Below are 124,416 nucleotides of genomic sequence, written 5' to 3' on the forward strand. Positions count from 1 at the left end.
TGATAAATTACAGTGTTTGTATGAGAATCTAATGTCGAATAATTTCCGTAAAACGGCTGTTCTGAACAAAATATCAATTGTAAACTAAAGCTACAAAGCAAAGGATTGTCCTAAAAAAAATTGGGGGGCGTACCTGTGGAAATTTTTCCAGAGACTTTCTTTAGATTTTACATATATTTATCTGTAATTTTCCCCGGACTTTCTTACAGACAAATGTATAGAAAATTTTAAAAAGTGGTTCTAGGTCTTCTAGTGCATGTAACGCCCTCAAATTTTTTCAGGAGAATCCTTAGGAGTGAAGCTTTAGTTTACAAATCATATTTTTTTCAAAACAGCCGTTATAAGGAAATTATTCGACATTAGATTCTCATACAATCACTGTAATTTCTCATGCGCCTGCCTACTCGTCAAGATGGCGTCGAAAACCGTGGCAAGGTCTATTATCGACACAATATATTCGAGTTGAATCATTCTTGTCTACAGTATGTTAAGGATGAATTATTTTTGCAGGTTTTTGTCGAATAACAAAATTGAAAGGCTTCCATCTGGCTTATTATCAAATCTCTCTAAGATGGAAATTTTGTAAGTATATTTTTTAGTTGTTTACGGGTCATGACCAAAACACTAGGCGAGTACTACGAAAAGTGTAGACATAGTACCATGTATACGGTAACTATAGCGAGCTTAAGCAACGAGAACATTGACGTCCCGACTGCAACGACTAGCAATCAAACGTTGCAGTTTTCGCTTGATGGGACGCTTCTTTATTAATACAACTAGTTTGAAAGCTCTTGATGTTTTGTGTGGGGTGATGTTATTGAGTCTGTCCATTTAAAGCGTACTGTACAGTACCGCAAATGATCCCGAGACCGCAAATAATCCCCAAAATGGACCGCAAATGATCCTCGACCGCAAGTGATCCCCAAAGTCGACCGCAAATGATCCCGAAAGAAAAATAGGAATGACTTGGACTTAAGTTGGCGGATCATCGTCTCGATCTTATTATTATTACAATAAGTCAGGTTAAAAGCTAAATTTTACTTCTCAAATAATTATATCAATAAAAACTAAATGAAAAAATAATTTAAGAGTAAAAACGAAGTCGGCAGGCAACAAACGACTTTTACCTCGTGCTAAAATGCTGCTTGTTCCAATGACTTTTTTCCGGCTCTGGCGGGTAGATTATACCTCTGTGGAAAACGTTTTGACTGAGCAATTGTGATTTTTGCCGCTCATTTCATACTGAGAGGTCATGACACGCATTTTCTGCGGTTATTGTTTTTCTTGGTCGGCATGATTTGCCCTTTGATGCAAGAGCATTTCGTTTGACCTCTTTTGAAATGCAGTGCTCTTCATTGCCGCTAAATAAGGGTTTTAGGTTGTTTAATTTTCTCCTAAGTGCCTCCTGGATCCGAATAATCATAAGCGATTTTCTTTTAGTCCGTGAATGTGACGGTTTCTTACGATGTTTTGTCACGCGATAACTACCGCTTACCTGGCTTTGCGTTTCTCATTACCAGGTTTTCTGATTCCTGGTCACTGTCTTCAGCAAAGCACAACAAATGAATATACATAAAAACGCTAATATAACCATTCACAACATGTTCATGAGATGTAAGAAAGTTGCTATTTCGAAATAAACCGAAACCTGTGGACATTGATAAGTTCGGGGGCATTTTGCCTTGTGTTTATGTTAAATCGTGTCTTGTTTCGTAACGGGCACCTAAGTTACGAACAAATGTCTTGCTGTTTATAACGTAAAATTAACACTTCAGAGAAAAATCAAAATGAAATATTCTGGCTGATTAATTTCACGCTTTCAAAAAGATCAGTAAAGTCAATAAAGCTCTTGTTAGGTAGAGGGTGCCCGGCTTTGTATTCCTCAATAGAAAGGTTGAGCTTCTAGGCGTTAAAATAATTTTTCTGCGTAACGTCCTGCCTGCCTTAAATTTTTCAAAAGACGAAACATTCTTGAAAGAAAATTGAAGCAATCGACAAAGGAAGAAGTATACGGTTAATACCACACCTTTTCAGATTTATTCAATTTTTTTTTCGCCTTGTATAAATTTACCTGAGATGTAGCGTCCTCCTTCCCTTTTTCTTTAAAAGGCGAGAGAAAAAACGTTTCCTTTTTATAATCAGTCCTTTTTTTTAATCAGTCCCATAAAATCCATTCCATTCCTCAAGTTTTCACGGGATCATTTGCGGTCGACTTTAGAGATCACTTGCGGTCGAGGATCATTTGCGGTCCATTTTGGGGATCATTTGTGGTCTCGGGATCATTTGCGGTTGGGGATCATTTGCGGTACTGTACAGTACGCGTGCGGAGACCAAATTCCGATTTTTATTTTTGGCGTGTGAGACGTTACAGTTTTCGATGGTCATGACAAATATAAATACTAAATGCACTCATAGTACGTGTAGTGATATGAGTTAACCAGGCGGGGCGGGGGGGGGGATGTTTGTGGTCAAGTCATGTTTTTTCAACTTCTTTCAACAAAATTAAAGCTTGTACAAATCAGGCACAAAAAAATCAATTCTCGCGGTTTTTACCTGACTGCTAAATCTTGCTTAAATCCAACATGGCGACCAAGATGGTGACCATGTTTGGTAGCGTTGCGGTTCTCCAGCAGCGCCACCACCCATAAACTTATACCTCATCTTGTAGAAAAGATCAAAGGCTTTCCACTGAAGGCAAAATCGTTTTGAAATACTGCAACATATCAAAACCTCTAGGGAGGGGTTCCATCTTCCTCCTTGGACAATGGTATGGCTTTGCGTGTACATGTACGTCCGAGTGTTTAACTTACAGTAGACTACAAAAGGGCGTTCATATATATGCATTAATATGCTATATATCACTACAGTTGAATGGACGGATCTACAAAATCAGGGACTACAATTAGTTATCATCTCTATTTATAGCCACAGAAGTTGTCACTGTCTTCCCACAATACATTGCCGTTCAAAGTAGAGTATCAAGATTTCCGTGAAGTCTATATGTCTATATCGGCTCAGACTCCTGATCAAGTCACATCAAGTCAATTGTTGACGGGCGAAAATATGCTTTCAGAAGTTTATTACATACATACTAAGGTATACTCACGGAAAAGCTCCGTCGTAAGTTTTCATACGCACATGAGTTCTGGCTAATCAGAATCGCGAATGAGGTTCTTTTTACGTACGAAAAAAAAAATTATCCATCCAATCAAATCCCACAGAGGTGTGTGAGTTTGGCGTCAAAATTCAACGCGAAAGTTGATACTGCGAGACTAAAGGAGAATGAATTTTTGCCTTAGAAAACTTGGAAAAAATTCTCGAAAATTCGGGTGCATTGATTTCGTATATTTCAAATTCAACGAGGAAAATTATATAGAGCCAACAAAATGTGGGGGTGTGTTCGAGCAACTCGCTCGCTAAACGACGAGGTACCAGGAATCTGATTTACTTCTTGGCCTTTATTCTTCTTATTCTTCTTACAACTTCTGCTTACTCTACTTCTCCTACATCTACCCCTCCAGTTCAAGTATAGTAGCGGTTTTAATAGCCAAAGCTGGACATGTTTGGGTTAGCTGACCGGAAGAGTTTCTATTGTATTTCTTATCGCTAACACTGCAACAGGTTTGCTATTGTCAGGGAATAGATCAGCCTACGCACAGCCGCAGCTGATAAGTACCAAAGAACGAAGGTCAGCTCTAACACTACAAACACGACCACCTGTAACATTCCTAATATGGCAATAAGTAAATTCGCGAGCTAAGCATAACTAAGTACAAGTAAAAACAAAAGATCAAAACAGGAAAACAGTACGTGGACAAAAACAAGACTTAATGAAACAAAAACTAAACTTAAAAAATAAGATAGATCCGTCTTAAAATAACTTTCAAAATACTTCACAACAAAAACAACAGCAGAAGTGGAAAACAAAACGAGACGTCAAGCTTAAGTTGTATTCTATATCGAAACTACGGTTTCTGTCTATGTTCCAAACAAATTACAATTTTTGAAAATCGTAAACAGACTGGGTAACAATCCTTAAGTCCCTTGAAAATATCTCAGGATCCCTTCTAACACATGCAACAGCCCAGACAGTAGCAAAAATCAAATAATTGCGTTTGGAGGAAGGAATCACATATACTGATGGTATTACAAAATCCAGGCACCATAGGCAAAAGGTTAAAGAAGGGAGGTGAAGTCGTGGCCTTTGCACGCTTTAATCTTCCGAACGAACAACTTTATTGAATCTAGCCGTTCTACAACTGAAACGAAGCGATTGTATGCGATTTGAAACAAACCAAAGCGGTACTGAAAAACAAAAATTAAAAAACTACAAGGTGAAGATAAAATAACTACGAAAACGAGCGATAGCAATACGGCAAACTGAAGAAAAAGCAAATAAAACAAGTAAAATAATTGCAAGACAATAGCAAGATTAGATGAATAAGTAGGACGAGCAAAGAGACCAAAAAGAATAAAACTCTAAAATGGACCAAAAGATTGAGAATCACAACGAACAATTGACGCAAAAATTACAAGCGAAGCTCAATTTATTATATGCAAAGAAAAAACCTAACACAAAGAACAATGATACACGAAGAATGAACGACTAATGAACTAAACAGCACTAAAGGGGCGAACATCAAAAAACTAAAATCGCGGCGAACACAAAAAAGCTATAGAAGAAACGCGTAGCATTCATGACGCGTACATCCTATGTAACCTATGAAAATGAGCTAGGAACTAACTACATTAAACATCAATGAACTGGTCATACCACTGTTAAAGAAAGCGGGACTTGAATATCTCTTCAAGAACTTGCGTCCTGTAAGAAACTTGGCTTATATTTCCAAGCTCACTGGGCGCTCAGTATTTAATCAGATATACGACCACCTTGTCCGGTCCGGTCTCTATGTCCGCTATTACAACCTGCATATCGCCGATATCACAGTACGGCGACAGCGTTGGTCAAACTTGCTAATGATATTCTATTGAATATGAGCTCGCAGCGTGTTACACTACTTGTCCTCTTAGATTTAAGCGCTGCTTTTGACACCGTGGACCACGCGATTTTGCTAAAACGCTTGACCACTGATTTTGGTATAGGCCGGAAGGCTTTAGAGTGGTTCTCGTCGTATTTGTCTGAACGCAGCCGGCATGTTTTGTTTGAGGGGACTACATCTGATAGCTATGATCTGCGTTTTGGTGTCCCACAAGGCAGCTTTCTCGGCCTGCTTCTGTTTGCGGTTTACGCTTCCAAGCTTTTTGAGATAGTACAAGACCACCTGCCGAATGTGCTTAGCTTCGCTGACGACACGCAACTTTACTTGTCCTTCGATCGTAACAGTCCTACGGATCAAATCGGTGGCATTGGAAGCCATGGAGCGATGCATTAGTGATTTGCGTAAATGGATGTACCGGGACAAGCTAAAGATCAACGATGATAAGACTGAATTTCTTGTTATCGGATCGAGACAACAGTTGCTGAAAATTCATCACTTTTCTGTCCGTGTTGGCACCATTCAATGATATTAAGCCTGTTAAAGTAGCGCGTAACCTCTGCGCCTGGTTCGACTCGCATTTTTCTATGTCGACCCATATTTCTACGTCTTGTAGTGCAGCATTTTTCTGGTTACATAATATCAAGAGAATAAGCCAATTTCTGCCTAGGGATAAATTAGAAATGGTGTTGCATATCTTCGTTACAAGTAGAATTGGATTATTGTAATGGACTTCTCTATGGATTACCGGACTATGAAATAGCTAAGTTGCAAAGAGTACAGAACGCTGCAGTTAGCCTGCTTATGTCATGTAAAAAGTATGACCATGCATATTACGCCCATTTTGTTAAATTTACACTGGTTACCAGTAAGATATAGAATTAATTTTAAAATTTTATTACTTACTTTCAAAGCCCTCTATGGCATGGCACCTAGTTACATCATTGATTTAATTCATACTAAGATTAATTCGCGCTATTTGCTGCTCTCCAATGAAGGTGTTTTATTAAAGCATCCGTCATGGAAAATGAAAAAGTCATTTGGTGACAGATCCTTCAGTGTGGCTGCGCCCACTTTATGGAACGCTCTTCCTGTTAGCCTCCGCAGCATCAAATATATTTCTACTTTTAAGTCTAATCTTAAAACTTATCTTTTTAAATTAGCTTTTAATATCTGTTAGATATTAAATATATTTGTATATTTCTGATATTTGTATAGTTTTTAGGTCATTTATTTTTGTAATGCGCTTTTGATCACCTAGTATGTTAAAAAGCGCACTATAAATGAATAAATTATTATTATTATTATTATTATTATTAATAAATGTCCAGTTCGATAGAACATCACAAAAGCTCAATGAAAGTCGCGAGAAGTCTCTTAAACAGTTCTGAGAAGTAAACGAATCACTTTCAATATCCAACTGATTCCAACAATCACAACTTGGTGATAGGTTGCTCTAAAGAGTTTAGGTCAGATTCCAAGAAGGTTCCCTCCGAAGAGTAGAGGTCTTTATTTTGACCTTAACGTGGCGTACAAAACCATTCCTATCTGAAAAAAAAGTCTGTGATTCGCCCAATCACCCATATACTCCTCGACGTTGATACATTTCTGCGAATTGCGTATTCTAGGGCACCGTCCTCCCACTGAGGCTCAAGTGATGATAGGAAATCCGGCCCCTCTACCCAAAGGCCATTGCGGATGAACGTCTTTTCTGTAATTCCTGGTGAAGCTTCATCAGCGGGATTGGACTTGCTGTCATTATGTACTTCCAATGAGATGGGTTAGATTCTTCTCTTACGGCAATACGGTTGGCAACATAGGTGTGAAAACACTTCGACTCATTCGCAATGTAGCGTATCACTGTCATACTGTCAGTTCAAAATGTGAATCTATCGATCGATAACCCCAACTTCTTCGTCAAGATGTTGTTTTGTCAAACTGACACAGTAGTAGCCTAGGGATGGTTGTTTTCTTTAAAGAAAGGAGCCAGGCAGGACTTGCCAATGAAAAATAAAAGGTAAACCTGACCTAGCTTATCCATCAAGGAAAGGTCCGATACAGCGCCAGGGTCACAGAAATGATGGATCTGACATGAAGAGTTACCTGAAGACTCGACAGGCTTAACACATCTTTCAATGACAACTTGGGATATCTTCAGTAAATCATAGAGCCACGCTCTCCAGCAGGTCAGGTGGAAATCTGGGATTTCATCCTCCAATCATAAGCCTTTTCTGCACAAGTCCTGTAGGATAAGTTGTTATGGAAGAATGAAAGGAGCTGTCATTCCAGGAAGATCATATAAGGAATGACTATCGAAAAGTAAGCGATGCCTTGTACATGGTACATCTTTAATAAACAACTTAAAACCAAACTTGTCAGTCTCCATGAACCATGATACACCTAAGTCCTCTCTTTTAGTTCTTTTCGGGTGTGGAGTCTAAAATCAGGCGATCGTTGCTGACCCCTTTCGTCAAGTTAACGTCTGCTGTACTCATTAAGTTACGAAGATCACAATAAATCGTACTTAACTGATTCATTACTGGAAGGCAGAGATTTCAAGCTGTCGTCTACAAAGAGATTCTTCAGAGCAGTAGAAACGACTTCAGGCGAAAACTCGTGCTGGTGATCTTCAGCATTTCCACGCATGGCAAGATTGACGCAACATGGGGACGACACTGCACTAAAAAGAGGTACAGTTATTCGGTACTCTTCCGAACCCTTATCGAGATCACAACAGGGCGGCACCAGAGAAACAGCATGAAGTCACGATCCTCCACAGGGACACGAACCTGGTGAAATATAGATTGCACATCTATCATTACAGCCACTGGGTCTTGTCAGAAATGACAACAACAACAACGAGCTTTATTTGCATGACCATACAAACACATACAGTATTGTAAAAGCTATGTTTAGGGATCAAAATTACAACACAGGGTAATTACGTTACTTTGATAATAATTTGCCACGAACATCAAAACAAGCTGAAATATATTTTATGAATTGTATATTGATAAAGTAATTGGAAGAGTTCATCAGTTCATTGTTCAAACCGTTTATAGGTAACTGGGTAATATTTGGAATCAGAGTCTTGACTTTATAGTAAAATTTATTCCTAATCATAGAGTATGTAGGATTGAAAAAGAAAGTTAACTTCGTCTTCTATTACATTGCATCCGCGAAAAGGGCAATGCCTATTATCCTTCGTAGTTTGATTGTATCTGCCTATTTCTATCATTAGTTTGTGACTGCTTATTCGTAGTTTTACTAAAGCCCTTTTCCCAGCTGTTCCTCTTGTTAAGTCTAAGTAACTAGAGGAGGTATGATCGGTTTTAAAAGATCTATAAAATTCAGGTTTTCAGAATGTTGAAGGGTGTTTTGCCAATATGAGATATATTCCTGTTTCATTGAACTTACATAGCTTTTTACCATAGCTATATCCAATAAATCAGGGTTAAAGTCAGGAAGCTTAAAGTATTCTGACATATTCATTAAATGAGAGTGAAGTTATTTTTGCCATTACAGTGTAAGTCAAATGACATTAAAACTTCTTGTTTGACGAGAGATTCCTTATCTTTAGACTGTATATACAAAATGTATTTATTTAAAGGAAAACGGCCAAGCTCTGCTCTACAAGTTATATTAGAAGCTTTGTTGTTGACCTCCAAGTATCGTTTACAAAATTGAAGGTGTGCCTTCTCGATTTGTGAGCCGTCCCAGGTCTTAAAGTTTAATTTGGCATACACACCCCAACCAAACTGTACGTTGGTCAAATTAGTGCTCTGGAGTAATTCGCTGTTCAAAGACACCCCTTGGAACTGGGCGGAACAGTAAACAACGACCTTTATCTTCTCAGTTTTCTTGGTGTGATACACGCAATGATGTAGACTTTCAAAAAAGTCCTTCGTCGGATTTCAAATGCCGCGGGACGAAGGTCGCTCGTAAGTGTAAAAGTTGACCCTCGCTCAACTTCTCGTTAAGCTCAGCACTTTTTATCTTGCCTGTATTTTATATTTACGTGATTAAAATTTACGTGCGTTAACGTGTGTAGCCAAAAACCCGTCAGTGGAAATAGTAAGTAAGTAAGTAAGTAAGTAAGTAATAACTTTATTTAACGAGGGTAAAGACATTGATTACTGGTCACCCAGTAGTTTTCATAATGGCCCTCCTTGAGAGAAAAAAGAATCCCAATTTTACGATTTTAAGGATAAACTACCAAAATTATCGATAAATCAGGGTAGGGCATATTTTCAGTGCACAATTATACACAGGTAGTGGCTTTCATGCTTAGATAAGCCTGAATACTGATATGTCTGCAAATTTATAGAAGAAACGGATCGAGCGGATGGTAGTCTTCAGTAGTTTTACACCCGGTTTTATAGAATATAGTCTTTGAAAGGTCGTAAACCGACTTTTCATATATTTTACGGTTTGGTTTTGTGGGAGTCTTATTTTTCGTAATTACGAAAAGTAAGCGGGGTCTTTGTTTTCGAAACTACGAAAACTAAGACTCATAAATTTACCGCTAAATTAGACAGAAAAACTCCGTGGAATGATAGGACAGAAGATAATTTGACAGATTAGACCTACATCGGTTATAATCTGACTTCATACTTCGACGAATTCGATTTTAGGGGATCTCAGTTTTCGTAATCTCGAAAATTAAGACGGGTCTTAGGTCTTAGGTCTAGTTTTCTAGGGTCCGTTTTCGTAACACCCCCACAGTAAAGAGATCAACTGGCGTCATTGGGTCGCTGAAAGTTCGGAACATTCTCTCGCTACTATTTTGCACGTTCATGTTTCCCTAATTGCATAAATATACTACTGATACCCACGGAAGTGAGTTGTGATGCAACGAAAATAGCTACTAATGCTATTCCAATTCAAAATCTTAACTGGCCTTCCGTCTACAGGTTTCGATGAGAACGATCACCAAAACGAAACATTGTGAAAGAGTGCCTTCTATACGCGGAAATTTTTTGAACGCAGGTTTCTTCTTGTCGCGTGGACAGAAACGTAGACGTAACACTTTTCAAACACTGTAAAAAAACATCTAATTTCCAGAAAGAGAGGGAGAATTTAAGAAACATTCAAGGCCAGACAGTTTAAAAAACATCCATTAAAAAAGAAACAAAACAAATCAAACAAATACGTGTGGACGAGCAAAAACAATTAAAAAGCGATTCGAGCGGACGCTATATGGATACGTAAGGACGAAGCTTTGAAGCTTAAACTATTTTAAGAGCGTCCTTTGATTCCTACTTATGCCCAGAAATGAACACAACGTACCTCAGAATAAGTAAAGTATTATTAACTTCCATAGGACTTCTCGTTTGACCAAATTTCTTGCGTTTAGGTAGGCCTTTAGGTGGATCGGGGTTGAGGGACACTTCATGACGTCTATCTTAAGGTGGCTGAATTCAGTTTCTCTAGAATTGTTTTATCCCTTTGCCGTTCATATTAACTTGCTTATCATGACGAGAATTTTTTCAGCCAATAAGCTTTTAAACAAAAACATGTGAGGGTAAGCTGAGAAAAATGGCCAGCAGTTGTCTGTAGAGATTTATTCTGTTTTCGTCCCTTGGCATATCACGCGATCTTAGCGCGTGCACAAGTGTTGAGCATGCGCACTTTGCACGAGCAATGTGATAAATGTGATAGTGCTTGTTCTGTTGTTTCATAGGAAATTTAAACAAACAACAATATCTCAAAATCGACTCATTAAAAGTTGACGACCTTTGCCAAAAATCTTGTTCATGTCGCCCTTCAGGCAATGGAAGCCTCAAAATAAATTTTTAAAAAGTAGTTTTGTGACACAATCAAGTTCCTCGTAAAATGTATTTTCCTAAAAAAATCAAAAACTGTTTGTTACAATTAATTTGGTTAAGCTCTTTAAAAAAATGAGGCTTCGTTATTGTAATCTGTGAGCAAATTCATTAGGAAATCTATTGACTGTATTTTGCATTAACCTAATAAATTTAAAATTTTAAGCTTGTTTTCAATCATCCGTCGAAAGACATCTCACCTTAAACCTAACAAATGTCATGCCTTATAAACATAATTATTTTTCCTGTGCCAGATTTGAGCTTTATACCTGCAGCAAGACGTAAATAACATCCCAATGAATAATGATCCACAACCTAATTTCAAACTGTGCCCAGCCACCTTAAGTTGATCTCATCACAGTGCATTTCTGGACATACGTCTCGATTCGAAGAAGAAACATTTCAAAATGTGCTTTAAGTGGCGAAGGATTTGATGCGGCTGGTCTTTTGGTGTGCAATCGTACTTAAGCCATTAAATCAAGTTAAATTTGATAAAATATTGAACAAATGACACACGTGTAAGTTCTATTATATTTTTGTTTCAGATTTCTTGGCAAAAACCGAATCAAGGAAATCGCTGAAATGGCCTTCGAGAATATGAAAAGTCTTAAAACAATGTATGTAAGAATTAGATCATGAGCATCAGTCATCTTGTTGGCGCCTTTCTAGTGTGCATATCTGTTTTTAATTTACTCATTACTTAACTTGTCATTAATCAAGTAAAAACTAACTTTTCCTTCTTTCTTAGTTTGCTTCAAAAAAACAACTTAACGAGAATCCCTGATGAAATATTCAAGAATCAAAACAAACTGAAATTTATGTATGTATTAACTGACCATTGTTAGTAACTAAAAAAAAAAGTTAATTAGTCGAGTTTTTAGAGTGCTGCTATCGCTTAAGGTAAGAACTACTTATATAGAGATATCCAAGGGCCTAAAAGCAAATCTTCCGTTTATATACTTATAATTAAGACAGTCGATGAACGTGCTTTAGACCAATAAACTTTAAAGCATTACAAATATCTCAGGATGAATGGATACACGTTATTCCAGAGTGGTGGCAATATCACTTTTCTTTTATACTCATGTTAACCCAGTAATGGCCATTTGACCAAAACCTGCCGTACGAGACTACATACACTGCTTTGAAACACATTGCAACTTTCTCAATCTCTTGAACATTGCCTTAACTGTCAGTTTCGAGCATTGAGTAGAATGTCCTTCGAATTGGAATATCCAATAAACACAAAAAAGTCAGCTTTCTTGCAAACTATCACCTTTTCAATTTGTACAAGAACAAAAATGACCGTTTTTAACCTGATAAAAAACGACAAAATTCGCGTTTTTTTTTGCCTTGAGGTAGTTTTACAGAAATTATCGTTGCAAACCCAAATTCGACATCCACAGTAAAATTCAGTCCTTGTTGTAGCTTAAACGTTACTTTTTTTGTTCTTATTCGTTTCCCGGGCCGAGCTGCAGCAGCCTGCCCTTGCCTCGATTTTCAAAATCACGACTGCATTCCATGCTGTATATACAGCCACTCTGACCTGCCATGTTACGATTTTAATCACATTTTACTTCCTTTTTAGGATAAGGTTCTTTTTCACGTATTAAAGCATTACATAAATTGTTTCGACTGATATCAAGAATTGTGTGACAACTATATGGGCGAATATTTTATTTATTTACTACGACATTTGTACAAAGACAGCTGAAAAAGACATGAGGACACTCCGTTTCTTACTAAGTATTCAGTGGCGGATCCAGACCTTCAGATGGGGGGGGGGGGGGGTTCATCCAGACCCTGAGATAAGGGGGGGGGCGGACTCAAAACTTTTTTCGGCAATTCGGGCTTCATTTTGGTCTAAAAATAAGGGGGTGGGGGCCGGGCCCCTCTGGGCCCCTCCCCTGGATCCGCAACTGGTATTAGTTACCAATCTGCCCCCTCCCAGATCCAGTACAAAAATTCTTGACATAGCGCTAGCGCGGGAACTTAGGACAAAAATTAAAAAAAAACCATATAGATTTAGCTTGAGATAAAGGCGACGCACCTGTTAATGCATTGATAACAATTTATTACTGCAAAGAAATATACCAAACTATACTCGCGGATCACTTTGGTAGGCTTGAAAAACATTCTTGATGGAACTAATTTTTCTAATTTACTATTGTCACTATTGGTCAGCCCCTAAATTTCATTTTATGTTATGAAAGTCGTTTTAAATACGCGACGCTTCTCATCGGAGGCTAATTTACGCGTTATATACGATTTATCGGTTAAGTGCCCGTCGGGGCCTACATAACACTTCTTTTTGCTATCCAAAATATAATCGTGTCGACAAATCGTAGCGTGTAATCCACTTTTTACTTTAATGTCACATCTGACAATAACCATTACTACCAGGCACGGTTTGTTTTGCGTCCAGGCCTTCATTTTTCTTTACTAATAACTGCAATCCTCTTATTTTCTCAAACATCACCTGATAACACAAATCCCAGGGTGCTGTGTCTTCACAGATAAACTACAAACTCAAACATGGCAACATCTTTAGATCAAACTTTTCGAAAAAGGCGCATTCAAGAAAAACAATAGACCATTTTACATTTGTGGACTTAGTACCCTAGCCTTCGAGTGGATGTGAGGCTGAGGTTGACCTTGTTTTGATACAAGCCTCATTTGCTTTGTTATGGAAATTGCCCTTGAAAAATACTAGTTAGCATAAGAACAGGCAGGTTTGTATCGAAACAAGGTCACCTCCAGCCTCGCTTCCATCCATAACTGTAAAATGGACTATTACAAAATGCACCCCGATTTGAGATGGATTTTCTGTTGAATTTTGCCATGTGCTCATTCGATTTTATTGCTTTTAAGGATTAACCTCTTAGTTTTTGAATAACTATTTTCATGAAAAAACTTCTCTGTCTATTGTTTTGAGCTTGTTCCTTCATAACAATAGCTCAAAACACGATCGCGAGACTGCAGTATCACTTCTGCGAAGACGTCGCAAATTGTAAAAGATTTTTACTTTCATCTTCAGTTTTTGGACACTTTTCGATACCAAGCTAAAGCAGTTTGTTTTCAAATTGTCATGTTAATGACGTCCATGTTTTCATTAGTCGCAATTCGGCCGGATTGAAAAAGCACTTTTTACCTTGAAAATGACTTTGGACGTAAAAAAGTAGATTTCTTCCGCATTCAATTTCACAGAACATTTCGCTTGTTTCACTTTGTGATAGCTCTGATACCTTGACAGCTTCGACAGCTTTTGTGTTATCCACCCAATTAAACCATTTGGCCCATTCTAAAAAGGATTCTGACTGGCTAGTTTAAGAGCGTTTTATGAAAATGAACACTTGTTCGCTTTGAAAATAAAGTTTGTTTCGGAAATTAGAAAGTAATGCGTTATCATAAAAAACAAAGAAACCTTGACTGTGCTCTGTTCTGTTAATCAAGAAGTAGGGGGAATCTCGACAACGTCTCGTGTTTCCACCTACACCTCTTTCGTGCTCTAGCCGCTTCCTGCGTGCTTTACAACACAACAGAGCACAGTCGAGGCTTTTTTATTTGTTAGATTGAAAAGTGCGTTTAGCTCGTTATTTCACGTATTACATTTACTTGTTTTCTTTTCCCTTACTAATAATTATGTCCGTTTAGTTACGTTGCTCACATTGTGGGTGGTTTCTCCCAAAAGGCTAGGGTGCACAGTCCGTATTGGAATTACTGAAACCAATTTCGGAAATGCACACACTTTAGGTATCCCAACGAAAACCAGTTAATAGACCCCTTCCAGTGGCTTTTATATCAGGAGATAATGCCTGTGGCTTATAGACTAAAAATAAATAATTGGCCAAGAAAGAAAGCTTTAAGGGCAAATGTGAAATATTGAGGATTATCTCTCAACCAAGGGTCAAGATCCTCCAAACAACCAGCAAGACAAGGTTTATCTATTTTATAAGCCTTCGATTTTTTACACCCATTTTGAGCATTTAAACATGTTGGAAGAAAAACAGAGTCGAAAGTCGCGGGTACGGGTTTCGATGTCGCGTTGGGAAAAATGATTTTCCACAAAACTCAAGTTAGAGTTCGAGGTAACCGAGTAAAAATGACTAAAAGGCGGGGTCATATCGAAGGGGAAAGGGACATAGTTTGAGTTATAGAGGGGGATTTCGTCGGATCTATCCGAGTTCGAGTTATACGTATAAATACGAGTTATTCGTACTTTGCACGTGAGGCACATTTTTTGGTACAATTCTTTGCCGTTTTTATGCATGACTACAACGTGAAACTTCCAGAAACTTTCTAATTACATGTTTTATGGAGGAAATGTCGCATGTGTTCCTTTTTGCTTTTTTTTTCACTGCTGCTTATTTTCACCTTGGTGGCCGCTAGCATTTCTCATTTTCTCACTGCCCCCAATAAAATTTTCATGTTTTTCTCCCAACAAAATTGGCTTCCTTCAGGTTTATCTCTCGCTCTAGCTCTTGCTCTGTTATCAGCATCAAGGTATACATTAAAATTTAATCGAAAGAAAGACTCAGGGGTGGGGGGGACTCAGATTCGTTGCTGTTTTTTTTTCTCTTCCTAAAAGTCAGGGTGGCCATTGGCCATGCAGTTTACCACAGAAACGCGCGAGTACTTGACGTGAAATTTTATCCCTTTCTTACATGAAGAGGTGAACGTACGTGCGGAAGATTTTCTCAGAAATAAAATTTCTTGGATGCATAGATAATAAAATTTTCTTACTGAAGGTGCTCCGCCTCGCGCACCTCAAGCGCGAGAGTGAAGCTGATGATAATAATAATATTAACAATAGTAATAATAATGGTAATTACAGCAATAATAATAATAACAAATAATTATAACAATAATAAATCAGAAGAAGACCTGTGTACAACTGTGTCTATTGTTTTAAGCGCAAATTCAGGCACCTTCTCGCTGGTATTTGTGAACAGTCTTCTTCTTACATCTGCCGTGATGGGATATACCCTTTGTAGATTAAACGATTGCGAGAGTTAGAGTTCCGTGCTTCTATTCAGGGACGGCCGTGGCGAATTCGAAACTGGACTATTCATCCAATGTGTGATGCTGCCGGTAATAACAGGATAAGGTTCTGAAATATTTCGCGTGTTGACAGCGATTAAGCAATGTAAATGATAGTTTCACTTAATTATTATCTTCATGTAATAAGTTAGGAACGAATAACGTTAAGCCTGAGAATGTTGCATATGGTGAAACACAACTTTCTGTGTAGTCAGTACTTGAAATAGAGATACTCAAACTAGCACTACTGAGGAGATGGTGGCTGAATAGTGAACATTTATTCGCCATAACAGTTGGAGTTTTTTGGTTGTAACTTCAAACTTATGGTAAACAGTCGAAAGTCTGTATACATTGTTGTAATTAATCACTCTTCCTTTCAAAATAAGTTATAGTTTCCCTTCTGACACCCTGACGGCTCCTGTCCATTGTCAATTACAAGAGGAGGTGTTTTTTTTTTACAAGGCAAACAATGAAACATTATTGAACAACTTTCTTTTTCTTACAATTTCTCCGATATTGATCAAATCACAGGATGTGAATATTTCCCCCCATTTGAATCAAGTTATGTTTAAAGATTCGCGGGGAATTTTGCTCGCCAAGTAAACATAAGTGTAAACCTAAGAAACGTAGTAATTTAGGTTAAGGGTTATTTTTGCTCGCCCGTGTCTTTCCTTTACATGATATCATTTTTTTTGTCGACTTGTTTCTTTCTTGTTTTTCAGAATGCTTTCAGATAATCCCGTGGAGACTATTGGATCACATGCATTCACAATTCCGCGTAACCTTGTAATGTAAGCAGTTGATACACTAAAGTAAAAGCAATGTCTTGCCTTTTTATATACTGGGAAAATGGGATTTACTACACTGGGGCTGGGATTTGACCATTGGGAAAGGCATAAATCATTTCTAAAAGGGAAGTGATGGGATTTCTATCCTTTCACGATCTTCGACTTTATGATATGACACAATTGCTCATGTGTGCCTATTTTTTCTAAGTAAAAGAAATAATATGTAAACGTACACCTCAGTAGACACCTAGGATTATGCCAGTTTTTTCGCATTCGCATCCAGTGCCTCACCGCCACCCAATTAGCTGTTGTGGCTTGTCCCCAGGGTCTTTTTGTTTTCTGAGGTCACCATATTGAAAAACGAGAAGACGCTGGGACGATGGGAATGACATAGGCACATTTGCGCATGACAGAAATCAAAATGGTGCCCGATATATATTTTGGAAGTGTTCCACCTGGCTTGTACGCATTATGGTTAAATAACACGCGTTCAAAGTCAGGTGGAGGAGGTGGAGATCCTTCCCTTCTTTCATGATAAACAGGGAAAAAATAATCCAATAAATAGGCAGCAAATAAGGAAAATAATCTAAGGAACAGGACTAAGGAAAAAATGCGGAGAGTGAATTAACAAAAGCGGGAAGCATTTCAGGAACGAGCAGGTGTCAAAGATAAAGTTTGGTAATAACAATGAAATCGCTCAAAACTAAAACTTTGTAGAATACAGTTGTAGGTCAGCAGTCCTGCTTTGATACTTTCTTTTTTTGTTTTGTGTTGTTATTTTTCATTTTTCCAGTTACTGTTGCTAATATTGCCGTCATTGGTGTAGACCAGGCTATAGTAAAAGATGTACTTAAGAAAAAACTAAAGTGTCTCTATGGGCTTTACACTTAGTAGCTAGACATTGCTCTATAATACTACTCTCTTGCCAAAAAGCGAGATGAAAATATCTCTATTCTTGTTGTAGGAAAATATAATACAAAGCTTGTAAACTCTGAGTCGCACTTTTTTGCCAGTTCTTCTTCTTTGTTTTTGACTTGAAAAAAAAAAAAGAATACATAACAGATACACATACGATGCTAAAAAATCAAAACCTTGAAAATTCGATGATGGACCATAATCATATATTGTTTCTTCCTTTTTTTGTTTAAGACATATGATACGAACAAAAATAAAGACTGTCAGTCTCCGATCTTTTTACGGCATTGACAACCTTACGATTGATATGTAAGTATGGTCTATAGTGTATGTAATGTTGTTGCATATTAAAATATATAATGTCTTTGACTGAAGCTAAAAAAAAAGGCGTCTGTTTTGTCGGCGTCTGATCTGTTGCGGCCGGGCTCTTTGTCATGCGAGTTTGAGTGCAAAGTTATTCTTGAAACAAGGATCTGCTGTTTTTATTCTTATTTGATTATGACTCCTATCATCTTTCTATCGCTTTTTTCAATAGAAGTTTTAATGAAGGAAAAATTTGGACTATGAAATTCAGGGATGATGAACGTAACTGCTCAATTTATCTGTGAGTGAATTCATCATTACAACAACAAAGATATTAGAAATGTGAATATGTGCAGTTATTTTTTCTCTATCATTAGCTCTTAGTTGGTGATTGATTTTTCTTTTCATAATTTTTGTTTTTACATTAGGGGATTAGCACATAATGATTCTGAATATAGCGCCATTTCTGATATCGTCACTTCTGAAAAAGTTGCTTGGCTTAGAGATGAAATAATAGCGGCTTTTAAACAATCTGGATTTGCCAGGGAAAGTGTAGGACGTTATAAATTACTTCCATGTGAATTTGGGACGTACGTTAATGCTTCTGCTGAAACCATCAACTGCATAGAGTGCCCAGCAGGTAAATTTATTCGCAGTTTATGAAAGCTGCACAATTATATCGTCGGGATAATATGTTTACATTGTTAGTCAGCCTTGTGCTCATTATGGTTTAAAGGTACTTACATGTAGTTTTAGATGGCGAGTGCTTATTCCTGGAATACGAAAGTATCTATCTAAAGACAACGATAAGACTCTGGTTGATACTTTTTTCAATGTAGAATTTAATAATGTAAAGAGAAAGGAACCAATAAGCTACACTGTTATTCGAGGTCACTGGTAGCATATCTTCATTGAGTCCAAACCTATATTTGTTTGATTTTGGAGTAAAACGGTGTCACTTCAGGCTGGAAATTTCAGATAGTGTGTAAGTTCCGGCAATCAGGAAAAATACACAAGTCAAACAAATATTCGACAGCAATCCTATGATTATTGAGTGGACAACGATGAGGAAAAATCGCTTTAGCTACAACATTTAGAAAGTCATGTTCGCCTTATATGCTAGAAATACGTATAGCTGTTTTTCACAAACCAAAACCGTTCAATAGATTAAGTCCAGAATCTTGGAAATGAAAGACGATTAATATACAAAGGCTCTCGATGAGCTTTAACTCGGTGCAATTTTTCAAATGCGAGATATGGGAGATATATTTAATCTAAATTTATGAAGCTTTTGTATGGAGACGCAAGGTTGTTAAACCTCTGAGCGGCACTAACATTAACAGCAACATAATTACCGAGTTTTGTATTTCCGTAACACTTTTCCTAATTAATAAAAGGACTGCTCAGATAGCAAAATTAGAAATTCAAATGTACTCTAACACAGAACGAAGAACTCTTTCGAAGTGGTAATTTGTAAATATAAAAGATTTTTGCTGCTGTAACACTTAATGAAAGTTAAAACTCAGAGGATCAATCATTCTTTATTCTTGAAATTTGGTGACGCTATGTGAAAACTGTTGAAGCCAAAAATGTATTAATTGACTAAAAATGTAATAAAGCCCTCAGATGTAATAAGAATTGATCACTAATGTACTTAATGCTATGAAAACCATTTATACTCGATTTTAAGTCGGGACACAAAGCACCACAGCGCTCTTTCGAAAAATACAATATAAGCGCCGCCCTCAAACAACCTTAGCAATACGCGCCACGGCACGGTTTCGAATTAACAGAGTTAATTGGGTTAAATGGGTTGAACGCAGTAGAAAATACCGCGAACCTTATTTGTTTTCCTTCTTTTATGTGCGACTGTCACTAACTGGGCAGTTCCATTTCGAAAAAAAATGAAATTTTTTATTTTTTTGAAAGAGCACCGTGGCGCTTATTTGTGTCCCACTTTTATTGAGGGTGGAGCTCTTTCGAGCAACACGATTTTGATAGCATTTTAAGGTTTTAATTTTTTCAATCAGTATATTTTTTTACCAATTTGTATTACATTTAAGGGCTTCATTACATTTTTGGTCAATTATTACGTTTGTGGCTTCAACACACATATATTAAACTTTATTATGATATTACATTTGGGCGATCAGAATAAATATCACGTGGCAATGACGACACTGTAGTTTTAGCTCTAAATCGAACTTCAGCCCTTGTAACGGTATTTCCTTTGAAAATGCTTTACGCTACGTATTACCTATCTATAAATTTGATAAACAGCAATTAAACCAAAACTCGTCAATATATTTTCTCTAAATTAATTTTTTTTCAGTGCTGCAATTGATCGGCGTACTATGAAATCCGCGAATTTCATGTCCATTGAAAACAAAACTTTTAAGTTGTTTAACGCAAACGCATGCCCAAAATTAAAGCAATGTCATAGATTTGGATAATTTCTTACTCTGGGATTTGCTATTTGTAGTGTTGTAACAGTTTAGGTCTTTAGTATGCGTTTTGTGAACTAATTTTAAGTGTTATGAGTATTTATGCAGCTGATGGTATTTAAAGAGTGGAAATTATTTATTAAGGGTCGTCGTTAGTTGTTTGCTTATAGCCGGCGTACTTAGGTACTTACTTAACACTTTAGGCTCGAGTTCACAACAACAACAACAAGTACTTCCCATGCAGCACAAGATAATTTTCCGTGCGTGGCTGCCCATGCCACCGAAATCTTTCCCGAACATGGTAATGTTGTAGAAAGGGATAAAATTGAGGAAAGGGAAAACAATTAGAGAACATACGTTTTATACGCGAGTTTATCAGACGTCCGCTATTTAAATCTATTTAGCAATTGATAACATTGCCAATTTCATTTAATTTGAGATAGCGTGACACCGTCACTACCTCTTTTCACCAGTTTTCTCCCTTTCACAACATTACCATATTTCAGAAAAATTTTGGAGAGCAACCAAGAGCGGTAAATTCAAGCCAATTTTCAGGTATAATTACTAGTGTTTTATAAAACTGGTCCAGATTCATCCAACTCATTCCTGCATTGGTTTATTTCTCATATTTCAAGAGATAATAAGCTAAGAGAGCGAATCCCCATACATGGTCCTGTTCTTATGAAATATATTTGAAATCTATTTTTGGTTCTGGAAATGCGTGGCTGTTTTAATGACGCCACCTTATCGATCGGTTAGAACTACGTCGTGTAATTCTATGCTTGACGGTTAATTCATTTCACTAACCATCACTTAGTAAGTAACTTAACGAGCGAACTTTTTGATAAAACTTAAATTGTCTATCGCCAATTCAATATATTTTTAGAGTTGAGGTATTTAATCCCAGCAAGTTTTCTGATGTATCACATCTACCTATTATTTTCTCTTGCTAGTGATCTTTTTTGATCCTTTTTCTTTCAGGAGGTTTCTATTCGGACACGAAGGCTTTTGTAAATGACGGCTGCCGAAAATGCACCATTGGAACTTTTGTACAGTACAATAAAGCACCCGGGAAAAGACCGTTTGACTGCGAGCCATGTCCAGAAGGTAATTCTCTTAAACTCCCACTCTTACCGCACTATGGAGCATAATATGTATTAGTTATCATTTGATCTAAATTCAGCTTCCTTCTCATTAGCCGAGACCCTATCACGTGACCTGCAATTAACTGCCTACAAATAATTGTCTGCTCATGCGCAATGTCGTCCAACTTTCTTTGCCTGCAAATAATATTCTCTTTATGGATCGCTCTTGCGAGAGTTATAGTTATATGTATGTGCATATTGTATTTAGCTGTAATTAAAACTAGAGGTTAAAAATATGTGTGTAATGCTGCACGCAGATACTGGGTGTCTGAGAAACGGTGAACTGATATACGCATGCAATTAACATATGTGGAATAAAGGATGATTTTAAGTGTTTACGCGCGCCACAATGAGTAAAAGGTAGCGCAAATTGGAATAACAAAAAATAAATAAATGAATAAATAATGCGAAGATTTGATTTCTATAGTCTCTACAAATTAGCATAATAACAAAGGATCACAAGTTCTTCAAGTGAATACCTTTGCGCGAATCGAGCTTAAAAATCAAGACCACTTTTCAGCCCGTGTTCATCAGCAGAAAACTCAACGAAGACCTTAAATCTCGAGAAGTCAAGCCAGCCATTGTTAACCAACAATGTGCGATGCAGGATATGTTGGTTATACTCGCGGCCACCTCCACGAACGCGTTGATGGACACAAACAGAAATCGTCGTCAATTTGTAAACATTATCTTAGCGAACATAACTCGGACGTACCACCTTTTCTTTCAGAACAATTTCACGTGCTCACTAAAGGTTCTAACAAATTTGATTGCCTAATTAAGGAGATGCTCTTTATAAGAAAACTCAAACCATCCCTAAACGTGCAGGCGGACTCGATTCGCGCAAAGGTATTCACTTGAAGAACTTGTGATCCTTTGTTATTATGCTAATTTGTAGAGACTTTAGAAATCAAATCTTCGCATTATTTATTCATTTTGCCTTGAGAATGGTGTCATGATGATACCGAAACGTCGGCTTTTAACGTTAATATTCGCTTGCAGATGTATTTAAAGTTAAAATAAAACAGCGTTTTTAAGGGTATTTTTGGAAAACTAAGTTTTAGATATTTGACATTGTAAATTTAGCTGAAGAGCCTTTTTGGGGAGATTAATAAAGTTATTATTATTGCCCCCGCAGGGATTTCGCCCAGAAGGCGAGATCCCGAGGAGGCACTCTAGTAACTCGCGCGTATATTAAGGAAAGTACTTACAGTTGAAACATACAGTCACAAAGTCAATATAGAAAAAATCTCGATTTGCTTGACCAGGGGCCGCGAGGAATCGGTAGGTAATGATGACGTTTCTATTGTTTGCGCCCGCAAGTAGGAAATGGTTAGGATGACGTAAAGAAAGAACATCCCCAAGGGACCGCTTAGGTAGATTTTGTGACATTTATTGTGCAGTCATACTTCGACACTCTTTTGCGTTACGCGGTTATCAGTGACATTCTGTGGAGCAGTTGTTTCAGTGAAAGTTATGGACCAAAATTTTAACGACACTCGTTAAGCGCAGAAGAAGTTATAAAGTGCGTATAAATGTGTATATATAAACACTTGGAGAGTTTGTTAGACACGAGTTCACAAATCTTTCATTGGAAACCTTGCCAGACACTCTTTCTCTCTCTTTTACCGGAATAAGACTCAGCTCCAAACAAGCAAGACGAGTGAGCAACAGCTAGCTTCTCACTAGCAAACGATGTACGATTACAGAAATTCGGCAACAATCAAATTCTGTGCTGACTTATTCCCTGCTCACAGATGTCCTTCCGCTATAAAGTTTAAAATAAGACTAGAATGCGCGAGTGTGAATTAATCAAACGCCCTTTTATTAAATTTCTAAGGCTTCCTTTCCGGCAAATAAAATGAACTGAATGTAAAAAGTGAAAGAAAAATAGCGAAAAATTCAACTTCTTATCAAATCTTTTCTTATGGTTTAGAATAAACTATTCTCGAAACTTCCAGTCCAGTCCAGTCACTGGCAATATTTTCAGGTCAGGTGCATGTTCTTTGCATAAGGAACTTTGTCACTTGGGCCTGATTAATACAAACGGGTAAGTGACGTTTACTGAAAATTCGAGGACTTCGAGAAGTGAGATTCTCTGATATATCAGGTCACCGGAGTATTCGGGTCTGTATCGTACGCCAGTGTTTGTTTACAATTGGTGATAACAGAGATTACGAGTAAATGAACTTTCCAACGTTTGGCTCAGAAAGTTTAGTCAAACTTATTTTCTTGTCAAGGGCTGCTGCAGTCTGAATTCGAATAATATGTCGCAATAGAAACCAAACGCTGAGTTTTCCTGGTTGAAAAAGTGTCAATCAACCAAGTAAGACAACAGCGAGCAAAAGGAGGTAAAATGGAGAAACCCCTCAAATCACACGTATACGTTTTCGTCTAGCGCGCTCGCTTTTGGTGGGCCAAAAAGGCTTTTAGTATGACATACAGGAAGAATGGTTTCTTCAAAAGGACCCTTTCACACCGGCTAAATATATATACCCTTGATGCTATAACATTCTGAAATATGGTAAAATTCACTGTATCAACAAAGCAGGAAACATTACTTACTTTGCGCGGGTGTTAAAAATAGAAAGAAAGCCTAGATCAAGATAAAGTATAGCTTGAAAGTAACTTTAAGAAATGTGCAACAAACTTTGTAAAGATGAACTATAGATTAGCTTTCGTTTTCTCGTACGAGCGTTTTGAAAATGCCGTAATTTGCATAATTTGCTTCGGGCCTTCGACCAGGTTTAGGCCGATTTTAAACATTCCTGTTTTTCGCAAAAACGGAGCTTCGCTGGATCTTTTAAATATTGTTTTTGCAAATAGTTTACCAAAAGGGTTTTTTTTGGTGAAATTAAAAAAATTCGAATTTTTTGATCTGGCGCCGGATACTCGATATTTACTGAGAACGGTTCTTAAATTTCTGCGTTCGCGTGTTAAAGTGAAAAGTGCTAACTGTTTCCGAGAAATTTAACCTTATTAATTTATGCAAGTATATCTCACAGATTACGACAATTCGTTTGAACAATTTTGTTTCATTTCTTTTGTTTGACAGGAACTGACACAACTGCATTTGCCGGATTTCGCGCCTGCAAATGTTTGAAAGATCATTACCGTACGAATTTGTTTGGGGCTTGTAAGCCATGCGAGCTAGGATTACAATGTCAAGATGATTGCGTAAATCTTAAAGATGGCTTTTGGTGGAAATGGAAGAATACGACACACCGTGAGCTGTACAGAAACTTCACCAAAACCGCAAAGGACTCCTCATTTACTCCTGAATTACACAACGCGAATGATTCCCGTATCGTATACCCGTACACCATTCCTCATCCGTACAGATGCCCCATGACAGACGCTTGTAAGGGAGGTTTGAATTCTTCATGTAATTCTGGTTATGAAGGACCATTATGTGCAGTTTGCAGTGATGGATATTATAAACAACTGAAGAAATGCAAACTGTGCCCAACTAAAGGAGAGATGATCAGACAGCTTGCAATTATGGGGGCAATAGTTATGTTACTGGTTATTATCGTGGTGTGGAGAAGCAAGAAAAAGAGCAAAAAGGATGCTGGACGATCTTTTCTTGACAAGGCCCTTGGAAGTATTAAAGTTACAATTGGCTTTTATCAAGTGACTTTTGGTATCATGGAAGCGTTTTCATACATTAAGTGGCCTGAAAGTCTCTCAGTTATTGGAGGATATTCCGAGATTGTTCAGGTTAACATTGTTCAGATAGCCCCCCTCCACTGCATCATTCCCAGCTTGAAATTTGACGCATTCGCAAGCCTTTTTGCAGTTATGGGATTGAATTTTGTAGCGGTGATTGTGGCCCTTGCAAGCTTCGCCTTTGCCACTTGGAAATCAACACGACATATTTTCAGTGAAGAAGAAAAAATAAGGAAAAAGGAACAAATTAAAACGGTCGTAAAGAGAAATCTCTTTTTCTTTCTTTACGTGACCTACCTGAACACTTGCCTAAAAACAGCTCAAGTTTTGCCCCTTACCTGCCGCAGGATCTGCGTTGACCAGGAGAAAGATGAAGGATGCGAGCAATATTTGAAAGCCGACTACAGCATTAACTGTAAAGGGGAGAGATACAACCGATTAGTCTTCGTGGGATACTGTTCCACTGTGTATGTGATTGTTCTGCCTGTTGCTGCTTTTATAGCAATTTGGAAACAGCAAAGAGCAGAAAGGAAAGCTAAGGAGGAAGCAACAAACGACACAAATGTTCTTGAAGACCAAAGCACGGTGCAAACGGCATTACGGTTCTTACACGAGAACTACCACTCTCGTTGTTGGTATTGGGAAGCGGTGGAGACAGGTCGAAAGGTTATTTTGACCTCTGGATTGATCCTTCTTGGTGGCGAGAGCAGAGCGTACATTGGATTGGCTTTGGTTTCGTCTGGACTGTTTAGTATGTATTTCGGGCTAAAAAATCCAATAAGTGATCCATTTGAAAACAAGCTTATGTTGTCTTCACTTGCCGTTACCTTCGTAAACCTTGCAATAGGAGCCGTCAGCTCAATCCCAGATGAAAGTTTTCCGTCATCAGTTGACCCAATCATGGATACCCTTCTGTTCAATGGCTTGATTTATGTTGCCAACTCCTTGCTGATTGGACTCCTTCTTGGTAAGTCAATAGCAAAAATTGTTTGTCTGTCGCAGTACTGCTCATACCTTAACTGATACCTTATTCATGTGATGTTTCTTATCCGGCTTGACGTATTTATTTTCTTTTTATAACTATTAGCACCGGCGTTTCTTATTTGTTTAAAAGGGAAATTGTTTTCTGTGGATGGCTTATAGAACGAGAAATATTCGGAGGAACTGGAGGTGAATCAGCGAATAGCACTGGATATTCACTGATTGAGTAGTCAATCAGAATGCGTGAAAAACGCTATCCACTGTTTTAGAATATACTAAAAAGTATGAAAGGCTGGTTTACACGCCACCAGATTTGTCGGCAAGATTTTGTAATGTAAACTTGTCGAACACAAATAATTCCAGCCTGATTTTGTTTTTATTTTGGCCTGCCTTTTGACAAAGAAATGCAACCTAGAAACTGCAACATGTAAATTGACTGTCACCGAGGACTATGGTGTCCTATAATCGGCCCTATCGCGTAAAATTATATTTCGGGCTGTCCAATTAACCTTACAAAATACCAAGGTGGTGTATAGGTGGGCAACTGAGTTTTTTTGTTTAGGAATAATTTGTTTTTTAGGCCTAATCTACTGTGATCGAAGATGATTGCTATTTTTTGGGTGCACGTTTAGACTATTAACTCGATGTCAAATTTGTTTAACCCTTCATTGTACTGTTTGCAAACTCTTTTTTTCACTAAAATCACTTAGCCTTCCCTTAAAATTCACATGAATGTGACCTAAAGTTAACCGATCTGTGGATTACAAGTTTATTGTTTGATTTAAATTATCAATTTATTAAAGGGAGCTTTGCTTTTAGCCTGCGAACTGGAAACGTATTTTCTGTCGTCGCTTCTCTCCCTCCGAAAAATAACGTCTGCGATCTCGAGCTGCAACACGATTTCCATGAGGTCAGTGTTTATTAACCAATCATCATTCGGCTCTTATATTTGTGGAGCTAACACGCGAGAAAAGATAGGCTCGGAGTTCACTAGAAGACGCGTTTGCTAAAGTATGCGATATTTTCGGGTCTGAGAAGCTTAAACAAGCACCAAGAAGAAGCAATTCGACAAGTAGTTGAATTAAAAAGTGATGTTTATGAACGTTGATGCGGATTGCCGACTGGTTATGGATGTCGCGTTCCAAGATTTGTTTCAATAGATAAATGTGAGAATAACATGTAATTGTTATTTTCCCGCTATTCAGTCTTATGGAAGTTCAAGCTAAGTGAGGCGTTTATCTTTGCTTGCAGTACAACGCGATATCGCTTAGTGATATCAGCTCGGCGGCGGACATAAAAAGATAAAAAGCTGGATAAAATTCTATCCTTTACGGATCACCAGAATCTTGGCTTGGTAACGTACGAAGGCGAAGAATGGCAAGCGAATCGTACAAATAGTTGATGAAGCTATATTTTAGGCTGCAATTCATTCTTCTAAATTTAAATCTGTTCATCGCTATCCGTGAGAATTAAACATCCTGAAACAAGACGAAAAGAGCTGGGCCCAGCGTGATTGAACATTGCAGGAAAACATCACACTCACGGACTAAAGAAAATCGCTCAGTTATTTAGATCCAGAAGGCACTCTGGAGAAAATTAAAGAACCTAAAACCCTTATTTAGCCGCAATAAAGAGCTTTTCCCCTCAAAAGCGGTCACAGAAAATGATCTTGCATCATAGGACAAATCATCCCGACCAGAAACAAAAACCACATAAAATCAATAAGCGGGTCATGACCTCCCAGTGTGAAACAAGCGGCTAAAATAACATTTGCTCAGTCGAAACGTAGAACCCTCCAGAATAATCTGCCCGTCAGAGGAAAAAACCCATTGGAACAAGCAGCTTTTGGCATGAGGTAAAAGTCGTCCCTCAGGGGCGATGAGCAAGGAGAAACATCTGCCGTTTGCAGGCTATTGTAACCGACCTAAACAGAAAAATGGACACTGAAAACGACTCCAACTGAGGCCGATAAATTAACGCACAAATCTCCAATTCACTCTCGCTAATGATCTTCACTTTATCCTTCAGACTGGAAATTTTACACTTAAGCGAAAAAGAAAAAAACAATATCCTTTGACCGAGGAAACTTTTTTCGGCGTTTCCCCTCTCATAGCTACATCAACAGTTGGCGGTCCTCGCGAATTTCGCGCGTGCAATCAACGGCATCTTTCTATCACTCAATTTAATTGGTCGACGACAAAAGAATAGAAACGACGTCCCGGAAAGAGTGCGTTCGATATGCATATGTTTGTTAGGCGTATAGGTAACAGTTCAGGGAGAAGGGTGGATGGTTCTTGCGATAAATAACTATGATTATACCAGGAGTAGTCAATCGATAAAAATCAGTATCGATAAAAATCGATAGCAATCAAGTGGTTTTTATCGACTGACAACGAAAATCGGTGAAAGTCGATAAATCAAATTGCTGTGTCAAATCGGTATTATCGATTTTTCATGATTTCAACGATTTATAACGGTAACTCCGACATTGTTGTCTTTTGGCATAAGTTAAATAGTACAGCTGAGAAAACACGTGACGAGCAACAACTGATCAACAAATAGGAAATAAGAAATGTGGAAACTATTACAGACAAAAAATTATCTCTAAAACCGTGATCCTTTGGTACATAATAACAGAAACGGTTCGGTTTAATTACACTTGCAGTTCTCGCAGTCAAGTACGTCGAGAAATACAACCTTAGATAAAAGATTTCCCAACCTGAATTTCAGACATCCTCTAGAGTCAAAGGAATGCCCGAAATTCAGACTAAAAGATTTCTCTGGATAGCTTTTCACCGTTTTCCGTTATCAATCGAAAAAATCACTTGATCGCTAACGACTTTATCGATTTCGATTTTTATCTATTGGCTACTCCGGGAAGTTACTACACGCGGAACTTTTTGAAAGGGCGGCAGATCTAAATCTTGAAAAACTAAGAAAAATATAAAACCTGGCCAACCTAGCAAACCTGACCAATATCGGTCATCCGAAGAAGACTTTATTTAGTTTAAAGCGGGTTTTAAAGAAAAGATAGTATTTGTTTTAACTTTTTTTTTAAAAAAAGTGATGGTAAATTGTTTGACCCCTTGACTCTCAATTGCGGCTCAGTTGTCAAAAAATTCACTGTTTTCATGAAATCAGTTTTCATTTTTGGATGAACAGAAGAACAGATGTATCTTCCGATAAAAATCGGTGGATTCGGTAAAATCTAGATAAATCGATAAACGAAACGAGTGTGTCATCGATTTCTACCGATTGGTCGATACAATCGATGTCAATTAAATCAGATTTCCCGATTTTTATCGATTTAATCGATACCGATTTTTATCGATTGACTACTCCGGGGATTATTATAGCATATTTTGAACTTAAGGGTTGCGTACAGCGAAGTTTCTATTTAAACTGTGTATCATTATGAAAAGGTTTTGAAGGCTAGTGATCAAATTGATATCGTATGGTTCGTCTCAAGTGGTTGTAATTTGAAAGAAACTGGCAAGAGTGCGTCGGGCGTGTAGAAAGAACGTGTTGTTTTGATTGGTGCAATAGATGTTCTGCAGGGCGCAGTTGTTCGAAGGCCGATTAGCACCTAACCCGGGTTTCTTTTTCTTTTGTTCAAAAACTCTCTGCTATTTTCAAGAGCATCCAATCATCAACTTTTTGACAAAATGAAGCTTTCACATCGGAGTTCAAATTTCGATGTAGTCATTAATTCTATTTACTGGGAATCCCACATGCAGACAATACTGAAATTTACTATGAAATGAAACCGTTACTAGCTGGCAAGTCTTCTTAACTTGTGATGATTTTAACGATCGACCCAAGGCGGACCACATTTTTTTTCTAGTGTATTGACTTCAGTGACTTGAGTGGCGCTACTGTGGGCTGGTCATGTTTTTCCGAATTAATAACATAGAGCTAAAATGTTCGTTTGTCCGGTGCCGAAAATATCACAAGTCATGATGAAATGGCGCCCCCGAACTTCACATCTCGGTTGATTTACTTTGTGGAACAACGGCCGCCAAGCTACACAACTTGGTAGATTTACTTTGCGGAACTACGGCCGTCAAGCTACACAACTCAGTACATTTACTTTGTGGCACAACGGCCGCCAAGCTAAACAGCCTGGTTTAACCAGGAGTCGCACGCATTTTCCAAAAGAAAAATATGAAGGCTTAATCCAAAGTAAAATTTTACTCAGGGTGTTAACTTTCAGCAAACTTTTAAAAGATGAACGCTTTGGAAGGTTCATTAAACACAGATCGATAGTAGACCTTCAGCAAACTCTTAAATATGTACGCTTTACGAAGATTCAGCAAACTTTTAAAAGATGAACGCTTTATTCAGGGAGCATATGTCGCTGAAAAAATTTCAGTGGGATTTTTGTGATGATTTCAAGCGACTAGTGTAAAAGTGTTGAGGGGGACCTAAGGAACATGTTGAATGTTGTCGGCACTTCTGTAATTAGTGCAGGATGTTTTTAAGGGGCACTGAAAAATTCCCTATTGAGATTTACATGAAAACGAGGCTAAGGTATAGAAATGCTTAAACCACTGTTGCATGTTCAATCACACTCTTTTCTGTAAATCTCCTAAAGTAATATTTCATAAGATATGTAGGAATGTTATATTACCTCGACATTGGTGAAAATCAAAAGTCAAAATCCACATTTTTGGTAATGAAAGAATTATGCCTTGGAATATCAATGGTGGAAAACAACTAATTTGTCCTGCAACAAATGTACATATTTACTCTTTTTCCCCAGCACTTAAAAAGTGAAGTTTAAACTAGATTCCCTTTATAATAAAATAAGAAATTCTATTTTAAACTATTATAGTTATATAGGCTATTTTTTCTTCATTGCACGCACTAATACATATTCCAGTTTTCTGGTTTCGAGTTGTGTGTTGACGCAAGAACATCTGGGATACGTATTGCCGTTTTACGTAACTTATCCAGTCTAAATGTCGAGTTCTAATACAGACTGGAGAGACCAAAGACCTCAATTTAAGTTTTTGCATTGTTTGTGGCCAAATGAACGACTTGTGGGGGAACCCAACTTCTCATGAGAGAGTTTTGAGATGCATACAAGAATGGGCGTCTTACGGCCATTTAGAATATTTCTAAAGTTGGTGAAAAATATAAACGTACTCAAAAGCTTAGGGATAAAGAGGTATCGTAGCACAGACGGTCCTCAAATGGTATAAGGACGCTATCCATACAAACATATCTCGCAATCGCTCACACATTGTCGAGCAAGAAAAGCTAGGGAGACTGTTTGCAGTCTATACGGGAATGTTCATGCAAGCAAGAGAACGGTACGAGAAAGAGTTGGTTGGACCTGTAGTGAAACAACACGAAATATTTCAAAAGTGGCACCAGAGGAGATGCCACTGCGGCTTACAAGGTCTAATACATTACCTTTTAATTAGCAGAGATAAGCGTTTCTTTTGTGACGTCAGTGAGTCTCGCAGGAAAGTCCTTCTACTGTTTTCAGTCCATTACCCAGTCCTTACGTACGGCAAATGAAATTCTGGAAACGACCGTCTCCGAGCAAAACTGGGTACATTTAACAATTATTCCTTCAGCCCGAATGGGCTCTGAGTCAATAGCCCATGAGGCTGAATGCCGAATGGGATAGTGACTCAGAGCCCATTCGGGCTCGAGGAATAATTGTTTTATTAAAATCCAACTAGCTGGTCAAACATATCGAGACAAAACAACTTTAACTAGTTAAAGCTGGACTTTAATCCTTTTTTGCCGCCGAAAAGCCGGCACTTTTCGCTACTAGTGGGCTATAACATATATAGCCTAGTAGTAGCTCAACCAATCAGAACGCAGCATTGATAATAGATCACTAGTTGGATTTACTAATATTAATTAGACATCAGTGATAAACAAGATTTCTTTAATTAGGTATCATAAGGTCTGTTGGGTGAATAATGTCACAAATTTACTACTCCGAACAATTATGCAACGACGCTCCAACAGAGATTTTAGCAATGACAGAGATTAACTTAAGAGAAGGCAAGATATAGACTATGTCCGATTTACAAGCAGCATATTCATGCGAGTATTTTTGAAGCAAAAAACTGTCCATGAAACGGTGTGCAAATGAAAAACACTTCAACAGGTAATTCAAATTATGATACCTGAAGTGGAAGTTCACCGAACAACAAATGCTAACGAATCAGACCGATTAAGCATTAAGAAGACAGGGGATGCCGCCAGTCAATTATTAGAAAAGAAAACTACTGACGATCCAAAACAAATAAAAGTACTGAAGCTGTACTCAACTTGTTACGGAAGGCAATCAATAGCTGCACGAAATGAGTGTTTTCAATGATTGGCCAGTACGAGTTTTTTGTCAGTTCCGAGATCGTTGTTTGCACCCAATGGTAAAACAGTGTAAAACGCTTCTTCTGCAAAGAACGCTTTGATTAAAATTCTTGGAAAGTTTAGCTCTTCGTGGCAAATCAGAGCAAAGAACGACCACTCGTCCACAGATTAGTGATATTGAAATAGTAAATATGGAGCCCTACTCTCATCCGCCTCAACTGCGAGTTGCTGTTGTTGACGTCAAAAGTTGGAAAAACGTTAATCTCTTGGCAAGCCGGAAACTATCAAAGACTGTTCGCAATTAGCTGAGCGCTTTACTGTCAGCATCAACAATATATAAGGACAAGTCTAATTATGAGGTTCGTCTGGTTTTCGATAGATATGACTTGCCGATGTCTCTAAAAACAGCTACCTGAGTAAACAGGCAGGTTGATCAAGATCCCGTATATTAACGTATTAGTAATGCCACGCACATCGACCAGGAATTCGACCAGGTACCAGTAAGAAGACTCCTTTCTCATAGTAAGACCAAGAACGAGCTATCTAGCTACCTAGATTATGCTATGGAGACAATTCTACGAGCTGTTGTGGCCTGGGGATGCCAGTGTCGTGCAACACATCAAAATGTGAACCATCTTCAAAGTGAGCAAGAAGAAGCACACACCAACATGTTGCTACATGCTCTGGACGCAACTGCCAATGGTGCAACGTAGCTTTATATCCATTCTCCAGACACAGCCACTTTACTTCTGCTTCTAAGGTGCTATCTGGAGTTGTGTGTGAATATATCGTTTGTCACTGGTACGGGGGATAACCATCGTGCGATTGGCCTTGGTCCAAAAGCTAGCGACCAATAACATCGCGACGTAATTGACCAATCAGATCAATAACCAGAGTATAATACCATCAACTGACGTGGTACAACTCACTTTGACGCTGAAGATGACTACCATACAGGTTGTCGAAACGCCAGTCACTGTCAACAACAACAGTCCTATTCAGGATTAAGTTCTCCTGGACGATCAAACTCAGCCTAGGTCTACTTTTAAAATGAATCCTGGGTTAAAACCTTTCACAGTATAACTATTAGAGCAACGTGCTGTGAGTTCATTTTCTGCAGTATATAATTCATTACTTTTAAAAAGGGCAGTTTCTGTGTTGTGCTGTTTTCTGTACGCAGACTGAAAATAGCCAATAGACAACGATAAATTGATGGTCTTGGTGATAATGGGCAGAAGTGAGTCAATGCAGTTGACAACTAACGGTGTTGGCATCGGATCAAGTTAGCAGGGCTTTTTCGAGGAGCTTTCGATCAAATTGCTCACATCATTTTCAGACGGCTGTGAAAACTGTCCATTATGCTGCATGGGCGTAAGCAGCTGTTGTTGGATGGTGGAAGAGAAGCCATGTTGTCAAGTTTAGCTTGAATGTTGACGGTCTTCTCTTTAAAGTAGCTACCCATCTCATCTGTAAATGTTAGCTTGTCTTTAAATGGCGGATAAGATACTTCATGGGTGCGACAGATTTCAAGTGATTTTAAACTCGTCCGATGAACAGCGATGAGATTCTTAGCATTTGACCCACGATTGCAGCGTTTGTTTACATTGTGATAATATGGTAATTTCTGATCAGAATAATAAAATTGGATCGTTCTCTCTCTTTCTCTGCCAAATAAAACTGGTATACGACGCAGTCGTTGTTTTGGTATTACCTCAGCGCGCACAAGTCGAGTCCTAAGAATGTAAAGGTCCTTCAAGGACAGAAAAAAATATCTTAAAACAGGAGTCCGTGCACGAAGTTCCAATAGTTGTTATCTTGAGAATCTATAATCATTGTGCTTGGCGGGGGAAATTAAATTCGCAGTCGATCTTATGGTTGCCTGTATCGGTTGACTTTTGCTGTAGACTTTGACTTAATCCAGTACATTTAGGAATCTGACTGCATGGACCAGGTTGAATCTGAATATCCATGGCGATTGTGATGTCTTGGTGGGAGAACGAAAGAAATAAACAGATCTCGCCATGTTTTTGCCAGACACAGATCGGGCGAGCTGGAACGGGCAAGCAATGTAATATAACTTTCCTCTGTTGACGATTACCAGAGTTCCACGCATTCAGAAGGGCTGGACGTCACCGGGTGTTTTCCTGGTAAAAGGAAACGAACTTCCATGCTGGAAAACGTTCATGTGGACGCTTTGGGGAACCTTGGAACCACAGTGCATCCCCCAGACGACGTATTGGCTTTTGTGGAGAAGTTTATATGCGAGCATTATCAGCCTGGAACCGACGGTCACTCACATGTCAAGGAACTAAGATGGTATATGTGCGGAAAAAAATCAGTGGAAATCGGATAGGCTTCCACCAATACGAGAGACAATTCTCTTAGCCCCTTATCAAATGAGGGTCTGGAACAATGATAAAGTGTGCTGTCCTAGCTGGCCACAGCCATATGGATTTGGGTGGGAGAATCCGGGAAGAAAAATGGATCCACGTTTCGACTAAAGAAGCACCACAGGGGGCCCACACAATCTGTTTGTGTAGCCGATTGTTATTTTATAGTAAATGTACTAGATTTACCGTTTGCTTCAGCTATAGCGATATATCGCTAACTATGTATATAAATCAATGATAAATAAACGTTGAATTACCTTACCTGTGGTGTATAGTCGTCCTTTTGCCTCAAAAGCGGTTTTTTGAGCGATTTTGAATGAATTTGAGTTCGCCGTTGACTGTTCCATATAATAGAAGGACAAGGGAGGAATCCTTGTTTTGAAAGGGTTCCAGCGCCGGAGCAATTTTTCCCCCCAAAATCTCATCGCTCCGCTTTCAAACTTCGCAGCATAAAGCTCAAAAGATTCACCATTCTTCTCGTACCTTCCAATCGAAAATCCATCCAAACGGCCCGGAGCTAGCCCTCGAAGAAAATCAAAATCCCACAGTATTCGAGCGACTGGAATGCGTACATTACGAGCCGCAAGGTCGATTTTCGTGCACGCACCAGGGATCCTTAATTTCCATGGAGATACCCACAAACTGGACTCAAGTAACTACAAGGCGTTAGTCTTGACACATTTCCTTGCGCACCTCAGGTGTGCACATTAATCGCTTTCTGTCAGTTCATCTGTCAATAAACTCATTTTAGGACAGGATACAAATTTGCGTCAAATATCAGAGCTTGTCTTCTGCGCGCCGAATTTATACCACCGGAGCGAGATATTTTAACTCAGCTATGGTTCTCGTCAAAATCACTTAATGAAAATACTTGAATTCATGGTTGGTGTTAAAAAAGGGTCTTGGTGCAAGTCTTGGAAAAAAAAGAAATATTTTTTTCGTTTCTTAAGCGAAAGGCAAAATCTAGCGCTTTATGAAGGTCGAATTCGAACCCTCCAAAGTAATAATTATTCGGTACGTTACCTGGTACGTTGCATATTGTCGCCGAAATGGTTTCAAAAGTTCAACGTTCAAATTCAGGTGTGCACATTAATCGCTTTCTGTCAGTTCATCTGTCAATAAACTCATTTTAGGACAGGATACAAATTTGCGTCAAATATCAGAGCTTGTCTTCTGCGCGCCGAATTTATACCACCGGAGCGAGATATTTTAACTCAGCTATGGTTCTCGTCAAAATCACTTAATGAAAATACTTGAATTCATGGTTGGTGTTAAAAAAGGGTCTTGGTGCAAGTCTTGGAAAAAAAAGAAATATTTTTTTCGTTTCTTAAGCGAAAGGCAAAATCTAGCGCTTTATGAAGGTCGAATTCGAACCCTCCAAAGTAATAATTATTCGGTACGTTACCTGGTACGTTGCATATTGTCGCCGAAATGGTTTCAAAAGTTCAACGTGAAGAGTTCTGGATGTTATTTCGCATTATGTCCGAAGGACAGAAACTGTGTTCGCCGATATAAGGTAAGAGAGACCTGGCAAGATTCGTACGTGCCAGACAGAAACCGTCCCGCCCATACACCACAGGCAAGGTTATTCAACGTTTATTTATCATTGATTTATATACATAGTTAGCGATGTATCGCTATAGGTGAAGCAAACGGTAAATCCAGTACATTTACTATAAAATAACAATCGGCTACACAAACAGATTGTGTGGGCCCCCTGTGGAAGCACTTGCTCCTAAAGCAATCGTTCAATTGGTCAAGTGCGGCTGTCATAAGAACCGATGCTCAAACAAAAGATGCCTGCTTGAAATCAGGGTTGAACCTGCACTTAACCCTGTTCTTGCTGTGACAGTGATGATCCCCGAGAAAATGCATGTGAAGATACTGATACACTAAAAGTTGAGTACGAGGACACTTCGGTTACAGCGAGGAATAATATATAGATTTAGCCATGGCTAAAAGCGAGGCTCCCATTAATAAATTTATAATTTAAATCAAACAATAAACTTGTATTCCACAATTAAGTTTACTTTAAGCCGTGTGCAAATGGATGCAACACTGTTGGTCAACAACTCCAACATTGTCGGGAGTTGTTGCGTCCGTTTGTGCGTAGCTACGAGTTTGAACGGTTTCAAACGTTGCGCAACAACATCCAACAACATGCAACAGGGTGCACAAACAGACGCAACATGTAACATCCAGCAAAGTTGGGAGTTGTTGGCCAACGATGTTTCGTCCGTTTGCACGGGGCTTTAGAACACATTCATGTGAGTTTTGAAGGAAAGGCTAAGTGATTTTAGAGAAAAATAATTTGCAAACAGCCCGAGAGTGAACCAAATCTAACACCGAGTTGATGGCCTCATATGTACACCTAAAAACTGGCGATCATGTTCGATCACATTTAAAAGCCATAATGGCTCTTGATCACCATAGATTAATTAGGTCTGGAAAAAAATCAGGCCGAATTTTTTTGTATTCTACAGGTTTACTTTACAAAATCTTGCTAACAAATCTAGGTGCGTGTAAACCAACCCTTTATACCATTTATACATCGCATCTGAGGTGAATCAGTACTACGAGGCACTGTTTTTAATATATAGATTTAGCCAGGTCTAAAAGCGAAGCTCCCGTTAATAAATTCATAATTTAAATCAAACAATAAACTTGTAATCCACAGATAGGGCACATTCATGTGACTTTTGAGGCAAATTAAGGCTAAGTGATTTTAGAGAGAAATAATTTGACAGTCCAAGAGTGAAACAAATTTTACATCCAGTTAATAGTCTTATTTGTACACCCAAAAATAGCAATCATGTTCGATCACACAGTAGATTAGGCCTGGAAAACAAGTAGACCTATTCGTGTATTGTATTTGCATCAGCTGTTGCATCATAATGTGGCATTCACCAGTCTCTCCAACAATGCTCTGTTAGAGAGACTATGGATAATTGGACAACCCCGAAATATAATTTTAAGAAACACATGAGCCACGATAGTCCTTGGTGGCAGCCAATTGACACGTTGCACTCCTCTGTCTAAAAGGGAGGCCAAAATAAAAAATGAGGCCGGATTTTTTGTGTTCAACAAGTTTAGTTTACAAGTAAATCTTGGCGACGAATCTGGTGGCGTGTAAACCAGCCTTTTAAACATACTTTTTCTCAACACGTCTCAGGTAAACAGTACTATGAGTTCCTTTTTTTATCATACAGACCTCGGACAGAATTTTTCTTTTTTTTGCCCTGTAATTCTGCAGTTTTTCACAATTTTGCAAGACAAGTTGCACCCATTCAATATCCACGACGTCAAAGCACGCGCTTCCTTTACACAACAAATTATAGCATTGAATTATAAAACGTTTTCATGAAAAGAATTCCATAATGCGGGACTTTTCCGTTAGAAAAATATGGTCCTATGTGATATGCAGGGTAATAATTATGGGCTTTTAGTGAAAACGATAAAAAAAATTCCCAAAATCACCTTTTCGGCCAGCCGGATAGCCTGCGAGCAAGCTCTCCTATTTGGGCAAGCGAAGCAAGCCTCGCGAGAACGCGCGAGCGAGGGGCCGAGGAAAGGAGTCCTCTGCCCCTCGCGGCTTCGCCGCTAGCTCGCGCGTTCTCGCGAGACTCGTTTAACTCGCCCAAATAGGAGAGCTTCACTTCGCAGGCTACCAGCCGGACGGATTCTCACTTTTGACAGGCAAATTTGCACTGCGATTAATACAGTTACCATTCACGCCTCAACATGATAGAGAAATTGTTATGTTTAGGTTTTATTTCCCTTTATTTATTAAACTGTGTATGGTTTTATTATGTGTAATCTTTAAAAGCGAGTGATATTTACGCGCGGCGTTTTGAGTATTCCTGCATGCAATGTTTATGTTCGACTGGAACAACCAGTGCAGTGATAAAAACTGCGGGAGGGACCACTAACAATCAATAAAATAAATATAATTCGGTGAAACATGTACAGAGACAATAATTTTCATTCACGAAGAGAAGCATTGAGAGTAAAGTGTCTCTGAAAACCATGATTCAGGTAAGCATAAACTTGTTTATGTTTTAAGCCGGCTTCCCGGTGTTTGCTCTTTTTCAAGATGAACTCGAGGCAAGAAAATCGCTCAGAGCTTTCTGTTTATAGCCAAAATCATAACTAAACAATCTTCGGAACCTTTTCTTTGAATTTGCGGTCAGAAACTGTCTAAAGGCTTTTTAAACCTGATATGTAGGTCAGATCATTGCTCGTGTATAAACTTAAGCCGCATAAACCATACGCTCGACTTCAGGAAACCGAAAAAAAAACACATCAAAGACAATAATTGCTCAGGCTTACCAGTCGAGATGCTGCTTCTGAGGGTCATCAAGTGTTTCAGAATCGCTGGAGACTTTTCAACCCTCTTACGCCTCAAGCAAGGGCGAGTGAGTAAGCTCATTTTTTTCATTTGTCATCAAAAAGCGCAATAAACAAACCAGCCATGAATTATAGAACAATCTTGATAGCAGCTGTATTTCATTTTGTACACCGAGAAGAAAAACAAAGTTTAAAACATCACAAGATAACACAAAACTCTGTCCGCTCCAGCCATCAGTAAGCAAGTTTCCGGACGCCGCACAAATTTTCCGCATGAACTCACCTGTCAAATTTTGACCAATCACAATATAAAAATTGTACGAAGAGCGTGATCAACGCGTGACAGTGAGAAAAGTCAAAAGCGGTCAGGAGATACTGGTCAGCAGAAACACTATTTTGACAACTGTCAATTAATCAAAACATGGATGTGCAATATCAGGTTGCAGGCTGCCAAACTAGCTGGAAAGTGTGAGATCAAACATTGTTATGCCCTGTGGTGCGGACGGCCGGAAGGTCGGGTGGTTGGTGTACGGTCACGTGATTGCCGAATTTTCTGGGATGGATAGATTTTCTAAGCTATGGGGCTTCGAATTGAGCCAGTGATCAAATAAAATATCAGCGCAAAACTTTAAACACTACGTGACCTCAATGGAAAGAAAAATAAGCACGTGATACACTCAAGTGATGATGGTCAGCGTATACTCTAGTTTGACAGCTGTCAATTAACCTTCATTAGAGTGGCGAATATCGAATTAACAGACTACGAGTGTGAGTAAGACATATCCGTCCGGCATGTAGTGGAAAATGTCAGTTCGTGTACCTGAGCGAACCTGAGCCCACGTTATTAGTTTTCTGATAGTGGTCTGCACACGTCCCAATTTGACAGCTGTCAATTGACCTTAATTGGGCTTGCCAATATAACTTTAAACGACTGCCAGGCGTAGTGTCGTTTTTTTGTTGAATTGGTAAGTGTGACATATTATATCAGCTTATATGTAGGGGCAAAGCAACTGGTCTTTCATCTGAGCCCGCGAGATGGCCATGTGATAATTGTCAGCGGATGTCTGATTTTGACTGCTGTCAATCTAATTGTACTCATACGGAACGCTTACATAACTGAAAGGCTAGTCAAGTTGTGCAAGATCTATTTGACATTTGACATCGGCTTACATGAAGTGTGTGTACGGGTGGGCGGGCGTACGCTACGTCATAACCAAATTTTCTCGGATGGATAGTTTACCAAATTTTCTTACCCATGGTGCTCCGCTGCGCGCGCGAGAGAGCTCCGCTATCATACAGACCTCGGAAAGAATGAACTATTTCACAATTTTGCAATACAAATTGCACTCATTCAATATTCAGGACGATCGACGCATGCGTGGGCTTTTAGCTAAACCGTTCAAAAAGTTTCCAAAATCACCTATACGGCCAGCCGGTTATCACTTTTGCAGTGCGAGATGTGGTCGGGTGTTTGAATGAATATTAATAGAGTTACGCTCCAACATAACAAGAATTTACTATGTTTTTTAAATTTAAAAATATACATTCGATTGTGATTGGCTAAGAGAAATGCAGTTTTTAGGTAACACGGTGCAGAAAAAAATGTAATTTAGTGCAAGAAAAGGGTAACAAACGTGACATTCTGATTGGTTAGTAAACAAAAGAACCCGCTGAGAGCCAATCAAATGCGCCATTTAAATGGCGCAATATTTGGATCCGCTCTGGACCAGTTTGGAGCAAAAACCGCAATGGTTTGCGTTTGTAGCACATTTGCTTTTGCAACCGAAACAACCATAGAGTAGCTGAAAAACTGCTCTAATACGAAAACATTGCGAAAAGCACTGGTTTTTGGCTCTCTGTTTGGAAGAATTGGTGCGTAGAGGAGAAAATTACTGATGAAATAGAATATTAGTTGGCTAGCCACAATTCTATACAAAAAAAGACTATAAAGTGAGCAAAAAACTGCTAATATAGAAGAAAGGCAAAGAAAAAAAGAGAGCAATAGAGAAAGATCAAAACAGATTCGCAAATAAAGTCAAAATTGTGGCTTGTGCGCATGCATGAAAAGCAAAAAAGCTGTTTAATTACGGGATTAGTCGGAAAATAGGCCTTTGTTTGATGAAAAATTAATTTTTAGCCATTCTTTTAGCCATGCTAATTGGTCGAAAACCAGTCCAAGAAGAGGAATTGGTGAAAAATGCGGTTATTTCTCTACTCGCCGGCCGTCACCAAAGGGTTGAAGAAAGTTACCAATTTGTTTCAAATTGGCCTTTTTCCTCATAAAAATTTGCCCATTTCAGCACAAAACAGGTTTGTAATGTGCAAAAGAAGAACTTCCAACGTTTAATTAATGTCAATAGCAATTTTCTTATTTAGATTATTGAGATTATATATATTAGCGTAAAGTTCCGATAATAACGACCCCCCCCCCCGAAAGTAACGATCCCCCGAAAAAAGCGACCCCTAAAGGCTGCGAATTCCGAAAGTAACGAGGGTCGCTACTATCGGAACTCTACGGTAGTTGAATAGGCTAATTTCAAAAGTAAAATGGCGGTCACTGTGACGTCATACATGACATCATCATATCTTGACTAACCTTAACAATGCTAAAATAATATCTCAGATACCTAGTAGTTCAAATCTTCTTTTAAAAAATCGTGTGTTTAAATTAAGAGGGAATCAAAGGTTTGTTTGTAAATCCAAGGTGGCTACCAAAATAAATGTTTAAGTGGCAAATTTAAAATTCGATTTACAAAGTGAAAGCTACCGTTCTATCCTTGCTATCATGCATTTTTGTGATGCTTTTTACTCGAAGATTTAGATTATACAAGTTTTGTTTGTTCCCCTTAAGTGAGCCATACAACCCCCCTAGCTGATGGACTATTAGCATCTACAGTTGACTCCCGATACCTTGAACCTTCAAGGGAAATCGAAAAAGGTTCGAGTTATCGGGAGGTCGAAAAAAATAGCCGGGAGTGAGGAAAAAAACAGTTTTTACTGTATAGTGAACATTTTAGTGGCAATTAATCGAAGAAATGTCAAGTGAAAATTAAAAGATACCTCTAGATTATAAATCAGAACGTAACATAACAAAACCTTGCTTAAATAGAGCATGCGTTTTACTGTTTTGAGAAGTAAAGCTGTTTCACGTTAGATTTGTGACAAACAACATCAGTCTCCAATAGTAAATTATAAGCCTACAACACGTCAATGAGAAATTCAAAATTCAATGTTTGGGACGCCAGTAGACTGTTTTTCCCGACTTTTAAGGGCTCAAAACATGTTTCGAGTTATTGAAGGTAACATTATATAGAAATGATCTGAGGGGAAACAAAAACTACTTTGGGTTAGTGGGAGGTTCGAGTTACCGAGGGTAAACTTACAGTAAATGTATGACGGAAATCCAGGGGAAATAGATTTTGGTTCGAGTCAGCGCGAGGTTCGAGTTATCGGGAGTCAACTGTATTGTGATTTAACCCCATACTCATCCTACTCTCCCGCTATCTTTGCTTCTTGTTTTTTGTGAAGAATCAGTTTATCATTACGGACAATCCGTTAAATCACAAGAATTTACGGGCGGCCATCCTGGTTACAAATGTACGCAGTCTTTAAACCTCAGGATGCCTCGAAGTTTCTTATGGACCTGGCAAAATTGAAACTAAATTTTAAACTAATTGCCGCACGCAACAGTAGCTTCAGGTTCCGTAATGAAAACTATGTGGTCTTTTCACTCAAACAAGCATATTCTCGACCAGCTACCGATTGTGGCTTAATGGAAGGAAAGCTTTCTACAGGCGATACCATTCGTTTGATTTAATGACTTTACCAATCGTAAGAATTCAAGTTTCTATTCTAAGAAATGCCACCTTTAATGTAAATCAAAGAAGCTCTCTAAGGATCTTCCGCCAACCATATGATAACTTTTCATTATAGAGACGTTCTAGAACAGTAGTCAAGTTTATCCTTTCTGATTGCAGCGTAACTGCACATTCAACAAACCAAAATTAGTATTACTGATCATTTTCACTCGTTTTAAGCTGCGAAAGTTTTTAATCTTGCAAACATAGATGCTGAGGACTTAATCACAACTTTAAAAGCTTTGAAAGTAAGGAAAGTTGTTCAATTTTTACGACAATTATTGTGATGATGATGATGAAAATGATCATGATGACGATGATAATGAGAATGGAAACAATCAGTGACGTTATTAACAAAAACAGGATAAAATAAAAGAGGTAATATGATAATGAAGTTAGAGTTGGACAAAGTCAAGGACAAAAAAATATCCTTCACTGAACTAGAAGTGGTTTATCAATAATGTTACAAATACTTATTCTTTCAATGGCATCTAAAAAATTGGCATGTGGCCTCTTCCTGTCTTCAGGAATTTTTACCATACCCCCTTTTTCGCTTTAAAAAATTCAACCTCCCAAAAAAATCTTCCCCCCTCTCCGTAGTATAATAATTAATGCAGCCTTACATCTCTAAAATATACTCTTAGGGAAGTAGAAAACGAAATATACAGCTTTTTTTATAAAAATTATTGATTTACGAGTAGTGTAGTGAACTATTCTTGCACTCCTCTTATACATGTACATGTGTTAAAATCCCCAATGAAAAACATCGCGACTGAGTACAAGACTGACTGCTTGTTGTTGGAACAAATCATTCGAATCTGAAGAGATAATACGGCAAAAATACTGCAATCCATAGTTTACGCTCCTTTGGCCTGTCCCTTACTGCGAACAGTAGTTACCACCTCGACGTATATAAGGCGCAAAGATTACTATAGATGTAAATTTGAATATATGAAGGTCAAGAAGTTTTAATTTGAATGAGTTTGTTACTTTTTTCAGTGCAATATCTGTCGTATATTTACCACTACGTAAAAGAATGGCGAAAGAATCCAGAGTGGTCATTATCCTGCTGCCTGGCGTTGCTACTACCACTTAGAAATTTACAAGGAGAGATAGGTGGACTAGCTGGGAGGGACATACCGAGGCAGCAACTGCAAACTGACCGAATAGACATCCCACCGACTGCTTATACGGAAAGGGACAATGCGGCAGTTATTATTATGCTTCAAGATTATTACGATGCGGAACGCAAGGAACAAGAAGAAGAAGAAGAAGAAGAAGAAGAAGAAAGAGAGGAAAAAGAAGAAGAAGACGAAGAAGACGAAGACGAAGACGAAGACGAAGACGAGGACACTGCAAACCAGATAACCGTTGAACAAGGTGTTGTTACCCTGGTAGAAGTCATTATCCATCACCCGCCAAGTGGGATACAAGACACTAAACTCTAGGTAAATAAATGGTTTTCAGTTTAAGTTTAAGAACCGTTTAGGCGATGTGGGGTGTACTACTACTAGCGTGTTCGTTAAAATGAAAAATGACAGTTTTTAATTTTCACTTCATGTATCTTTTTTTTTTTGCTCCGGTTAAGGATGATAAGAAATTAACTGACATTATGTTGAGTAAAGTAGGGTGCAGTGATTATGTATCTATGTTAAATAAAAGAGGTATTGGTAATTGCTCATATTAGCTCAGATTTGGCGTCATGCTTAGGGAATCAAGTGATCATCATCCACAGGAAAGCACTCTAAACACCTGAAAGACTTTCTAATTTCATGTTTGAAATTTTTAAGCACTTCTTAGGCTTGCACAGTGCCGCAGTGACAATGGTTGTCCGCATCACACCAGTTTGTAGCATTTTATCATCATGCAGCGGAATTTAAAGTTCAAGTTCAAGTTAGTTTCTGTTAATTCTCTCTTAACTTAACCTCACCAAGGTCAAATGTCCGAAGCGTTTCTCGTCTTTCTTGTGAAAACATGGGCAAAGATCCAAAGGTAAAAAAAAATATATAGTCAATACAACCATTTTTTTGTCGAAATCATGATTTTTCTTTTGATCAAAATGCTTTGCGTTCGCGCAAAGTCATGTTGCATAGCGACATTCTGCAGTCCAGTTTTCTCTGACAGAGACCCTTTCAAATAGTTAGAAGGTTAACAGCGAACAGAAGAGAAAACGACAACCTTATACCTTTGAAGTACTTCTCCTGTTTGACCTCGGGAATGGCTTAACAAGAATGTTAGACTTAGCTTTGGAAAAGTAAATATTGAGCCCGTTTTGTATTTATAATATAACTAACTCATCGGACTTTATTTACAATATTTCAATTAATTTAATACGCGCATTACAACTTAATACTACTGGCTAGCATGAAATCTAATGTGAGTTCCGTAGCACATACCACTGGATATAACAGGGATGTATTACATTATTTGCAATAATTAACGTTTTTACAACAGAGTCAGCGGTCTCAAATGCAATTATAACTCTTGCTTAAAGATATTTAATCGGGGCCTTTTGTTCAGGAGTTCTCAAACCAAATATAATTATTGTATCCAACGTTCTTTGGAACATCAATGTACTCCTGATGACTTCCGTCCATTTGCCATTTTTCTTTTCACTAGTAAGGACTGACATCATTTAAACTGGTATTTAACCCAAAGAATTTTCCTGATCTCAGAGGAAAACGAGAAAGCTTTTCATGACGTATCCACTGGAACGTGATTGGGACTAGCGAAAGTGTGATACAGTACGTATCACACTTTTTTTTTCGTTACAAACGTCTTGGGAACATTTCGGACAAAAAGGAAAGAGAATAGAAAACCCTCTCGGAGGAGGAGAAAGGTTACAAGACTGAACTAATGATGTACGTTAAAAGACGTATTTATGACCTAAAACTATGAATTGTGTATACATGTTAATCCCAAACACCCGTAATAGCGTTGTAGCCTTGAGTGCTGTAATTAAGTTTATGGTTCTCGAAGTTTTTAATGACGAAGGACCCCCAATTAATCGAGTTTGCAAGGAAACGCAGTTAAGTTAAAAAAACGAGTAAACCAAATGTTACTTATTCTTTTTCACGCCAGGACGGATTTAATAATTACTTAATCTGCAATATTATACATTTCATTGCATCATTAATTCAATTGCTTAGTTGGATTAGGATACGGTTATGATTTATAGAAACATTTAACTGGCTTTGCATGGGTCTGGGAAAAAACTGAAAATACTGTGGAACTGTTTCGAGGCATTTTACTACCAGCAGTTCTTCTTAAACAAGATACTGCTGCCTGTTGGGATCCTCAGGCCTCAGAAGAAAACATGGCCTTTAAGTTCATGGAAAAATAATTCAAACCTGATTCACACTGGTGAACAACTCAGGGCCTGAGTGGTGTCACAGTAAAGTCGGTTTAACCTGAGCCATTTTGCTCTTATATTTTATCTTTGCATATTTTCAGTTTTGGACTGGAAAAAAAAAACAAACAAAAAAGTTTTAAAAATATATAAAATGCTTTGGTCAAGAAACGTCATTTACATTAGAACAATATTGATTGCATAATTATTTTGTAGAGTTGTACCCTTGAGATAAACAATTTAATTTCATTGTAGTTTAAATGACGTTCAAATCTCAGGTAATCATGTTTGACAAGGAAGCTCAGTTCGGATTATAGAGAGAAAAATGCTTACAGGTTTGTCATTTGGGTTTAAACAAGTACTTTCGTTTGCTTTGACTACCTCAAGCCCAGACCAAAAGATTTCGGTTAGTCTCTTTTAAAAAGCAAGCAGGGTCATAAGACTTTGCCGAGGCCCATTCCAGATGATCAAAAGGACAGCCACCTGCACATGATTTATCACAAGTATTTTTTTTTGGTATCAAAAAGGTGAACGAAATCGGTTAACAACCATCTTTTCCGTTATTTGGTCCATCCACAACAAGAAATCGCAAAGTTACTTTATGTTCCCTTGCCACAGGAACACCAACATAAACGCTTCCTATCTGCCACAATCATGGTTACCAGAGAAGGCTGTTTCACAGGCAAAAAAGATTTTGGTTTTTAGCCGTTATAAAGATGGAACTATGCAACCAAAGGTTAGATACGGACAGCAGTGTTATAATATGTGAGCTGGTTTCTATTTGCTGTGGATATAAAATCAATAAAGCCTGCACTTGACCTTCACTTGATGTCTTCTAGTTGTACAGTATGCATGGATTCAACGAACGAGACAATCGTTATTATTATGATTATTATTATTATTACCATCATCATCGCTGTTATTAGCGAGAGGGACTAGCGGGAACGAGTTTGACTACGGAGGAACAGCGTACGAACATGAGATCAAAGGAATGTGTTTTGTTTAGACATTGAGAGCGTACATTATAGTCACAAATTTTGGGTCGCAATTTCTTTGTATGCTAATATATTGTGTACTACCTTATATTGAAAAATTATCCGTTTTAATGTCTTTTTAATTTGATAATATAGTAATTCGTACACTTTATGAACGGCGAGAGAAACATATCTTAAGATCTTATTATTATCTGCGGGTGGTACAAAGGCTTGCTTCAACAAAATATTATACGCAATTTCTGTGCAGATACGTTCTCCTGACTCACAGAGCATCGCGAAGGTGGCCGATTTTTTTTTGCAAGCCTTTAGTAGGATGGGCCTCTAAAGAAGGTTATCACTGCTCGTTACCCTGGGGGATTATCACCCCCCTATAGAGATGATTATCACCTTCCACTACCCTGGGGCTACCTTGAGAGGATTATCACCTTTCATTACCCTGGAGGATTATCACCCCCTATAGAGAGGATAAACACTTCTGACTACCCCGGGGGATCATCACCCTCTTAATAGGATTATTATCTCTCATTAACCTAAAGGATTATTATCCCCGAAAAAGGGTTATCACTTCTCATTACCCAGATGAAGTATCTCCCCAGGGAGGATTATCACCACTCCCCTTACGAATTTTGGATTATTTCACCCATACACAATCATGTATGTAGCAAAAATGATTTGCTGTCCATATTTTCAGTGGAAAACAAATGGAAAACAAATAAGAAGAATTTAAAAAACAAATGGCGCGTGGACATCTCCATTCTTATTAGTTCTACTTGTTGGGTGGGGAGGGGGGGGGGGACAGAACACGTTACTTGATAACAGGTTTCTCAACATGAGTGACTGCCTAAGAACGTCTTCTGCTCTGTTGTCGAGCCACCATATAGTAAGAAATGTCGTTAAAAAAAGTTTTAAAAACTGATTAAACTGATATATTACTGTCAAAATGAGCTTGGCTGCCTGTGGAAGCAGGAATTTACAAAATAACAAATAAAGGATATGCAGCTAAATTAGCTATAAAGGCTAGGAGCTAACCTAACCCTTCCAACTTTTCCCAGTTTTTGGCTAGGCGGACCGACCCATCTTCATGAGAGGGAGGCGATGAAAAGCGAAACATATTATTTTATTGAAAGTTAGCATAATCGTCTGCTTCGATCTGATCGCTGTTCGTGAATAAAAGCTCCCCTTTTCGTGGAAAATAGGAAATAATCGCTGAAGCCGTTGTGAAGAAAGTTTTTTGCGCAGAAACCTCTGATTTCTGTTTGAAATGCACACTAGGGATAAAGATTTGTACAAAATTCGTTTCGCCACACGACTTCCTATTATCCCACTGCCGCCATCAACTGCGCCGATAAGTGTTGGTTTTACATTCCTTTTGTGTTTCAGGGTGATTCAAATTTCTGCAGTGATGTACTTTTTAAGCTGCACAACATTGACGTTGGTAAATGAAGGAGTTTATTATTGCGGCGCGACTCGGGATATAGCATCAACCATCTAAATTATCACTCCAGCTACGTAGGTCACGATTTCCGGTGTCGGTGATTATCGATGACTTGTATTTTAAAATTTCATGGCGCTTTTCTACTTCATTGAAAGCACGACAATTCCGTCGCATACACAGGGATAGCTTAAAAAACAAGAATCGGTGAAATATCCATATTCAAAATACCCCACTGAACAGCCAAGCAAGGCAGAAAAGAGGCAGACGTGACTGAAATATAAGCCTAAGCAGAGGCACCCAAAGACGGTTTCCTCCTAAATGCTTTGAAAACACTTCTTCGCTTATCCAGAGTACTTTCAAATCTCTATAAATGCATTCTAAGCGGCGCTATACATAAAACTTGTATCTGTTCGGTCATCCTAGGGCAACTTGAATCTTTTCGAAATTACTCAAGGTCTCAGTATTATTTTCCCGAAAATTTTAGATGTAATTTTAGGTTCTACGAAAGTGAGAATTTTTCTGATTCCCCTCTCCATCGCATTTTCGAATCCGAAAATTTTAGGTTTCCTTTTTCTACGAAAAACAGGCTAACTTGGGGACTGAAATGAGAAAAACTAAACTTTAAAAATTCGTAGGGAATTTATAAGATAAGCTACGAAAACTGTACATGAATAGAGCGGCCATCTAGAAACTTTTAGCCTTCCTCAAGTAATAGAAAATTGTAGGCAATTTTTGCTTCTCCGAACAGATATTTTTCAGAAAACAGTCGTTGGGTGCCCCTGCCTAACCTATATGATATTTTTTTTAGGCACAACCTGTCTACCTTCACAGGAAGGGAGAAGGTTCTTTGCTTTTAAGCGAATTCGAATGTCCACGTACTATTTTAATTAAACAACAACAACAAAACGTTTTTTTAATTTAAAAAAATTGAAAAAATATTACCCTCGACCCTCGACCCTCGACAAAAAGATAGACTCCTTTGCTTTTAGAGTAAAGGATATGGGTCAGGGGAGTATCTCGTCCTTTACTGATCTGCAGTTTATGCCGCCGCGCCCTCAGAGGAGGATATGCGACCATCTGTTTATTCATTGTCATACCTATGTCCTCTTTACAAAGAAAAAATTAATTTCCACAAACATTTCCGCTTTTAAAAGTCCTTATTTGGTATGTTTCAGTTGCTGAAAAGTAGAATAAATGATACACATTTCTTGTAAGAAAAATGACGAGAAGCTTTTAGCGGTTTCTTCTTTATTTAAATGTGATGATTATATGTATTTCAATGCTCAAAATAATTCCACGTCTTAATTCCATAGCCTTAAAGGTTATACACTCGTTGAGAATTTCCTTAAGCTGTTGGCCCCAAAAATGTTAAATTAAACAAATTATGATAACAAAAGAAAAACTAATTAAAATTGACCTTAAGGCATTTTTTTTACAAAAGCACCAACCAAAGGCGTAGGTCGCATGACATGAAAGTGTTCTCGTGAGTGGAATCCTGAGGAAGAGCTCCCATAAATTTCGAATAATAGTGTGTGCCGCCCAGGGTCTTAAACCCCGATCCTGATTAAGGATGAAACCAACGAAAATCACCCATTTTAGTGTATAGGGAGCAAGCACGCATTCCCTACTGTTGGTGGAAGGTGAGAGGCCCTTTGGGGGCTAACTTGCCTTTATTAGAGAACGGTACCCAACGCGTATTCTTGTGGGAGAGGAAATTCTGTCCCCTTACGAACGTTTACGAGATTTTGCTTGCGAACCCACTTTTAAGTTGAAGAAAGTTCCTGGCATGTGGCATTGGAATATCTGTTTCTAATTATAAGCTTGAAAAGACGCGTGAGAATACGCAACGACAATGAAATTTGTCTAGCAATCCAAGATGGTAAGAGAATAACAGGTAAACGAGAGCGTCTACTTATTGAATTTTTGAACTAGCGGAACTGAAGGACTGACGTCATAAGAATGATGTCACCTTGGTGTTGGTATTGGGACGTTGTTTTTGGATAGAACAAAAAAAGAAGTCGATGGTAGGGCTCCAACCACTGAAGGGTCAGATTCATAGCGCAGGTGACTTAACCCCTTTCTTGTGTCTCACCTTGAAGCAACATTTTCCTTTAAGAGCAATTTACTTCGTAGCAAATTCCTTCCCAATCGTATTCATCATCAGGCCCAGGGTAGTCTTCCATACATTGCTTGTAACCATCTGGAAATGTACATCCTTCGGGAATGTCTAAGGATCTCTAGTTTTGAATTCTCTATAAGCGACGTCATCTATTTTGATGAAAGGACCAAAAGGAAGTTTGTCAAAGTACTGAAAACCGTACATTGATTTTGTGTTAACAAATGTAAAGAGGAAATTGTCGCAGTGAATTTCAAAATTAGAGAAAAAAACGTCCACAAATCTTTTACACCTGGAAAATTTTCCCTGGCCATGATTTGAGTTTTTTATTTGCCTGCTGCCATCGTTATAATTTATTCTATAGCGGAACTTGACAGCTTCTCCGCTCATTTTGGTAGGTTTGTTTCCTCTGGCAGCGGACCATTTATACCAACACTGCCGCGACATTCGTTTTCATTTATAGTCATCATGTTTTCATAATAATAATGCCAATCATTGATTTTCTTTAAAAGAGACAAGCATTAGAGCCAGAAAGCCATTAAGGGTTATAGGGTTGTTGTAATGACCTAAAAACAACCATGTGAAATGTATTGGACGCAAAGTTCTGTATCGATAGACTTTCCCTGTTTAGATATAAGAGAGTCCGTTTACTGGTTGATGCTGTTCCAAGTTCACATTTCTGTTGTTATAGAGACTAACTTTGAAATGACAAGACTCCCCAGATAAAAATGGTTGCATAAATACAGGTGCCCTGCCCTCATTTCATCACCGAGAAGATTCTCTCCTTATTTTTGTCTCGGCCTGCAACCCATCGCCAAAAAACGAACGGTCGATAATCTTCCTTAACCTCTAAATGAAGCACTGTTATTACACACCGCAAAGCACTTTTAGTCATAAAGTCAACCAAATTCTTACACTTGCCTTTTATGACAGAACACAAATTTCCTGGCAACAGCAAAATTAAGGCCACCAAAAAGCAAACAGAAGTCCTCATAATTCAAACAATGTGCAGGCAAAAAACGTCTTTGTAAAACAAACAATCAACAACAACAAATAAACGTCAGGGCAAACGAATTATTTCATACATCCTAATTAATCTTGTTTTTTTTCCTACGTGCTGTACATTACGTTTACCGTGATTTATTTTCCGCTCGTAGGATTAGGTGGAAGAAATTAAGTGGAGGTAGTTAGCGGAACAAGATCTTCGTGGGGAATTTTCCTGTCAGCGTTACATGTTTTTTTTTTTTTGTTGCCTTCCTTTTCGGCCTCCTTGACTGAATGGTGTTCATTCGTCACCCTGCACACGTTAGATGACAAGGTTTTCCCTGGCCGCAGGGTGAGAGGCAGCCAATAGTAAAAGTCAAACCTGCTGAGTTATTTTTAAACGCAAAACCCCTAAATTTTGCTTCCTGTACATGTCCGAACTACTGAAGCGGATATTTTGCACTGGAACAGCAAGGCCTCGAAGTGTCCAACCGACGGAAAAATGGGTCGATAAGCTTCAAAAAGCGTTTTTGCAATAAAGTCCCCAGAGGCAAATGGGCTAACTTTCTTTGTTATATGTGAAGCTTATTGACATTGTTTTAAAAAATGTTTGCCAGTGAAGAGGAAACTAGAAAGCGTAACCGTAAGTGGCGGTAGTGGCTCCTAAAAAAAGGTTGATTTAACTCAAACCTCCCATACTTGCAGTCTATCTGTTTTTCTTTCAGTCCTTTTGTCACTAACTTAAAAGTTTAAACGGCTAATCTGTTTGTGGAGTTTAGCCTGAATTTTGTTAATGGTTTCCTGAAAATCGCGCTTACATTCAGTCAACTTCAATGCAAAAAAATGCCTGTTCTTTTTTTTTGTTTTTTGGCAATTTCTTTTGTGTATATATTTCCAATGTTCCGTCCCTGGATTTATCATTTTGGAGTGAATGAAGTCGTGTGAATGAGTTTTATCAACGCTGGTGGGCCAAATGAGGCCTTTTGATCTCTTATTCGGAGCTTGTTCAAAGCGTGTGTCAAAGCGTAATGTGTTTAAATTTTCTGCTTCGGCGGTTATGAGGACTATTTGTCATAAAATGATGTCCAAATCATTCTGCAAGGTGTAACTCAAACCCTAAATATCTTAAACTCCCTAAAATTGAACCTTTTTCTAACGGGGGTCAACTGTATCTATCGTTAAGAAAAGTGACACTAAAAAGATAAGCTATATTGAAAAAAAAATTTTGTACGAACTTACCACTCTGCGGCTGGCCACCTTAGTTAGAGTTAGTCTTCTAGCTCTTCAAAGGCAACTTTGGCTTGTAAGGCCTTAATTATCTCACATGTCAGGCAATCTATTTTGGCCGGAAATTTATCCTTAAAGTTATGTTATAATGCAAGTCTAATGAAAAGAAAAAGCTAGGTAATATCAATTACTTGAATGCTAACACAGTGCAGTAAAATATGAATTTTACAATGAAAGTTTTAATTGATATATCAGCATCAGTTTCTTGACTTGAAAGGTTGCGTTATTGCTATGCCTGACATATTATTACATATATATCCTGGTAATCAATTTTTGTTGTTGGGCGTGAAGAAAACGTCTGTCTTTAATTCAGAACTTTTTCTGTAAGTTTGGTTCGGTAAGATTCACATGCACGTTAATCAATATACGGTTCAGGAATGTTGGAAATATTCAAGTGGAATAGTAACTCTCAGTTGGGCCTAAGATTACATACTTTCAGCGCAATAATACTAAAAACATATTGAGGAAATGAAAAGTCCCTTTTAAGTTACAGTAATAATTAACTGCATGCTTACCGAGGTGACTCTTTTAATAACAGTAATAACTTTCAAGAGGTACGTTTCCTACTTCATTTGTTTTCTTGTCTTTCTTGGACTTACAGTAGCGATCATGTGACATTAAATCTTTTTTTTTTTTCTAAATGTCTAAACGGTCTCGATTCCGCAATCTGCTTGGTTACGGGCGCGGTCTTTCAAACACTTTAGCAAATGACCTTCAGCTTTAATGCAACCTTAACATAGCTACGACCCAGAGGACCCACGATCCTAGAAAACCATCTCTCAATCATGTAACGTTTCACGAAATGTGTCTGTCCATCTTCGTTGCTGTTTTTAATCGTCACATCTACAATCCTGGACGAAAGTCCTTGGGACAGTACTGCAATTTTTAATTTTTTTTCTGTCATTTCTCGGTTTCCTCTTAAAACAGTGCATCCTTTTCGAAATTTTCCTGCAGTTCTCCCTTCCCCCACGCTATACAAAGTTGAAACTCGGAAAAAAAACTCTGGATACACGCGTCCAACATTGGGGTGAGGGGAGGGGTTGGACCTGTGTGAATTGGAAAACGCCCCAGAAACGCAAAAGTGTCCCAAGACTTTTCTCCATGATTGTAGCTTTACTGGTTTCTTTTTTTAAATTTTTTAAGCTCCGGGACCACTGTAATTGGCTTACCGCTGTCGTGGTATCCCTGCCTAATTAAGCATTTATTTTACTTTGTTTCAGTACAAATTTAATATCCTTTAATCTTTTTCCTTTTTCTCTGTTTCATGTAATAGGCGAAGCTAATGAATAAAATAAAATAGAAATAGACGGGTTTTAAGAGAAAAGGCCGACCGCAAGCAGTCAATAACAACACGGTCTAAGACAATACCAGACCACGTGCTCTAAACAAGTGAAATGAAAACAATTATTCACGTTTATCGAAAAAAACATGCTTTTTTATTATTTCAACCCCCCTTTCAGTGTTCAATAAGTGACATCGTAACCAGAAACTGTACACAATTTGTGGAGAGCCAATAATCTTTAACTGTCACTTATCTTCAATGTTTAATACGTGTAAGTAAAAGTTGCTATGATCTGACAATTTAATGAGTCGAACCCACTACAAAAGTATTATAAATTCTAAAAATTTATGTTCATTCTGAAAACAGAGAAGAAGTTGTGAAACATATACCTTGACGACAAGGCTTTGAGGAGCAAATAAAGAATTTTAATGTATTAGAGTATAGTGAGGAGGATTCAGTTACTCGTGCACGCAATTTGCCTCGTTGTAAAGTCTCAGTGCGATCCATTAAACGCATAATTTGGTTCGGAGGTTAAGGAACAAAATTAAAACATAAAAACAGAATATTCATCCTTGAACTAGAATATTATGCCTTTTGTTTTAGTTAAGAACCATCGGAGACAAGTATAAATTTTATTTATTTTAAAAAACGCTTCCTTTCTCTGCCTTACTTATTAGATGAAGCAGTTGTATGTTATTTTTTTTTGTTTGGTAAAGGGAACTTGGCTTTAAGTCTTATTGAATCTATCAATAGTTTCTTTGGCAAAATGGAAGAGAAAACTGTAAATAGAAGATGTGGCGCAGATGTTTTACTGTTGTCCCACTGATTTAACTGCTTGTATTGCAGGCAGGGTGGTCGAGTGGTTAGCGCGCTGGATTTGTACAGTACTGGACGTATGGGTTCGATCAATTCCCGCTCGCACCATTGTTTATAGCTTTGTTTTACGATAGTGACAAATTTAACCTCTGGGCCACACTTCTAAATACCGAACCTGACCGCCTCCAACTTTTAGTCGTTGCTAGTTTAAAAAATAGATAAATTGTCAATTTGCTTTTCAATTCATGACAACTCAAACGGGCAGATCCATGAGCGATATCAATAGTTATTTCTTTCAATCTGGCCCACTTCGCTTACACCCATTGTAAAAAAAATAAAATTATGAGGGCTATTTTCACCTTACCTTAATACTCCTTTCCTGAGGAGACAGCAGTAAAACCTGATAATCCTATCCAGGTGGGAAAAGGATAAGGCTTACAAAGCATGCTGGAATTATCTCTCAACTCAACCACTACGATTAACGTAGCCTGCGTAGTTGGCGGAATTGTTTTTGCACGAGTGGGACGTTTGGTGGCAAAGCCGCCATTCTGGAAGGGACCGCCGATTTGGGTTTTTAACGCGTCACCTGCCCTTTCTCCGCACGGATTGACAGCTTCTCTGCGAAAACTCTCCCGCATGAGTTTGGATCGTGAAAATTGCATTGTTAAGGAAACAATATGTGGTCAAGACAGTGCTATAGTTGCCTTTTAATTCAATATATTGCCGTGAGTTATTTCCCAGCTGAAATGCACAGCCAAATCATATCTAGTACAGTCAATACGTACAGAATAAACTAGAGTATTTTTTGTTAGGTTTTTATTCGATACAACCGTTTTACATCATTTTGAGGACCTCATGGAATTAACCCTTGTTTATTCTTTCGAGCAATCTCGAGGCGATAGTTTCTGAAAAGCCAAAAAAATGTTATAAATGCCACTGAATGTTCAATATCACAAACATCCTACTCTACATTTTGCAATGGAAAGGACCTGGTTTATTTTACTGGTTTCGGAATCACGAACTCGTCCAAGAATTTAGTTCTCTCACTTTCAACGAGCAGTGCGGATCACAGCTCCACGAAAAAAAACCCGAAAAGTGAACGAGCTGTGAGGAGGGAATGACGGTTTTGGTTCCTCTTTAGGGAAGACATTATCATTTGCAGATGTCAGAGAAACAGCCGAACATTCTCCGCAGCTATCGTAAGAGTTTGAGAGCTAATGCGGCCGGGGTTTGAACCGGCGTCACTTTCCTCTCCGTAGACGGGCCCTTATCAAATTTAACTTGGTGGCACCTGTACTCTGAAGAAGGGCTAGCAATGGAATGGTCATTAGTGCAAAAGGAATATCCTGAGGATAATAGTCAGTGTTTGACCTGTTGTTACTTACATGTACTTTACTTAGAGGTTTAGCCAAGTAATTGTAAAAAGTACTGTACGCTCTTGCATTTTTGAGGAAAAATGAGAAATAGTAATGAATTGTAAAGTGGGAGGATAAACAATAACACTGATAAAGACAGCTGCTGGTATTCGTATTGAAAAAAGTGTTTGATTTTGATTTCTCAATATTACAAGCCCATCAGGTTTTGGTCTCTGTGTACAGGCAAGTTCGTAAAAGATGCCTACAAGATCATAATAATCAGGTGATCTTTTTTTCTTCTCCTCCATCATACATTCAATATAATGAGAAGGCCAATGACATCCCTCTGGTACTTGTATATCTGCATTTCTTCTGACTTCAGCTTGGTCATCTATCGGCAAAACATACAGAAACAAAAGAACACAGTTGTCGATATTCTTTGTGGACACAAAATTTGTTCTTTGTAGGATAAACATGGCCCTTATCAGATTACTAAAAAAGTTATGTAGGTATATGATCTAGTACGATTTCTCATTGAAAACATAAACAAAACCCCCTATGGTCTCCCATTTGAAAATGACGTCTCCTCGCTTAGAACTGAAAGTTGCAGATTTTTTTGAGGAAACGGAGGGTCGAACGCCTATATTTTTGCCAGTGAAGGTATTTCTTAGGGTTATGCGTAAGTATACTGAAAGGAAACAAACGTCGTCATATTGTCTTCGAGTACGCTCTCCTTTATGCTCCGATTGGTCTCGTTCAGGGGATCGAAGGAGAATGAGAGATTTTTCACTCTCTTTCTAATTTTCTGTTAATCACCCCCGTCTCTTTCTAATGGGAGTTCTCCTAAGACGAGACCCATGACCCTGCAAAACCAAGTATTTAGAATAGTCAGCAAAGGAATACAATGTGTTAGAACCTTACCTCCAAAGGTCGAACTGACTGTAGCAAAAGTCGTCATGCTGAATATTAACATTAACTCTGAACATTAACCTGAGGTGGTATTCCCCGGGGATACTTCATACAATGGCCTTTACGGGGAGGCTTCGCCCGATAGAAGAACCTCTTTCTGGCTTCACGTGAGATGGAAGGGTAGCAGAATCTGTCATTCCGGTTTGTAAAAAGACTCAAAAGGGCTAATATCTACATTTTCTGGCTCTTAAAAGTAGAGAAAACATTTTGTAAGGTGATTGATATATATTTGAAAGACAACAAAGATGCAAACGTTCTAAGGTAGGTGTGTAAAAGGAGTACCAAGGGGTACTTTTTCTGTAAAAAAAGGAAAATTAAAATGGGGATTGGACCATGGGGCGGAGCGTACCCGTAAGACTTTGTTGAGTGCCCCTCCCCCTCCCGTACATTTTGCTCAGCTGTCAGGATAAACAGTTTGGCCCAGCATTTCTAAACAAATGGATTGGCGTTTTAGTTAGTTTATTTTACGACTTTTCCAAAAATTATGCAGAGGGAAGCTTAGAAGAAGTCACTTGAGCGTAGAGAATAAATCTAAATAAAGTTGAACGTTCTTAATGCGTATTAGTTAAACGAAATACCAGTGCCTCGGAAACAGAATAGTAAAATACTTACCGTTTTGGTTTTCTTTCCTGAAATAATTGCTAAGTACCCCTTTTCTTAACAGATCTAATTATATCACGGCCAAATGTCTAAATACCGGCCCTTTTCAATTTGCTGGGATTACGGCAATTCTCAAGAGTAACCGATGGTTGCTTAACTAACGTCAAATAAGGATGCATCATTGGAAACGAACATGATGACAAAGCCATTTTGTGTGTTCTCCGTGTGTTTTTTGTTATAGTCACCAAAATCAAAATACTGACATGCTTCTTACTTATTGATTTTTTGGTTTAAATATTGAAGTTACCTTAAAAATTTTTCTTTTCATGGAATTAGGGAAGTTCTCTTTTAGTTTTTGTTCCACTTCATTTGACATGTTAGCATCTAGAAACATCCTCCTTCAATAACTCAGAAAATGAGCTATTGATTGCAATGGATGGAATTAATAACTTTAGATGGAACCCGTGTTTACATAGGTAATCTTGAGCTTATTTTCAGCTTAGTTAAAGTGTGGGACTGTACCAGTTTGCGATTCACCTTTTTTTTATATCAACCCTTATTAATCCATTTTTTTTAGTAATTCACTTCAAAATTTTACTTTAAAGCTCAGTAATTTGTGTTTTTTTAATCTGCTTTAACGGTTAAGTAGCTCTGTGATTGAAAAAATCTCTTGAGCTATCATACCAAAATCTTCCGTCTCCAACTCATATTCAGATTAATTGGTTTCAAAAGTTCAGTTTTTAAGGTAAAATATTCTTCTTCAAATATAGCCACCCTCCTTCTCCAGAAAAAAACCTTTTCTTTATACGATAACGTTCCTGTCACCAACAATCATGTTAAAATTCAACCTATGAGAAAACGTTAGGAACAACAGCGCTGACAGGGTATAGTAAAGAATTGAATAAAGTTCATTTTCCAGGTATCCCTAGAACTGAACAAGAGCAAATTTTCTCCACAGTTTAACCGTGCCAATCAATTTCTTCTGATGGAAATTTAGGGAATGTCCACACTTGGTGCCCGAGAACTAGTGCCTGGGTAGTGACAAAAAGGGTGTTTTGTTCACACCTTGGGTATACCTAAAATGTAAACTGTGTACATTATTTACTCCTTTTTGCCCTCTGTGAGACGCCATTTTGAAACGCGAGCTTAGTAGCGAGTAGATAGCAGTAGATTATCCCAGAACAAACAAAAACGGTGTACACCCAGTAGGTGACCAAATCCCTTTTTAATGCCAAAGTATAAGGTCTCGACCTTGTCCCCGGGCACCGACCACACGCATTTATTCGGGGGTGGATACTTGATAAAAGCGTGTGTTCACATTAGTGTCCAACGAGTACCGCACTCGGGCGTTGTACCCATGCATCAAGTGTGAACACTGCCTTAGTCTCCCCAAAGGTTTCAAACCTCACCAGCCCGTCTATGTGTACGTCAACAGTTAGTATGCCTATGCGTTAGTATTCAAGAGCGAAATGTTAGTTGAGTTTGTTGTTGGGTCTCTTCTCTGCTCCAAGACTGATGGGGATTTTTCAAGGTACATTCAAACCTTGTTTTATGAACACCCACTTAATTGGGACACCCCGTTAATACAGACACTTTCTAAGGCCTCCTCCGTGTCCTTATTTGCGGGGTTTGAATTTCCTTTCATTTCAGTTTGCAGTGCTTATTTCAAAGAAAGAAAGACATTCAGCACACTATCTCCTGGTGATTTGAGCGAATAAAGCTGTAAATATGAGCAATTTTCGTGTATTCCGTGGGATTGTTTTAACTCCTTAAGATGGCTGGCATTTCGCTACCGGTACACTAAAGAAACGGTTACGAAGGTGTAGGGACTATACGACTACGGTTCAGCAATTTTTTTCAAATCAACCATTACAATTTTGTAGGCATTACAACACCCATAAAATCTCAGCTTTTTGTGCCAGTCACCTCACCCAGAAACAATTGCGGGCTCTATTTTGATCCTAGTTCCATTCGCATTTCTAAAGTAGCGAGTGGAAGTGATAACATTGTTGTGACACGTCTCGTTGGTAAACGTAGCATAATTATAACATTGGAGGAAAGTAACACTTTGCAACACGACTAGTTTTTCCAGTTTTAGTTTTATTTTTTTCGATATATTAACTTACTAGCTAATTAACTTAAGTTATCTTCAACAAGTTCTTGAAAGGCGACGTTTCTTTTTTTGTCAAACTTACACATATATGCCAAGAAAAAAAAGACGAAAAAAATATATGTACAAAAGGTGTAAATATAATAAACAATTGAGGGAAAATAAATTTTTGACAACAAAGAGCCAATATAAATATCAAAAGCGAAAATCCCTATTTGGATCATTATACGTTTCTCGGAAACTGCCCACCTACCCCTCCCCTAAGCCAGTGATAACCCTATTTTATCTCTGTACAGTCTAAAACAGAGCTCTAAAATGGCAGGTAATATTTTTTCGGCCTCGGTGTTTGGAGACAGACGTTATCTACCCTTCAATCATGAACTCACCAGACGTCCCTATAGATGAAATCAGTGAAAATTGTTAATAAATGCTACATGTACATGAGGGTGTGCTGAAGCAGAAACAGTTTCTATTTTTGTCCATAGACTCGATGAACTCTAAAAATGGAAGGTTTAAGCGCAGGTCCAGTATAACAAGATGTATTTTAGGACAACAGTATTTGATATCAAGAAACGCTTTTTAAACAGTCGAGGCCTAGAGGAAAACAATAGTAGGTGATTTCAACAGATTAGATGCAAAGCCAGACTGGTTATCTAATTGATTTCTTTTGGTAAAAAAGGACAATAACTGTCCAGGATATTCTTTACTTTAGTGGGCAGGAATAACTCCTTTTTAACTGACTCTTCTTCGTACAGTTCCACATTTCTCTTCTCTTTCTTTCCGTCAACAGTTGCTTAACTTTAATTTAAAGTGTAACCACGCAACAAAAATGTGCTAGTTATTAAGTATTCCAATGTGAAAGTACGATAAACGATTGTTTGCTTAAGAGCTGTGTGGTCTCTGGAGCTTAATTCTCATTTCTCACGGCAACTAGCCTATCTTGAATGTCTTTTCATGGCTCTTCCTCACCGCTGTCGCACGGTAGGACATTCCAGCCGCGAATAGCGTCACCCTGGAGGTCAATGCCTCTGTCCTTGAAAAATATATTCTTTATACAACCACTAAAACCAGTATTAAACTTCCCATGTGTCATTTTTGCGATATTTTCACCGCCTCCTATTGGAAATAAAAGGAAAAAACATAAAGATAATACAGGCTATAAATCGAATCTAGCTCATTCTCTCCTGTTCGAATGGAAAATAAAAACTTCTACATTATTAAACATCCTGAACACTGACAAGGGAGGTAGACTTTTAGATAATTTTCTAAAGGACTATCCACAACCCAGTTTGCGTGCTAAGTATCAGCACTGGTACCAGCACTGCACCACTGTCGCAGAGGTCAGGGGTCGAATACGGGAATTCAGTCTTTCTTTTTGCAACTGAGTTGTGTATTGATGATCTTGTCTGCATTTGTTTCCTCGTCCCGCAGTTTAAATATATGAAATCCATATATTTCCGACTGCCCACTCTGATCGTAGGGATGACTGATAAGATAAGGATATACAATGCACTTACCCATAAATATGTTATAACCTTGGTTAATATTCAGTCCTTTGCTTCCCTCAGCCGAGGTGCCATTTACGTGATCATAATTATCGACTTTAAGGGAACCCTCACTGAAACTCCTACAAAATTAAAACGACAAAAGTCACTAATCTAATAATTAAAATAACTTATAAATGACGTCACGCAGTCAGTGCTGCCTTATATTATATAGAAGCCGAAATCAATAATTGATTAAAATTTTATTCATGGTTGACGGTCGGGGGGTTATTCTCGGGCCCTTCCTTGTTCCTCAATGTAGCGCATGTAGAATACGGAGATCTAGGAACTATTATTTCAAGATGGTAGTTGAAAAAGTTTGTTACATAGTTGAAAAAGTTTGTTACTTGTAAACCTTGATGGAGTGCCATTGGCTATACAGCGGGCCCAGAACCGAGTTCAAATCTACGAAAGACATAACTGATTTGTTAACATGATTGTAAAGTATCCTTAGGGTAGGGGCCGATATATTTAGCTCCTGGTTATTTGCAGTGGCGGATCCGGGGAGGGGCCCGGGGGCCCGTCCCCTTATTTTTTTTATGTAGATCAGTGATCAAGGATTAATGTGTAATAAATTTAACAGAGGATGCGCTTCATTCAATTTCGTAGTTAACTACTTTTAAGCAGTGTTTTTGCCCAAATTCTCAGCAAAATCATCAATATGAGAAATAAGACGCGAAGACGCAAAGAAATACAATTTTTTTAGCCTCGGTTGACGTGCGTCACTCAAAAACGCTTTTGCTTAATCTCCCTATTATTTTATCGCCCCCGGATGTTAAGTGGGTTATGTGATCCATCAGTATTATCTATGCTTTTTTTAGTGCATTACATATTTCAGAGGCAATTCTAGTGACATTCAGACGCGTCAGAGTCTTATATGCGACCAGCTTCCATTAGCGACCCTTAACTTTTGGCATTTTTGGCGGTCACGCACATGTATGGGTGTTTTTACTCTGAAAGCAAAGAATACCAAATTTTAGAAAGAGACCAGTTGATGGGCCGTCAAGAGTTCTAAAATAATTACCTGAACTCCAGAAATCCGTCTCTTAATCCGATTGCAAAGTGGTCTCTTCTCTGGAAGGAACAAGCTTAAGAAGAAAATTTTTTTGTACGGACACCTAATTAATCCAGGTGAGAACATGAGGTATCTATTTATTTTGCTTGATCCCTTACAGATCAAGGGAACTGTTCGTAGTGCAAGGGGCCTGTGAGTGTGAAATAGGCAAAGAGATACGGAAGTGTTTTGGAAAAAGGTAACTAAGAAAAAGCTCAGAACTGAATGTGGCAAAGTAGATGGATATCTTTTCTGGTCATCTGATTATCAGGCATGAGTTATAAACAATCTCTGTTGGCTGAACTCATTACAACACTCTAATTTACCTCTCCTTGCCATAGGATTACACCATTTTGAGCTTCAGTTTTCATCTGAAGTGACATATAGTCAGGTGTTGTCGATCTGTAAAAAAAATGGACGCATGCATGCTCAAAGCCGTAAACATTGCACTGTGGATTATAAGGTATTTCGGCTATAAAATACAAGGATTGAAATAAATTGGGCGCTCATTTTCTATTATAGCAGTCGTAAAACTCTCCTGATGGTGAGAAATGTTCTCTCAGAAGGTTCACTGAACACCAAAGAAAAAAGCTCACCTCGGTCCTCGCATGGTCGATGATGGGAATTCCGAGAAACCGTCACCACTGAACAAGGCATTTTTTCCAAACTGGACAGCTACAACGAAACAGCCAATCAGCAAGAGTCACTGGAGTCGACTCAAATGTACGTTGCCTCATGCAAGCTATTTTAAAGACCTTTGCACCGAAAAAGTTAAAGTAAACCCAACTAAACTAAGGTTCCTTTAGTACTTAAAATCTATTGCCAGTGTGTGTGTGTGTGTGTGTGTGTTTTTTTTTTGCAGGGGTTGTCGTGAAAGAATTCTTCTGCAACTATGAAAACTTACAGTTATGTAGTTTAGAGAGTGTGACACCCGATAGAATTCACTGTTCTATACGTGTGGCCTCTTAAACGTCCCCAATTAATTAGAGACAACTTTTCAGCCCGAAGTAGACTCGAGAAGAGAACCAACAACAAAGTCAATCCACTGTATGGCGCTAGAATCGAACCCAGCCTATATCAGTGGAAGGCGTTTACTTTTACCATTTGCACCACCGGTAGTTCCCCTTCCGGTTTTAAAAGGCCACCAAGACTTCCCAAGTGTGGCCTCCGGGATATAGTAAGAAACACTCTACCCATGCTGATGGCTCCAGCATGGGGAGGTCACCTGTATCCGCACACACAGACTATGTGCCTTAAGATCCCTTACATTGAAAAGTTTATACTGCGACAACATCAGTTACTGACAAATTTGAAAATATATCCGACGCATTAGGAAGCTATTTCATAAGGCAAAACTTCTGAAAGTACTTACTTCCATTACACCTTCTGCCTCCATATCCGAGCGGGCAGTTGCATAACCTGTAACACAGTCAATCACGTTTTAGGCTCAGGATTTCTGAAGCTCTCTTTAGGTTTGCGAACTGCTTTTATCGCGTCATAAAATTAAGTATTGTTTGTATTCTAAGTATTCAAAGACTTTCTGTCCATTATAGTAAATATAGTCAACTCCCTTTATTTCGGACACCCTCCAACGAATTACTGTCCTTAATCGCGAGAGATCGTCATTTGAGGTCCGAGAAGAAATTTCTTTACAAATATATCACTATTTATATTTAGATTGACTATAGTACCAACGCTAACGCAGAAAATATTGGACTGACTAGCCGAACTTGTCAATAGCAGCGACACCGGAGGGAATTAATAGCTACACCTCATTAAAACAAGCTGCGGGTTGACTGTAGTGGAGTGCATTTTTCTTATGTTTGGAAAAATAAAAAAAATAAATAAATATATAAGTAACCTGTCAGATGACGATAATTCAACTCCGCCATTTACACATGTGTTACTCTTCAAAGGATCGGCCAGTGTAAACTCACACTTTTGTCCAGTATATCCAGGAGCACAGGAACAGAAAAAGCCCGTTTTTCCAACCGGGATGCAAGTGGCACTATTCAAACATGGTTTTAATTCACAAGGCAAAAGGCATTCTGTGCATTGTTTGATACCGCGCATGTCAAGATTGGACTTGAGCAGGTTTATTTCCCTACCGTCTACTGATAGTTCGGATATACAACCAAAGAGACCGGAGCTAACGCCAACTTTACTAGTGTGGAATGTCGTGAAGTTTTTCACTCCACCTATGAACAAGTCTAACAACAGATTTAATCCACGTGAACAACACGGGGAGGAGCCTTTCACTGGGGGATCGTCATCCAAAACCAACAAGCTATCTCTCAGTTGTCTTTCTATTATTACAGTGTGCCAGAATCCTACGGAAATGTTTCTGGCGCTGCGTAAAATACCAGTACCACTTCCCATATTGAACCTGAACTCAACTCGCCCTCCGTTAATGGCAAGGGAAATGAAGTCACCGCGACCAGGGAATATCGTCTGACCATTGTACAGTAGAAGCATATTGCCTGATGTAAGTGCGAGGAATCTGATGGAGAACTTTAGTTGCACAACTGCACCTTCGATTCCTGGTAACGACATGTATGAGTCGCCCTCGAACATGGGAGTGTCTATTGGCCTTCCTACAGAGATGAATACTGTCATCAGTTTCCTTTTTAGAACACCAAATGATATAAAAAACCAAAAAAACCACCATAAAAGTCCAAGAGACGTTTCTTTAACTAAGTACTCTTCACCTGATTTCTATCATACACCTCACCCTGGGGCTGCTAAAGTGACAGATGCGTTTTATAGCGACATTCTTCGGTCTGGTATTTCAAGTAGCAGCGACTATAACCAGACCTTCAGGTAACTGGGGGCGCTGCTTATTCAAACCCTTCAAATAGGGAGGGGGGGGGGGCACTATCGAAAATGACCTTAAAATGAGGCGCTGGCAAGCTATCATCCCCGAGCTCCCTCCTCCCTCGATCCGGCACTTTTAACATATAAATCACTGAACAAAAAAATGAATTTGCACCAACATGATCCTTGCAAATATATAGGAAATTTGTAAAAACTGGAGAAGTAAATATGGGGCAAGGATGGTAAATGTCATTTGCATACCAAAAACAGGGGGAGGGCGGCTGAAAATCCATGTTTTCGTCCAGTGAATCAAACCATAAAGTACGGTCTCTCGCCCATACCAACTGATGCAAACCAGTTAAAAAGTATTTCATGCATCCTATTCAAACAGGAAAAAAATTGGAATTATACCAAAGCTCATGTTTTGACATCAGATCGTAAAGGACTCAGGGCCTTTTGGTCAACAACAAACCTTCCTCACACCTCTCCCCAGAGTAACCAGCTGGACAGATGCATCTAAAACCATCATTGCCGATATTTTCACAACGCCCCTCATTGCAAACGCCAGGTGAACACTTGTTACCAGCGTCATCACAGGTCCTTCCTGAGTAACCAGGCCTGCAAGTACAAATAAATCCCCAGTCTCCAGCGACCTCTGTGCACGTGCCGCCGTTCTTGCAAGGCCTTGTTTGACAGACTTCACAATCATCCAAACCCACGCTTTTAATAGGGTCACCTGAAATTTTTTTCAAGAGGTATTTAAAGGGTTATGTCACGCTATTTTCTATTTTTTAAAAACCTATGAAGTGTCTGCGTATCAATTGAATTCCAAAAATCGTTTTCCCTTTTTTTTTCACAAATCATGTAACAAATCATCATGGTTATCGTTCCGTGGTGGAATTTCTTTGAAACCTTCTTCATTATTTTACAGAAGCATTTTGTGTATAGGTCAAGACCCTAAGTAATGACTTCAGCACAAAGTTGACATAAAACAATAATATCCTTGTGACAAAATCCATTTAAGTATTGTGTTTGGGCAAGAGAAGGAAGAAGATAAAATCTAATTATAAAATTTGGTAATTAAGCAACACCGAAAGGCTCCAAAAATAGCTTCCACGTGAAACAGGCCCTATTCTCATTCAAGTTCGTCAATACTGCCCTTGACAAGCGCATACACTTTCAATAAGAGCTGGCTCCTTTAGAAGTCGAAGAAACAGAAAGAAACATGCTCATGTTCTATAGACATGACTCAATCTACTAATGTCAATTAGACCATGGTGAATCATTTCCCCTTTGTAAAGGTTATGCATAAAAAAATTAGCTTATAGACAGTTCAAAGAGTTCAAATAAAAGGGTTAGTTTCCAGAACTTTAGTGTTGCGTCGGTAACAGAAAGAAAGGGTGGTTTTGGTCCAATCAGTTGCTAAAGACAATTTACCTTCAGAACAGAAACCAAAAGCAGACTTTCAAGGTAAAACCGAATTGAAGAATTTGTATGAATTGTGTTCCCCTTGTCAAAAAAGCACCCTTACTCTCCCCTTCGGACACTCTGTTTGTTTCTTCGACTCCTGTGCAAAATTCAAATCAGTCAAATCTCCTCGAAAACTAGTTTCCAGAAATTTTAAACTTTGAAAACCTTTATCCAACTACCATTCGTTTTGTCCGTACGAAAATTTCTCAAAATAATCAAAGGAGACAATACATGTACCTGTGTTCCTGTTTTTAAGGTCCCTATTTTTGATACCAACCATTTTTGTAATGGAATGTAAAAGAAACAATTATAGCGGAGCTCTGGCGCGCGAAGCGCGCCTGCAGAGCACCATGGGTAAGTAAATCTACCCATTCGAGAAAATTTGGTAATCACGTGACCGTACACCGCCCGCAGCCCGCCCGCACGTCCGTCCGCACCACAGGGAAACCAATGTTCAATGTTCAACACTTTCTAGCTAGTTTGGTAGCACAGGAAGACTGATATTGCATACATATTGTACATCAATGTTGTGATCAACAGCTGTCAAAACAGGCTATCCGCTGACCAGTATCACCTGACCGTATCGCGGGCTCAGGTGTCGACCCATCGAGGTCGAGTATCTTTTTGGAGTTATCCGCTGACAAGTTACTAGTTTTCAAATGATCGCAGGCTCAAGTTTGGTTTTTTTCAATTCATATGAAATATGTTTTGTTTTATATGTGTCGCACAATTAAAATTTTGATTTCAAACGGACCTCGGAAGCTAAAATTCAGCCAGTTTTTAAGGGCAGGGATGACGTGCCAGTTGCTTTGGACTTTTCTCACCAAGGTCACGCGTTGGTCACGCTCTACGTCCAATTTTTATGCTTTGATTGGTCAAAATTTGACAGGTGAGTTCATGCGGAAAATTTATGCAGCATCTTGAAACTTTTTTACTTTGACAGCTGAAACTGACAGAGTTTTGTGTCAACTTGTGATGTTTTTAACTGTCTTTCTCCGCTGAATCTACAAAATGAAATTCTTCTGCTACCAAGAGTCTTCTGTTATTCACAGCTAGTTTGTTTATTGGGTTTTTGGTTGAGAAATACGTCGCTTGTCAAAGTCGGAAATCCGATTTCGGATGGCATCGTTTTCGTTTTTCACCTTGCTTGATGCGTAAGAGGGTTGAAAAGTCTGAAGCGATTCTGGCCTTACTTGATAGTTTTCAGAGCATCTAGAATGGTAAGCCTGAGTAATTATTGTATTTGATGTTTGTTTTTTATGTCTAATTTAATGAAGTCAGGCGTAGTTTATGCGGCTATTTAGTTTATGCACGTTTGTAAGATTTGAGACAATGATCGATCTGACCGAGTATCAGGTTTGATTATAAGCTTATAGAACTTTAAAAAGCCTTTAGACATTTTCTCACTGCAAATAGAAAGAAAACGTTCCAAAGAATATTTAGTTATAATTCTGGCTGTAAAAGAAAGCTTTGAGCCATTTAAATTTTCCTGCCTCGAGTTCATCTTTGAAAAAAGCAAACGCCGGGAAGCAGGCTTAAAACATAAACAAGGATTTTAAGAGACTTTTTACTTGTCGTCGTGAATGAAAATTGTTGTCTCTGTATATGTTTCACCGAATTATTATCCTTTTATTGATTGTTAGTAGTCTCTTTGCAATTTTAATCGCTGTGCCGTTTGTTTTCAGTCGCTCACGAACATCGCTTGCAGGAGTAGTCAAAATGCCGCGTGTATCAAACGCTTTTGAAGATTACACATACTGTAGTTATAAAACCGTTAAATAAAGAAATAAAAATTATAAATTTTTTATCATGTTAAAGCGTATAACTCTATTAATCTTGATTTAAACAGTCGACTTTGGCGCTTGTCAAAAGTGAAAACCGGCAAGCCGTATAGGTGATTTTAGAAATTTTTTTAACGGTTTCGACCCACGTGTGCCTCGATCGACCTGAATGTTGAATGAGTACAATTTGTATTGCAAAATTGTGATCTGTCCGAGGTCTGTATGATAAAAACAGTGCCTCATGGTACTGCTTCACCTCAGATGATGTATAAAAAGTATAAAAGGTTGGTTTACACGTCCCCAGACTTGTTAGCAAGATTTTGTAAAATAAATTGTAAACTTGTCGAACGCAGAAAATTGGGCCTGATTTGTTCTCCGAGAATTTGTTTTCCAGGCCTTATACTACTACATCAGAAATTTCTGCAATTTGACTGGCTTAGAGCAGCGGTATTTCACCTTGATTTGAAATACCTACATGTGAAAATTACAAACCTTTTGTAGGTAGTAGTGTAAGCAAATAATAGCATATTTTGTACGTGATATTTGGTATAAATACCACTCGAGATATTTCAAAATTGTCTCAAATTTCACTCGCCTAAGGGCTCGTGAAATTACATATAACAGTTTTGAAATATCACTCGTGGTATTTATGCCAAATATCACTACAAATCATGCTATTACTTATACTAATCTACTGTGATCAAGAGACATTTTTATGGCTCTTGAATGTGATCAAAGATGATTGCTATTTTTTGGGTGTACATATAAGGCTATCAATTCGATGTAACATTAAGTTCACTCTTAGCTTGGACTGTTTGCAAATTATTTTTCTCTAAAATCACTTAGCTTTCCCTCAAAAGTCACATGAATGTGCTCTAAAGTTAACTGATTTGTAAAATACAATTGCAAGTTTATTGTTTAATTCGAGTTAATAGGAGCTTCGCTTTTAGCCCTGGCTAAATCTATATATTATTCTTACCAAAATTTACAACTTTCCCGTCGATAGCCAAGTAGCTTAAACAGCCAATAAATCCTGACTTGAATCCCGCCAAAGAGCTTATTGATAAGAAGTCAAGGACTCCTCCCACGTGCAAATCCTGATTCAAATTCAGACCTGTACTACTCCCCTTAGAAATTCCTGTTACAGGTGGCTCCTCATCTACGGTGAGATTTCCTTCCTTCCTGTTACGTGATAAGACGACTCTGTGCCACTCATACAGGCTCAATGGTTGCCGGCTTCGAATGATTGCAGGCTCAAAGCCAAGGTTGAATCTAAATACGGATTATTTAGTTTGTTTCAGACTCTTTTCTTACGTTACCATACCCCCCAAAAAGAAAAAATATATCAACCAAGGATAAAACTGGATTATAACATGTGCATCACAGTTAGATTAAGATCAAGACGACATGCACAGCCACTACAACGTGGATATAGCCGATTTTGAAAAAAAAAAACATCGTAAGATACTCTCTAATGTGCCGGCTCAGCTTCACCAGGGAGGAGATATTCAAGTATACTTTGTTAGACTGGGAGAACGGAGCCCAGAGTATATGTGAGAAGCTTGCGCTGAAGCGGAGTCCTTTTTCTTCAATCTGTACCCACGGAAAATGGCTACATGTTTATATTACACTTGTAAAAATTGACCATAGGATTATAAGTCCCCCTCACATACAATCTACAAGTAAACTACCCCATCTTATAATGGTGTGTTCGTGCTAAGTATGTTGATACATATGACATGATGCAGTTCTTGGAATAAGTCACTGGAACAGTCAGAGTGTATGATGCACCCCCCAACGAGAACTTAAAGTGTTGTATTAAATGGAAGCTCCGTTTTAAGGCTTGGCTAAATGTATGCAATACGACTGCAGCCAAGGTGGAATATGATAGACTTGGTTAGTAAAACGATAGTTTGGTTACCTTGCTGTTTCAGGGTTTTACAGAAACAAAATAAGTTCGGAACCTTTTTTTGCATTAGTTTTCAAACGACCTCGAAAAAAAGATTTGTGTGTAACCAAAGGCTTTATGGAAAAAATAGCTTGCGAGGGCAGACTCCTGCTAGAGCTAAGCCTCACAGGACTACGGGCGGGGATCAAGAAGGATGCTCTTCGTCCCTGTTTGTGAATACAACCCCATTACCTAAATTCAGCAAATCTGTCTGACATTCCAAATGAAATGAAGTCTCCAACAGAGCCATTTGTTAGCTGATCGTTGTACAGAATCAGCCCATCCGCCATCTCCGGTATGAACACAGTTTCAACCGTGAAATTAAGTGGCTCGTCTGTTAATGTCTGTACACTGAGGTAGGACAGAGGTTCCTGTGTAAATCGTGGAACGGTCAGTAAGAAGAGATATAGAAAAGGTAGTGATACAAATGGTTGGTGACCATTACGTTATGGTTAGAGTAAATATCATAACAGAGGTGTCTTCTTGTCATTGACGCGAAGTGTACTTAGCAGAAACTCCCCAAACTAACCCTCATCATGACCGCAAGAACATTCGTAGCTTTTCGCTTTGGAATTGCATCAGGTAAAATGTATAGGAGGAAAGGCACTGGAAAAGTTTTGCACCAAAACTCGTCAAAATCAAGACATGAAACAAGGAGAGAGGTTAAAGTAAAATTACTTCCAAAGAGCCTACCCTTCAATACCTTACCTTTAATTTCTAAAATTCCACTTCTATTAGCCGATCCTTCAACATTTTTGGCTTCACAATTGTAACTCCCAGCATCCTTTTGAGTCAGATTAGCAATCTTTAGAACTCCTCTTTGCACTGTACTGCTGACTGGAAGCGATCCGTTAACTTTCCGCCATGTTAGGTCTGGGGACGGGGAGCCGCTAGCGATGCAAGTGAATTGCACGGTCTCACCAGTTTTCACACGTGACTTCTGTGGAGTAACCATAACCTTGGGGGCCTCTAAGGGTCAATAGAGTACAGTCTTGCCATTCGAGTTAATAACAAAATGTTTAATAGTAACATCGTCAATAAAACTGCATGATCTTTGCAGATGGATATTAGTTGTAACCGTAGGGTTGGGGTGGTTGGGGGGTAGTGCCAAAAAATCCAATCGGATAAGGTCATTTTGGTTTACGCAGTAAGATTTAAAGCAGGCTTATGTTTTCACGCCTTCCTCACTTGGTCTGACACGAGGACACGCAATCGCCAGCTTTCGCTATTTTATCCTGTCTTATTATCGTGGCTTATCAACTCGGTTGACAAACCAGTGAACCATTCCTATTCCCCACAAATGTGAATGTCTTTGCAATTGACGGTCAAATATTTCAAGCGTTTTTTAGCTTTACTTGCATTAGCTTTAATTTCTTTTGCAGACCAGTAAACTTGAAAGGTAACAGCAGAAAAGAACAAACAATAAACTCCAACCTTGCACAAAGATGGCTACTTCAGATTGCACAGAGCCCACTCTGTTAGTGACTTCGCACCTATATACACCACCATAGGCAAGCCGTGCGTGCGGGAAAATCAGCTGTCCTCCTTTTGAAATGAGTCCCTCGGGCAACAGACCATCGACGCGGGTCCATTGTATTTCTGGTTGTGGAGTTCCATTCGCGATGCATTCTAGAGTCAAATTCTTTCCTACTGAAACTGTTTTGACGGAGGTTCCACCTGTTATAACCACACTGGGTAGATCTAAAAAGGATATGATTACATGGCTACTCATACGAATGATTTAATGATAGTGATAATGATAATGATTATGATACTGATACAATGACAAAAACGATAAAGATAACAATAGTAATAATTACAGCAGCAACAACAACAACAACAACAACAATAATAATAATGATAACAATAACAGTTGGATAAACTCAAGGGTATAGCATAATATAATTACAGTGCAATGAATTGGCTCGACATTTGAAAAAGATTTATGGACATTAATTTTTGGTTATGATATAATTAAGCACTGTACTTTGAGAATAGGGGGTCGTCAACCAGACAAAAGAACTTAGGTATGATAAGGGGAAATGCGCATAAAAAGGGGATCGAGATGAACAGAAAGTGACTTCTTTTTCTTCAACGCGAAGCTCTAACAAACCTTCGACAGTGAGTTCTATAGATGTTGTAGAAGTTCCAGCAGCATTTTTTGCTGTGCAGATGTATCGACCATTATCGTCACTGATAACTCCTGTAAGACTCAAGACACCAGCTGAGTGTCGTACGGGAATGTCGCTTCCCTCTTTTGACCAGGAGATCACCGGGTCGGGTATGCCAGTCGCGTTGCAGTGAAATGTAACATTGGATTTATGCGCGGCTTCAAAAGATCTAGGCCAGGTCATCACTTTTGGTGCAGCTGAGATATCAGAACGAAAGTCAATCAAAAAGCCAGGACAAATTGAACATGGGATGAAATTGAAAATTGACTAGCTTGTTGATCAGCACTGATTTCCCAAACATAAGTTGATAAATAATCAACATAATCGATATGCAAAGAGCAACAAGACTGGAACGTATATTTCAAAGACACTTTCACTGCCATCACAAAAAAAATCATTTGTAGTACAATATAGAATTTATAGTACAACATAGAATGCTTCTTTCTAAATAAAAGGGAAAAAATTCGATAAATGGGAGTCATTGAGAGAGAAGAAGAAGGGATGAAAGGCCTTTTTTTAATTTGTATTTTTACAATTAAAACTTTTATTACCTTAACTCTTGAGGCATAAACCTCTTATATACTGCGATATATATTTTTTTAATTAACGGCCCCTAAAGGTTCCTACCATACACGACGACGCTTGCAAAGCCTTCACTGGAGCCCGCTGAATTATTACCATAACAGCGGTATGTTCCTGCATGTTTCAGTTTCGCCTCACTGACTTTTAAGGTCCCCTTGTCCCTCACGATGCCGTTTGGGAAACTACCATTGAGTTTTGACCACGTGATTGCAAGTGATGGCTTAACAATGCAAAAGATGTTAAAGGAGGATCCTTGATTGACGGAGATCTTGGAGGGAGTCACGTCGATTAGAGGAGGCACTGGTTAAAAAAAGAAAGAAAAAAGGAACCGGTCGGGTTGTTTATCACTTAAATGTAGACATAGGTCGGTTCACTATTTGCGAGTTTTAAGGTAAAAAAAATCCAGAATTCTGTCCCGGTGAGAAGACATAGGGCGCGATCCATTCAACCAAAATTTCCGGAAATTTCGGTCCAAAACTCAATGGATCGGTTCGGTCCAACCCGAAAAGTTTCGAAAAAACGGCTCCACCTTTTGAGGTGAACCACTTTTCCCGGTCGAACCGGTTGGAATTTTGGTTGAATGGATCGCGCCCACAATAAAAGGGGTTCGAGGCTTGGTATGACAACTTAAAACAAATCACTATATTTTGTCTCCTTGATCCTTCAGTTGTTGCCTTAAAGTTAATGTAAAAGCAGGAATCTATTTCACAAACTCGTTCCATTCCCAAAACAGGCCTCGAAAGCTTGAAACTTGTCTCAAAGATAAATCAAGTTTGGGCAAGAAGGGAAACACAAATTTCAGTCTGGAATATTCAACTACATGGCTACCTTTTAAAATTTGTCGTTTCTCCTAAAAGTTCCTAAAGTTGGTGTTCCAGTTTTTCATTGTTTTCGAAACCTTTGGAAAATGTTAAAGAACCTCGAGTTCAAAAAACAGCATTACTTGGAATCGTTGATTGTAATAATTACGTTGAAAAGATATAATGGGAGAGGTGTCTAACAGGGTAGTAGCAGTCTAAGCTCTTTTATCTTTGACGGACATACGATATGCCTCAAGCGGACAGCTTCACTTACGGCCACCTTAACAAGTCTTCCCATTAGGAACTTCACTACAAAAGCATGATTTGTTACCGGCCAGCTCCCAATGAAATTACGTTTTTGCTTGCCGATGGTGTCTGCCTAAGGGAAATTTGACTGTATTTGACAGTTTGTAGTACAGACACGGGTAAGACATGTGCCATTTCTTATTTAAAGAGGGCTTTTTTGAAATATCGTATAGTTTGAACAGTTACCAAGTAAAAGTGAGGGAAAGTCCCTTAGTTATTAATCAAAGCGCTTCTTCACATTAAAGCATATGAAGAAGGAACCATTTTTATGGAAGGCTCAGAAACAGGATGCCTTATTGGTCAAAGTGGTACATAAAGAAATGGCCTTTACACCTCCAGTTGGCGGCGTCATTGAACTTCGCCAGGATAAAATGTGTAACTCAATTATATGCCTCTACAAAATGATAAAAGATCAATGGTAATTGACGTTAAAATTTGTTTTACGTTGAAATTTGTGGGAGATGTATCTTATTGTTGAGCTACAACAAATAAAACCTTTGAAACCTTTGAATGTCTCTAACTTGGATTCTGAATGTGATTTTTCTTAGTAATATTTTCGATTAGTCTGGATTCGAGAAACTTAATCCTCTCTTTTCTTGTGTTCAATTTTTTGCTTAATCCTACCTATCACTTCCAACTTGACACTAAAACTGTCCTGCCCTTCACTATTAACTGCTTTACAGGAGTACGTCCCAGCATCTTCTGCACCGACAGACGGGATCATCAGTATTCCATCTCTATCAAGGGCGTCATTGGGTAAATTAGAACCCAGTCTTTCCCAGACAATGGTCGGAGCTGGTAAGCCGGATGCATTGCACCGAAACTCCACGTCTTCTCCTTCGATGACAGTTTGTGAAACAGAATTTAAGACGATCTCTGGTGGTTCTAGTGGAACAGTTACTAGAAGGAATCAGAATAACCTTATGTCATATTTCGTCAATGGAGAAAAATAAAACATGAATTTAGTTCAACTTTTGTATCACTCATTAGTTTTGTTCTAAGCTGAATAAGTGTAAAAAAGTTTCCACACATACGCCACATGCTTAAAATATCACGTCATACAATCCTCTTTGAGAACAATTTCGGCCTAAAATTAAAGCTTCCTTTAATTAAAGTAAGGACAATATCAAAAGTTCCTCTAAATTAAATTAAAATGACAAACATCCTGAAACAGCCTAGCATGAAAAAACTGCCGACATCTCGCGACACCACTAATGGTTTTCCTGGAAATGACGTCTGATAAACGAGTGGAGAAATTTTATACTAATGACGTTTTACTACTCTGACCTTGGTAGTGATTTTGGTTGGCACTTTCCAGATCTGGGTAGCGACACATCATTAGCAAGGAATTTCTGCGCTCGTTCCTTAGAAGTATTTTCCGTTGATGGCGTCTCGAAATGTCGGCTGTTTTGTTAGGCTAGACACAGACACTCCTCGACCGACAATAAGGAATCTTCAAAGTGAACATTGGATGATTACATTAACAAATATGAGGAAACAGTCGTTGCAATTTCGCAAGAAAACCTAAGAAAAACAAAAAAAAAATTGTTATTCTATGATAACCAGTTCCAGGTTCATGATATGGTGGAAAGCAAAAGGAGAAATGATTTGTTTACGATTGTTTACTTTTCGGATGTCTGAGAAGGACATTTAGCGAGTCCTTAATTTCTCAGGACCTTGCTGCTATTACACTGCATAGGGAATATACCTGTTAACTGCACACTTTCCTGAGTCAATCCTACAATATTCTCTGCCTGGCAGGTAAAGTTCCCCTGGTCTTCCGGTCTGACATTTTCAATAATCAACTTCAACACTCCACGATTGGTTTCCCTTATTTGCAGATTAGACCGAGGATGCCCTTCAATAATCCATTGGACTACTGGAGGAGGGCTCCCTGCAGCTGCGCATTCCAGCGTGACCGAGTTTCCACCTTTCACGGAGACTGGACTGGAAGGGCTCACTATCAACTGGGGCTCACCTGTGTAATAATTAGGCAAGCCATACCGTTATTGTGTAGTCACTACCTTCAAGATGCCATAAAATAAGCTTTATCACTGGCAAAAGAATACAGGTTTCAAAAAGGAAGAAACGAGGTACTTTCTTGTTGAAAAGTCTCGCCATTTCAGCACTGGTCAAGATATTCGTTGTTTGTCCCCTTAAAACTCTTAATAATAAGTACTGTTTTAATTTCTATTTGGGTAATGTAGTCATTGCTTACTCGTGCTGTTGAAAGTGAAGTAAAGATAAGGATCTGGTTAAAAACGACAACTGGCCATTACTTTCCTCGAGAAGTTTGTCTTCAGGAATTCATAGTAATAAAAGACGGACAAGAAAAAGTGACTTAAAGAAACAAACACACAAGAGAAGAGTTTTATGTGTTTTAGGTGGTGGTTCTTGAAAAGGGTTGTCAGAAACAAGATAGGTATTTGTAGAGTTGTTGCCCTCTGCTTGTGTTAGATTAAAATTTACCTTGAACAATAAGCAAAGCCGCTGCTTCAGTTGACCCTAGGATATTTGTCGCCTTACAAATATATCTGCCTCCATTGTCACCGGACGCGCGAGAGATCACTAAGACGCCGTTGTCACTGCTGTTTAGCGGTTTATTTTGCTCCCTTTCCCAGACTACCGATGGAGGCGGGTTGCCCTCCTTCACCACGCATCTGAATGTTACACTCCCTCCACCTGTGACTGTCAGCTTTCTCGCTGGCATGATATTCTATTTTTGGCATCACCTTTACTAACAGATGAAAGTAAAAAGAGTGATTTCAGAGTTAACTGTTAGGACAGCTAAGATTAGTTTAAGGTGAGTGATTTTTCAGCCCTGAGGCTGGTAACCATATGCATGGTATCAGGGCTTATCGTACCCTCGTACACTTCATGGCTTCTCATCCGAGTGGGGCTAAAAATGAGCCAGTAAAGATTCAGTGGGGGGTAGAGGCGGTCAGGCTGCTGGACTGATAATTAAGAATAGCATAGGTATTTCATTCAGAACGGTAGAAAAAGGACATACCGGTATTACCCACCAGATCATCATTCTAGTCAGAAAAACCAGAAACGTTCTCAGGCAAATGACATGTTGAGTTAAGGTAACTTCGTCATTAAAACAGGCACATTGAGCTATGACAAAGTTTTCCACATAACTTTTTCGTTTTTTACGCGATGGCTGAGAAACTTTGCAAACAACAACAGATATCATTCAACAATAATACGAAATATTTAGATTTCATTGCTGATAAATATTTTTTCGAAATTAGCGCTTAAAAGAAAATCGCGTCCAGTAAAACATTTTGCTAATATTTTTTATTGAAATTTCTGGTATCCGCTTTTGTTGATATAGTAAATATACCAGGGAAATTTCGGAGAAATCGTTGGAACAGAAGTTGGCAATAGAAGTCGTTCGAAATTCAGCTTTGAAATTTTTTTAGAGTATCAAAAATAAATTCCTCTGAGGTAGAACGAGCTATCATCAACAAACGCAGATACCAGGAATTTCAGTCAAAAATATCAGCATGAAGATATCATAGCGCCTGTATTAATGACCAAGCCACCTTAATTTTCTTGTCCTCTAGTGGGCACTGCCATTTACTGTCCGATGCCCTTTTATTATATCCAGGTCTAAGTTGGCAAGGCAATTTACAAACTTCAACAATTACCTGTATTACAAGTGGTCTTACCAGGAACTTACCCATCAGCTGAACAGTTTCCTGGGTCTTCCCTACGATGTTTTGAGCCTGACAGGTGTAATTGCCCTCATCTTCTAGACCCACGGTCTCAATTACCAGTTTTGAGACACCACGGCCACGTTCCCCCAGCTGAAGGCTGGAGTGAGATTTAAGCTGAGTTTCCCATTGAACATCTGGGTTGGGTTTTCCCTCTGCTACACATTCTAGAGAGACAGAGCTGCCAGCTTTAACTGAAACGGGACTGGAAGGGCTCACTATTATCTTTGGCTCACCTGTGTATAAAAGAAATGCGCTTTATTGATTTGACGCAGAAACTTGGGCTATGGCCCATGAAAGTATAAGCCAGAAGTAGCGTTATGCACTGCTTTTCTACATTGTGTTTTTACTTCTGTGCAAGAGACACTAGCCTTTGAACGCTTAGCCACAACAATTCATCATAACTGAGATTGAAAGTTGCTACCAAGCGCGCCTTTAATTAGATTAAATGATTAATTTCATAGAATTGATAAGATTGTTTGCAGTCCCCCGTTTTACAGTAAGATCGTCTTGGTAGAACCGGCTTACCATGACAGGCGGTCATTGGGGGTAAACGTTACGGAAGAAGGCGCGAGACCCTTTAGTGAATCTTACCGAGCTGGTCGCTAGTTACGGTAAACGCTCTAGACAAATAGCGTATTGTATGGTCTATAAATGAATAAGTAAACAAATACATAACTTTATTAATTTTTCATTTGAGAGGTCTAAACTCTAATGACAAAATGATGTGCTTTCGGAAAGCATTGACGTTATATCTTAAAAATTTCCTATTTCGTGACGTACATTCTTTAACGCGTTGCCAGATAATTGTACCTTGAACAATAAGAAAGGCGACTGCCTCAGTGGACCCCAGAATATTCGTCGCTCTACAGATGTACTTTCCTTGACTGACACCACTGGCAGCAGCTATCACTAACACGCCATCACTACTGCTGTTCAGCGGTTTATTTCCTTCTCGTTCCCAGACCACAGTCGGAGTTGGATTACCCGCAATTACCGCACACGTTAGATTCACAGTATCTCCGCCGCTCACTGTCAGGTTTGGTGCTGGCCTGATTTCTATTCTTGGCATATCCTTTGCTGTAGATTCAAGATTTTGTTGTTATATAATTATTATTGTTACCATTATTACTCGTAACACTTTTAATTACTTAACTAGTGGCAATTGCAGATTTTAGACAGGGTTTGAGGTTAGAGTATCTTTGGTTTGAGAGTGATGGGAAATGCCCCACGGAGAAAATTCGATGATGCATTCGATGATATCCGAATGTCCAATCTTAGGTCAACAAACTGATGAGTATTCACTCATCAAAGGACTTCGTGTTTTGGTATCAGAAGATACTGAGAATAAAATGCAATGGCATGTGAAGCGAAAAACACAACGCCATTTTCTTTCTTCGGAATCTCCAAACTCAAGGTGACAAGCAGTTGACATTTGGGAAAAAGTGGAACCAAAATAATTACCATGGCGTGTGAAGTTATTTTAACGCTGTGTCCTATATTGTTTCTTCGTCCTGGCAAATCACAACAACAAAAGGGACAACTAAGTTAAGTGGAAACGACGTAAAGCGACGTAAATTGCTTGCGTTTGCTAAGGCTTTTGAGGATTTAGTGAAATCGTTTATTTCCTAAAAGGAAGCTGATTTATCATGATGTGTCTCGTTAGCAGTGGCAATTTAAGGCTCTGAGTGAAGAAATATTAAAACCGAAAACAATCGTCTTTCAGTCCCGGACACGCCTTACCCATGAGAACGCGATTCTTAACTTATATTCGGTTGCCGGCGGTCACAGTCTTTTCATCCACTGTTAACAGGCTAGTGATCAGAAGCCGAAAGTTCTAAAAAGCATTTTCAAGAGCTCTTTTGATAACCTGAGCAAGATTATATTTTAAAAGAGTGTATATATTTATTTCTGCCATAGCTTGCGCTTGGGTGGAAACATTCTACAGGTACTAATGGAGCTTAAATGTTAAGAAAGGAGCTTATTTTTCTAATTGAATTGATGGTACCTTATTAAATTCATTAGCGAGAACGGATGCAGCACCTTTATCACTTCAGCCGTAGCTCTTTCATTCGCCACTTCTTAAGTGGAGAATGGAGATAAATAACATAATCTGTACGATACCTTGAACAGTAAGAAAGGCAATGGCTTCAGATGTCCCTAGATTATTCGTAGCTCTACTAATGTATTTTCCCTGACTGTCGCCAGTGGCAGCAGAGATCACTAAGGCGCCGTCTTTACTGCTGTTTAGTGGTTTATTCCCTTCTCGTTCCCAGACCAATGACGGTGATGGATTACCAGCTCTCACCACGCATCTTAAAAAAACTGATTCTCCTGTGGCAATTGTGAGGTTCGTGGTTGGTGTAATTTCTATTTCTGGTGGAACCTTTACTAAGGAGCAAAGAAAAAGCAAAGGTCAACCATTGCTTATGGAAAATTACAAGGAGAGTTTTTGAATCACTGTATCACGTATTACTTGATCGCTAGGAATTGCTTTGCATGAAATAGTCTACACAAGCGTCATGAGATCTGCCGAAACAACTTTGGATACATATACAACGCAAATATCAGTTGCACTGATACATGTGGTTCAACCTATCCTTGCTTTCTGTTTAAAATTTTTCAATGCCATTCCCACACACTTCGAAAAGGAAAGCAAACCAGTTTAATTTTAAACCACGGGTGAGATAGTGGGAAGTTTACCGTGCATTGACAAAATTTAAAGCAAAAGACCAAAAGCAAATCTTACCGGAATAAACACCACTTTAGTTCCTGAGGAAAAGAGAGAAAGAAAATCGAAGCGCACTGCATAAAGACGTATAACACACCCGTTTAGCTGTATTAGAATACAGACGTCAAAAATAATGATTATAAAACGACCGCACACATACCCCCAAAAAACAACAACAATAACAAATTAAATAACGTTGTGTGGCACCAAGTTATTTTCACTTAAGTTGTGAACAGAGTGGAAGAATTGGAAACATACTCATACTGACACCCAACATACTCACCTATCAACTGAATCGTTTCCAGAGTTTTCCCTACAATGTTTTGAGCATGACAAGTGTAATTTCCCTGATGTTCCGCTGTCACATTTCTTATAACAAGTTTCAACATTCCGGGACCGTTCACCATCAGTTGAAAATTGGATTAGGAATTTCCCTGAGTTTTCCATTGAACCTCCGGAGGGGGATTCCCCACGACTGCGCATTCTAGAGTGACCGACCCCCCAGTTGTCACGGAAATGGAGTTGGGCGGGCTCAGCATTATCTTGGGTTCAGCTGCGTGATGAAATAAAAGTAGATTAAAACAAATTGAAAAGGTTTATAAGGGCTAAATGATTGCACACATCTTCCTTAAAGTTAATGCAGGATCTGATTTTCTGGGGCTAGACAAACATTAGGTAACTCAACAACATTATTTTTCACCACAAACAGGTTATGCAAAATGGCAGGGAAGTCGGAAAACAAGACATATATAGAAAGTAAGGAAAACATGCTCGCAGGAATTGAACACCACCGGGTTAAAATCTGGGTAATCCTTGTGGGTATTTGAATAAAGGGGAAATTTCTTGCTGCCTTTGCTCCCCACCCCCTTTCCCAAGAAGTCTAGGGTTACTTTTAGGGCCTGTTTACATGGAGGCGGAAGACCCCAGGTAGGTGAGGCAACGGTAAACCGCCTGTCCATATAATCTCATTTTAATTTGATCACGTTTACATCGGGCTACCTCACCTATCTAGAGTCCCCCACCTGCAGGGTAAACAGCCCCTTGATAACCTTATTGAGCGATACCTTTAGGCAACACACTAACATGTCTTTTGAGGAACATTTAAGCAGGAAGGAGGATTTAGTATGACTTATTTTATAAGCGACGAACGCTTGAAAGATAGTCGCTACCGAACAGGTTGCAGCAAATTCCATAAATGACAGAACCGGCAGGGATGCCGGTATCTTACAGTGTAGCTTTCAATAAGAGCTTTTCTCACTGTAACATTAAATTCCGACCCTGCTCGTCATTAGAGCTCCAGTAGCTCAGTGGTTAGAGCGTCCGAACTAGAACTCGGAGGGTCGTGAGTTCGATTCTCAACTGGAGCTCGGAAAATTGTTGTGAGCTTTCTGGTGTTTGAATTCTCCTTCTTAAATACCTTGTACAGTAAGCAAGGCCACGGCCTCAGTTGACCCAATGATATTCGACGCTTTGCAGATATACATTCCTTCATTGTCAAAAGTTACAGGGGAGATCACCAATATGCCGTCGCTACTGCTGTTAAGCAGTAGCTTTGTGTCTCTTTCCCAGACTACAGCTGGAGGTGGATGACCCGCTTTGACCACGCATCTCAAAACCACTGCCTCTCCTGTTGTAGCTGTGAGGTTGGGTGCAGGCATGATTTCTATCCCTGGTGGAACCTTCGCTGGGAGTCAAAGTGAGAGCTAGGCTTTATAGATGGGCTTAAAATATCTTTAATGTTATGGTAAAGACCTTTTGCATTGCCCAACCGAACATTTGGAGTCCATCGCTAAAGAGAGTACGAGGGGAGTACGCCACAAACTTGCACAGGGGGAACTTCCACTTATAGGCCATTATAGGAAATAGCCCTCCCCCCTCCCTTCCCCCGTGAACAACTGAGTGGTGCAAAAAGCAAGTTGGGTCTGTAAGTGTCCTTTTTGCATCACGAAAAAGCCGAATTAAAAAATCCAGAGCCAAGTTTTAAATCTGTGCTGCAGGAAATCACAATCAAAACTCGTAACACAGTTTGCCCGTTCGCCCCCACATAGCACGGACAATTCTTGGCGTGAAAGTCGATGAAGTGGCACAAAATTTCCAGCCTGGTTACGGTTTCAACTCAAACACAATTAGTCACTTCTGATGAAAACATAACAGAAAAGCGGCTTATGGCACCATCCAAAAACTGCTCAGTAGCTTCCAGCTCCATTTAAAAGGTCACAATACAGGACAAGCCTTGAGGTTTCAATCTAGAAAGTGGATCTACCAAGGACAACTGTGAAATTGAGTATTTAAAAACCTTAGACGCTCAAAAAATTCCAACACGGATTTTATGATTATCTTTTTTTAATGCGGTAAAGCCGTTAAGGCAACAAACCAACTATCAACGGTGAATCTAAAGCCTGCCACCGTAAGCAACGTGTTAAGGTATCTACACCTGAATGCAAAAGATAGGGTTTCACTTGATTTTTAGAGAGTTTATTTTTTAATTCTCTTTGTGCATGCATTTATAGTGTGGTTCTGATTTTCCTTGTAAAAAATCCCACCATTTGCGACTTTCACCTTTTCCATAATACGGTAGATTTTCTCACAAACGAAAATGCATGGGTATTGCGTCAATGTTTCAATAAGGGACGATTGACAGTCTCAATACTTATGCTAACATTTGTGGGAAAGAAAACCGCATTTTGGGGAATGGAAAGTTGCAAATAAACTAACTCCAGTATATCATATTCAAGTAGTCACGCATGTAAGACAATCATGCCAAGTTACGTGTCGGTCCGCCACCGGTATTAACTTCCCTCTCATTTGGATATATGATTCGTTTTAGTTAAGAGCACCGTGATGCTCAGTTCGGTCGACCGATGATGATGATCTCTTACATGCGCCTTTGGTAGAGAAAATGAATGCTAAGTTGGAAAGTATCTGGTTAAGTTGTATATTTCCTTTCAATTCAGAAGGATTCTACTTTCATTGCTAGTATTAACAGTTTCTTAGAACTTAATATACTTTGTTAGTTTAGAAGTTCAAGTGAACAAGTAACACTTTCAAAATGATTATTTTCTTTTGCCCTAATCGCAGATTAGAAATCTAAAGGGAAGATTACCATCGTTCATAGTATAAATAAGTTTTCTGGAGTAAACTTTTCGAGAAATGTTCCAGAATTTTATGGTTTTATGCCAGGGGTGCGGCGGATGTATAAATATATGAGTTATAAGCAACCCCTAAGTCAGGCTCAAAGAATGCACGCGTGTTCACCGTCTACAAAAAGCGATTCTTCAGATTCCATTAAAAGGGTGTACTTATCAATAGATATAGAATATAGATATAACAATAGCGAGTATGGAGAGTTTGTGCATGAAAGATGACCATGATGACCGCTTCAAATCTATAAATTAGGCGGTTGGATGCTGTAGGCAAATAACATTTTTAAAACACTTATTCTGAAAGTCATCAGTAAAAATTGCAGTTTTATCAAAAGGAATTATAGCCTACGCATCAAAGAACGAATGGTAAGAATGTAGTTTAGAGACTTTAATGGGGCAAAGGTCCAGCTAGTATCTTACCTTTTGGTACTTTTTTTCTTTAAATCATTTATTCAGAGAGTTTTAGAGTAATGAAGTGGTTTACAGAGAACAAAACGAAGAAAATTTTAATCTAGAAATGCGGGGTGCGTACTAACGAGACAATTTGTAATAATGCATTATTTTATTTGGATCCAGAAGTCAATTTGGCAGCATTGTGCTCATTTAACATGCCTCAAAATGTTTCAGGCATTTAAATTTCGTCAATGAGTTTGCACTAGCGGTTACTATGCTGACAAACTACTTTTAGTAACGAGGACGCTATGGCTTTATATGTATGGTAATATTTTTACGAGCACACCTCTAAGTCTCTTAGCGATCACACGCATGAGTTTTTTAACCCTTTCCTCCCAAAGTAACTCGTAAATTTCTCGTAATTTTCAAAACTCGTAAACTTTAAAAGTCAACCAGAATACTTCAATTACTGGCTTTAACTTTCGAGTTAAGAGAAAATATTACTGTGGTACAGTTGATGGGAAGCTACTGAGCAGTACGATACGGCAGTGTTGTCAGATTCTCTGGTTGTTTTCAACACTGCACTAAAAATCTAATCGGATTATGAACAAGAGCACTTCTGGGAGTGAAAGGGTTTAAGTAGCTGGCGATTGCTTGTTTATGGAATTAACAATAATGCAAAATAGAGTCGTTCGAGAATTCAAGAGCACACCAACTTTTGTTGATTCATTAGCCCTTTCACTCCACACCAGAGCCGAGTTGCTCGAAGCCCGATTGGAAGAAATTTAAGATAGCTAACCATAACAACAGATATGAGAAGAACTAACTGGGCCTCAAAAAACTCGGCCTAAGATGCCACATGCAAGATCGTTGTTATGCCACGTCATCCAGTTCTTAACAACGACAACAACAGCAACAACAAAAAACAATAACAATAATCACTGCGTAATCTAACAAATTCCAATCTAACAAATTCAATTCCGAGCGTATGGCAATTAAAAAGCAATTTTTGATCACAGTTATTTGGCAAAGATGGCTAGCGAGAGAGAGAGAGAGAGAAAAAAAAAAAAAAGAAACGTAGAAATATAGAAATAATGATAAGAACCGAGTTAATGCGGATATGGGAACTAAATAACCTAACTATAGCTTCGACGATATGAGATATTGCAATTTAGTATATACACACTCAGTGATCTTGGTGATTCAAGCAATCTGATTGGTTCGCTATCTCGGAGTGTTCAACAATATTCACCTCCTAGCGAGTGGATAATGTGTGAGCTCGGTGTTTTTCCCATTTTTTTTAGAGAACGATCTTTTAAAAGTCGACAAAATCCTAGGGCTGACTTTTTTTAAGGCAAGAAAAGAATTGGAAGGATTCAATCAGGCGTTTTTCAATTTAGTGTAGCTGAGTTTTGTGCTCAATGGATTGTTTACAACTCCCATGTATTCGCGTAGAACAAGCCGTTTCGTGAACTCAGCGTTTTCAAACAGAAAATTTTGGCTCAAAAATCGAAGTTTATTTATGACAAACAAATTTAAAAGGAAATGTTTGCAGAAATTCTACGTTTCAACTAATCAGGAAGAAGAATGATGCAGGAAGACGACGTCTTACCTTGAGCAACGGAGCCGCCATTTTTGTCAGCACTTCATGCAAGAACGACACAACAAACCCTTTTGGCTATAAACTTGGCGAGTCAAAAGAAAAAAAAAAGTTTTACTCTTCTACTCAGGTAAGGGAACAGTTCAAACTTTTAGGGGTTCCATTTAAGCCATTACGCTGTTGTTTGCGAAATGATAAACTTGTGAATTGCCGTGTTTGAAAATTCTGCAAAGATCTATTTTTAAACTTACGCGTGATTTGATCTGTCAATCAAATCGTACTTTTTAATGGTTTCCTCTCTGATTTTGTTGAGATCACTTCGTGTGTATATACTAAAACAATTATTCTTTTCAATCTCGGTGAATAGTGACTTTGGGAATATTAACCTCGCCGCTTTCGCGGCTCGGTAAATATTTAGCCACTATTCACCTCGATTTCAAAGAATAATTGTTAAATGGTCTTAGAACCTTTGCATCCTTAGCGTGAAAAACTTCATATGACTAAACCCTAATCTTGTCAATTGCTAATATACGCACAAGAAGAAAAAGCGCATCCTTTGTTCACTACTGATGCATCACATGCACTCATAATTGCGAAAATAATGTAATTTGGGAGTGTGTCTAAAACTCAAAACCCTGCAAGCAGCATAGCCCTAACCGTAAACTAAACTCTCCTCTCAAATCGTTATACGTAAAGTTGCGATATTTTGATTTCACTGAATAATGCCTTCGGGGTGGCAACGTAGACCCTGTTATGTAAAACTTTTGGATGGAGTGAAAGGGGTAATTATGGTATGTGTATTAATAGCATAACCTATCTCAGTATGGCCCAGGCTGACCCTCCATGCGTTCATGCAAACTTTTCCACAAGTTCACCGAGGAGTGCTTTGAGAATTACTCACTTCTAACATCAACTATCCCTGTTGCCTGCTGGACTCCTTTCTTGTTTTGCGCCATGCACACGTACCTTCCCCTCGTCCTCAATAGTCGCGTTTTGTATCCGCAGCAGGCCTTCTTCAATTACGTGATTCTCCGTTAAGCTGCCGCCAATTTTGTTCCACTGAATGGTGGGGTTAGGACGTCCTGTCACCTGACATGACAGGATTGCTGATGCACCTACGTCAACAGTTTGATTCAACGGTACCATGACTGCTGTTGGAGCGACAGAGTTGTCTGAAGAAATAAACGAGGTATATACTTTACCATCATACCTCTTGATAAGAAGAGTTTCAATAAATTTCCATCTTTTAAGTCTATGACGAAATACTATCATGTTAAAACTTTCATTTTTAAGACACCATACGTGGCTCTGAGGTAGAGGGAATTTAAACAAAATATTATGAATTATTCATACCTGGGCCGGAATCTTTTGTTTTATACCCCTCTATCTCAGACTCGAGCGTTAGTTTGACCAAAACTCGTTTTTACAAAACACGAAACTATTTGAATGACTCTGAGAAGTAAGTTTCACCTCACCCAGGCTACTAGCCTGATGTGTTCTGTTAGAAAATAAGAAAACCGAAAGAAAATTAAAGGCGCTGTGTCACGAAACTCAGCCAAATTAGGTAATTACAAAATGCCCGTTAAATTAAGAGAAACGTAAATAACCGCTTAAAACATTAAAGGAAAGTTAAAATAACACAACAAATACAACAGATGCCACGGATGGGCAAAACTGAAGAAGATTGAAACGGATTGAAATTAGGGTTTTTGAAAGCTGTTCAACCTAACAGTTTTTCAAAGTTGATCCCTGCTGTTTGCAGCTTCAAAAATAATGCTCAGGAGACATATTTGTTTGTCTCGAATCTTTGCTTGAGTCATTTACAAGTAATTTCTTTGCTTACTTTAAGTTCCGTAGCGACTGAGGGCGAGTAACTGGCAAAATTAAACAAAATGAACTGGGCTGCCGTGACACCCCTTTAAGTGCAATTTTATCCAGTGTCGAACAAGGTCCCGTCTACGTCTTCACGTATTCGGATATTTTCTAATGCGCGAAATTTTTAAATCCACTTGTATCCGTACTCAAATCTAATTTGCCCACGTCCACACGTATTGGGATTCACTCTCAGTTCGTCAGCTAATTTGTACAGGGATCTTCGGCTCATGCGAAAATTTTATTGCCAATCTTCTTCAATGACTGTTTCACTGACAAAATTGTCGCGAAACACTATTTCGCTCGTTTAACTTGTTTACGGAGTCCAAATTCGTCCGTCCGACCTGGAAAGAAGCTTCAAAATTTCGAGCCGCCGTTTGGCATAATTGAAGTGTCAAGTAATCATAGCTAAGTTTAACAGTACACAAGTTATGACTTGAAACTGAAGTCCAAGAAGTGTAGAAGCGATAACCCATTGCGCTCGGCATCGTCTTGAATATTCCTGGTAAAGAACTGAGCTCGATGTTGTGACATCACTGGATAAAAACATATCTGGAATTAGCGTCCACGCGATTCCGAATTCATAGCGTATTCAAAAATTTCCACTCTGGCGAACGGATTCGTATGCCGGATACACCGGATATGTCTGGACAGAAGCCGAATTCGCAAAGAAAAAGTTGCGGATTCAAAAATTTCCTAATACGTATGAACGGGGCCTAAATAATACCTTTTGCAACATTCAATGTTACAGGTTCAGCCTTAGCTCCGAATTTGTTCGCAGCTCTGCAAAAGTAGGTTCCTGCGTCTTCAAGCTTCGTTGAGGAAATGATTAGTACGCCATTCTCGGACGAAGATGACGAGGAAAGCCGACCTTTCTCACGTGACCAGCGAATTGTAGGAGTCGGGTCTCCACCAGCAAGGCATTCAAATAACGCCTTATCACCTTCTATGACATTGAGAGTGCTGGGAGTGACTGAGATTAGAGGGACGCTGCCACCGGCTGTTAAAAAGATGATAAATAATTGATGAAAGAAACAAACGTCGTTCCCAGGGATCATTATAAGTTTCTGGGAAACTGCCCACCTACCCCTTCCCTGAGCCAACATTTTGCCCTAAGTGAGAAGTAAGTGTTAATGCTGACGAGAGAGAAGGGGAGGGGGGGGAGGGTCAAGTAGGGGAGAACCCTGGGAACCATGTTGGCACCGAGTAGAAAACGTGTTCATATTTCTGCTTAAGGGGGTTACTTCACGATATTTATCAAAACCCAAATCGAGCGAAAGATGAAAGTAACTGCTCAAAACTTCAAAAGCAATTTCAGCGTTAGCCTAACAATTTTTCAAAGCTTAATTTATTGTTTGTAACCCCTGAGAAAGAATCAAGGAAATCAAAGAAAAAATGAAGAACAATTAAGGATCAATTTCTTACCGGAGACATTCAGAAACGCGGTCGTACCGGAAATGCCACCCAAGTTTTCAGCGGTGCAAAAGTACTTTCCTTCATGTATCTTTTCTACTTTAGGAATTTTAAGAAGGCCATTGTCATTAGACAATATTGCTTCTGATGGTAGTTTACTGTCAGGACCACCGTGCCACTGGAGGACTGGAGCGGGAAATCCAATGGCTGAGCAGCGAAATTGAGCCGAGTCTCCTTCGCGCACGCTCAGTAGTACGGGTGAAATCGACACTTTCGGACTTGTCACTACGAAAGAAAAAATAAGTACTTTTGCGGCCATTAGATTAACCATACTAACTGAATTATAGAGGAAGGTAAAAAACCAAATTGCATGACAGAACTCCACTAATCCATACACCTGGTAACCGTTACTAAACTTGACATATATATGCATAAATCTGTTACAACGAGAAACAAGATTAAATAGAGTATTTGGAATAGTGATTCGCCATGAATTAAGGCGAGAATCTGTTTACCCTAAACAGTTTGCACTTTCGTTTATTTTTCTTTAAAATGTTTCGGACGCCAGTAGACGGCTTTTTTCCTGATTTTAAGGGCTCAAACCATAGTTCGAGTAATCGAGGGTAAAATTATATAGAAAATGACCTGAGGGGAAACGAAAATTGGTTCGAGTTATCGGGAGTTCGAGTTATCGAGGGTTCGAGTTACCGAGGGTAAAATTGCAGTGAATGTATGACGAAAATCTAGGGGAAATCGATTTTGTTTCGAGTTAGCGTGGGTTCGAGTTATCAGGAGTTGACTGTATTATTTTTATGTTTAGTCAAATGAAGTAAAAGTATTAATTATGACAAGTTAATGTAACAGCCGAGGCTTGAGGCTTGCAGCAAATCAGGTTGTTAACACGTTTGAACGTGGGTGGTAAAACGCGTAAGATCGCTATTCAAATCGTTTTGCAGCAATGTTGCAAGACAAGTTGTACGCTTTTTGTTGACCGTTTTTCCGTACCTTTAGCTATCTAGAAGCTAGTATTTTCTTACCTCCCACACGCAGCTGAACGCTGGCCATGTCATTAGTAAATGAGTTTTCACCAGTACATGTGTAGGTCCCTTCGTGAATACCTTGTGTATTATCAAACTTAAGGACACCATTTTCGTTTACAGCCCCTTCAGGAGAGTGCACCATACATTCCAAGCGTCCATTTTAGACTGTAATCAGCGTCACTTTTGGCTGTGCAAGTGAACTGTGCACTTTTATTTAATGGAACGTAGAGGACCTTTGGAGAGACAGTTACTGCAATAGGGTCTACAAGAACGTCTAAAAAAAGACAGTAGTTCACAGTTTAGAGCGATTTTCGTATGACCTTGAATTGAAAACAAGTGATCAAAACAGAAACAACGAACGAATGGAAATAGACCGATTTCATTGGTTATCAAACGCTCAGGTAAAAAACTTCATGCCTGAGAACTTTCTAGAAATCAATCGATATTTTGACGTCATACTGAAAACCTACACGATTGGCCAATCAAACAATTCCTCACTTCTGTTTGTACTCTGTCATACTAGTCTGACTTTTGTCATCAAAATGACATAAATGGCGACATGTATTGAAATTATTCATTTGTGCGCTGTGCTATTCACCAGACCTTACGTAATTCAGCTGTAGCAAAAGAACATCAATGAGAAGCTGCGATGAAGCAGTGTTCATATGTCTATCTTATTTGAAACTGACATAAATTCTGTTAAATGCAGTAGAGGTGTTGTCAATAAGGGAACATTTACCTTTCACTGTCAGCTTTGCCGAAGCTGTTTCGGACCCGTAAACATTTCTAGCGGTACAAACGTACGTTCCTTCGTCTTCTTTCTGCACTCCCCTGATCTTTAATCTTTTTCCTTTCACTAAAACGCGCCGCGACATCGGTTGTCCGTCTTCCCGAGTCCAAGCGAATCTTGGTCTTTGCTGTCCGCCAGCAAAGCAATAAAACACGGCGTTTTTACCTTCCTCCTTGATGCGCTTCATAGGCCTGACTCTGACAGTTGGTAGATATCCCACTATAAACTAAGAAATAACTCACCTCTTTTATTTGTTTGGCCATGGTATGAAGTAAGGTAAATACGCACCATTTAGCCTGGTGGAATATGACCAGCGTCAGAACTGTCTTAATCGCGCAAGTCGTCTTAATATATATGCAGGCAATAGGCGGACGATTAGACAGAAACACGTCTGGTGCAATGCAGGGGCATATGAGGCGATCGCAATCATAGGGGTAGAACTGACGTCTTCAGATGATCGTAACAATCATATCATACAAGTCAAGAAAAGTACTTAAAGGTGACTTAAAATATGCCCCTCTGTAACAAACCCAGTGGAATCTATATCTTCCCCTTTTTCTCGTTGAAAACGTCACCGGGTTGGCTTATTTTTTACTGGGTTTTTTCTTATTTGTGTAACTTCCAAAAAAGCTACACGGGGTGACAATTCTTACAACTTTATCATTATGAAACCCTTAAAAACCTTTTACATATTGCTCTGGCGAGAAGAACTAAAAGGTTTAGACTTTTTGTGCGAGATCGTTTACATGTACCCTGTACCTCAATGGTAATAATAATGTTTTCTACTGATTTTCGCTTCTTTTGACGAAACACACTGGTTTGCCAACAGAAAGTAAACGGAAAAAGCAAAACATTTGCCGGGTAGAAACAACTATTCGCAAAGTATCGGGGAGGCCAGGTTTTTATTGGGTAGACTGATTAAGCCACTGGGCAGGGTTTCAATGGTTAGATAGTTACCTTTATTAAGAAGAAAAATCGTTGCAGCCCCCGGGCCGGCCGAAATGTGACTTACTTTACAATGGAACCAAAAATTATCTATAAATATATGATAACTACTATAAAAACCGTAAAATATAACCTACAATAAAATGAAAAAGGAGAAGTATCAACACCAAAATACTAATAATTAAGATTACTAATAAAAGTGTTTTTAAACCTAGCTATTTGTCTTACAAATCGGTAGTTTGAAATATCTCTGGCTACGGGTGCAATAAGTGGACCCGTTGCGTGCGATCCTCAACGCGCGCTTTTGCAACCTTTTCATTTCATTAGACAGATATTGCGGCAAAGAATGATGAAAAAACTGGGCACGCATATTCTAATATAAGGCGTATACTTGTTGTATAGAAAAGTACCATATCCTTGGGTGGAACCTTAGCGCGCTTTAGCTGTTTTACGAAGTACAGGCGCGTCGCAGCCTTTTTGCATATAGATTCTACATGCGCGTTCCACCTGAGGTTGTCCGAAACTACCACTCGTAACAGCTTTGCGGACGAGACAACTTCGATTTGCTTATCATTGGTAGTGATATAATCTACAGAACTTCCTGATCTAGAGAATGATATTCTCAGTTCTTTACATTTAGACTCGTTGAGTTGGAAGCCATCAGCTTCTGACTGTCGTACAAGTTCATCTACGCGTAACTGCATGTAGCTAGTCCCGTTCTTCGATACTGATTCGACAAGAGTGGTGTCATCAACGTATTTCCAAAGAGTTTTGTCTGCTACAGAAGGATCATTTATCATGATAAGGAACAGCCACGGTCCCAGTTTCGTCCCCTGTGGGACCCCTGCAGGAACAGCTTCCCACTCCGAGAAGCAATCGCGGCTCAGTTTTATCCTTTGCTTACGGCCCATTAAAAAGTCTGTGATCCAGCGCGAAATCGACCTTGGAATATCATAGGAGGAGAGCTTCCGCGCCAGAACATGATGGTCAATCAAATCAAATGCTTTCCGGAAGTCAAAGAGTACAACTCTCGTAGTCGATCTATTTCCATCCGTTGAATTCGCACAAGAGTGAATCATACTGATTAATGCACGCGTAGTGCTGGATTTGGGCACCGTTCGGAATTGCTGTGGGTCGATCTTTGAGAGGACAGCAGGCTTGACATAAGTGTCGAAAACGTACTCTTCCGCTATCTTTGACAGGATTGGTGTTTGGGAGATGGGTCGAAGGTGTTTGTTTATGTCCTGCACGGGTCTTTGCTTGGTCACCGGCACAACATCTGCTTCTTTCCATGAGGGTGGGAGACGACCTTCGCGATTAGATGAATTGAGAATATCTGCTATCGGCGCTGCCAGTAAATCTGCATTTTCTTTCAATACCCACCCCGGGATGCCACCAGGACCATGCGCTTTGTTTCTGTTCAGTTTCATCACTTTCTTATAAACCGACTCGTTTGATACAACAAGCGCAGCTAGGTTGTTGAGTTGCGTTGTTAGTGGGAAGTATGACGTAATCAGAAGGGAGCGGTATGGAACTACGCATGGGCGAGAGAACGGCCTTATTGATGATTATGGCAAGAGTGATGTCATCTGAAGGCCCATACAGGTGTTGTAGGGACTTCGTGACGTAAGATCTCTCCGTGGAAGCCGGGGAACAGCGGCTAAGCTTTTTGATTTCATTCCACCACGCGGACGGCTTACACTCCCTCAAGTGCTCTACCTTTGCTTGAAAGTACTTAGCCCGACACGCTTTCCGTTCGCGATTCACACGATTCCTTATCTCCCGAAACTATTGATTATCCCCGCGGGAAAGGGCGCGCTGACGTCCTTGAATCAGTTTTTTGAGTGTGGTAGAGTACACCCTTCGGGATTGAATGCGAAGAATATGATCAAGTCCTGTTGTTATAATCTGTTCCAGGAGCGAGACCTTTTCCCGCACGTTTCTAGGGCGCAAGTCATGGTGCACACATCCACAGCTTCCAAATCGGTACCCATTTTTTTGGCGCTTACTGGGGCGCAAATACCTCGCTTTAATGGTGATAGTAGGTTGCTTCACATGTGCTCTTTCTTTCGGTTGGAGCTCAATTGAGGCGTGATCAGATAAACCGAAAGGCGGGCGTTCAATGGGATCCTGATAGTATTCAGAAATATTTGTAAGGATTAAATCGAGTGTCCTTCTACCTCGTGTTGGAAAGTGGACGATTTGCTTTAGCTGGAAATTGTTTCGGAGGCGTGTTATTTGCAATCTGTTAAAATTCCCAGCAATCAGAATACCACAGTTGGGATAGCACGATGCAGTGGTTGATAAGCACTTGATTAAATGTTCCATTATCGGGTCACTGGCGCTTGGCAGATGATAAAGGGTCCCAACTACAATAGAATTGCATCCCCTTGGGAGACGAGCCGGTCTAAGTTTTGCGCAAAGCATTTCGAAGGATTGGTATTGTAAGTCATCCAGAACTGTAAAATTGATCGTATCCTTACAGAGGGGTGTTAAAATCTTCGTATTTCTGCTTGTGTCTTGTAAGCAAGTTAGTCTCTAGTTTTACTGGTTCGATAATTACATACCTGGTAGCTTGATACACTTCTCTCCGACTTTTGAAGAATTACCGAAGTATCCCTTTTCGCACCTAAAACGCCGTGTAAAACGATCAACAAAAACAAACAAGCAAACAAACAAAATTTAACCCGGTGAGGGTAACAGGCGGAATGAGTTTGTGGAATGGCATGTGGCATGGCTTGCGGAATGACATAGTTATGTGGAATGTACTATATGCAGAATGACCCAAATAAATAAATTAAACTGAAAAGTGCGCCCTTTTTTGCGCCAATCAATTTGCAAACGCAGCAGCTGTTTTAATGTTGCACGATAACAATCAAAAATCCACGAAGGCTAATTGTCGACTAGCATTTTCCGCACAGCTTCAAAGATTCTTCTTGCCTTTATTAGTCGGGCTGCATGGCAGCACCGATACTACAGCACGAAAGTCGGCCATTGAAGAAAAGGTGTTTTGGAAGGTCACGCTCCCTTCTGCTTTAATTTTTTGTGCAAAAGATGTTCGCACGATTAACTTTACGGTTTCCTTGTACCTATATTTGTATTTGCAACCGCGTGAGAAGTGTTTCTTTCTCAGACGGTGGTGTTGGGGTAAATTTTTTCTTTTGTTTTTTCGTTTTCTCGCTTACTTGTTATCGTGTATTCTTTTTCTTTTCGCTCTCCGGTATTTTGTTAATTACGCTCCTTTGTTACGTGCTGTATGTAAATTTCGTTATAGTTTGTTATCTCGCCCCTATTTATTACCAGTTTTTTACGTGTCTATTAGTGTAATATCATTCGTCGAAGTAGATTATCTCTTTCCTCGGTGGCCCTGACCACCGACTCTGTTATCCTCAGCATTTGGTAAGCAGCTTCGTTTTCATCGTTTTTTCATTAATTTCATTTTGCAGTCGCTTTAAAGTAGTTTTTCTGTATTGTAACTATTATTTTTCGCTCTTTGTAGGAATTTACTGTTTTTTGGGTTTGGTAATAGTAAAACATTTGCTGATTGTGAGTTCACGTGTTGTGTTTTGGAATTGGCCCTTGCCCGTTCAGGTGGGTTAAGTGATCATGATATTCAAAGATGAAACAGATCCTGCAGATTGTCTCCTTAGCTGCTTGGTTAAGTTTCCTGCAAGCGAAGCTGACAGCTGGAGGAGAAGAGCGAGTTCGAATCCTGGCAATTGAGTGTTTGTCTGTTTTTCTTTTTTTTCCCTTCCTACCGTTTTAGTATTTTTTCACGATCAAACTCACAGACTCACACAAACAAGGAAGGTGCGAAGACACACGGAAGGGCCGAAAGGAGACAAGAGCGGTTCACTTCACTCGATTTCTGGAGTACAGATTAATGTTTGACTCGGGGCGTTCATTTAGTCTCCAATATTTTCTGATTCGTCCACCGTATTAATTAATAATCCCTAGAATTGTAGCTAGCCCGACTTCACGTTCGACGAGCGTTCTTTTCCCTCTAGCGTTTTGACATTTGACTTTATTATAATGGTGGGCAGAAAGAGGAAAAGTATTGTCTAAAGCAACAAAAATAAATTAAGTATTACAAATACACGAATGCAGTAAAGCTTATCGCTACTTTCTGCTCTGCCTTTTTGGTTTAAGCCAGCAGTAATAAATGAACCAGCAAAAAAGTTGCTCACTCAAATTGGCGCCAAAAAAGGCGCGGCAAAGACGCGCACATGTTTTTCAATTTAATTTATTTCTTTGCGCCATTTTCTATATTTTACATTCCGCATAATTATGTCATTCCGCAAGCCATGCCACATGCCATTCCGCAAACTCATTCCGCCTTTTACCCTCACCGAAATTAACCTGGTATTGACCGAATCAGTGAACCGGAATTTTAACAATTGTCGGATAATGAAAGCGTGCAGGAGATAGAACGTGCATAGTTACGAAAATAGACTTTGGCATTATCGCAATCCTGCCAAACCGGTTACACCACTAAAAAGGAGCACTTGACCTTATCTACAATGACGATAACGCAATGCATTGATGGGTGGACCAAAGAATTATCTCCTGGGCCCAGTTATTCGAAGGCCGATTAGCGCTTAACCCAGCGTTAAATTTAACCTGGTTTTCTGTTTCTTTTGTTTCAAAAGCATTTTCTCGGACAGTTTTCTCTGTTATTTTTAAGAGCATCCAATCAACAACTTGTTGACAAAAAGAATTAAACTGAATGTACTTTTTAAGCTTTCATATCTGAATTTAAATTTCGCACTAACCCTGGGTTATCTTAACCCAACTTCGAACACCCCGGTCCTGGATAAACAAATAAAAGCTCTTCTAGACTAAGTTGAAAACTAAGAAAAACAAACAACGAATACGTGAAGAAAAAAACAAACAAACAACGGCAGCAACAGCAAAAAAACAACAACAACAACAAACAAGCCAAAAAATACATTACAAAGGAAAGAAAGAAATATCTCTCAGGAACGGGACTCAGAAGAATTATCCACATACCTTTCACAGTTCCTCCCAGTATAACCAGGTTGACATGAGGTACACGTTGGTCTGCCGTCCGTGTCTAGCTTGCAAATTCGGCTGAACCTGTTAAACAGTTACATCAGCACCATTGATCAGAATCAGGTCACACTCTCCAATTAAGAGTAAATAAGGTGAGACAAGAGTGGTTTACATTGTGTGAGTTTCCATAATGACTTCACAGCGTAGCTTGATGATATGTTCGATGCAATAGCCAACATAGTCGGAACCCAAGGCTTAGAAAAAACGGGACATCTGAGGCCGGAATCTTGATAGGCAACGTTTAGATTGTGCTTTGGTTTTATCCTTGGGTTAATTTTTTCCTTTGATTTAAAATCATTTTCATAAATTACCGTATTAAAAAGGATTGCAAAGATAAAATTGAAGCTGGACAAGAAAGAGCTCCCATGGGCCTCTCATGGGTGGGCAGGAGTTAACCGGATCTCTGAGGTACTTACTGATTGGATGGGGTCATCAGAGGACACGGACACGGTTCACAGTCTTTAGACGTTCCTTTGGTGGCGTCGCCATAGTAAGCAACAGCACACTTCTCGCATTTGACGCCTGCGGTATTGTGATCACAAGCCTGGAATTCGCAACCAAGGAAATAGTAATAAATACATAATTATCAAAAAGAATGTAGATAACCAATATTATTACATATAAAACAAGCGAGTGCAAGGTTTTTATAAACACGATAGACATTTCTACAAGTGCGATTTTAAGAATGAAATTTAAAAGAATTAATATGACCATACTGTCGTCTGGGTCAAAAACTGTCGCTCAAAAAAAGGCATTAAACAGTGCCTAGGAGGTCTGAAATGTATTCAGAACACAAAGAAAAACAAGAAAAGGCTAAAGGTGAGCTTCAGGGCGATATTCAATGCACATTTTATTAATTTAGTGAGCAAAGAATATTTCTCATACAACGTCCTATAATTTATGTTTACTTCAGATGGAGGCTACGCCTGTAAAAAATAAATGCTCCTTCACTTATTTCATTCAACAGGCGACAGCCAACTCGAAACTGGATTATTTTACTGAGTAGGGGCGTCATAGAGTTAGATCCATTTTTTGTTATTGTTTCAAAATGGCTTGTGAGAAATACAATACCTTTGAACATTCATTTAAAAAGATCAGCAAAACAATAATATTGGATTTTTCTCCACGTCGATTAGGATGAGTTTACACGTTTTGGTGAGGTTTCAACATTATTTCTTTTTTTGCCTGCGTCGCAGACGCTCTAAACTTTTTTAATGCGATTTGCGGATTGTTAACAAAGAGAGCAAATATAAAACTCACCAAGCACTGGCCATTTTCAGGGTGACATTCCTTTGAATGCCCATTACAGAAACACAGTACGCAAGGAGAGAACTCTGGACCCGGGTCCAAGCGCGTATACCCACTAGCAAATTGCTGCAGAATGAACACACTGGTGATTAGATCAATACACTGTCGTGGTAGACTCAATGTGACTTTTTCTTTACAGGTTTTTGTCATTGTGGACGTTAGGCTAGAGAGTACACAACTATGGAAAAAGTGTTTCAAAAATATCTTTTATTCAGACAGAAGAGTTTCAAACCCTCCACCCGTTCTACCAGGTGATAGTTAAGTTCTCAAGGAATATATTTCTTTGCCTTTTTGTTCACACTCTTGTGAATCAGGCACTTAAACAGAAAATGTCTATCAGATTTACAACATGCAGTCTGAAACTGGTAAACAAACACTATCGATAGGTGGAAGAGGAAATTGTTTATTAAAGTTGACAAACACCAAAATCAAAACAACGGTGCCTCCATTTATGTTGGGAACTGTCTGACCCTGCATAATCCTTTCTCTTTGTTCACAAATTGCGACTCCATAAATTTAAAATGTCCCTTTTTTCTGTTGGTTCAGTCACTTGATAAAGATAGGAATGTCGTTCAAAGTTGTGCAAGGTCAAGACAAAAATAGCTAACCAGAAAAAAAGAAATAATAATAACAATAAATAAATAAAGATGAATGAATCCATAAATAGATAAAAATGCCAAAGTAGGCTAAAGGCCTTCTTATCCATTGCATTGCACTTTATTAACACTGACCAAACCAAAAAAGGGATTTTCACCAAAGAAGTTAATATGGCATGAAATGAGAGATAGGTGATACATAAGTGTGGCGAACGAATGAAAGCCGATGTGTAATAGTCCAGTTTCGAATTATAAATTACCGCTGAATATAAACATTAACGACACATTCATACAGGGTTAGCCTTGACGTAAAGTAAAATATTCAGAAATTCTGGCAAGTAAGTGTTTGAAATTTGAATATACACAATAGACAGAGTAATAAACAGGTCTTTTTCTCGTTGGAATTTGTGAACTTATTACTTCAGATTGAGACTAAGGCTGTAAAAATGCGTCTTGAGTTCTTTAATTCAGCGGTCATAGCGAACTCGAAAGTGGACTATTGACCTTTTTTTTACATTATGATAAACACACCTGACAAGATGTACCAGTGTATTCCGGAGGACATGCACACTCCTCGATGTTTTTGGCTTTTTCGTATCTTGTTCCTTGCTTCACTGCGGTTTCCAGCTTAACGTCATATAGACTACAGAATATATCAGGGAAGGGGAACGTATAGCCTTAGATATTGGCGGGGCATGCGCAGATGGCAAATTCAAAGCTCGGTAAATGAAATTTGGAGATTCTTGAGACCAAAATATTAACTTAGCACTTAGAGTTTCTCCGTTGCTCACTGAATAGAGAGATTTGGGTGGCCATGGGTTCGAATCTTGCCGGGGCTCTAGAATTTTTATCTCCCTTGCTCGTGGCACGGTGATAATAATTAAGGAATCAATTTTTTCACTCCATTAAGGAAGATGGCAGACCAGAAAAATGTTTTTCTACTTGGAACAACCTATTGAAAAAGAGATCTTGAATGTTTTAATAAAAATTCGATTTAAAAAAACCGGCCCCAACTCCAAATAACGGAACTAATAAATAATGGAAATAATACGCTTTTTAGCAAAAAGGTGCAAAATTGATAGAATTGATAGACACGGTGAAAAAGAGTGGTTCTTATTAGAATTTGAACAAGCCTCCAACCAATCTTGAAAATTTTATTGTTCGTTACTTCCAAAAATTGGATGCCTGCCGTCCTTGTATGCCACTATGCAAATTTCATTCCGTAAGGCAATGGTGTTTTTTTTTTTTTAAGAAAAATAATACCATTAATATACAGTATATAATTATAGTAAATGAATAAGTAAATAACAAAGCTCATTATAGCCTTTACACGAACGGTATAAGAACGTTCAATAAGTTAGTTTTAATCTAACCTGGCTTGTGTTGTGGTGGTGCTATAAGTTGCTCGAACTATTAGAAGCTCTCCACAGCAGAGAGCGCAGTCATTACGTCCTCTCTTGTTACACTGCTACGATTTGGGAACCGCAGGTAGTCCTGGTGTAATAAAAGTCGTTGTTAGAGAAAACTTACGCACGTTTCAAACATTCACAAACAAATGAACCATTTTAATAAGATTTAAGAAGGTGTGTAGTCAGTATCACCCTTGTTAACAAGTGAACCATTAACTAAAAATAACATTTTAAACATGCTAATTTCATTATAACAGAGAGCAGTTTCATAAATACACATGTATGTCATGTGTCTGGGCATTAAATATTGTAAAAAAATACAGTATGTTCACTCTTGTTTTCTCAAGAGAAGGAATATCAGTAATTTTTATTTGACATTACGTAATAGTTATGTTTGTTTGTAGACTGCTTTTAGCATATGTCATGATCCCAAAAGTTCATAGAGAAGTTGAGAGGTTCAAATGGAATAGCCACAGGATACGAAGACAAAGATACCTTTTTACCAGATGGTGTTCTAAAACATATATGCAGTTTTCTAGAGAAATACGGACTGGAAGAATGTAGTAGGCAAACACTATTTTTCCCCTGTGCAATCTAAGAATCTAAGACAAAACAAGTAATATAAGGAACATATTAGTTTTTTGGCTGCCCTTTTGCAGAGCTTGAAACTTTACGAAAATAGACTAGAAAATGCATAAAATCAAGCCTATTTACATTTGGAATCCCATGACTTTCAGATTAATGCTGTAAACAGTGATTTACTTCAACAGTATGGCATTTCTGTCATTCTGGCATGGACATCTCTCTTGTTAAAAAAAACCCTTACAGCAAGGGCAAGGAGCATACAGAAAACAGGTATATTTGCAGGCTACAGTTTTCCTTGCAAGCACAAAGATAAACTAGACGGACTATATATTTTCCAAAACCGAATCGACAGTAATTTTGAAACTGTCAGGTGAGACAAACAATCAGTCTGAGTTTTCCCCAAAATATGACCAATATTCAAAGTACATTTGCACAGTTCACGGCGAGAGATCACTGTGCATTACTTCACAGATTCCAGCCAAAGATAAAAGTTGTCAAATGTGTGCAGTCCAAGTGTACAATTTTACAAGCAGTTTCCGAAAACTTGCGTGCATTTTCTCATGTATTTTTTACACCCAGATTTGACACATGTAGTTTGCATTGTGACAAGTTTCCACACCAAAAACATGTGTGTAATGCTGTGAAATGGTTAATTACAAGAAACAGATAACCAAACTCAAGCATATATGTGGTCTCAGACTAACACAACGCTATATATTAACATAAACTGTTTCTGTCCCTGCTTTTTTGACCCTTTTTTTTTTCAGACTAAAAAGTACTTAAGTTTACGCTAGGTAGAGTTGGGAAACTGACCAAGTCAATTGAAATGTCCATACCACACACTGATTTTTATGATTTCATAGTTCTTTGAGTAATGGAACTGAGGTGGAAGGTGTCAAGTAACTATGACCTGCCTGAAAGAAGCATCCTTTTCAGTTTTGATAAAGATATAATTTCCATTAATAGTTCTTTCATATTCAGTACCCAATGTAAGAAAAAGACCCTTAAACTTTTCCTAATCTCTAATGTGTTTTTCAGTGACAGGACATGTATTCTTGATTAGCAAACCAACATTGACAGGACTTAAAGCCACAACATTGAAACAGTCAAATACAGTGTACCTCCGAGGGGAAAGTCCATAAAAGAGAAATAGTCCGTGGCCTATCCTTTGATCAGGTGGTCCTTCTCCCCTTTTGTTTGGGAGTCTTTTTTTCCCCTTTCCCCCCGAAAAGCTCCTGATCGCAGGTTATCCATGGCCGAAAGCTTATGTTTATCGCTTCATTTGCTCACATTGTCCAGTGCCAATAACCCACACTCCTTGCCAACATCCTCATACGTTGAGCTAAATGAAATTTAAAAGTTCTTTCACTGATGAAGGTGTGCTTTTTGCACAAAACCGATCTAAACAATGTAAGAACCTTGCTGCCAATTTCTGTTGCTAGAGACCGATTTTCAGCAGAATTCATGTAATCATTTACTGTTTCATGCACTTTGACCAATGGCGCTGTCATTTTTATAAAAAAAAAAAAAAAATTTTTGTTTTGATTGCTCACCACTTTTAAGCCCCCTCACTATCACTAAAATGGCACGATATGACTTGCTGTTGGCCTGGCGTGGCTGAGCTATTTTTCACATACTCATATCTTGTGCATGAGCAAAAGACTGAATGCAAAAGAATGCACCAGAAGAAAAATTTAACCAAGCCAGCCCATTTTATAGCGCGGAAGTTCCAATGGAAGCCCAAGCAATAACAAAATTATTTCTTGTATAGTTTGTCGTACCTAGTTTGGAAGTGATTTGTTGAAAACTAACAAAGATTTGGCTCCTCAAAGTTGCTTAAATTTTACAGACGTTTGTATGCTGGTGGGCACAAACTCCCCACCCCCACCATACAAATGTCTGTGAATTGTCACAACTTTGTAGAGCCATATCTTCCCTGGCTCAAGCAGGGGATCGGAGTAGCATCCTTTACACAAATACGCACGTGCGTATTTGAGAAATTTGTCGGACTTTTTAAAAAATTTTCTGTAAAAGTAAAAGCCATTGACCTTGTACTGTGTAGAATTATTCCTGTCTGTCTCGCTGTTACTCCTCATTGTCTTTACAAAAACAAAACAACCTCTTGAGTAGTGGAACGTGATAAATTCTAAACATTCTTGTAGTGTTTGCCTTCAGGTGATCCCACGATAACGGCATTGCATATTCATGAAAAACAGACGGGGACTGGGGAAATTGATACAAACACTATTGTCACCACAAAAAATCTACCCTGACTGATTAACCTTGCTTTCTAGGTTTATCTGAAAGTTTTCCCATTGAAAAGCAAGTCATTTTTTCAGTTTTTTCTGTTTATAAACGTCGAAAAAATCTATCAAAGACTATTTTAATGTCACTCAACTGGGAAATCATGGACCCGACCATGCTGGCAATAATCTGGTATATAAAGCTGAAGCAAACTATTAGGTGCACGTGTGGCGCAGTATAAACAAGAATTTTGCAGGAAATATACTCCTAGTGAACATATGTAGTATTGCTTTCAATGAAAAACATTAAAGATATTCGGAACAACTGAAAACAAATAAATGTTGACTATAATTATACGTTCCTTTTCCGTGCTCGTGATCAAAATAAGGGAAAAACTCAAAGTCAGCAAAGGACTAAACATGCAGAAAATTTACACACACTCGCACATACCGCAATTTTTCCAACCGATGCTTTTAAACTCCAAATTTCTGCACAAAAAAGTACGCTTTAAGTGGTCACTTGTCTTCAGCGACAAGCAAAAAAAAAATAAAGTGACAATAGAGCTGCATGTGTAATCTATTACTCCCAACATAATGTTTTGCTAAATTTATGTTCAGCATTTGAACGAAACATCTTATTTGAATTTCACCTCAGTTATTCAGCGCTTTGGAAGTTTATTTGGTGCAGTCATTTGGCTTTTAGACAACTTTCATCCTTGGCGATCTTACAAATACATATATTCATGTTGATAACATCATCACTAGGTTTGCATAACAAAAGGAAGGGCGCCTCACCTTGTGCTTGTAAACATTCTAGTACTAGCTCAAAGAAAAACATCTTAACGGACCGATCACTATTTATGTAGAGGGGGATGAAAAAAACATGTTGGAAAGATCAAAATTTCTGTAAGGCCCCCCTGCAGACCAGGTAAATAGCAAGTGACCCCTCCTTCTTTATTTAACACTTACGTGATGACACCCCCCCCCCCCCCCCCCCCACCACCACATATCTCCTCTTTTATGCTCTCCAAAGCAATCATTAAAATGCATATACTGTAACGTGCTGATCATAAGATGATTAGTTACTATACATAACAATGAAACTAACCTACTCTATTACAAAAATCTGTGTATTGCGTGGACCAGTGTCCAGTTGTTACCTGGGTTGTTTGAGGCAAGATGTCTTCTAAACTTCTTTATCATAAAGTTTAGCCCCCTCTCTACCCAATCGGAAATAGCCTAGACCCCCCTTCTTCCCCCCCGCCTCCTCTACATAAATAATGACCGATCCCTGAAAGCTTTTTTTAACATCACGTTCTGATGTGAACAAGCCCGGAAACTGTTTAAATATGTATTAAAGGAAAGCAAAAACGTTATTTTGTAGGAAGATTTTGAGACCATATGGACCCGTGTGCGTATTTGCCAAAATGGTCCATATGTCTCTATTAAGACGTATCACGTGGTATCACTTTCATATTTGGTAATTTTACTAATATTAAGGCACTTTTTCCAGTAGCATTGACAGATTTTCCCCAACCTTTTTCCATGTCAAAAGTTGAAAAAACTGTGAAAATGTCCATAAAACTATAAAAGAGCTTTAGTAACATTGGGTTTCGCCAATAGTCGAGTTCGCTTTGTTCCATTTCTCTACCTATTCGATACATACCATGGTAGATGTTACTTCATACAAACCATTTTAAAAACAATTATTTCCTTAATCCCACTATAAAAGAATATTACACTGAATTTCTTGTTCTTTAACGCTGGCCCCTCCGAAGGTGCAAGTGTTGGACTTTGCCAATTGGCAGCGAGCCCAGTGAGCTAATGTAGGAGCGAACTTGAACGTACAAGTAGCGAAACCAATACAGTACGAGTTACGCCGACGATAAAGACGCCTTATTTCTTATTTTAAGAAAACTGAACTTTTTTTAGAGGGTTGTTTTGGATTTAAGTTTCTTCCATCTTAATTTAGGAGCACGTATCATCGTTCTTAAATCAAAATTTTAAAACAAGAAATGGATTCTCATTTCAAGATAAACGCAAGTTCTAATTTTTTTTAAAAATTTTGAATCAAATTTAAAATTGTCGCTTCACAGTAGCCGAAATGACCAAAATTGTACACTTTTGGAACTTAGTTTAGTGGTTAAGAAGTCTTACTGCGATTTAGGATTAAAATCCTCATCACAGCAGTATTTCAATATGATAACACCTCGTCGTTTCACTGCGTGTCATAAACCACTCGCTCATGGTACTCATTGTCGGTCTTTTCCTCGCCTGCAACAACAATGGCAAGTTTTCCTCCTGCCACTAGTACCCTGCAAAGAGCGTCAAACGATTGTACTATTCTTTCGAAGCGACCATTTTATCGATTCGACGATTCTTCGGCCATATTTTTTGGTTGTTGTTGGCTGCGATCAGGGGGGGGCCCACGACTTAGCGAAATTTCGTGTACCTATGATCCACCGATTTATGACATCACATCCGGTTTCAGAGTTGCTCCTCTGTTTTCGCGCGAGGCACAAAGATGGACGCCCAGTGCTATTTGGTTTCTTCGTTATTTTAACCCAAAGGCTAACGGAATTATGTATCTTGAATACCGAGAATGTTGAAAAGGTATCTAGCCGGCCTTTCAAGCAAATGTCATGACCAAACAAAGAAGTTTTAGTATTATTTTAACGATAAATATCATGCAGCTGCGAGGAATGTCATGGCGAGTCTTGCGATGTTTCAAAACGAGTGTCGTTAACGTTTTGCGGCTTTTGCGGCCTCTGATTTAGAGAATTCATCAATCAAAATATAATTTCCTGAGCGGAATAGAATGGAAAAAACGCCGATGGCCACAGTTTAAAGTGTTCACCGCTGGAAGGTTGTTATCACGCCCCGTAAAGTTGCAGAAACTTCCACTCAACTGCACGGTTTTGAGGAATGTCATGGCGAGTCTTTTGCTGTTTGTAATCGTGCGTCACTCAAGAGTTTGGCTTTTGCGGCTTCCGATTCATCGAAGTCGTCAATCAAAATTGCCTATCCTGAGCTAAATACCGTGGGGAAAAAGCTTGTGGTCACAGTTTAAAGTGTTAACAGCTGGAAGGCTTTGCCACTCGACGTAAAGTTTTTGCAGGGGCTCGGTCTTCTACTGTTCGAACACCCTCTGGCATGGTGTCGCATAGTTAAGGTTAGTAGGTTTGCTGATCCAGGATTTTTCTTTTAGTGCACGTGAGAGAATTACAAGGAACGTAGAGTAAAGAAATATTAGAGTTATTCAATGTTAGAGCGTGAGCTTTTGTTAAGAGAATTAGATATCAAATTTTTTAAATGGTTGATGAAAGAGGAATTCTCAAAGAACAGGTGGTACTATTAGGAAAGGGCAGTAAAACATCCTAAAGAACTACCCTTTTTCTCACAGCACTTTCTACCGGATCTCTAAAACTGTATTTTATTGAGTAAGAAACACATAAAATAGAAAAAATGTGACAGAGAATAGGTCGTTTGCTTTGGGAGGTGGTGCCCCAAGAGAGGTGGAGATATTAAGAGGGGCTACAGCCAAGAAGAACAATATCATAACCAAAACAATAATCTTGCTGATCAATTATTATTACTAGTAGTCTCTTTTGAGTACGATAGTATACCAGAAAGATACCACATGCCTGCAACTGCTGTGATCATAATTTATTGTTTTAGAGGGAGGCATGCAAGGGTTTTGCTAAGGGGATTTCAGGGGTGGTAACAGCACACCTCCAGACAGACTGCATGGTTGCTTATGGGGGATTGTGAAACTTAATGACAGCAAACTTAATTTGCACAGATAAGCAAAATTACATTGCCAGTTATTTCTCTCTGTGTAGTAGGGGATAGACAGTTCAATTATGTGTGAAGGACTGGAAGTATACTTTTTTGCCAATTTTCCCTTGCTGAGCATAAAAATCTATATTGTAAGACAGTTGTGCATAAGGGATATTTGCATTGTTTGATTCTAGGATCCTTAAAAGTTGTAAGGAGAGAGGGTCTTCATGGCCAAAACAAACAAAAAGTATGTAATATGAAACTTGAATGAAATTTCTACCTGGTAGGGAGTTGTTGGGAGAAAACGGCCTCCCTGGAAAAAGAAAGGATAGTTTTTGTTCTGTAACGTGAAACTTTCATCTAAAGACTTGCACTTTTTGTTACTAGAAACAATACATGTAAGCAATGGAACCAAAATTTGAAGGATACTGCAATAATTCACTTCAGTAGAATGGTTTTTCTTTTTCCTAGTAACAATGTTTTTACTCGGTAACTTTTCAATAAGGTTGACAGTGGTCTTCTTTTAGTACAGTATCTATGTTGAATGGCATGCCTGAGGGGGGAGGGGGGAGGGGTATGTACCTGTAGCTGGTGGGGCAAAAGGGAGTATCCAACAGAGAGTTCAAACCTTTTTAGGAGAAACAGTCACCCAGTGCAGCTTTGAGTGAACCAGTGATCATTTTTTTTTTCTTTTGGCCATACATGGACGGTATATTTATTTTTTTCTTTATACTTCAATTTAAATTTTTCCTGTTTTCTGGGTTATGAAAATGTATGATAATGAGTATGACACAAAGGAAAGTAAAATTATCCAGGGATAAAATTGAACCACAATAATAACGATATACAGCTGTGTATAAATTATTAGTATGTATACAACAGTTTTTCTTCTAGTGTTAAAGGAAATACTGAACTTTTATTCACCTACTTTATTTGATTGATCAATGATATTATTGTTCTAAAAAAAGAAACATCAAAATATTATCAATAAATTACATGTATGGATTTTAGAAACATGCAAACCAGCCCTGAGACATTCAAGCTGTATTGATTTCCTTTTTCCCAAAAAATATCCACATTCCTTTTTATTGACTAATGTCTTTTGACCCTGTATTTGGCTCAAAATCTTAATGCTTGGATTCACAATGCATTCTTGATTCTTTTCCAGTATCTACTGAAAAATACAGTCTAGGTATGTTGTAAATACCATCTCTTCTTAGTTGTATCCTTGACAACAGGCTTTCAACGCAATGTTCCGAGTTGTTTGAACACACAATCCCCCAACAAGTGAAGGTCTAGGAAATATTGGGTAAATGTAGATAATTATAAACATCGTTTTTGTGTCAAAAAGTGTTTACACTCCTATTTCAATCTTCAAACAGCTTGATTTGCATAAAAAGAGTATTTTTTATTGTTCAGTAGCTCTAGGCTCAAGTTCATATCTTGATCCCATCAATGTATCTTCAGTTTTAAACAGAGGTTTCAGTGGTTTCAAAACAAGCTGGTGACCACTGGAGTTCCATCAGCTACTTGATTGTATGTTGCCAGCAATTCTGTAGTCCCCCCCCCCCCCCCCACCCCCAGCCTCCAGATACTTTAAAACATTTTGAAATCCCTGAAGTTTATGTACTGACGATGAGCTAGTATAATTTTACAAAGGAACCCTACCAAAGGATCAGAAAGCCAAGCCAAGTAGTGTACCATAAAGACTGATCATCTCAAAACCCACCTCCTATTCCATGGCACATACCTGTATAGAAGTACTACAACCTTCTTCCTTTGGTGTTAAAGTAACAGTAAAGAGGGGTTTCAGGTGTAGCCTCTTGTCTTTTTTTTATTTTTCTGATATTTGCTACAACCTTTGCTCCTCTGTAGGGAAAGATGGTTTGGCAAGAGGAAAGCAGAAGACAGTTTGATGAAATGATTTATTAATTCACATTTTACTATTCCATCTGTTAAGAGGATTTTCTAAACAGATCATTTAAATAGTCTGGAATTCATTAAAGCTGACAAAAAGCACATGCTGTTCTTGTTGTTCCTTTATAAGACAGCCTTAAATAAATTGCAGGTCTGAAAGATGGAGTTGTAAATAAGCTCATCTCGCTATGTTAATTTTTGATAATCCTTTTCCCATCAAATTTAGTTACTAGTAAAAACCTGCAACTAAGAATCTGTATTTTTCCAAGTTAGCCTAAACAAGTCAGGTTTTTACATAAAAACCAATTAGCACAGATTTAGGCTATTTAGGTTCAGTCTCAAATAGGTCCTTATTTTCTGAAAAAAAAAAAAAACTTTGTAACTTTGAGCTAAAAGTATTTAGTGGCATTCAGCTCTTTCCTTAGTATATGTAAAACCTGTATACCATTGCATTGCAGTCGGAGTATTAAATGATAAATATTATTGGACACCTATGTCTCAAAAGAGGACCCTGTATGTTGACTTATCTTACTTTCCCAAGTGTACACTGTGCAGAAGTTTTTTCTTAGAGATTTTATAAATAATGGTAATAGGGCTGAGTGGAGTCCAATTCGGTCTGTAATCATACACGTTACAAAATTGGACAACCACGAAGCAGGAGTCGGATTTGTTTAATCATGAGTATGATTACAGATTGAATTTGACAAAACAAAGTCCTGTAACCGTTACAATTTCCAAGGAAATATATGCATTCCTTTTTGGAGAAATAGCATTTGTTCATACTAAATGTCCAAAATAAGGGAAAATATTACTGGGGGAGACACTGCCTATATGTTGCATATTCATCCATTTTGGATTAATCCCCAGTTTGTTTGGGTAAGTGATTGTTGCTATGGTTATTGTAATAACTTCTGTGATTGGTGGATTTAGCTCAGTGCACTTAAAATGATTGGCTAATGTAATTGTCTGATTACAGGCAACTGTCTGACTACAGCCAACTGTCTGATTACAACCATACACAATGATTAAAGAAAAATAAAGCAGTTAATGCACCAATCAAATTTGAGGAAATTGTAATGGTTATGATTAATAACCTGTTTCAAATTTGAGTGCTCTTTTATAAAGACAGCCTAGCTGGAAAATTAGCCTAACAGGTTCTTAAAAACCAGTTTCTTAGTTGTGGATTTTTCCTGTATCCTTGTTGAGCTTAATACTGCACATCACTATGCTGGGTGTCAGCCCATCCCTTTTTTGTTTCTCCATGTCAGTGAGGTCAGATAGGGAATTTACATTTAGTCCTCTAGACCATGGTGCCTTTAATAGAAAGCTTTCTGCTCCTAATCAGGATCATATTAACAATCCTTTACTCTAACTGATTAATTGAAGGATGAAGAACACTAAGGGATGAAATTGTCATAACACTACCACCAACTCCTTTCCACAAGAGGAACAGAATGCTTAGGGATGGAAACTAAACATGTGAAACTGATTAAAGTATAGAGAGTATGCACATGACGTCACGGCAGCCATGTTGGTGTCCCAAACTAATCCTGTGGGAGTTGAACTCTTTTCTTATGCAAATGATTTCTTTTGTTCCAAGAAATTTGCATAGATGCAAGCCACGTGATTGAATACTCTCTATGAAATTCAAGCTTAGTTTGGTTTCCTATAGTTGCATCTAGGGTGTTTGCCTTCTTATCTCCGAGGGAAATATGTGCAGCAGACAGTGCTGCACACCCCCTTCCCCCTTAGAAACCTTGATTTCTTCAAAGCTTCCTAGTGCAAGATCATTAGTTTCAGTCTTTCCAGTGAAGTTTTTTAAGTCTTACCAAAAAAACTACAGTTAACACAGTTGTCTAGTTAAATACTGCTGATCCCTGACAAGAAAGTGAATGTCAGGGAAACAGACACTTATCCTTGAGGTCCTTGAAAGAGAGTTGGCATGTAAAGTCAGGAAATGTCTTACCAAGGACCAGCTTCGAAGCACACTACTGTACACTGGCCTAGACACTGTCAGAGGATTCCATCGAAACAGAATTGACATCCTGAACCAGCTCAACATGATTTCAGTGTCTTCTGTTGCTGCAGATTTTCTGTAAACCAGAAAAGTGTACCCCTTGAAATGTCAGCATTCTTCCTTCCTTTCAACTTTAATATTTGACAGTGAGTTGTACTCACCATTTATTAACATCTTTGTCCTCATTGACTTTTATCTCTCTTTACGAGTTGTGTGGTAGATATACTTTTTAATACTTCTTGATATTTTCTTGTTTGTGCTCTTCTGTCATCTATTTTTGTCTTCCCAGCTAAGCAAAATAAAATACATAATTTAAACAGTAATGCCCAGGGGACTAGCCTGTGCAACAGACAGAACTAAACTTGTGGTTAAGTCCCCCTGTGAGACAGCACTGAAATCCTGGTTGTGGGCACCCCCTGGCCCACCTGTAAACTAGCACTTGCATATGTGCTATGATTGGCCTGTTAAAAATACCATTATTGAAGGGAATATCGAAACACATTGGGATTGGGAGCCCAGAATATTGGCACGGCTTTGCAGATGTTACTAACTGGCAATAGATTATGTCTGCAACAGGCTACACTGACAACCAGACTTACAGTGTAGGTTTTAAATATATATTGTTTATAAATTCAAAAGTAAGTTTATATTCAAGTCTTTAAAAATACACAAAATTCATTTTTTATACCTTAGATAATCGTCAAATAAAATAAGGTGCAGTACAGCATTATGAATGACCCTAACTGAAACTTATTAATAATTCATAAAATGCAATTTACATCAAGAAATACAAGTAATAATTACCAAGCCAAAATATGTGTTTTGCTGCAGGAAAAACTTACACATTTCTTCTAACGTGTTCTAAAGTAACTAGACCTCTTATTGAGTCTCATATTACACCTCTAGTGATCCCTCCAGAACTTCAAACCTCTAATAAAACAGTTAAACCAGCAGTTTGTTTTTTCACTTTATAAATTTCACTCTTTTTTACTTTACTAATTAATTTTATAACTATAATCACTGTAAGTCGTAGTATGTTTTTTTTTTTTGCTTTAAAGGTCAAGAACCAATCAACACATGTTCGGGAGCGATTCATTGTTAAATAAGTGTTGTAGTTATCAGTTAAGATAAGGAGTAATTTCAAACTAGTCATTTTCACAATATGACTAGTAGTGCATAAGGGTTTCTTTTCATGTATGTTACACTTGCAAGCTTAGAAAAAAAGGAAGGGCACAAACTTTCTTGATTTCTCTCAGATAATGACAAATTGGACTACTTTTGGGCTTAACTCTTGTTCTAAACATAAATCTTCAAAGGCTAAAAAATCTTTAAATGCTAAAAATCCAACACTAACCTTCCAGAAGCTCGCAACATGTGACCGTTTCGAAATCAGTTGAGTAGAGCTTTCAGCAACTTTACGTCAACTGGCAAAGCCTTCCAGCTGTTAACACTGTAACTGTGACCATAGGCTTTTTCTCCACGGTACTTCGCTCAGGATAGGGTATTTTGATTGATGACTTCGGTGAATCAGAAGATGCAAAAGCTAAAATCTTGAGTGACAGAAAGACTCACCATTACATTGCTCAAACCGTACAGTGAAGAGCTTTGAGCAACTTTACGACGAGTGATAAAGCCTTCCAGCAATCAACACTTTAAACTGTGACTATCAGCTTTTTCTCCAATCTATTCCACTCAGGACAGGCTATTTTGTTTGACAATCTCGGTAAATCAGAAGCTACAACAGCCAACCCTTTGAGCGGACACTCGTTTTGAAACAGCGAAAGACTCGCCATGACAGGACAGTTGCGTAGAGCTTTCAGCAACTTTACGTCCAGTGATAACGCCTTCAAGCAGTTGACACTTTAAACTATGACCACCGGCGTTTTGCCCTTTCCATTCCGCTCAGGATAGGCAATTTTGATTGATGACTTCGATGAATCAGAAGCCGCAAAAGCCAAACTCTTGAGTGACGCTCGATTACAAAGAGCGAAAGACTCGCCATGACATCCCTCAAAACCATGCAGTTGAGTAGAAGTTTTTGCAACTTTACGGGGCGTGATAACAACCTTCCAGCGGTAAACACTTTAAACTGTGGCCATCGGCGTTTTTTCCATTCTATTCCGCTCAGGAAATTATATTTTGTTTGATGACTTCTCTAAATCAGACGCCGCAAAAGCCGCAAAACGTTAACGACACTCGTTTTAAAACATCTCAAGACTCGCCATGACATTCCCCGCAGTTGCATGTTATTTATCGTTAAAATAATACTAAAACTTCTTTGTTTGGTCATGAAATTTGCTTGAAAGGCCGGCTAGATACCTTCTCAACATTCTCGGCATTCAAGATACATAATTCCGTTAGCCTGTGGGTAAAAATAACGAGAAAACCAAATGGCATCGGGCGTCCATCTTGGTGCTTCGCGCGAAAACAGAGCAGCAACTCTGCAACCGGATGTGATGTCATAAATCGGTGGATCATAGGTACACGAAACAAGTACCGAACGCTATTGGAGTCGTGGGCCCCCCCCTGGCTGCGATTCAGGAGAACATGTCACGTGGTACGCCTTTGAACCAATCAGAGAGTGCAAATCCGTTGCTTTTCAAATATTCAGGTGCGCAGTCGACATGAGCGCTCGAGGACTTGACCGGTGTGATTTCTAATGGCAAAAAAAAAAAAACCTTTTGGCTTTGGTGCATGTGAAATCTTCTCTTCACTAATGTGGCCTGTATTTTTTCCAAGAAACGGACTGGAGAACAACAGTAAATTGAAATCACTTATGTGAGAAAAAGGTGAGGCCTAGGAAAGTGTAGCTTGTATGAGAATTGTTTCTCACAGGATGATCCTGATTGATCTTTGTTTCCTTTCACAGCTTCTTAATAAGCTTAAGTTATGTCTTTTAAATTAACATGCGTACTGTTTTATACATTTACTACTTATCATGGAATAAGCCAAAGGCGATATTTTGCTTTGAGCAGTGAGGCTGTGAGTTTGAGAGGTTGCGAGGCTGTAAAGTTGTGACATGAGGTAGCGAGGCCTCGAGATTGTGAGGCTGTATGGCTGCGAGGCTGTGATATTGTGAGGTTGTCAGGCTGTAAGGATGCCAGACGTAGTCAATCGATAAACCGATAATCGATAGTAATCGATATCAGTCATCTCTAAATATCGATTTCCGATATCAATCAATAGAAATCGATAAAGAATAAAAGTTGTGACTTTGATTAATATCGATTAGAAACCAATAGTGATTTTTTTAATCGATATATTTTAAACTGTTATCAATTACTGTCAATTTCTATCGATTGTTCTCGATTTTGTTAATTGATAATAATCGGTAAATTATTTTTTCTGTGACTTCGATTTCTATCGGTTTCAGGTATCAATTGATAATAATCGGTGGATTTAATCGATTAATATCGATCATATTGATTGATCTCTGATATTGATTTTTATTGATTAACTACATATGGAAGGATGTGAGGTTGTGAGGCTGTGGGGTTGCGAGGCTGTAAGGATGTGAGGTTGTGAGGCTGCAAGCTGTGAGGCTGTGAAGTTGTGAGGCTGAGAGGTTTTCAGGCTGTGCGACTGACAGGCTGTGAGTTTGCATCGTGAGGCTGTGATGTGTGAAGCTGTGAGGTTGGGAGGTTGTCAGGCTGTGAGACTATGAGACTATGAGACTGTGAGACTATGATATGAGACTATGAGACTATGATATGATACTATTGAGGCTATGAGGCTTTGAATCTTTAGGGGGGGGGGTTGTGCTTTCTCTTATTCCATCTTTTACCTTCCCCTCCTTTAAGAAGTCTCAAATAACCCTTTATAACCTAGCATGGTCAGCAATTGGAAGGGATTTGACTTCACAGAGGGAGAAATGGGTGGAGGTTAAAGGAAAGATGTTTATGAGCAGGGAAAGGACTAGTGTAAAATAACCATCACATAGTTGGTTACCAAGACAACAAGGAGGATCTGGAGCATTAGCTTCTACATCACCAAGGGCCATTACAGTATGTAAGCTTGATGAAAGTTGTTGAGACTTGGTAAGGGTGTCAGGCCTGACAAAAAACCCATCTTTCATGTAAAGGTGTATTGTAAATCATGCCTGGTATGATCTCTTAAAACAATGTTGTTAAGACAAAGAAACATACTTAATTAAATCTTCATGTGAATTGATTAACATCAAACTAAAAAGTCAAAATAATGTTTAAAAAGTTAAATAATAAACTAAAAGCAAGTTTTTTAGATGATTTTTTTAAAAAAGATTTAAAAGAGGAATTAATGTCCCATGAACGTTCAGATTTGAATTTCAAAGTTCTCTTTAACTGCTTTACCCTGCTTTGAACAACCTGCTCATCTATTGAAGACTTCAAGGGAGAGGAAAACAGTCACAGCCTTGTGTGATGCACATCGTTTGACAAAGCAAAAAATAATATAACTTTATGTTTATCAGTTAGGTGAAATTTGAGTTCAAAATTTAGCAAAAACTAAGCCAAAAGGAAAGTGAAAATAAACATTATTAATTTTTGAGTTTAGTGGGGGTTTTCTAGCCAAGTAGATGTTCTATAAAATAGATAATTCAATGTTTGAACTCAGGTGTCAGTGGTTTTGCAATTATTACAACATTCATACATGTATTATTCATAACATTGCAATAGATTTCAAGCATTCAATTACATTTAAACAAAGTCAAGTGGGACCCTATAGATTCCAAAAACATGGGCGGACCTGCATCTATTCCAAACAAGGTTTGTGATTTGCTGGGAAAAAAAAAGGGATGGTGATCGACATAACAATGCCCATATCCTTGAAAACAATAGGTAGTACAGGTTATAGGGACCAATGAAATAAGAGGTTTGGAAGGGTGCTGGTCAATCAAAAAACATAGTCACTGATGATCCGATGCACTGTATATAATTCACTTCTACAAGCTTAATCAACAGTTAATTTGTCTGACATGAGGTATACATGACTTGTACATGTAGTTATGAAATTCTGTCTGTTTTTTTAGAAATTCATGTAAATGTCTCCATAGGAATGTTAGCAAGCCAGTCTAAAAGATTAAATTCCATCTGATGGAATAATATTCAAGAACCTTTTTCCTGCTGATGGCTTTAGGAGTGCTGATTTGAAATAAGCATCATTTATAGCTGTACACGCTTACAATACAATAATACTCTTTGTTTTCCCTATATTTTCATGATTTGGTCTGAGTTTTATACTAGTGCCTGATTTGTATTTGATGGTGTACATGTGCCACCTCGCATTCAGAAGAGCATGTTTTTACGGTATAGGCATTAGCCAAGAATTTAATAGTGATTTTTAGTAATAAGAGTAGGTGAGGTAGAATCTCAGGTGTAAGTGGCACATCATGCCGAAGTTGATACCGGTTTCCATAGCTTGAAGTGACTAGGAAAATTTCCCTCCCTGTCAGTGGGCAGACAGGGTTAGTTGGTGTCTACCTGCCATTTTTGACATTCAAGGGTCACTTGGGTGAAGGCAAGGCAGCTGTAAGAAGTCTGTGCCCATTTCCTCAATACTGTTCTTCATTTTTGTGTGGCTAGGAGACTATTTAGATGATATACTATTCCATACAATAATTGTATGGAACAGTACATCATCTAAATAGACGATAATAACTTGAAACTGAGTTTTCAAGCACATTTTTTGTAGTAGAAACCAGTAGCACTGATTAACAACGTTGATCATCATAAGTCACAAATAAACAACCACATTTCTACATGAACTAATGAAGTAACAAAATGTTTAGAGAGACCACTCTTGTAACCGAGCAGCTCTAGTTACAACCACCTTTGTGAAACACTGTTTAAAAAGCTCTCGTAAGCCACCGAAAGCGACTGTGACCACTTTTGGGCCATTACCCAACTGGACTTTTCCTTTGTTTTTAGGCTCTCGTAAGCTACCACTCAGAGTTTTATTTATATAAATAAACACTTAAATGAAACTGCACGCTGTGCTTATGGTTCAGTGCAGTATTGTATTTGTCAAAGTACTAGGTCATTTCCTTAGTGATCACTTTGACATAAAGTTTAGCCGTGGCTATATCAGATGTAAAGACACTACTTAAACATTGATTTCTTTATTTTTCTTTATGAATTATAAATAAATTTTTGAAGCTCTTGTATAAGCGACCACCCTCTATTGTTTTAACATGCAGTCTCTTACGATCTGGTAAGCAACCAGCTCTATAGTCACAACCACTTTTTCAAATTTCCAAGGTGCATGGTCACTTATGAGAGCATCGACTGTAATCAGTAAAAATAGCTAGGATAAGTTTATTTAGTTCAGATGTTCTATTCCGAGTGCAATCTTTATTGTAATAAGTGTTAGTTTTGTGGTAATATTACTTATCCTGTGGCAGGTGGTTTTTTTTTTGTGAAAAAATATATTTATTTTGTTTTACCATGCCCAAAATGGGATTACCTTTCTTCCCTTTTTACTCCTACTTTTTTTTTCCCAAAAATAAAACAAACAGAATCAAAGATGGTGTGATATGCCTATCGATCATGAGCAACCACAATATAAGGTTTTAGATATCTTGTAATTATTTCAAACTTCAAGTGTGGAGAAATAAAAGAGAACATTGATTTGGTGCATAACAATGTTGTCACAAGTTTAGTAGGTTGATGTTTGAACAGGGCCTTTGATCGGCTCTGAGCTTTCAGAATCCTTTTTCTTGAAACAAGGACTGGTCTTCTTGAAAAAAGAATTTTTTTTTCTTAAAAGCAGAAATTCAACTTAAGAAAATTAAATTCTTAAACAGTTTTTTAATTTAAGAAATTACCTGCTCATAATAAGAATTATTTTTCTTAAATTAAGATTTAGAATGCTTTTACTTAAAATAAGGCCTGTTTCTTATTTTAATTATTTTTAATTATTTTATTTTTAATTTCATTTTAGAAAAAAAAACTCTTCATCTGTAGTTTAATTTGAGAAATTTTGATCTTAAAATAAGATTTTCAGGTTTTAGGGTGTTAGCATAAAAAACAAACTCTGACTTACCGAGTTCTGAATTCTTCGAAAGAAAAAACAAGGAGCCGATGTTACGTACTAAACACACTGCAAACCTCCTAACACTGCAAATTCAAGCGGTAACTCGCCATCTTTGATCTCGCTGTGCAGACAAAATAAAGCTAAAATTAATCAAAGTGGTTAACTTCGGTAATCCCAACTTTTACCTAACTTTAGGTAAACCGTCTCCAAAACTATATCTAACAAAACTATTATTTACTAGCTCTAAGTGTATATAAAAACATAACTTGAATGATTTTATTTCAAACAAGGTCGGTTTCAACGAAAACACATATGTTGAAAATAGGATTTTCAGCAAAATTAAGTCTTAGTCGTATCTCAAAAAAAAAACCCATGCACCGACTAGAGACTGACACATTACGATCACGAGTTGTTTGTTGATTTCTTTACTCTCAAGAAGCATTTTTAATTGTTTAATCTGACTGGATTTCCTCAGCAATTGATCTTGTTGTTTCCATAATCTAATTCCCTCGAAAAAGACAGATTTAAACCAAGAAAACTCACCCTTTACTTTGCCATTCCGCTCACTTCTTTCAGCTCGCTGCCGTCAGCTGTGGTTGTGTTTTTGGTTGTGCTTAATGGTTGTGCACAGGTCGTGTTCTGCGCATGTGTTGCCCGCACAAGGTTTCCACCTCAACCACAGGCCAACCATCCGGATCTAAATGAAGGTAAACGTACGATCGGGTACTTTCTGAACGATTATAAAAAGGGATTTTCAGAAATTCTAGAAAATTTTCTGACTGTTTCCGGCTTCCGGGCATATAGCCACAGCGTTTCTTGTTTAATTAGTTACAATTTCTTTGACCGCTTTCAAAGCGTGGGACTAAATAACCATTTATAAAGGTTTCAGTTTCATTAGATTTCTCCGAAATGCCTGAATGGGAATAACTACATAATTTTTTAGTCCTTGTATGGATGTAAATCCCTGTTAAGTTTTTTCACGCTGGGCCCACAGTAAATCTTCACATGGCCTCGCTGCGACGGAAATCCTCACTGAAGGATATCAAAATTATATTCTTCTTTCAGCAAAAAGTTTATCCCCACCAGTAAAGAATATGATTAAACTTCTGTCTTCACAAAGTTCACTTTCCTAAACTGAACCATGATATCCTTCATGACTACTGAGGCCAGGGTGAAATAACTTCGTGTAGATAGTACGCATAGAAGCTCCGGAGATCGGCCCGCCCTATCCCTATTTAGTCCATACAAGCCAGGGTGATAAACCTTTATCTGCCCTGATCCATCACTTCTAATAATAGGCCATTTCCGTGTTCCAAAAACTCGCACTTTCAACACCAAGCCCCGGTCAACACTTACCCGGATGTTTTTAATCCACACCTTTCCCCACGTCCACGCGTGTCTGCATTCAAACCGTATTAAATTGCCTTTTTTTATTTTTTAACTATATTTTTTCAATACAAGGTAGTTTGCATAATATCTTACGTTCACATATTCGTGGCACTCATGTAAATTTTAAAAAAGAAAAACGTTCACGAAAAGAAATTTTAAAGAAATTTCATCCTTGATGTTAATGTTTCCTTTTAGTGTGTGATAGCTCATGCATTTTCTATTCAACATATAAATTATAGCAGCCTGATTAAAGTTTAAGCGGCTGGGTACTGGTTTTATTCCCACAAAACCTGGGTAATTAAGAAGTCAAAAAGCTTCCGTTGTGCTCTATTTACATAGTCTCCAAAACGATACGTGTATTAAAATATATTTTTTTGTCATTTTGTGCCAGTTCCATTAGCTAAACTAAGTGGGTGGAGCAAGTTGTATCACAATTTGTTGTAAGCAAGAACTTTGTGCAGAATTTTCTTCACGTATTTTCTGTACAACATTTTTATCCTCGCTGACAAATTCGTTTTGTAAAGGATCCCCCCGCTAATTATATGTTGTGCCATTAACGGAAAGTCAGCAGAATGCAACTCCGTAAAAATTAGAAGGCCGCACTTAGTAGTAGGGGAAAAAATTGCGAGAGGTTTAATAAAAAATGGTTTGATAATTATTTCGGTTTTTAGCGTTTCTGACAAAAAAAAATCATGTCAGTAAGTAAAATCTTCCTTAACTTTCACTGAGATACAGCAGTGTGTGATACTGTTAATGTTTGATATATTTTTTGGAAAGCTAGTATACTGACAAATTGCAAAGATAGTAGGATTCCAAACACTCTCGATGGTTTTCACTCGCCACCTTTGAATTTTCATTTTGAATTAATCGATTTTTGGCTATGTCGGAGAAACATCGTTTTCATTGTCAGCGATAAGTTTACATGTCCTATAAAATTATTTTTCTCTGAGGCCTGAAGGTCTCAAAAAGGATAGAAAAAAAGTTCGTCTAAACGGTGATCACTACATTTGAAGATACGTGTTCTTTGGTGCTTACTACTGGGGCACATTATATTTCACTGGAGTCATGAAAAGATCGTTTTATTTGGAAGCAATTTCTTGATGCTTTATTCTTCTTGGACTATAGGAGCTAATTTTCTCGTCTAAATTTTGTGATGATCATGAATACTAATAAAAGATGCCACTTTGCTGTAGCAAATGTCACACATTGTGTCATATCAATGCAAATGTTTAAAGATTGCAAACACACAAATTGTTCCAGAGGATCTTTCTTTGTCTTACCAGACTGCGATATTTAGGAGAAAATATATTTTGCTTCTAACAAAAGCATTTAGGTTTCCTTGGGTGAACGAGCAAAACCTCAATAAAATAAAAAAAATGTGTAATTTCGTATTTAGCTGTTCGGAAAGTAGCTGAGCAAAATTTGAATAATCCAAAAATTTACTGATAAAGGGTGAGTTAAAATAGCAACCGCCATCTAACTTGCGATGAATTAAAGTTAAACTGTCAGTCAAATCAGTTTCTGTCAAACTGATTAAAATCAGTCAGCAGGACTTCACTGTCGTTTTTTAGCAACCGACTTCCTTGAAAAAAAAGGAAGGACTATAAAGCAATTCTCACGATCTCTTATTAAAAGACTCATTGCGAGTTTTGTGCAATAATATTGGCAATATAGAAGAAAACTAATATCTACCTTCGCTTGAATTCAAACGTTCAAGCCTCACCTGCTCAGCAATTAGATGGAGGCAATTTGCAGGTGACACTGTGACCGAGTGGTTAGAACGCTGGACTTGTAATCCGGAGGTTCCGCGTTTAAGTCTTGCCCTTACCGCTTCCTTGATTTGTTCCAACATTCCCGTGTTTAAATATTGGGCCATGTTTCCATCATTTTGGGTTCTTATCTTTGTTTTCTTCCATTTGAATTATTTGTTTCATTATCCTTGACAAGCCCCTATGGAGAGAAGATAATTATGTATTTAAATTTCGTTCACCATTAAAAAAACTTTCGTTGAGCTTATTTAATCTTTATTGCAGTCAGAGCCATTTGAGCTCAGTTTTAGTGTTTGCCTGCAGATGTTTTATAAAACAGTGTTAATTTAGACTTGGGTTATGGTCATGAAAGTTCCTCCTACAAGCAATGCTATAATCAGGCTTTGTACAAGGTTAGTTACTTGATATCAACAATTAAATACCTTCACCAAGCAAAAAAGTCGTGGATAAATTACTGTAAACGTTGAGATACTTTTAAAAAAAGTATTTCAATCTGTATAAAAGAATCAAAGTAGAATTTATCTCCTCCTCCTGCCAATTCGATACTCATAACATAACAGTAAATAATTTTTATTTTAGTAGAACGGTCAGTCTGTTTAATAGTGTATTTTTCTTTAGAAAAAATATTTGTACTTGATAACATTCATACTTCGTGAAAAATTCTGCGCCTTGTGTGTGAACCATGTTGTTTAAAATTAACTGTTGATCGAACAGCGGAAGTTCAGTAGATGAAAACAAATATCAAGGCACAGTTAAAAAACAAAATAAAAATAAAAATGTTGAAGATGGCTAGAGATCCCTTTGATATCCCTAGATGGAACAGAAATTTCTATTTGAGAATTAACCACGAGGTCAAAAAAGGCTTCCGTTTTACAGGGTTTTTACGTCAGGTTTTCTGGTTCTTTACCATGTTACAAATTTGCTGAGTATAACAGAAACCTGTTTATATTAAACGAACTATTGACAAAACATCTTTAGACATAATAACTATGTATTTTTCCACCATAGTATTGACTTCTATTCATTGATGGGTTTTAACTTAAGAATAACGTTCGGAATAAATTGACCTCATTTTGAGCATCTTTACCCCCAAAATACTCGTTTGCTGGGAGCAGGATTCCTTGTTGGTTTACTTTTCGTCAGGAAATCGCGATTCTTTTACTAGATTTTTTGAGAGAAATACATTTATAAATTCTTTATAAATTCTCATTTGAACATGTCTTTTTACGGACAGTTCTTTCCGTGCAAAGATTTCTTACCGCAATTCCAATCTCCATAATACGTAAAACTCTCTAATGTAGACACCTGGATATGTCCCTGTAGAGTCCACAAATAGACAGTTTTACTCCACTGAACTTGTGTGTCTTTTTTATTTTCTTTTTTCTTTTTCACGGATAAATCAATAAGGTGAGTCCTGACTCATAGAACATTCTTAAAACAAACAAACGGACGTTGAAGAAATCGGCTGATGGAGACCCCCTTAATATTTCAGTTCCGAATTGTCTTATTTTGCAATTTAACTGCAAGGTCATAAAAAGTTTCGAGTTTGTGCGGTTTCTATCCTAGAGTTTCGTACTTTAACTCTAGAAATTTGCTGAGCGTTTCGAACCTACCAAAAATGTAAAGTAAAGGATCGGACTTAATATTTACCGAACCGGTCGAAGAGACTACAAGTTTCCACGATATTCTCAGCCGTTTTGGTTGAGGAATATTCATAAATAAGGTTCAATTAACAGAAAAAGGGATTGGCTTTTAAGAATTAGCCGGGGTATTGAAGCCAATCATGATATATTCCTCTCTAAAAGAGAAAGGTATTCCGAGCTTGTAAAAAAATATGTCCGCATAGGATGACAACATTTTACTTTGTAAGGTTATGAATTTAATATCTAACTGCTCCAAATAAATCTAAGAGTATAAAATAATAGCGGAGCTCCGCGCGCGAAGCGCGCCTGCGGAGCACCATGGGTAAATAAATCTACATATCCCAGAAAATTTGGTAATCACGTGACCGACCGACCGAGCGACCGACCGTCCGTCCGCACCACAGGCATACCAATGTTGACTCTCACACTTTCCAGCTACGTTGGGAGCCCAGGAGAAAGCTGATTGCACATCAATTTTGTCATCAATTGACAGCTGTCAAAACAGGGTATCCGCTGACCAGTATCACCTGGCCGTATCGCGGGCTCAGGTATCGACCCATCAAGATCGAGTATTTTTTAAAGTTTTCCGCTGACAATTTACTCCTTTTTTAAATGATCGCAGGCTCACGTTTACTTTTTTTAAATTCATATCAAATATGTTGTGTTTATGTCAGTATCGTCCCACAATATTACGATTTTGATTTCAAACTGACCTCAGACGGAAAAATTCAGCCAGTTTTTTTAAAATACAGGCGGGGAAGACCTTTCCTTACCATGATCACGTGTTGGTCACGATCCACGTCCAATTTTTATGCTCTGATTAGTTAAAATTCGACAGGTGAGTTCATGTGTAAAAGTTATGCAGCATCTTGAAAGTTGTTTACTTTGACAGCTGAAGCTGAAAGACTTTGAGTCAACTTGTGATGTTTTTAACTGTCTTTTTCCACTGGATGTACAAAATGAAATACAGCTGCTTTCAAGAGTGTTCTCTTATTTATGGCCTTTTTTTTTATTGGGTTTTTTGGTTGAGAAATGCGTCGCTTGTCAAAGCCGATAATCCGATTTCGGATGGCATCGTTTTTGTTTTTCACCTTGCTGGATGCGTAGGAGAATTATAAAGGCTCAAGCGATCCTTGCCTTACTTGATAGCTTTCAGGAGCTGCATCTCGAAATATGGTAAGCCTGAGTAAGTATTGTATTTATATCTAATTTCATGAAGTCCAGCGGC

At 38.4% G+C, this 124,416-nt stretch overlaps 1 protein-coding gene, 1 long non-coding RNA gene and 1 other non-coding gene across 3 annotated transcripts; 2 read left to right on the plus strand and 1 right to left on the minus strand.

Annotated features, from left to right (window-relative positions):
• Positions 1-62,778: 62,778 nt before the first annotated feature.
• On the minus strand, positions 62,779-102,933 carry LOC140926495 (basement membrane-specific heparan sulfate proteoglycan core protein-like). The gene is given in 31 exon segments (XM_073376229.1): positions 62,779-62,967; positions 63,260-63,335; positions 63,530-63,608; positions 64,306-64,352; positions 64,795-65,527; positions 66,220-66,483; positions 69,978-70,270; positions 71,139-71,340; positions 71,655-71,915; positions 72,381-72,647; positions 73,060-73,314; positions 73,745-73,999; positions 75,430-75,705; positions 76,514-76,783; positions 77,275-77,537; positions 87,289-87,362; positions 87,364-87,563; positions 88,991-89,263; positions 89,689-89,961; positions 90,714-90,846; positions 90,848-90,990; positions 91,456-91,725; positions 95,019-95,080; positions 97,462-97,548; positions 97,941-98,068; positions 98,785-98,898; positions 99,960-100,071; positions 100,802-100,845; positions 100,848-100,922; positions 101,341-101,439; positions 102,736-102,933. Coding segments are annotated over 31 exon segments (5,868 nt in total). The 3' UTR covers positions 62,779-62,925.
• Trnas-aga (transfer RNA serine (anticodon AGA)) lies at positions 82,549-82,622 on the plus strand. Its single transcript has one exon. It is a non-coding gene; the product is annotated as a tRNA-Ser (tRNA).
• A 3,242-nt stretch (positions 102,934-106,175) lies between the features above and the next one.
• LOC140946808 (uncharacterized) lies at positions 106,176-109,464 on the plus strand. The gene is made up of 2 exons (XR_012166864.1): positions 106,176-106,837; positions 109,321-109,464. It is a non-coding gene; the product is annotated as an uncharacterized lncRNA (long non-coding RNA).
• Positions 109,465-124,416: the final 14,952 nt, after the last annotated feature.

The sequence above is a fragment of the Porites lutea genome, chromosome 1 (assembly GCF_958299795.1).
Source record: "Porites lutea chromosome 1, jaPorLute2.1, whole genome shotgun sequence".
Classification (NCBI taxonomy): domain Eukaryota; kingdom Metazoa; phylum Cnidaria; class Anthozoa; order Scleractinia; family Poritidae; genus Porites; species Porites lutea.